The sequence below is a fragment of the Callospermophilus lateralis genome, unplaced genomic scaffold, assembly GCF_048772815.1.
Source record: "Callospermophilus lateralis isolate mCalLat2 unplaced genomic scaffold, mCalLat2.hap1 Scaffold_101, whole genome shotgun sequence".
Lineage (NCBI taxonomy): Eukaryota > Metazoa > Chordata > Mammalia > Rodentia > Sciuridae > Callospermophilus > Callospermophilus lateralis.
Window position 1 is genome coordinate 3941561 of NW_027510272.1, and position 133418 is coordinate 4074978.

Below are 133418 nucleotides of genomic sequence, written 5' to 3' on the forward strand. Positions count from 1 at the left end.
TAGTAGGCAGAATTAATATTATTAAAATGACCAAACATCCAAAAGCACTATACAGATTTAATGCAATTTCGATCAAAATCCCAATGACATTCCTCATAGAAATAAAAAAAGGAGTCATGAAATTCATCCGGAATATTGCAAGACCCATAATAGCTAAAGCAATCCTTAGCGAGAAGAGTGAGGCAGGTGGCATAACTATATCAGACCTTCAACTATACTACAGAGCAATAGTAACAAAAAGAGCATGGTATTGGCACCAAAACAGACTTGTAGACCAATGGTACAGAATAGAGGACACAGAGACTAACCCACATAATTACAATTATCTTATATTAGACAAAGATGCCAAAAGCATGCATTGAAGAAAAGATAACCTTTTCAACAAATGGTGCTGGGAAAACTGGAAAGCCATATGCAGCAAAATGAACTTAAACTTCTATCTCTCACCATGCACAAAACTCAACTCAAAATGGATCAAGGACCTAGGAATAAAACCAGAGACCCTCCATCTAATAGAAGAAAAAATAGGCCCTAATCTCCATCATGTGGGATTAGACTGACTTCCTCAATAAGACTCCTGTGGCACAAGAATTAAAATCAAGAATCAACAAATAAAATGGACCCAAACTAAAAAGTTTCTTTTCAGAAAAAGAAACAATCTGTGATGTGAATAGAATGCCTACATCTTGGGGGCAAATCATTACCCCTCACACATCAGATAGAGCACTAATCTCTAGGGTATAACCCAATCAATAAGTGGGCCAAGGACCTGAGCAGACACTCTCAGAAGATGATATACAATCAACAAATATATGAAAAAATCTTCAACATCTCTAGCAATTAGATAAATGTAAATCAAAACTACTCTAAGATTTCATCTCACTCCGGTCAGAATGGCAGCTATTATGAAGATAAACAACTATAAGTGTTGGCGACGATGTGGGGAAAAATATATACTCAAACACTGCACATTGGGACTGTAAATTGGTACAGCCAATATGGAAAGCATTATGGAGCTATCATGGAAAATTGGGAAAGGAACCACCATTTGACCCAGCTATCCCTCTCCTTGGTCTATACCCAAAGGACTTAAAAATAGCATACTATAGGGACACAGCCACATCAATGTTTATAGCAGCACAATTCACAATAGCTGTGGAGCCAACCTAGATGCCCTTCAATAGATGAATGGATAAAAAAATGTAGCATATATACACAATGGAATATTAGCAATAAAAGAGAATAAATTCATGGCATTTGCAGGTAAATGGATGGAGTTAGAGAAGATAATGGTAAGTGAAGTTAGCCAATCCCTCCCCAACCCCCCCCCCCAAAAAAACAAAACAAAATGCAGAATGTTTGGGGTTATATATATATATATATATATATATATATATATGTGTGTGTGTGTGTGTGTGTATGTATATATGTATATATATATGTGTGTGTGTGTGTGTGTGTGTGTGTGTGTGTATATATATATATATATATATATATATATATATATATATATATGCTGATTCATGGTGGGAGCAGGAGCATGGAAGAAATAGACAAACTCTAGATAGGGCAGAGGGGTAGGAGAGGATGAGAAGGGGCAGGGGATTAGAAATGATAGTGGAACATGAGGATCATTATTATTCAAAGTACATGTATGAAGACATGAATTGGTGTAAATATACTTCGTATACAACCAGAGATATGAAAATTATACTCTATATGTATAATAAGAATTGCAATGCATTCCATTGTTATATAGAAATCAAAAAATTTAATTCAAAAAATCTGCCTTTTAGTCAGAGAATTTAATTTCGTAAATTGATGTAAGCATAGGTTTGGCTTCAAGAAATGGATACCATAATGCCAGTGTGGTTTAAATAAGATTGGTGTTTCTCAATTAAGTTACTAGTTACATGTATGTAACAAAGGACCAGAAAGCAGTTCTTCATCCACAAAATGACCAGGGATCCAGGCTCCACAGTTTGCTGCTTCCATCTTTCCTAGAAGGATAAACCTCATGTTTATGGTCCCAGATGTCAGTGTCTACTCTCCAGGCTGCTGCTGAATGAAGAAGACACAAAGAAAAAAATAGCATAAGCCATCTATCTCTGTTTTGTTGTTGGTGGTGGTGGTGGTAGTTTTTGTTGTTGTTGTTCACTTTATTCTATAACTTTTTTATGTATCCTAACATTGTGCCACATTTTAAGCAACAAAAACAAACCTGATGTGTGCATGCCCTCAAAGTGATCACAACTTAGTTTGCAGCTTGTTTGCAATTTTTTATTAAAAAAGACAAATGTGATTATAGTGTGTTAGATCTAAGTTATGAAAGAGAGGAACCCACTAAAAAGCCATGCATTTTGTCCTTTGAAATATCTTAGAGGACCTCATCTGACTAGACTCTACTGCAGCTGGCTATAGAAGCAAGAGTCTGTGATTATGGCACCTCAGTAAAAATGCAATCAGGGAGCACTCACTAGGAGCTGAGATGATCTTTACTGGTGCAGAGATACCAGCTTCTATCATTATTAGAAAACACATCTGAGGCCCTTAGAGTCAAACATGAATCCAAGGATATTTATTCAGGAAGCACAACAAAAGTCCTAATGGGCACCTTGGGTCTAGTTTTTACTCAAGAAGAGCTTTGGAGAAAAGTTCCTAGAAGCAAACAAAGCCAGTGAAAAGTATGGCCTTAATTATTCTGTCTAGTTAGTTTTCTGGAGCATACACCTCGTAACCTACTTCCTTCATCTAGATTTAAAATCATGACCAACTAAAGAATCACACTGAGTTATTAACCAGTGTAGTTACTTAGTTTTTCTCAATGAAAACCCATCAGTATTTCAGTGAACTCCTGAGAACCTCATTGGTATGGAAACACTTTCCTAGTTACTGCTCATAAGGGAATTTTTTCATTGGCATAAAGAGGATGAATAGGCTTTGGAGACAGATCAAGCCCAGTCTAGTCCCACCTCCCACGAGTTGACAGGTTTTTAAAGATTATTTTTTTCTCCAAGGGGTAATGCCTAATCTGTGAAAAATGCCCCATGATATTTATTTCCAGTTTCTGAATGATTAAGTTCTGTATCATCTTCTAAAGGTACTGGTATCATAGAGTGTGACCTAATACTGAAAATTTTCTTGCTTGCTACTAGTATTTATTAAATTATGTTGTTTTAATAAAAAAAACATAATGGAAAAAGGCACATGTTAGTCAGCTTTCTATCACCATATCGAATACCTGAGAGAAATTAAAGAGAGGAAGCTGTTATTTGGCCTCATTGTTTCTGAGGTTTCAGTTCATGGTCAGTTGTCTCTGTCACTTTGGGACATGTGGTAGGAATAAAGAGCATCATGATGGGATGACGGTGGTGGAGGAAACTACTCACATCACAGTGGCCAGGAAGCAGAGAGAGAGGAAGACAGAGGGGTCCCAATATCCCTTGCAGGCGAACGCTCCCAACAATCTAACTTCCTCCAACTAGGCCTCATCTCTTACAAACTGCTGCCACTTTCCACTAGTACAACAGGTTGGTGACCAACCCTTTAACATATAGCTCTTTGAACTATTCAAGCAGTGAGACTGAATTGAGGATGTGGCTCAGTGGTTAAGTGGCCCTGGATTCAATCCCTGGTACCCAAAGAAAAAGAAAGAAAAAAAATTGTAATGTATTTATACCTAGTGAAAGAAAAAAATTAAAAGATCTTAGTAGGGCTACCATTACAAAGCCAATCTATGCAGTATCCAAACTATCACATTGTTCTAATTATTAAAAGCTTGAAAGCATTCATTGACTAAATCAATATCTCCAAACTTCCCCATGTCTTATCCAATCTTGTCAATTTTCATTTTTTTTTTATTCACTATTCACCAATTCCCTTTATCACCCTTGTCAGGAAATAAAATGTTTCCATTGGTGTGACAAAATACTTGAGAAAATCAACTTAAAGGAGGAAAGATTTATTGTGGCTCACAGTTTCAGAGGTTTCAGTGTAAGGTCAGCTGGCTCCATTCCTTTGGGCCTGAGGTGAATCAGAACATGGCAGCAGAAGTGGGAGCTTGGGGTGAAAGATGATGCTCACATCACAGCCAGCCAGGAAGCAAAGAGAAAGTGAGCTAGGAAGGGGCTGGGGGACATAATATACTTTTCTGAAGCATCCATCTAGTAACCTGCTTCCTCCAACTAGGTCCTACCTCCCACAGTTTCTACTATCATCCCAGAGTCCATTAAATCATGCATCTATCAATGGATTAGTTCATCAGTGAGATCAGAGTTCTCAGGATCCAATCAGTTTCCCAAAACCCCACCTCTGAACATTGCTGCACTGGGGACCAAGCCTTGGGAGACATTTCAGATCCAAACCATAACACCTCATATGTTCAACACGTAGGGCTTACAAATTAAACTAATAAATGACAGAGTAAAAGGAAAAAGGGTTTATTTATATGAAAGGGACAACTAATAAAAGAATTAGCCAGTTCACAAAATGGTCAAAATTAGGGCTTCTATTTCTAACTTGGTAAAGAAAAAGGAGAGGGGGGGAAAACAATTTCTGTTCAAAAACAAAACAAAACAAAACACAGCACAAATAGGTTGCTTTAAGAGAGACAAATATCATGGCTGCCACGAGAGGAGCAGTATCTCACCAAACCCTTCCCTGTGGTACTCTGCCTCACCTTGTGCCTAGAGCTATGGAGTCAACAACCTATGGATGGAGACCCCCAATCCTGAACCAAGATAAACTTCTCCTCCTCTTAAGAAAAAGAAAAGACAATATGATTGATGTATGTACATTCCATGTATGTATTATATGTCAAATTACATTCTACTGTCATGTATGACTAAAAAAATAAATAAAAATTTTTTAAAAAATTAAATTAAAAGAAAAGGAAAAAGGAAAAATAAATGGGATTTGGGGAGAATAAAGAGAAGATTTGAAACTTTTTGTTAATACACATTTATGCCAAAACCATGTGTTCTTTCCATCTTATTTATTGCCAAAAAACTACACCTGAGAAGGGAGTTATGATAAATTTATTTTGGGTTTTTTCTTGGGCGTAGACCTGACTGAAAAGAAAATGTATAGCATACTCATTTGCCAGAAGTTGCCGCTTTTAGTCCGATAAGGAGATTTCTGAGAAGGCAACTTCTACATGTGTTCAAATTAGAAATAATGCCTCAATGCTTCTCTTCCTGTCCTCATCCCCCACTACATGACTTTGGAAGGCATTTCAGATGACCCTTACCAATCCTGTTCAGGCAGCAATACTCATTTTTATTATTAAGGTATATTCTGAGTTTATAACTGTAGTTACCTAAATGGATCACCCTTTTCTTGCAGTTCACCTAGAATGGGGCTCCTGAAATATGATTCTTTTTTTTTAATATTTATTTTTTAGGTGTAGTTGGACACAATGTCTTCACTTAATTTATTTATTTTTATGTGGTACTGAGGCTCAAACCCAGGGCCTTGCATGTGCTAGGTGGGCGTTCTACCATTGAGCGACCACCGAGCTACCACCCCAGCCCCTGAAATCTGATTCTTGATAACAATATCCTGCAGGTATGTTGTACTGGACATCTCACTGAACATTTTGTAGTTTTTTTTAAAAATTAAAAATGCCATGTGTCAGCCTTTAGATACAGTATGGATAGAATCTAATCTCTTCTCCCAATCTCTATTATAAGTTCCTTCATCTCTTGTCTGGAGCCTAGATGAAGAGATAGTCACTTAAACCACTATGATACAGAATGCTGAGGGCAGAGACCAGGGAATTTGAGGATGACCTCACATTAATCATCTCAATCTTCTTACCGCTCTTGCAGTCTCTGCCCTTCACTCGACCTTTTCTAATCCTTCTACATAGTACACAGAATGATCTTTTTAAAGCTTAAGCTAGCTCATATTCCTTTTCAGTTTAAAACACTAAAATTATATTCCATTTTTCTCAGAACTAAATCCTAAGTCTTTATAATGGACTAAAAATATAGGCCCCCCACTTCATCTTTTTTTGTGGGGGTCAGGTGAGTACCAGGGATTGAACTAAGGGGCACTGGACCACTGAGCCACATCCCCAGCCCTATTTTGTATTTTATTTAGAGACAGGGTCTCACTGAGTTGCTTAGCAACTTAACTTGCTTTTGCTGAGGCTGGCTTTGAACTCACAATCCTCCTGCCTCAGCCTCTTGAGCTGCTGGGATTAAGGTGTGTGCCACCAAGCCTGGCCTTTCTTCATCTTTGAATTCAGGTCTCACTATCTTTATGAGAGTCTAGGTCTCCAGCCCCTCTGATCCTATCCCAGTCTTTGATTGATAATCTTGTTAGGTTTCCTTTCCTACCTGAATGTCTCTGCTCCTGGCAACTTGCCACAGGGATCTGGTTTGACACCCCTATGTTTAGTAACACTCAATCCTACTTCCCAAATGCTTTATTTAATTTATTTTTCTTCCTGGCACTTAGTTCCATCGGACATACACTTTTATTTACTTATTCTATTATTTGTCATCCCTCCTTAGATTGATGTGTACATGAGGGCAGTCACTCTGCCAGCTTTTCCCCCACTGCATTATCTATCTTGTTCAAGTGTATCAAAATCTAGACTAGTGTTCTGATCCAAGTAGATGTAGATAAATCTTTGTTATTTAAAATTCATCACCTGTTCATCACCATTCATGTAGACCCCAGAAAGTTTTGCAGGGCAGCTGCAGGTCAGGTTCAGTCTGTTATTCCCTTCCTTTGGTAACACAAATGTCTCAGCTTCTGGGTCCTGTCTTGCTAGCTCTTAACTGAGGTGTGTCCAGTCCTACCCCAAACAACTGATCAGAGAATTTCTTTCTCTGAAAGTTGTTCTGGTAAATACTGTTCTCTTGTTTTATTACTTTTTCAGTGATACTTGATGCCCTTACAATTTGTGCAACAGGAAACAGCCTGGCTTGCCTCTCACTCTCTTACTCCACCAATACCAAGCAATCACCATGTCCTTCAAAACTAGACAGAAAAGACACATGAAGGGTATCAGAATGGGGGAAAGCATAGTTAGCATTCTAAATTCACACTCTGGATATTTTTATTCAAATTATATTAAGTTGAACTCATCAAAACAATCTTCTCAAGGTGGAGACAAAGAGTATTCTTGGTTTGTATCTGGAATACTGCCCCCACCACCCCCACCATCCAAAGTCTCATGTGTTCAGAGGTGGGGCTTCAGGGAAGTGATTGGATTATGAGGCCTCTGACCTCATTCTGGGACTAATCCACTGATGTTCAATGGATTACTGGGAGGTGGCACCTAGTTGGAGGAAGTAGGTCATTGGGGTCATGCCCTGGGAAAGGTTTATCTTCTTTCAGGCTTCTTTCTCCCACTCCCTCTTTACTTCCAGGATGCCTTGGGCTGAGCAGCTTTCACCCTCCATGCCCTGCCACCATGACATTCTGCTTACCCCAGGCTAATGCAGTGAAGCTGCCAATCACAGACTGAGACCTCTGAGATCCATAAGCCAAAATAAATCTTTGCTCCTCAAAGTTGTTCTTGTGAGGTATTTTGGTCACAGTGAGGAAAAACTGACTAACACAAATGTAGGAAGTGGATTGGATCAGGTATTAGTATATTGTTCAAAATGTAATAGAAACATAACATGCATATAAACACATGGTGAACACAGGTCAAAGTTCCAACTTAACTCATTAATGAAGGAACCAGTGTTGCTGAAAGGTCGGGCCTTGTCCTCAATGCTAATCCAATAATGAAGACATGGCCAGCTTTGGGAAAAAAAGAAAAAGAAGATTTATTGCTTTGCTGGCAAAGGAGAAACACAGGGGACTCCTGTCCTAGAGACTGATTCTGCCCATCAGTAGGAACAGGAGCTTTTAAAGAAGTGATTCAAAGGCTACATTCCACATGTTCTGTGTTGGAGTTGTAATAGTCATTTCTGAGATCTTCTGGTGCCATACCCAAAGTCTGGATTACTTTATTCTTATGGTGGGTATGTATTCAAGGACAGATAAATCCACCTAAAATGAGGAACAAAGGTAATCCTATTTCCCTTGAGATTGGGGAGGGGAGATTAGGGACAAGCAAGGAGAGGAGAAAGAAACATGTCCTCTAAAAAAAATAAGTTTCAATGGCAAAGCAGCAAGGGCTACAGTCCAAGCATAAAGTGGACCACTGTTAAACCAGTAGGATGGCAAACTCCTTCAAAGAAGAAAACAGGTGATCACCCCTCTCCTGAGTATATAGCCAGTTGAAAAGTTGGGGGAAGGAAATTCTTGGAAAGAGAATGAAACATTAGAAAATTAAAGTTCTAACCCCAGCAAGGCACACTAAATTTTTACAGGACACTGATCATTTACATTGCCATGAGGTAAATGGTAATACTTGGGTCTCTTTCATACAACACACTTTTGGCTATTTTCTGCAAATTAATTTCTGACCTTAATTTTTTTTTTTTTTTAACTGTGGTGCTGGGGAACCAACTCAGAGGTTTGTCATGCCGAGACTGTGCTCTACCACTGGGATACATCCTCAGTCCTACTTCTGCCCTAAAAAGAATTGTAATTAAGGCCAAGTCACTACAATACACTGACTGACCCTTGGCAGCCTTGTGGTATAGTTCTTTTCTGCCTCACTTTTAAGTTCTAATAGGTACAGTCTGGTGGCGCACTTAAGACTGGAACAGTGAGGTAAAGGGTATTTGCCTCAAGTGACATTTATTTCCATGAATCCTTTTCCTTCCATCTCTAGTTATGGGTAGTCCCTGACCTTTATGCTCTTCTATTATCCTGTACTCTACACTCAGCACCCTGATAGTTAAGTGTTTCTCCCTCTAGACTACAGGAGCGTTTTTCTTGTCCACCTCTACACAATCTACCCGTTAGCTCAGGATTTAATACATCTTACAAATCTCAACAAATGTTCATTGAATATCTTTACAAATAAATGGGAACTGAATTGTGCTGTGAAAAAATCAAACGGCTTTGAGGGGTACTTCAAGGTGGGGTCAATGGTGTCAGGGCAGGAAGATATGCTGGAAGAAAAATATCAACATCTAAGTGAGAGGTGAGGTGCAGGGAGCCTTTATTCCACAGTCAACCTTCCTCGCCCTTTGTCCTCCCCATCACACTTGGGCGGGGTGCTCGACCCCCCACCCTGCTGTAGGCAGAAAAGGAAGGGAGAGAAAAAGGTGGAAACCAGGGGGCGGAGAGGGGGCGTGCAGAAAGAAAAGGAATGAGAAAAGAAACCAGAAAACCAGGAGGCAAGAATGGGTTCCTCTACAGCCACCTCCGCCCCTCCTCCATCCGCGGAGACTCTGCCACTTTTAAAAACCTTTTCGGTCTATCAGGTGGTGACACTATACCGTATCCCCCGAAAGAGAAGACATGTGGCAGCTCCTCTCACACTGGTAGGTCCGTGGGGTCCCTCAATCCATCCCTGGCTCATGCACTTCAGCATCTCGGGTCCCCGCGCCCGACAGCCGCGCCCCACTCTGGCCTTCGATTCCGGGTACCAGCGGACGCGCGCGCCGTGCGGGCAGGTCGGGAGCGCGCGCCGGCCGGGGGCGGAGCGCTGCGAGATCTGCGCTGCGCGTCCCACCTCCCGGCTAGCTTGCTGCTGGCCCAGCCTGCGCGCGCCGGCTCCCGGCTGGAGTCAGCCCATCTGCCCACCGCTCTGGGGACTTGCCCCGGACCCGCCTGCGAGCCGGCAGCCGGGCGCACCCGGAGAGGACAAGGAGGAGCCATGAGCCGCTTGCCCGTTAGGGTGGCGGCGCTGCTGTTGGGGCTGCTGGTGGAGGTAGGGACCGAGCCGCTCCCGGCGCCTCCCGAAGCGCTGGTGTGGCGCGGACAATGCTAGGACAGAAGGGGGGACGCAGTTATGAGGCTTCTCTACCCCGGGAGACTTCCTGGGGCAGTCGAATTGTCGAGCGGCTGAGAACTACAGCCCCACGGACCTGCATATGTCCGGGTGCGGGAAGGTGTAGGAACCCCGGTGACAGGGAAGCTCTCCTGGCCCTTACGCTGCTTCTCCCTGTCCTTCCCCTTCTATCCGTGTCCCCTATCCCCAGCCCCCTCTTGGAAAGCTTATTTCTTCCGCTTCTTGCTCCGGTTTGCAGCACTCGGGAGTGACCTTTGTGCCCTGTCTGCCCACCCTCCCTGCTGAGGAGGGCCGGAGATCGGTGGGAGTTGGGGGGGCGGGGGTCCCCGCGAGCAGAGCAGCGCAGGCGCGGAGAGTCTGGGACGCGAAGCGGTTCGGGGTTGTGGTGGGACGACTGGGGCGGGAGAGGGGGCGAGTTGCTAGTAGGCGGAAGGGAAGTGGTGAGAAATGTCACGCGAATGCCGGAGAAAATAGCCGAGATGGGCAGCAGGAAGAAACATCGGTGCTTTTGAAAGTGAAGCGCAAAGTCTTCAGGTGTGAGAAGAAAATTCCACCGAGAGCTCGGGTGGTGGGTGCTGATTGGAAGCCTAGGGAACTTGTGGAACTGCTAAGAGGGTGGAAGCGGCGCCCAGCGACCACAACCCTCGTGGGGACTGCGGCTCCTCCTGCCGAAAAGTTGCATCCTGTGACAGGGGCCACCCCCTTCTAGCTAAAGCGGGTTCTTTAAAATGGGCCCTGATGGATTCCAGTGTGGAGGATCTGAATTAGGACTTAACTCCCTGCTGAGCCTGTTTATTTGGAAAGAAATTTGTGTTACATTAATTAAGTCAATGTAAATGAGAAATGATTAACATACTTTTTTTTTAATGTCCTAGTTTAGACAGTTGTAAAAACTCTCCCTTAATAGTTGAGCGATACTGGAAATGACGACTTTGTTTTTTCCGTGTATTAAAAAGAAATTGTTAGAAAATGTTAGAGGGCAAGTCTTAGTTCTCTGGAAAAGAAGGTTGATGGAAAAGTTTTTCCTTGCTCCAGGCTCTACCATAGCAGACTTCCTGTTTTTGTTTGAAATATCTCTCTCGTTTAGTATTTAATGTTTTTTTGTGGAATGCCTCCCTGCTCCAAATCTTTCCATTTGTTCAGAATTTTAAAACCTTAGGAATCACATCCCCTTGGTGACTCAACATAGAGAACAACAGAGAAATGAATCAGAGACCGCTATTTACATAAAAACAAACATGTGTGTACCTTAATGCATGGGTGTCTACATTTGCAATCCTTCTTGTTTTTAATCGCTGCTTAATATAATTAACTAGCCTTCCCTTTCCTCTGCATTTGTACCACCCTTGTCTCCCAGGCCTTTTTTTTCTCTGTGGTTTTGTGTCTGTGTGTATCCTAAAGAGCCTTGGAGACTTGGTTCTTTCCAAAACAGCTGTTTTGTTGCGTAGGAATTTATCATCTTAATCAGGAGTTCTGATCTTTCTGAAAGGTTGAAACATTATTAAAAGCAGAACCATGGCATAAAACTAAAACCTAAATGACTAAGAGGATGCTTTCATAGAGTTGTATATCTGGACATACAGATATACAACTGGTAATTTTTTTTGTTTGTGGGATGGTGTGGGGTACCCTTATTTGCATGCAATGATTATCCTGGGTACCTAATGTATGGTGGAGGAATTAAGGAGATTTCTTTATAGTTTATCACATGGAATTTTATATGTGAAACTTATATCTGTGATTTTTCATCTTAAATTGATTGCTCTAAATGTATTTTATTGGCATACTTTTGATGCTTTTGAAGTCCCGAATCACATACATAAATGTGCGATTATGGATTGTGTGGGGAGCAAAGGGTACTCTTCATGTTGAGTGTTTTAAAATAATTGAGAGAGGTATTTGTTGGCTTCAGGCTTCTTTCTGACTGCTAGCTACAACCTGGGACATTTGTCTTTGTTTCTTTGTTCTATTTGAGCCAATTTCAATGTAGAAATTTAGTGTGTAGTTGATCATAAGGTAATAAGGGAAGCCTTGTGGCAGTGAGTGTTCTATTTCCACCCTCTGAAACCCTGTAACCCTGTTGCCAGCTGTCTTCATCCAGGATCAAGCATGTTTTTTTGTTTTGTTTTGTTTTTTTAATTATTTTTTTAGTGTCAATGTACCTTTATTTTATTTATTGATATATGGTGCTGAGAATCGAACCCAGTGCCTCACAGATACTAGGCAAGCACTCTGCCATTGAGCGACAACCCCAGATAAAGCATGGGGTTTTTATGTCAGTGAGGGGTATCTGAATAGGGAGGGGATCTAAAAAGTTTTGAAAAGAGCCTTCCTGCCTTGCATCACCATTTCTTTGTATAAAATTATTTCCCTCTTAGACAAAACTGCATACTTATTTTTATTTGGTAAATATTCATAGAATGATTACCTGGTGCCAGGCACTGTTCTAAGCACTTTACAAATGTTAACTCATTAATCCTTTCTGGCACTTACTTTCATCCTCATCCTTGTTTCAAATGGGAAATGTTAAATAACTAGTCCCAAGTTTCACTGCTTTTAAGTATGAGGGGTTAGAGCTGTAAACCCTGAGAGTCTGGCTCCCGTCTGTGCCTTCACCATGATATTTGCTGCTTCTTCCATACTCTGTCTACATGGGGACATGCAGGAATTTGCACATTGTGTAACCCCAGGTCAGTAGTGGATTGGGAGAGGTTCGTGACCTAATTTACAGGTAAAGCAGCAAAATCCCTGCTAGAAACTCAGTCACCCTTTCATTGAGGGACCCTATAATTTAAAATGCGACACTTTGGAGAGTGAAATTGGGTATTGATTGTTTGTAATTGTGCCTGAAGAGGAGACATCAACAGTACTGTCTCGGAAAACGTGGGTTGTGTGCTTATCCTGAACATACATCCTGGGCAGAGCTCTAAGCAGGAACAGGCAGCTGACAGCACCATCCCGCCCCCAGGGAGGCTTCTTGGAGCTCATTAATGGAGTGACCTTTTTTCTCTTAACTCAGAATTTACTATGAATTATGCCAACAGCTAGTAAGGGCTTTATTTCTTCTCCTCCCTCCTGCTTCCCCCGGTTTCTCTGCCAGCTGCTTAAGTCCAGGGACTGGGTCACAAATGTAGAAGATTTTTTTATAGATTGGCCATAAGTTCTGGTTCCCACAAATAGGAAAACCCAAAGCCCTTTTGAATGTTTCTGTTCTGGTGATGAGATCTCCTGCGAACGTTCTTGTGTGAAGAATGAGGAGTCTAAGTTGTCTCCTGCTATTCTTGGTGGAGTAATTCCTAGGGGCTTTCACTGGGTCACAACAGCACCTTAGAAACCAAAAACAAAAAAAGAAGAAGAAGAGGGGGGAGGAAGAGGAAGAGGAAGAAGAGGAAAAAGAAGAAAAGAAAGCCCTGATTGTACTTTGGTTGAAACTGGAGAATAATTAGGCCTCAAGCATATGTACCTCGCTGGGGCTTTTCAACAATGTATTGTTTTCTAGACATTGTCATTGCACAGTTTGTCACTGCAGAGTTTCTAGGGCTTAGGTTATTGATACTTTTGAAATACATGTTGCCTTTGCCAGAAATGTATAGTATACTACTTTCATTTGTTTGTTTATTTATTTTTTTGTGTGTGTGGGGGTGCTGGGGATCAAACACTCCATCACTGAATTATACCTTACACCCCCCAGTATATTATTTGATATAACCTTTACCCAAGTGCTATAGGTTCATTATGTTCATTCACAGAGGGGAAGAACTCATTTAAGGGACCAGCCTCAGTATCTTTCTGATATTTCCCTGGAGCCCAAAGCATTTTTTTTTTTTTTGGTACAAAGGAGTGAACTCAGGGGTGCTTTACCACTGAGCCACATCCCCTTTTTAATTTTTTTTTTTTGAAACAGTGTCTTGCTTAATTGTTTAGGGCCTGGCTAAATTGCTTAGGCTGCCTTTGAACTTGTGATCCTTCTATTTCAACCTCCCAAGCCACTGGGAGTATAGGCATCTGCCACCATGCCCTGCCAAAACTGGACACTCTTAACTGAGGCTGCCTCATGCTTCAAAGTTCTGCAGAAGAATCAACAGCCCTTGAAAGGTTGGACAGTGAGCATTATCTTTGAAACTAGGAAAAAAGGGATTACTGAGTATTTTTCTACAGTCCTGTGTATTTTGATGCCTAGGAATCTCAAAATTAGAACCAAGTTATGGTTAAGGGTGTTTTTTTGTCTCTTGCCAAATGTTTTTTCATGCTCTGGAATTCCAACAAATGTGGCAGCCACTGGCTGCCAATTTTCTGAAATAAACCTTTCAACCCTCCTACTCTTTTTTAGTTTTTAGCATCTAAGCAACATGCAATTTGAGTGAAAAAGAAGACTATAGGGATTTATCTCTGGAAACTTCAGGGGAGCCTGGGTACTTATGGTTGAGAAAGAGGCAGCAATAAATGAACCAGTGAACCAGGTGGCAAAAACTTCACTCTGAAGTGGAACAAAGATGGGGCCAGGTGTTGGTGGTGGGAGGAGGTCTGGGAGACATCTCCCAGAGCTGGGCTCTACTTAGCCTTTGTTTTCATTTAACTGTTCAGACCATAAAGTCTAACTCGAGGGAAGAGACTCCAGAAATACATAACAAGGACAGGATCAGGGTAATGGCTCCTTATTTATCTAGTCTCAGGATGCATGTTTTTTTTTCCTAGAACTCACTTTTGTCATGTCTTCTTGATGAAGCCTCTCAGATATTACCTTCTTGATGAGACCTCACTTGACTACCTTACTTAAAATTCCATTCCACTTCCCCTCCCATTCCATCTTACTCCTTCTCTTTCCAGTATCCATCACTTTCAAAATATGATGGAATTTATATTCCACCAGATAAGCAGCTAGGGATGAAAATTGGTTCCCAGCCTGATACTATTGGGAGGTGCTAGAACCTTAAAGAGGGAGGGCCTAGTGGAAGGAATATCAGTCTCTTTCTCTCTTTTTGCTTCCCAGCCACCATGAGGTACACAAGTCTTCTCTATTATGTGCTTCTTCCACAAAGTACTATGCTGCCTATAAACAAACAGGGTCAAGCGATCATGTATTGAAACCTCTGAAACCAGGAGCCCTAAAAAAAAACATTCCTGCTTTTAAGTTGATTTGTCTCAGGTGTTTGTGATGGTGACAGAACGCTAACATAATATCTAAACCATAAAATACTGCTAAAAATGCTAACAGTCACATGAACTGTTGAAAAAAAAATGGTTGCCATAAAAAGACAATATCTATGAAGCACACTAAGGCAAAGTACCATAAAAACAGGTATGCCTGTACTCCACATCTAATCTGTGTTTGAACACCTCTTTAGGGAAATTCATTCTTTCAAGATAAAGCATCAACTTTTGGGAAAGGCCAGCATTGTTTCTACCTGGTCCTACTTCTGCACTCTTGGCCTTTTCAAAAGTATCACAATAATATCCCTTCAGCCTTTGGTCACAACTGTTATAGTCCCCAATAAGTGTGCTCTTGTCCAGGATTCATTTCCTATTGTCATTTCTCCCAAGATGTGATTTCAAATCATCTCATCACCCTCAAACCTGCGTTTGAAAACTCTGAACTGGGCAGTAAGTGGAGAATCCTCATTGTCTAAAAATAATTGGACCTAGAAAAAGTTGCCTCAAAATGAATCCACTTGAACCAAATTTCAAAATGCCATGGTGAATAGTGGGTTAAAATGTTTGGTTGGGACTTTTTTTTGAAAAAAAAATACAGTGCATGTTATAAAAATAATTTGTTTTATCCTGAGTGATTATTTTAGAATGATGTCTCAATTTGGAGGGCAGAGTGTCATTTTTTCTGACAAAATGCCATGATGCATAAAAAGAGAGTTTTCACTTGATTTCTATGGTATTATCATGACATACTGAGTTATTTGCTCTAGTTGCCAATCTCCTACCCATCCCCATCTCCAAATTCTCTTAGTCCTTTTGTTTTGTATTAGTCTGCTTTGAACAACTATTGGGTTATTAATAAATGGCTTATTTGCAGTATTCTTGGTTCCTTTCATTGACTTCATGGTTATACTTTATCTTCATGAGATCAGAAGGTTATTTTTCTGTCCACCTGTGTTATACTCTCCTGTGATCCTATGAGCAGAAATTGATTTACAGTTACTTGGGTTAAGAGAGGTGCTGGTGATCTGTTTTAGAAGGAATGGTAAATGTTCATTGTTGGTGAGTCAATTTTGTCAGGAAGACATTGACTCACATTTCTTCCCCACTGACACTTATTTGAACAGTAAGGATGCTCTGTGCTTTAAATGTGGTCTGATTGCATTGTCTTGTTTGTACCTTGTCATCATGCAGTTTATATCTGTGTGTTGTCCCACCCCTAACCCACTGCCCTGCAGCCAAGAGATTCACATTGAGTTTGCCATGAGACTTCCATGGTTTTTTTTTTTTTTTACATATGTTATTGCTTACAACAATTATGGAGCTATTATTTTTTTAAGAAACTAAATTGATGGTTACACATTTACTCTGTTTCATACTTCATCCATTCTGTCTTCTTAAGTCTATCACAGTCTCTACATACTATTTTTAAAATCCAGTAACCTTATTTTGTACCCTAAACAGATTTGATTATCAGACCATTATTAGTTTTATTCAATCAATTAATAAAAATGTTGATTAGAGCAGAATAAAATACACAGACCCCCTTTTGAGGCATTTGAGATTTTGACTTGAACAGCGATGTCCTTAAGGAGTCAGAATTCAATTTTAGATGCTGGTTTTGAGGTGTGTGATGATGTGCCTTTGGTGAGAGGAGATCCAACAAGATCTCGAGAGTCAGAGTTTAGTAGTTTTCTAAAATAGGGAGTTGTTTGCATTCAAAAACTGTGAAACAATAGAAAAGGAGCCCTCCAGAGACCCTTGTATTTGGTGATGGGAAATGATGACTTCACTTGTTGGGGTTAAAGAGACCAGGGCTTAGTGAAGACAAGGAGGCAGTGGGTTTGCATTTCACAGTTTCAGGAAGTACAGCTGTTACACTTCAGTTTCTGACAAAAGAAGAATGTCTTCTGAATAGAACAAAGAGCTATCTTATGAAGTGAGGTTTGAAATTAATCAATACCTTGCTGAAAGCACAGAGGATATCCAGATGGTAGTTAGGTCTCCTGTTTGTGTGGCAACATGACCAACTATTACAGAATCTCAGTTCTTTGTGTATTGGCAGGGAGTCTGAGTAAAAATTATGTGCTTATGCTCTCGATGACACAAAAACCAGTATGGAGAGTGGGGAGTATGCGTGGGCATGGATATGTGTGTGTGCGTGTGTGCCTGTTTTGAAGAGATTACTTTTATAGAAAGTTCTAGTTCCTGGTTCTTCCTTTAGATGGATTGAAAAGCCAGGTGTGGGTCCTGATAGCCTAATCTTTCTAAAACCGGTTCATATACCTTTAGAAAGAAAAATAGCTCAACATTGATGGAAGCTTTCCACAAAATCACCTGATTTGAATTTAACTTGTGCCACAGTTTGGATTAAGAGATTATGAGCATTGTCAATCATAAACAATGTTCTGTGACCCTGCAAGGATGGAGACTGCACATCTACAAAAATGGACAGCTCTAATTACGCTTCTGTTTAAAATTTGCGCTAGCTTATGTTGTTTAATATGTCAGTGGTTAGATTAAGAAACTTGGTCATAAATGTCCTTAACAAGGGAAAAGAAGATCATGATTACCATCATCCCTGGCTCTAATTTCTGCCATGGATTAAGACAATAAAAGGATAGAAACTAGTCTTCTCTTCCCCTAACATGCCATTGGGTCAGCTGAGCAGAAGGCAATAGCATTTTGACATTTAATTAACTGGGAGTAAAGAAGAGTAAAGCTCTTTAGCTGGGCTCAGTCTCTTGGTGTTTTGTGAAGTGTTTAGTGTCATCAAAAGAGTTATAATTTGGCATTATGGAGAGAGGAAGGACAGGCCTTAAACCATTATGAAGAATAGGGAGTACGCATGGGTATGCGTGTGTGTGTGTGTGTGTGTGTGTGTGTGTGTGTGTGTGTAAGAGATTACTTTTGCAGAAAGTTCTAGTTCCTTGTTCTTCCTTCTTTAAGATGGATTGAGAAGTCAGGTATGGGTCCTGATAGCCTAAGGGTTCTTTCTAAAACCACAGCATCTCTTAGATAAAAGAGAAAACCTTTTAGAATCTTTTCAGAAACCTGTTTTCTCTTTTTCTAGCTTTCTCCCCACCCCCTTCCCCATATTCTTGTCCCTTTCTTTCTTTTTTTAACCTCTTTCCTTTGGAACCATTTTCTTTAGCTCAGAGATAGTTAAAGATTTTTGTTTGTGTGCTCTCTTAACGAGTTTTCAAAAACGACATTCTCTCTTACATAGTTTAAAGTTGAACATATAATCCTTTTTTTAATCATTGACTTTAAATGGTTGCAATGATTTGGTTCTTCATGTATTGTAAAAAAAAAATGTTTAAAATTAAACCGTGGCATCACTCTTAAAGTATTCAGTGGAATCTAAATACCATTTGCAATTTGATTCTGTCACCAGAGGAGTTCCCAGAAAAGGGTGCCTTGACTGAGGATAGGTGGGGGTCCTTGAAGTACGTGACAGAAAAACTTCAGCATTTGTCAATAGCAGCACAGATATTTATTTAGAAAAACAAAGAAAACACATCTAAGAGAGAATGTCCATCTACAACTACAAAAAAAAAAAAAAATTAAAAAAAAAGACTCTTGTGATTATACTTGGGCCTACCTAATGAACCAGGATAATCTCCCCATTTTAGGATCCTTAATTATGTCTGTAGAGTCCCTTTTTACAAGTTTCATGGATTAGGATACAGTCCTCTTTGTGGGGAGGAGAGGCATTAGTCTGCCTACCAGAAGGTTGAAAAAGGTATTGCTTGGAGCAATTACTGTCCCTAAGTTACTGGTTATAAAGGTTTTTACACTCTATTAAAACATTGTGATTTAATTCCAAGGGGCACTGTGCAGTCGGTCCAAAGCCTTGCTCAGGTGGACAGTGAGTGAGTGGATGCTGTCACAGTTCACTTCCCTTGATGCTGGGACAGAAGGCAGGGTGGGGAAAGGGTAACTAACATAGTACATAAGTCTGTTCATGCCTTGAATTTCTTCTTTCTTTCCTTCTTTCTTTTTTTTTTTTTTTTTTTTTTGCAGTGCTGGGGATGAAATCTAGGTCTTCACTCGTACTAGGCAAGGCTTTACCACTGAGCTAATCCCCAGCTCTATTTCATGCTTCGAGTTCTTAGTAGAAAGTGTAAAAATACCTGGTTCTTTTATTAATGGCTGGTCATAGTAGTGGAAGCTTGAGATTCAACTTTTACTTTGTGAATTACACAAGATACATTGCAGATGTATGCAGAGGCTTTTTCTCATAATGGGAACCTTGGACCAATTGAGACCACAGGTTAATTGATGCACTTGAGGCTTTGAACACTTCCTGGCAGAAAAGAAATGAGTCTTCAAAATCATGACCCTTGGGCTCTGATCACCTGAGCCCGGTGTGAGAGTCCATCCACTGTGATGGCTTGTGGGTCTGCCAGTGGCACAGTCAGTACTTGGGGCAGTGGCTGCTCTCCAAGGCTTGCTGATGGACAAGTTATATTCCTCCCATAAGATAAAAAGGACAGGCTCCTCTCTGGTCCCTTTCCAAATGTCAGCATGACCTGGTGATGTGTTGAGTGAGGCTACTGAGAGTGGAGGTGGAATCATTTAGTGATGATTGTCATGACTAGAATCAGTACCATTTTGCGCTGCAAATCTTTTGATTAGAATTCAGTTGTGTGTGTAATATTTTTGTTTTTGTAATTTTTTTGGTAGTAGTTCAGGAGCTCATTGAAACTATCATCCCAGAGGAGGAGAGACCCAGATTAAAGAAATACTGTAATATCCACCTGGCAATTATTTACTTAAGTTGTTTATGAAGTTTGAGCACAAATATAATCAATACAGTTATGTCTTCAGAAGAACCTTAAAAGAGCATAACACATTCTTTGAGGCTAGCTGTTCTCTACCTTGAACACTGACTTTTCCTTTGTTTATTGTAGTGAGTCTGCATTATTATTGCTTAAAAGGTCTCAACACTGAAATAGTTCTTTTTTGGCCAGTTGGCTTTTCTAATGATGCCAGGGTTTCATGTCATCCTTTTAGCCAAAGTATATTTTAGGCTGTACTCTGAAGTTCTTACTTTGTCTTTGGGAATCTTTGGCCCCGGGAAGCTGAGACTTGAGTATGGAAAGATAGATGGGTGAATACAAGACATGAGGGGCTCTACAGCACATGACCTATTCATGCAGTCTTGTATGAGGGCTCTCCAGAGGCAGAACACAGGTTGTTAGAAATTGGCATTATCAGAGCATTTCTGGGTGGTAGGACCCCCTCATAGATTACCACAGTATCTGTTGTCTGTGCAGTGTTCACATGTAAGTAAGATAGCCGGTGTGAAACATGCATGTTATTTATATGAGCTTTCATGTCTGAATGAACTTTAATGTAAACATAAAACAATTGGAAAGGTTTTCTTTTTCTAAAATTTTAACTTTTTTATTCAATTTTTCTATGTATGAAATATGTATATGATTAGCATAACCCACTTGATGAGTTTGGTAATGATTGTGCACTCATGAAACCATCTATACTCCATAAATCTATTATCTCCAAAAATTTCTACCTTTCCTCTTATTTATTATCGTTAGTATTATTATTTTGTGGTAGTGGGGATTGAACCCAAGGCTTCACCCATGGTAAGGAAGTGCTCTACCACTGAGCTACAAACCCAGCCCTGTTTTAAAATTTTTATTTTGAGACAGGGTCTTGCTGGGTTGCCCCCACTGCCCTTGAACTTGCAGCTCTCCTGCCTCAGCCTCCCCAAGTAGCTGGGACTACAGGTTTGTACCACCATGCATGGCCGTTATTATTACTTTTGTGTTGCTGATAAGAACAGATAACACATGACCTACTTGGAAATTTTTTTTTTCAGTTGCTGATGGACTTTATTGTCTTTATTTTTATGTGGTGCTGAGGATTGAACCCAGTGCCTTATGCATGCTAGGCAAGCACGCTACCACTGAGCCACAACCTCAGCCCCATACCTTGGAAAGTTTGTAAGTCTACAGAATAATATTGCTAACTATATAATCACTTGGCTGCACAACAGATTCTCCATGACTCACTCATCTCACATAACAAATTCTGTGCCTTTTCTGACTAAACCTCCCCATAACCCCGGCAACCACCATTCCAGTCTCTTTAGGATTTTCTTATGTGTCTCTAGGTATAACACTCCGTGGAGTACTTATTATGCTGTGTGCTAATTAAAATGCTTTTGACCTAGAGTAACTGAAAATTCAATTCAAATGGTGTAATAAAATTTGAGGATGATTATTACCCAGTTTGATAAGAAATCTGGAGTTACTTCAAGCTTGGCTTGTTCAGTAGCTTGGTGCCATCCTGGGTCCTTTTGGCCTTTCTGTTCTGCTCTTCTTTGGAGCTTAGTCCCATCCTTGTGGTTGCTTAGTGGATTGCAGCTGCTCTTTATGCAGTGCAACAGAGTCAACATGGAGAGTGCCTCTCCTAGAGCATGTTTGTGGTTTTGTTTCATTATGGCCTGGCAATATTCCTTGACTCTCATTTTTCCCTCCCCCTATTGTTTCCCAAAGGGACATTTAGGTTGGGTGGAATAGTATTTGGATGGCTCCTTAAGGATCAATATTTTCAAATTGAAAATGAAACCAATGATTCAGATAGAACCAAACCTAGAAACCTTCTTGTCATCATGTGGAGATTTTTGTTTGTTTGTCTGTTTTTTTAAGTCCAGGCTGGCTTTGATCTTGGCTTAAGAGATCTTCCAGCTTTAGTTTCCTGAGTAACTGGTACCACAGGCTTGCACCATCACACCTGGTTAATCATAGCATTTTCTTCTGTGAGGTTTCATCATGGTTTAGACTGGGGAAAAGTTCTGGATGATGGCTTATGTGGTGGGTATTCTGTTCATTAGGCACTGAGAAATTCTATCATGTTACCCTAAGTGATGTGTCTTTATTGTAAATAGGATATGAATTCAGAAGACGGGAATTTAGGCTCATAAAAACCAGATGTGGATGATTAGGTCTGACAATTGGAAGGTGGCTCAGGAACCAGAATCGCTCATTGTGGGCCTAGGGATGGTCTTTGCAGCCTTTGAAGCTAAATGCAAATTATCATCTCCCACTGGACTGAGTGCCAACTGCCCACTGCCTCTCAGTTTGCTGGTAGCCGGAAGTCAGGGGGCCACACTGATCACTCAGTCTTTTGTGGGTTTGGTGAAGATCTCAGAAGGAGTTTAGGAAGCCATCTGGGAGAGGACATCTCCAGAAGCAGCTTGCAGAGACAATGGATGAGCACAGTGGCTTTCTAATTCCTAAACTAAGTACTTGGTACCCTGTATAAGTGTGCAAGTATTCCCGGTATGCAAATCCTGGTATGCAAACCCATGTCCCAACATGAGGAAGGGACAATGTGGTAACATCTGAGAATGAATGTAAAAGAAAACAAACCAGTGAGTTCTTTTTTTATAGGCTACTTTGTATTATCCATTAATTTATATTTATTTACTCTGGTTTTGGTTTATTAGTAGAGCTCATTGAAGTGAATCCAGTACAAGCAGTCTTTATAATATTTTAGTCCTTGAAAGTCCTTTGCAAACAGAACTTAGGTGAGCAAAGTTTGGTTTGCTTTAAAAGTTAATCATGGGAATTGTGTTCTCAGCCAGGGGCATGCTGCTTGTATAGAAAATAATTGACCACTACTGTTATGTTTAAAAATAATGAGGCATGGAGCAGGGAAATGAGGAAGAGCCCATCCTTCATGGATGCTTTACACTTCATGTTTAGCAAAAGGACCTCTAGAACAACACATTGGACCAAAATGGCACCAATGCTGCTAAGAGCTGGATCTTATCTAGCACTTAAAATATGTGGGACACTGTTCTAGGTGTTCACCTTACCTGTGTTCCTCACAATAACTCAGTAAAAAAAATATGGTCACTCATTATGCAGATGGGCAAACTGAGGCTGAGAAGTTACTTGACTTACTAGAGGTCATTTGTGTAGCAAATAGAGGTGGCAAGGGCTGTTCTTTCTAGTTGTTTGTTTACTTGTTTGTCTATTTATTTATTTATTTTTGGTTGTCAATGGACCTTTATTTATTCTTATGTGGTGCGGAGAATCGAACCCAGTGCCTCACACATGCTAGGCCAGCACTCTGCCACTGAGCCACCACTCCAGTCCCTCTTTCCAGATTTTATGTATTGGGGAAACTGAAGATAATGGAGGTTAATGACTGTCCCAAGTCATAGTCTAAACTTTGATACTGTATCGTTCCAGAGGCCAGAGCTTTTGCTGGGAGGTAGAACGTGGGGGCCTGGGACCAGTAGCCTGTTCTCTCTTTCTTATCCCTTCCTGCCTTCCCTTCCCAGCTCCTGAATTTTGTTTCTTTAATTCCCTTTCTTTCTGTAACTTCTCCAAAGTCTACAGGCAGTTTGGTAATTTTATTTTAAGACTGTTTCTTTTCCTGAAAATATATTTCTCTATGTAACTTAAGTTTCGGGTGGATTTTTCTTTTGGCTTAGAGGCACGTTCCAATGAGAAGGTTGATTTTAGAAACAGCACCTCTTCAGGAAGATCACCTTTCGCTTGATTTTCTTCTTTACAAGAGGCGGCAGGATGCCCCCTCTTTAGTGCTTCTTCACTGGGTGCCTTCTTCATCCTGCTCCCAGACCTCATTTGAACCTCAGATATGGCAGTCTCCTATGCTTGGTTGAGAATTTCCTCCTCTTCCAATATGTTAAGGATCCTTGGGCATCTCATCCACATGTAAATCTTAAATGACAGACACTATTTGTTTTTTTATTGATTCTAAAAAAAAATGACCGCGGAATACAATTCTTATTACACATATATATATACCACAATCATGTTATTTATGCTGATATTTCCCAAATCTATATTTTCTATCTCAAGAATTCCCTGCTGAGCTCCAGAATGCCCTCACGTGTCTCAGGTATCTCCTCCAGGGAGGCCTAGCAGCCTCTCAGACACTGTATCTAAAGCAGAGCCCTCCCTTACCCTCAGGGATCCCCCCGGTGGTTTCTACCTCAGCCAAGGGCATTGCCACCCACCCAGGGTGCTACTCCAGGAACCAGGGACATTCCAGCCCCATCATCCCTGCGTGTGCTGCAGTTCCTGAGTCCTGCTGACTCTTCCTTATTACAGTTTCTATCACAGGCCTCTTTCAGGCCTTCATCTTCTCATTTGCCTCAACCCAGGCTATTCTCCCTCTGCCTCTGTGAACCCTTTCCCAATTCATCATTTGCCTAATCGAAGTCCCTTAAGTGCGCTGTTGGCCTACAGAAAACATTCCAATAATGCTTAGTTCACAGTGCTCTTCAGAACCCGGAAGGCTCCAAGATGTTCCTTCTTGAACCTGTCTGATGCCGCAACCTTGCCCTCAACCAGGTGCTACCTTAGACGGGGAGGTAGGGGACATCACATATGTTTTAGAAATATATTTTTACTTTCAACAGACACATAACAATTGTACATGTAAATGGGTTACCATGTGATGTTTCAATACATGTATTTTAAGGATCACATCCGGGGAACACCATACCTATCACCTCAAACTTTATCATTTTTTATTTTGTGTTGGTAATATTCAGAATCCTTCCTATTAGATATTTTGAAGTATGCAAGTGATTGTTATCATCCATAGTTATCCTGCTGTTCTGTAGAACATCATTCCTCCTATCCAGTGCACCTGTTAGTTCTGCTGTCTTTCTGTGCACCCTTCCTAAGCTCTGGTAATTACTGTTTCATTCTTCTGTGAGGTCACTTTTTTAGCATCCACATAAATGTGAAATGACATTGGTCTTTCTCTGTGTGGTTTATTTCACTTAGCAAAATGTCCTCCAGTTCCATCCATGTTGCTTCAAATTACAAAATTTGTGTGTGTGTGTGTGTGTGTTTATGGCCAAATAATGCTCCACTGTGTATATATATACCACATTCTTAATCTATTCATTCATTGATGGATATCTAGATTGATTCCATCTCTTCACTCTTGGAACACTGTTGTGTTCAAACAAGTGAGTGTAGATATTTTTTCTACATACTGGTTTCATTTATTTTGGATATGTACATACCCGGCTGTGGAATTGCTAGATCATATGTCAGTTCTATTCTAGTTTTTTGAAGAACCTCTGTTTTTTTTTTTTTTTTTTACATAAAAGATGTACTAATTAAAAATTCTACTAACAGGGTATGAGATTATGTCTTCACATCCTCTTCAGCATTTGAGATTTCTTGTCTTTTTCAGGACATGCCTGTCAAAGCATAATCTTTGTAAATGGCACCCCTGAGTTGTGCAGTACACAACCTGTTATACTGAACATGACAAACCCGAGAATATCCCTGCTATTATGCTCCAGGATCTGAAAGGAAATGATTCCTGATTCTAGGCCTAGGAAGGGTGTGTGTGTGTGTGTATGTGTGTGTGCGTGCGTGCGTGCGTGCGTGTGTGTTCATAGTAGTAGAGAAAGGAGCCCAGCAATACCAGTGGAATGCAGGACTCGGGTAGGGCTCCTTATGTCGTGATGTATGAGGTCAGCAGCTGTGGTGTGTGTAGTCTTAGGTTGTTGGGGTTAAAGACTGAGTGAGAGCTTCTGGTAGAATTAAAAGTATTTACTTTGAATCCCAGTTTGTCTCATTGGTCAATTTCAGGTAAATATTTAAAGCAAAACCAAAAAAGTGAGGCCTAGATCTGTACTCTAAATATAATTTGTTTCGTAGTCAGTAAGTTTGAGCTTACCCTGGTCATCTCTGGATCTGTGTCAAAAGAAAACGGCATGGCTCTCCAGGACATTTTTCTGTCTTCCTCATTTTGGGAAGCAGACCGCTTACAAAAATTCTTACTGGCAGCTCCTTCTCCCAAGAGCTGCAAAAGTGGAAATGGAAATGTAGCCCCAGTAAAATCCTGTAATAACTCCACTGAAAACTATCCCCCAAATACCTCATTTTTGAAAAACAAAATCCATGAATCCAAAATTTAAAAATAGCCTCTACAACAGATGAACTGCTGTTTCTTCCGAACAATACCTCCTGCTAGGGTGACACATATATTGGGAATGAGGTTATGAGATATAATTAGCTCATGTGTCTATACTGTTATTCCCTGCGTGTTTCCAAGTGTGATCTATTTTAGGAAGATTGACGGTTGTGATTATGTTGTCAAGCTTTTGTCATGTTTTGCTGTAGCAGCATTGAAACCCAGACACAAAGCAACAACCTGACTTTGATTAGAGTAGTGCAAGTAATAGACTTGGGTTGCCTGCCTTCCTAAAGTGTTTGAGCCTTTGTTAGTAGTTTGTAGCCAGCAGAGTGTATAATTTTTTTTCCTGTGGGTTCAAGAATATAGTCTAGGAAATCCTACCTTGTTTTCATGGTGCTCCATCACCTCTCTGGTTTTAACAGTTGAATGGCTAAGCCACTGAGGTCTCTTGAGAGAACAGTGCCTTGTCCCTTACTTCTCTGAGTGCTATTTGCCAGAGACCTGGATGGAGATAAGACTCCTTCTGTAGGAAGAAGGTTAGGCTAAATGCTTGCCCAGTGTTTGGAGGTGGTGTAACGTGGAAGGAAAAGGACAACTTTGGAGGCACACAGACCTAGTTTCAGCATTTCCTCTTTGGAGACATTAATCACCTAGCTTTTGCCTGGATTTCATTAGTAGCACTGGAAAAATCATGTCTGTCATGTAGAAGATGCATAAGCTTAGAGATCCTGTGAGTGTGTACTTTTGACACATAGTGCATGTGTCGCAAATGGTAATTTAATATGTCCTTAATATGTGTCATCTGCTTTCTGATAAGAAAGGAAGATAAATATTTGCCACCCCATTCCTAGAGATCTTATGAGAACAGCTTTTTAAGCAATTAAAGATTCTTAGGAGAAGAGACATTTTGTGCAGAGGTTTTAAAATCAGCCAATTTATCGTATTTCTCTCATTGCCTTTCAAAATCCAAAAGGTGCTTGCATTGGTCCTTCTCATCTAAACTGTCAGTGGACTAGCTTGCCCCCATTGTAGTTTGAATGTGAGGTGTTCCTCCAAAGACTCGGGTGTTGAAAGTTTAGGCCCCACTGAAACAGGGTTCAGAGGTGGGACTTTTGGGACATGATTAAATCTCTCAGGCCTCTGACGGCATCAGTTAATGACCTCATCATTCATCCATTGAGGGATTTATAGCTGAGTGGACCACTGGGAAGTGGTGGAAACTGCAGGAAGTAGAATCTAGTTGGTGGGAGTGGATCCCTGGGGGAATGCCACAGGTACAGGTATAGAGCCTGCCAGGTCCAGCAGGTTCTTTCCAGCTGTTTCACTGGTCCTGAACCTCAACCTCAGCACCAATTTCATGTTCATTCTCCTGCTTCAGCTTTGACTTTCTCCGTCAGTGTGTCTGTTTGCCCTCACGGTATGCAACAGGCCTTCTTCCACTGCCATCCTAACGGGTCAGCTCTTTGACCCCTTCCCCACTCAGTGCTTCTTTGCTTTAGGAGAAAGGAATAAGGCCTCCCTCTCCCTGCTGTGAATTTAGACATTTGCTTCAAATGGGAGAATTGACTTTTGAGATGTGCTTGGGTAGCACTTGTAATCTGATTTAGCACTGAAAGCTGTTTTCTTTTTTTTTTTTATTAAATATTTTTTTATTGGTTGTTCAAAACATTACAAAGCTCATGGCATATCATCTTCCATACATTTGATTCAAGTGGGTTATCAGCTCCCATTTTTACCCCAAATACAAGTTGCAGAATCACATCGGTTACACATCCACATTTTTACATAATACCATATTAATGACTGTTGTATTCTGCTACCTTTCCTATCCCCTACTATCCCCCCTCCCCTTCCCTCTCCTCTTCCCTCTCTACCCCATCTGCTGTGGTTTAATTCTCTCCCTTTTTTTTCCCTTTCCCCTCACAAACTCTTATATGTAGTTTTATGTAACAATGAGGGTCTCCTTCCATTTCCATACAGTTTCCCTTCTCTCTCCCTCTCTCCCACCCCACTCGTCTCTGTTAAATGTTAATCTTTTCCTCATGCTCTTCTTCCCTGTTCTGATCTTGGTTGCTCTCTTTATATCAAAGGAGACATTTGGCATTTGTTTTTTAAGGATTGGCTAGCTTCACTTAGCATTATCTGCTCTAATGCCATCCATTTCCCTGCAAAATCCATAATTTTGTCATTTTTTAGTGCTGCGTAATACTCCATTGTGTATAGATGCCACAGTTTTTTAATCCATTCATCTATTGAAGGGCATCTAGGTTGATTCCAAAGTCTAGCTATTGTGAATTGTGCTGCTATGATCATTGAAGTGGCAGTATCCCTATAGTATGCTCTTTTGAGGTCCTCAGGGAATAGACCGAGAAGGGCAATAGCTGGGTCAAATGGTGGTTCCATTCCCAGCTTTCCTAGGTATCTCCATACTGCTTTCCATATTGGCCGCACCATTTTGCAGTCCCACCAACAATGTACAAGTGTACCCTTTTCCCCACATCCTCGCCAGCACTTGTTGTTACTTGACTTCATAATGGCTGCAGGCTAGCATCATTCTAAATGGAGAAAAACTGAAGGCATTCCCGCTAAAATCTGGAACAAGACAGGGATGCCCTCTCTCACCACTTCTATTTAATTTAGTCCTTGAAATACTAGCCAGAGCAATTAGACAGACAAAAGAAATTAAAGGCATAAAAATAGGAAAAGAAGAACTTAAAATATCACTATTTGCGGACGATATGATCCTATACCTAGAAGACCCAAAAGGGTCTACAAAGAAACTACTGAAAGCTGTTTTCATCCAGTGGGCAATTTCCGCCTACCTGGGTATATAGAAGGGTGTGCTTATGGTGCAGAGTTAGCCTGGCATTCTATGTCCTAATATCCCAGGGCATAGACCTAAATGAAAGTGATCAAACTACCACAGGCATGGCAAGTAAATTTCATGTAAAATGCTGTTGATCTTATTGGCAGAGATGGCCTGGAGAGCTTTCTTGGAAAGAAGTCTGGAAGAATGCACTGGATGATAAGGGGAATGGGCTCTGGGTGAAGGGGCTTGCATGCCTTATGTTTTCCCTCTACTGATTTGTGAACCAAATCAGAGCCTTCTGGGTTTCCATACTATTACTGCCCCTCTGGGGACATCCTTTCTCCTTGTCTTTCATTTCTTATTTCAGATGCAGCCTTCTCCAGGAAGCCTGTCCTAGGACCTTTAAGCCAATGCAATCTCTAACTTACAATTCAATTGTGGTTTACTTATTATGAAAATAAACCCAAATCATCCTAACTAAGGAATAATTAGAAAGTAGAGAAATACACAAAGAAACAAAAACTTGTAATTCACCACTCTAATATAGAAGCCTTTAGCATTTCATATTTTCTTTCCAGCTCTTTTCTTTGCATTTTCCATTTGGTGATCATAAAGTATATTTGATTTTGCATTTTTATGTCAGAAACACTTCCATTGCATTAAAAGTTACCAAAACTTTTCTTTACTATATATATAATACTTATTGATGTGGCTCTGGGATGCTTCTGATGTTGAATTTTGGCTTTTTCACATTTTCCTCTACTATAAGAATCCTAAGATTAACATCTTTGTGTATTTTGGAGTTTTTTGTTTTTTTTTTTTTTTTAAGGATAAGCTTCTAGAGTGGAACAACTAACCAGAAATTATCAGCAGATTTAAAGACATCTGATACATCTTGACAGAGTATCTTGACAGAGCGACAGAGTGACTTTCAGAAAGTTTATATTTGTAACCCAATTTATATTCCGTCCTATAGAATATGAGATCACAGGATTGTTAACTTTCATTATTCTAAGAAATATTACAGATAAATCAATCTATAAAGAAAAAAAGACTTATTTTGATTTTTGTTTTAAAGGTTCTAGTCCAAGACTGACTGGCTTTGTGACTTTGGGCCTGTGGAGAGGCAGCACATGGTGGCAGGAGTGTGTAGTGGAGCAGAACTGCTCACCTCATTGGTCAGGAACTAAAAAGGGGAAGAGGAAGGAACTGGAGTCCCACCATCCCTTTGAGGGCACACCCCAGTGACCTGAGTTACCCTCCACTGGGTTTGGCCTTTCAAAAGTTCTATCACCTCCCAGTAGTGCTATGGGTGTGGACCCTGCTTTTCACACATGGGCTTTTGGGGGATTTTCAACATCAAAACTGTATGAGGGTTAAATATCATCTTTGCTTCTTTGAGCAGAAACAAGAATTTCTGGTGTTAGGAAAGATTTACAATCTTAGCCCTTGTTTTCATGCAGTGGATTTAGTAGCTGGCCAGTGCAGTACCTGGCCTGTTCCTACACCTTAGAGACTAACTCTCTTGGGCTGAAGGTGAAGTGGCATCTTCAGTTCTGAAGGCTGAATTATGTTGCACCAAGAAATGGATTTTGCTAGGAAGTCTTGGATTGATGTACAAAAGGAAATGCTGTGCTTTCCTCCAAAACAGGCATTTGGGGACATCCTCCCTCATCATGGGGAGTGGTGACTGTGACATAGTTTTTTGGTCCTCTTAACACAGGTTATGCAACATCCAGGCCATATGCTCTGGGGAGTGATTCAGCTTTTGATGTACGTGACCCATGGATTCTTTTCCTAGTCAGGATAGTCCATTTCTGCAGTGGTGGGAACAAAAACCCTTTTCTGATTTGAGAGCACGGTTCTCTTCAGGGAAGAGGGGAGTACAGCTTTTTAATATGTAGGATTTTTTTCTTTTCCTTTTTTTTTTCTGTGCATGGACTTTCTCTTCTCTCTCTCTCTATTTTAAATACTTTTATTTGTTTGTTCATATGTGGTGCTGAGGATCGAACCCATGGCCTCGCACATGCTAGGCGAGCACTCTACCACTGAGCCACAACCCCAGCCCCTCTATGCAGGAACTTTCTTATAGAACTACACCATGCTCTCTTGACTGGAAAGAAGTATTCTTCATAGAGTTGGATGTGTGTCTGTTTGGAAAGTACTGTTAGGGTGAAGGAAGTAGATAAAAATCTTCTCATCAGCAGACATTTCCTCCTTTTGTTTCTGTTCCCAAGGTAACTGCACAGTGTACCAGGTGCATGGTTGGCCCTGCTGTGAAGTGTTAGACAATGTGTCTTTGCTTCTAACAGTCACCTTGGTGCAGATGCTTTTTCTGCAAGTAGAGAGAACAGAAAAGGGCTCTTGAGAATATCAAGCCCTGAGCAGGTGGCACACACCAGTAATCCCAGCGACTCTAGAGGCTAAGGCAGGAGGATCACAAATTAAAGCCAGCCTCAGCAAGTTAACGAGAACCTAAGCAACTTACCAAGATCCTATCTCAAAATGAAAAGGACTGAGGATGTGTCTCAGTGGTTAAGCACCCCTAGGTTCAATCCTGAATCCAAAAAAAAAAAAAAAAGAATATCAAGCTCTAGTTTAGCTACAGCTACAAAATGATGCTTGGAAGATACCTTCCTTCTTTGGTTTTTGTCTAGACTAGCAACATATTTAGAATTTTAGTGGAAATTAAGCCATAGGCTACATGCACCTACCTGTTCCAAGGGAGTCTATGTGCCTGACCTTGGTTGTCAGTTGCCCTGGGGGAAGGGCAAATGATTAAAAGGCTTGGACCCCTTACAGTTTTGTTTTGTGTGGTCCAGTGACTGAGTATAGGAATAGGCCTTTGATTTAAGAGCTTGTATCTTTTTAATGACTTAGAGTGGTTTATGATGATCTGGCACTGTCTCCCTTATCAAATTTTAGTAATTTATAGTCCATTCATAAAACCTGATCTCTAACTGTCTGAGTATCCATTATCTGTTGGCAGACCTCTTGTATGCAGTATTGTTCCTGATGGACAGGACTGTACCTGCATTTCCCCCAGTGCATAAGTCCGCCAACTCCTATACCTCATAGTTGGTCTACTCCAGGATCCTGTGTCTTCAGGTGCCCAGACCCACTACAGGCACCCCTTGTTGTTATAGACTCAGACAGTGATAAAACAACATCCCTTCCCCAAGGTTATAGGTTTTGTTGGTTATATGAAATTCTAGGATTTCATTATTCTGAAATACAAACTGCAAAACCTATAGTGTATTCTGGCTTTCCTTCATCTTTTGTATACTTCGCTCTAATATGTGACTCTAGAGTAATAATGGAATATACTTTCCAGATTTCTGTATATGTGGTCTTCGGCCAAGAGGAAGGTGGCAAACCCTAGCACAAGTTGGTAAAAGTAAAGATGTTTAGAGCCTATTAGAGGTCGTACACAGGAGAGTTACCAAACTTGCCAACCCACATGCTGCACATCTTCTTAGATGGTCTGCAGAGAAGCCACCCTGTTTTAAGAATGTGTAAATCATGTGAGTGATAAGTATTAATCTGCACCTATATGAACTAATTTAGATTCCTCCAAGTGATGACAAATATCCATCCTGACAGTAATGTGAGAAAATGAATAAGGTGGCCAGCCAGGAATTCTCTGTGCAAAAGGTGGCAAGTGCAGGTGCCTACAGGGCTCAGGAAGTGGCACAAACATGCACATCCAGCCAAGCTATATCTTGGGCAGTGAAGGGATATGTAGTAAAATAGAAAAGGTTTCACATGGGAAAGGTATGGCAGGCAGGTGACAGAGAACCGGGCAGTTAATTGTTGGCAGATTTTTGGATTTTTCACAATGAGTTGGACATCTAGATTTTTGTGTAAAGTTTCATATTATTAAACTAATATGGGTTAGACAAAATACATTCATGGATGGCCAGTTGAAAATCACCATTCCAATTCAATTTCCAGTAAGATCTGTCAGTATAGCCAGGGATTGCATGACTGACACACTTAGTTTTTGTGTACAGATTTCTCTGCACAAAGACCTTTTCTTTAATTCACATGACATTTTGTAACTTCCCAGAAGTTGGAACAGTTGATTGGTATGCAAAGGCTTACATATTTGTATTATAGATTTCTATATTTAAATGTCAGAGAAGTACAGGACTTCTCTAAAATTAGCCAAAATGTCTTTCCTAGTCTCAGTGTCTGTATGGCTAATCATTTGAACCTCATCGGCCACCTGGCCTGCTTCTCCTCACAATCATTTATATATATATATATATATATATATATATATATATATATATATATATATATATATATATATATTTTTTTTTTTTTTTTTGGTACTGGGGAGTGAACTCAGGAGCACTCAACCACTGAGCCACACCCCCAGCCCTATTTTGTGTTTTACTTAGAGACAGGGTCTCACTGAGTTGCTTAGCACCTCACTTTTGTTGAGGCTGGCTTTGAACTCTTGATCCTCCTCTCTCAGCCTCCCAAGCCGCTGGGATGACTGGCAGGTACTACCATTTCCAGCCAAGTAATTTTTTTTTTTTTTAGAATTTACCCATTATTTATTTTTTTTGTTTTTATGTGATGTTGAAGATCGAACCCAGTGCCTCACTAGTGCTAGGTAAGCACTCTACCACTGAGCTACAACCCCAGCCCTCCTCACATTAATCTTTTTCTCTAGAGGAAAGATCACCTTGTTCCTGCCAGGATCCTATTATCCCTGGCTTCCCCAGAGTCTTGTTAGTCTCTCTTCCTAGCCTCAGGGGTGGGACAGTGTTGGGACTAAATGTGAGCAGGCATTAGGTGAAGACAGTACAATCAGTACGCAACCCACCAGTACCTCCCAGAGCCAGCTTTTCCCAAGACTTCACAGCTCCTGTGGGCTGTTAAAATCCAGGTCAGAGGGTTTATAATGTGCCTGGCCCTCTGCCAGTCAGCAGCTGGCATACTGTGGGCCAAGGGATCTGCTGAGTAATCTCAACTTCTGCTGTTTCATTCATCTGCAAACCGAAGGCTGCCTTTCTCTGTGTCTCCAAGGTTCACTGGACAGAAATGCCTGAAGCTTATGTTTATGGAGGGACTTCTCATAAGACTGAGGATAAAGACTCAAATTCTTCTAACAGGATCTTCAAAGCCCTACATGCCCTCATCCCTCAGGTCTGCTGCAGCCCCTTCTCCATCATTCCCACCTTGCTTTCTGCATTTCAAAGCCAAGGGCCTTAATTCAACTTCTTGTTGGTGTTTGTTTTTGTGTGGTGGTAGAGGGCACAACATATTTGTATAGTTTTAAGTCAGATTTAAATTTTGGAACAATTTTAGATTTACAGAAAAGTTGCAAAGCTTATACAGAGTTTCTACGTGACTCTTAATGCCATCTCCACTAATGGAGCATCTCACATTGCCTTGCCACATTTGCATAAAAAAGAAACCAATATTGGTTTATTACTTAGTTGAACCAACCCTAGGCTTTATTTGAATCTCATTGGTTTTTATACTAATGGCCTTTTTTCTCTGTTCTGGGATACAATTCATGATATGATATTGAATTTAAGCTTAATTCAGTGCTTCCTATCACCTCCTGGTCTACAGGATGGACGATTAATGTTTTCCCTTTTCTTGAACATTCTGTTTGTACAACCATTCCCAGCTTAGTGAATTCCCTGGGGGTTAGACCTTGGTCTATGGGTTAGACTCTATATGTGTCTAGCTTCCTTGGATACTATGAGCTTCATAACGTAGGTACTAACTCCTCTCTGCTCACTGCTATGTCATCAGCTTCTAGGACTAAATAGTACTCAATATCTATGAATCTACTCCAACAGTTGGACTCAGTAAATCCACTTACTATTGATTTGCTTTTAAACTGTAAACACAATTTTATTACACAAAGCTTGTCACACAATAGAATATTTCTCTTTATGTGATTACTCTTCCTTTGCACAGGAAGGCTACTTCTGAGCTTCTCATCTGGTGATACTAACCCTAAAATCCTCATTTTGACATAATAATAGTAAAAATGTTTCAGTGACTTAAGTTAAAAGCACTACATTGTTATGTAGCTTTTTTGCACCCAGTATTAGGAATGTACAAATGTATTTTTATTTTAAAACATGCAAAAGAAATTATCTCTGGGCATGGACAGTGATAGCAATAAACCATTACATATTGTCAACTGAAATTAGTAACTGATGATTGCAGTGATTTCCTCAAACATCAGCCAGCCTTCTCTCTGGTCATTTTTCTCCAACTGACTTCTCTATAATTATTGGTGAGGAACTCTGCTTTGAGCTCCCTGTCACAGTTCATTAGTAACCAAAAAAGCTCTATTCTAGGAATCAGAAGTTGTTATCCCCATGCCATCAATTCATTCATTCATTTATTCTTTCTTTCTTTCATTCCAGATCCATCTGTTCTTTAGGGGTTTCTGTGACTATTTCTTCTGCTATACTTAACAAAGAGAATGCCCCAGCAGCATCCAATAAAAGCATCATTGTTGAGGCAATGATTTCTTTTTCAACCACATTTACAAAGTCTCCAAGGACAACATCATCACCAACTTCTGAGGAGCTTTGCAGAATTTTCTCACTTTCAAAGATCCTTCAGCACCTGCATTCTTAGCAGCAGTCATTGAAGGAATTTTGAGTTTTCTTTTAATAATTTCTAGGCCATTTTTTTAAAAATCTTCATGTGCTGGAGTTAATGAGTCTAAGGCTGAAATGCACCAGGATAGGGCACGACTGCCTCTCAGCAGCATTCAGAGCATCTGTAACTCTCTCTTTTCCTTTATGTCCCACCAACCCTCAGCACAACTACTCTTTTTAAACACAAGAGGTTCAACTCCCCCAATCAATAGTTCTTTTAGCCTTGAAGGTACACCACTGAAGACTAGTGCATATGTGATGTTGTCAGAGCAGGAACCTTAGAAACAGTAAGATCAGGTGGTATTTAGGAACAGCTGATGCCCCCTTGAGCTCTGTTAGGTATGTGACCAGTGTGACCTACAAATCCATCTCCAACTTCAGTCACATGTGTTTCATTTTTCCTGTCACATTGGGGTTTAATCATACCGTGTTTATCTTAAGGCAAATTCAGCTATGCACGCTGAGCCAGAAAGGGAACAGTATAAAAAAAAACCCTCCTCTTTCTCAGCCGGTACACTTCTGGGTTTCTCAGTTATGACACGTGTCAGATATGTGCTGCTCTATGTTGGGGTCATGGGACTCTGAAGGAGGCAGGAACTGATTGGCAGCAGCATATGCTCCCACCTTGGAGCACCAGAGGCTGCAGTGGCCAGCAGGATGACCCTCTTGATGAAAGAGTATTTTTCTTCTAACAGGGCTCATCTGGTGTCCTGTGAAAGAAATGGTAGTCATGAGTAATGTTCATCATAAGTGAATTTTCCTGGCAGGAAAGGCTTGTGTTCAGATTTTGAGTACACATTGGAGCATTAAGTTCAACATATTGTTCAGTTTAGAAATAGATCCAAATGAGGTATTGAATTTGCTCTTTATTGATTTGCTGTATGTAACAAGTTGATTTATTTTTTTAAGATTACCTTCAGGAAAGTAATACTTGCATATATGTAGAAGATTTTAAAATTAAAAGTACCAAAGCTTAAAAGTAAAAATAATGACGTGCCTTTCATGCCTTGCTATTTGTGTTGTTTCTCAGAGGCAACTACTTTTATTTCTTTTCTCTGGCTCTTTTAATGTTTACCTCCAAATTTTAAAATAGTGTACCTTTACTTGTAACTGTTAATTCAACACTATTAGACATTATTTATTTAATCTTTTTTCCTCTGTCCTCTCAGTGTATCCAGTTATATCACAAAATATACAATAAAAAAACTCTCTGTGTTTGTGAATGTGTGTAATGTATATATAATATTTTGTTATATCCATACTCAGTATTTAAACTTTGTTGACCATAGAGGTATATAGAATGCCAACATTTCACTTCTTTTATTGTACAACTTTTTTGTTTTTCCTTGAGTTCAAAGTGGCCTTATGTTTTAATTAGCTTAGTTTATTTCACATGAGTGGCTTAGTTCGCAAGTCTTGCACCCATGGTATAAACCCTTCAACACAATTTTTCAGAGTTAAATGTCAGAATATATCTGCCAGTTTCAGTTCCCCCTCTGGTGAGCTCCTTTCTGAAATCCTCCACTCTTCCATGACATTTGGGACTGGGTTCTCTTTGGGAAGACCCTAAGAAAAATTTCCATCACATTTCAGTGTCACAAACTATTTGCTTCTCATTTTTTCTTTCATGTGATGGATACTGATACTGTGATATTTTGACTGAAGGTGTTTCCTGTTTTGCCTAGGTCCCCAGCAACCTTGGAGCCAAGAATAGGGCCATCCCTTCCTCCACCAGCCCTGTGGGCACAAACCACCAGACCTGCCATTTTATGTATTCAATTTTTTTCACTTTCATAGTATTTCCCTCTCTCTTTTCCCTTTTGGTCGGCAGCCATCTTTTAACAAACATATTTTATCAATTAATAAAAAAGAGTACATGCTGGGCTTTCTTATATTTTTAAAATGCTTTTATTGAGATATAATTCACATGCAATCATCAAACAATTTAAAGTGTACAATTCAGTATTTTTTAGCATATTCACATGGCCATACAACCAATTTTAGTATATTTTGTTCTTCACAAAGGGAATCTGTTCCTACTAGTATTCAGTCCTTTGCCCACTTTTGATGGTTTGTATTTTTATTATTATGTGGTGAAATTTCTTTAATGGTTTCCTTATCAGCTATACGATTGGCAAATACTTTTTTTCTATTCATGGATATCTTTTAAAAATTTGTCTCTTTCCTGGAATCCAGGACCTCACCCATGCTGAGCAGCTATTCTACCACTGATCCCCAGTTTTACTTTCTTGATGTTTTTGTAGCCTGCAAATTTTATATTTTGATATTGTCATTACATCTGTTTTTGTCTTTTGTTACTTTTAAATTTGGTGTCATATTTTTTCCTTGCATTTTTAATTGTATTTATTTCTATAAACATCCTCAGTCCCTTTTTGGATTATAAGATGAACTTGCCAATAAAACAAAGCCATATAACAATGGCATCAACTCTGTCCTAATGCTTTGTTCATAGTGAATTCAGTAGTAAGTTCCATGTGTGGATGTCTCAATAGAGTGAAGATATAAAAATGCTGCAAAGCAACCTTTAGTCTAGTTCAACAACTGCAGGGGACAGCATTCACAGTGACTGGAGAGATAGGGGGCTGCAGGTAGAACCTGTCAGAATGTTAATCCTTAAGAATAATGAAGTACAGAACCTACAAGAAACCCAGGTTTCTTGTGTTGACCAGGTGGCCTTACAGAAGGCATGGCTATTTCTCTTCTGCGTCAAAGTAGGTAGAGGGAATAGTGTAGACACAAGATCTCCTCAGCAAACAGTTCTGGACCAAAATGGGAGTTATTTTATAAGCTAAACAGGATCTGTTGACTAACCAGAAATGTACACCATCGTTTCTGTGAGAAAATTAGCACTAAATTTTATATGATCAGAAAGTTGGGAATGTATTTGTGTTAATTCACTAGTGTTCTTTTCAATAGCTATTCCATTTTATGGGGGACATTTGTGTGCATGTGTGTGCATATACATATATATGTATATATTATATATATAAATGTATTTATCCATTTGTCCCAATTATTGTCTGTATCGTTGGCTCAGCAGCCATTTATGGAACCTGTCTGTGGCTGCTGTTGTTCCAGGTTCATGGCTGGGAGGCACACTACTCTAGGGCCTTGGTCCTCCCTCAAGACCTCGAGATCTGTCAGGGGTGAACATGAGCTTCATCCAAGTCAGGATCTATGTCAGGCTGTCAGCTCGCTCATGGACTCATGGCAGAGCTGATTATTCAGTTGTGAATTATTCAGATCCTTTGTTTCTCTTCCTTTCAGCCTCACATTTGGCTGTTTCACAGCCCATTAGTTTTGTTTTAAGGACAGGCAGAGGTTTGTGTCGGGGAGGAATATTGAAATGGCCTTCTTATATCATCTGGTGATTTAATCTGTATTGATCTTATTCCTTATTTTCATAATTGATTTGATGGTTTTGAATTTTTAAACAAAATGAATGTATGTAGAAAGGAATAACAAAATCTGTGGACCCTGTTTCCTCCCCAATTTATTATTCTCAAACCTAAACCCTCTCTGCAGAGGTGGATGCTGTTAAGTTTCTTGTGCAGCCCTCTGAATTTTTTAATTTGTGTACTCAAATATTTTGTTAAAAGTACACAGATGGGGGCTGGGGATGTGGCTCAAGCGGCGCGCTCGCCTGGAATGCGTGCGGCCCGGGTTCGATCCTCAGCACCACATACAAACAAAGATGTTGTGCCCGCTGATAACTAAAAAATAAATATTAAAAAAATTCTCTCTCTCTCTCTCTCTCTCTCTCTCTCCATCTCTCTCTCTTTAAAAAAAAAGTACACAGATGGGATCATTTTATGCACAGTGTTCTGCATCTTGTTTCTTCTTCTTTTTTCCCTAAAGAGATTTTGCTTGGAGATATTTCCATATTGGCAGAACAAACCCACTGGAATAACAAACCCCCCAGAATAATAAAGTGTTTTATTCTATTATATGAATGAGCATCACTCATTTTAATCAGTTCTCTCTTGATGGACAGTTAAATAGTTTCTAGTTTCTTCCTGTTACACACAAAGTTCTTATAAAACTCTTAGGTAAGTATCTATCTTGTGCTTTAACTTACAAGTTTAACTGGTTGATTATTATGTTTGTCTTGAAGTCATGAGGGTTGCATATTTTTATGGTGATTTGTCAGCCAGGCTATGGGATAGTGAGGCTTTGGATGGTCAGGTGCTTCATTGTGTGTGGTTTGAATTCAGCCTGGCAGGAAAGGCTTGTGTTCAGATTTTGAGAACATATTGAAGCATTAAGTTCAACATATTGTTCAGTTTAGAAATAGATCCAAATGGGGTGTTGAATTTGCTCTTTATTGATTTGTAATGCTTTGGAGCTGGAGGGACCTTGGCTAAATCCTTCCTTGGGCTTCAAGAACAATAAGAGGTAGTAACTTGAATGGAGAAGAATTGTCCAAGTAGAAAACAAGTAGCTTTCCAAAGTGCAGAGAGCACAAGCTGTACTATTTGGGAATAGCGGCCCATTCTGGTTTGTTGTGATACTGACTTTGCAGTATTCTGTTCTGGAAACATTTTTGCAATGAGACGGGCCTGGGGACATGGTCTCTAGAGTAGATTAGCAGTAAGAGTTCTCTTCATTTCAGCTGAAGAAGAATCTTTTTTGGGGGGAAGGGGAAGGTCTTAAAGCCATAGAAACAGAAGACAGCTTGACATGGCTGAGCAAGGCAGTGTGTTGGGATCTGGCTGTGACAGCAATGCCAGGGACTTCCCTGCTTGGAGCATGAAGCTGCTGGTTTGCCCTGGCTGGTAGAGAGGAATAAGGGATGTGGGTAAAGGATATCAGCTCTGATTCTTTTCAGCCTCCACTCCTCTGTGTAACATTTGGTACTTATTAGTACTCAGTAAGTGGTAAGGATTTGGGGAGAATGAACTTCTGTGGGTGGTTTGAGATGTGAATTTTTGTTTCAATGGTTTGGAGTAGTTGAAGTGGGAGGAAAAAGTGAGGCTGTCAGAAGGTGATTATTTCTGGACTGGGAAAGGGAAAACAGACACATGCTTTTATACACATTATCTCCTCAGTAGATGTGGATATTAGCAGGGTCTAAAATTGAAGTCAAACAGAGGTTTTATTATGTTTGTGCTATAATTGTTTTCATTTCCCTAAGTTGACAGGGAACTGGGGCATAATCCACTGATTGTGCTTCTTTGCTTATAATGTTTTTAGCTCAGGTAAAGCTGAACTGAACACAGAGGATATGCTCACATGCTTAGGTGGTTGATTGGCTGATGGTTGAATTTGCTGAAGCCTAGCCCAAAGTCTGGGTTTCAGTTCTCAGATGGAAGAGCCTTGTTGGGAGTTATACATAGTTATACATAATCCTCCAGAAAAGTGGAACATAAAGTTATCTGACTTTTTTTTTAACCTCTGCAGTCTGAGTGGCCTAATAGATGTTATTTGTTGCATTTGGTTCAGGTAGATTTTCTCACAAGCTCAAGTGCCCAGGGGACCTGTTACAGAGATACTTCAATGAGATATTCTACTTAATCTTTCATGACGTGTTTGAGTTCTCTGGGTGCTTGGTGTACAAAATAGATGTGTTCAGCCCAAAGGAAACAAGCAAAAATCACAGAGGGTAGAGGGCAGAGTGTCAGTGCTAACTAAAAGGGAGGAAGCAGAGGCTGAGAATAGAAGTTCACCTGGAGCCTCTGAGGCAAGCTTTCTCTACCAGTAAACATCAGGAAGGATGTATTAGTCAGCTCCTCATTGCTGTGACAAAATACCAGTGATGGACAATGATAAGAAGGAAAAATTTATTTTGACTTATGTTTTTAAAAGTTTTAGTCCATGTTCTGTTTACCTTATTGCTTTTGGCCCTGATCAAGCAGCACATTATTGCAGGTAGTCTGAGGTAGAGTGAACTGCTCACTTCATGGTGGCTGGGAACAGAGACAGACCTCCAAAGACCTAACTTCCCACTAGGTCCCATTTGCTAAAGATTCCACCACCTCCTGATGGTGCCACAGGTTGGTAATCAAGCCTTTAGCATGTGGGCTTTGGGAGACAGAGTCAAACTATTCCAAAGAGTCAAGATATTACAAAGAGATTTCTTACAGTGTGAGGGAATTAGATGGGGTCAGGTTGAGAGGTTTGGAGTCATATCAACACTACTGCCAGAAAATGGCTGGCCCTTTCCTTCCAGAATCTGCTTAGAATTTCTGTGCAATCCTTCAAACTTCTTAGACATAATAACTTCAAATCCCAGTGTTTGCTTCCAGGCAATATTCGTAGCCCCACATTCTGCTGAAAGAGCTCTGGATTTCATACTGTCTGAACTCCATTCTGTTCACTTTCTGTTATAGTTCAGGGCAATTAACGGAAAGTGAAGCTGGGTGCCTGTCTCAACTGAAATGGGCACGATGCCTTTTCCTGCAGCTGACACTCTACTTGAGCAATCAACCTCTCTATCCCAGTCTTTCATCCCGTGCCATGATCAGTGTTCCTCAACATAACAGCGTTGTGTGTCTGTATCTGTTTCATGGCTCAATCCTGTTTCCTGCCACACGCTTTGCCATAATGCTGTCTCTTCCTTTCCTCTGCTCTAAGAAAACATTTGGAGAGACATGGTCATCACTGAAGTGTGTCTGTCATTGTCTGCCTTAGTACATTGTGCTCCTGAATTCTCTGTCCCTTCTGTGCTAAATCTTGCCTGGGTTGTAGTCACCCCAAGTGAAGCAGTCAGGGCCAATCTCCAGGGTTTCTGGTCAAATCAAATCAACATTTCTGATTAGGCAGAGGAGGAAGGGGGTACATAAATATTTAAAAATTTTTTTATTTTATTTAATTTGCAGTTTTTTATTGTTGAATTATAGTTGTACATATTGATGGGATTTGTTATGCGTTCATACATGCAAAATATATGTAACAATATAATTTGGCCATTATCACTCCCCAGCACTTCTCCTCTCCCCCTTGGTCCCTTTGCTCTACTGATCTCCCTTTGACTTTCTTTTTCTCCCACCTTTTTTTTTCTTTTTCCTCCCTAGCTTTTGCATATGAGAGAAAACATCTGACCCTTTACTTTCTGAGTTTGACTTATTTCACTTAACGTGGTAGCCCCTAGTTCCATCCATTTTTCTTCAGATGCTATGATTTTATTTTTATTTATGGCTGAATAAAACTCCATTATGTTTATCCATTTCCTACATTTTCTTTATCCATTCATTCATTCATTGATGAGCACCTAGGCTGGTTCCATAGTTTGGCTATTATGAATTATGCTGCTACAAGCATGGGTATCATGAGCATTTTTACAGAAATGTTTCTTGCACATGCAGCCTGATTCAGGTACTGGGGTTAAGCAGATAATTGAGGCAGGACCCTCATACTTGAGAGTCTCCTGAAAATGTAGAACTGTAGGAGGAAGCTGGGCCCTGCATGCATGATCATAGCACAGTAGCACAGCACAGGAGATTGTCACCAGGGGAAAAAACACAACCTACGGAGGCAGCTGCAGACCAGCTATGGGATGGAAACCACATGCTGGGCTTCTATACAGAGGAAAGTCCTCCTCCAATTGGTTAGGCACTGAGCACACTTCCCGGCTGATAGTAGGCTCTTTTACACAGTATGGCTAGAAACTAAAGAGTTAATGTAAGTGAAAATTCATTTTAAGGTGAAGTGCTAGTCGTTACTATTTCAGAGCCTCAAGGAGAAAACAAATAACTGACAGTCTGGAAATTGGGGAAATTTTATCTAAGTGATGCTGATGTTAAATCCCCATGGTGGAAACTGTGAGGGAGGGCAATCTGAGATGGATGGAACCAGACTTTATGGGACAGGTGGGTAGAGGTGGTCGGGGTAGGGAGAGAGGTGGAGAGGAGACAGAGACAGGAAGTACTCAGTGGAGTGGGTGTACAACTGGGCCATCACAACCCTGCCAACGAGTCTGGAATTTGCCTCTCAGTGAGGCATCAGGGTTCTAAGAGAAAGCTAAGAGCACCCCAGATTCTCTGAAGTTGGTCAGAGCCTCCTTTGTTTGTGTAATGGAGCCCCAATAAGAAAATGAGAGAGTTTGGTCAATGGTCCAGTATTACAGTCAGATAGGAGGAATAAGATTGGGTATTTGAGGGCATCCAATAGTGACTGTTGTTAACATTAATGTGTTATGTATCTCAGAAAATATAGAATGTACTCACCATAAGGAAATCATAAATGATTAAAGTGATGGATTTGTTAACTACCTGCCCTAAGTTCATCATTACACAATATAAAATATGGATAAGACATTAAATTGTACCTTATAATATTATGTGTCAAAAAAAATGATTTTTTTAAAAAAGAATAAAGGGTTTTGTGACCTTAGCAGGTGGGAAGCCGTAATTAATGGGGAACCCCTGGAGATTTCATAGCTGGGAGATGTTGTGTTATGGTAGGTTCTTTCTGGGGTTTTTGACAGAGCCCTATATAGGCCCCTATGCTTTGTAGCATCCTATGAGAAGTTAGGGGGTGGGCTTGGGGTCAACCACCACCCAGACAGGATACCAGGTACTAGAGGTCATGGGCATTGTCTAGGATGCTGGAGTGATTCTGGGATTGGCTTAGCTCTCCCTTCTCCCTTAGTCTTTACCTGTATCTCCTTTTTCTCCCATCAGCAAGCTTACCTCTTGATCCCTGTTATCAGCAAGGATGGTAGTGGTTTTGATGGCAAGATAGGAAAGTGCTAGGGAGAGACAGGGCTTGATGGTCACATGGATGGAGTGGAAGAAGGGGACCTGGGGATGGCATTTGGCCAGTGTGAAGGTAGTGTGCTGTTCCCTGAAATCGAGAGCATGGGGTGGCAGAGGCTTTCAGCATTGGAGATGTCTGGTATGAGGTTCCTGTGGGAAGATTTTCTTACACCTGGTCAAGATTCTATGCAGCAGCTAGACAATGTCTCCCTGGCTCAGGAGAGAGACCCCTTCTGATGCTGTGCAGCATCTTATTCTGGTATTCTTTCATTAGCAGGACACCTGCAAGAAGGCTATAGCTAGAGAAACGTGTGGGCCCAGCCAGAATGGGATCAGAACTGGGCAAACCCTACAGTGAGCTCAAAAGTAAAAACCCAGTTCTGGGAAGATACACAGATTGGGACTCTGAATTACAGATGCTGAGATAATATCTTTGAGTTTCCTTTGAATCAGAGAGAGGCTTTTAGCAGCCCCAACTTCCTGACACAGCTGCTTACCAGAGGAAGTGAGAGTTGGCCTGAGTCATAGGTGCTATCACCAGGCTATGCACTGGCCAAAACTGAAGGATTTACAAAATTATATGAGAAATGAAGCAACAGATGATTGTCTTTTGACAGCTGAATTTATCAACAGAATCTAGATATTTGAACTAGAAAATCAGAGGATATCTATCGGGTTGTTATGTGTTTGTAGAAATTTTTATCAGCTGCTTACATTTGCTATTTCTTTACTTTGGTAGTACATTATCTTTTCTCCATCTCCTATTCTCCTAAGGGAGGAGGGGAGCACATGAAATATTTTCCAATATACCTTTTAACAAGAATAACGCAAAGGTAGCTATTAAAACTGGTAGCTGACAGAGATGGGAGACAGTCATAAAATGTTTGTTTGATATTATTCCATAAATGAGTTGTTCAAGGCAGAAAAGCCATTGCTTATTTGCAGTACTTAAATGAGTTGTTTTGCTTTTAGAACTGATTTCTACCATCTTCCTTCCTGTTATATTTTCATTCACCTTCCTACCACCAACCCACACACCAGTAAGACAAAAAGGAAAAAAATGAGGGTCAGAGGAAACTAGAAATAATCAGAAATAATCATGAGCTGAACCCATGAAATATACTGAATGTAGCTGTAAGTCAGAGGTGGGTAAGAAAGTCCCTCAAATCATGTGTCCAGCATGTTTTGGGTATATATTTCCTTTAATTTTTGAGCACATGGTATGCCCGTGTTTTCTTGTTTATGAGAATGAGAGGAAGTGAGTAGAAATTACCTGTATTAATCAATTATCTTTTATTGTAACAAAGGACCTGAGGCTGGATACTTTATGAACAAAAGAAGTTTATTTAGCTCATGGTTTGGGGGGCTGATCAGTCAGGCAGTTCCATCTCTTTGGCCTTTGATAAGAGCCTCTCTGGCTGTTTCACAGCGTGATGAAATGTTGCAGAAAGCAACATTGCTATATGCAGAAGGGACCGTAGAGTAAGACAGGAAGCAAGAGGGAGTCAAGGGCAATGCTTGTTTTTTTATGACAGCCTCCCCTCTCAGGAACTAACCAGGTCCTGTAAGAACTGTCTCCATCTCTTTCAAGGGAGATGATTCAGTAACTTAATTACCTCCCATCTCTTAAGAGTTCCACCACCTCTCACATCGTCAAACTGGAAATCATTGTAATTGTGTAAAGCTACCAAAGAAGAAGTATGGGGTATAGAATGAGAGGGTCTGGCTCTCTAGGGGAAGGGAGGTGGGTGGCATCAAAGTCCTCATTGACAGATTCTTGTTTAGGAACAAATTCATATTTAAGTTAAATAGCATTTAGGTGGTATTGAGATAGGGTGCCGTGGGTTTGGAATGGGGATGCACTGGTATATTGAAGCCCCAGGAAATTGTCTGGGACTTTGCAGGGCCAGAGAAGGGACTGGAGGTGCTTAACCTGAGAGAGGCGTCTGAGGTAGAGACACAGGCCCAGGTTAGGGTATGGCCTTGTATCCTGGGAGCTCTGGGATGGGGGCTGAGGTTTCTGGGTGAGCAGCGTTAAAATGAGGTGTGAGATTTTAAAATAGTATGATATAGGTTTGTAGTTGATTGTGGTCTAAGGCATTTGAATTAATTTGCATAGTAAATGATCATCATCTCCACATTGATAACTGAGAATAAAAGGCCAGGTGGGATTTAGGTCTAAAATGAGCACCCTTTGATGCATCCACATAGCAAACATATAATCCTGTTTTTGTTTATTCTGTATCTAACTCTTCTTTTCCATTCTCCCTTTAAGGGAATTTCTTTGGGTGGACAGTAAGAGGATTTCTGCAGAAGCTGAGAGTTGGGAATTTCCAGGCCTGAGACTGAGTCCGGATGCTTCCCTAATATCTTACCTCACAATGCTACCACTTCCTCTTTTGTAGCTAGAAGCCCAAGGTAAACAACACATAATCAATAATCCTGATCCCTAAAGCTGACTCACTCGAGGAGTTTTCTTTTGTGTTATGGGAAATTATAAATCAGAGTATTGTAAGGGACAGCTCTCTGGAGATCCTTAGATGGGACCTTCCTGAGGTAAAACTACCTGAGGGGTTGACAGTGGTGACCTTCCTGAGAGGGATGTTGTATTCTGCCTTGTCCCCTTGGGTGCTGCCCCATGGGAACATGTATGTAGAAGGTGCAGATAAATAAGCCTCTCTGTTTGTCCTGGAGGTAATTGATTGAACCAGCTTTAGTAATTGCCAGGTTTTTGTTCTCGGACTAAAAGGCCCAGGGGTTACTCCAATTGAACTGGGCTGACTGGGCTGCGCAAAATAACCACACAAGAGACACAAATACCTTTTCTTTGGGGTCACTGTGATGGCTCTTCTGACCTTAAGTGTCCACAGGAAGAAAGAGAGAGAGAGAGAGAGAGAGAGAGAGAGAGAGAGAGAGAGAGAGAGCGCACACACACACACACACACACACACATTGACCCCTTTTATTGAGGAGAAGCTATTCAAATGAGGCAAGGGGTCAGGTTTCAGGGGGCTGAGTCTACCTTCATGATGTCCACTGTCAGCAGGTTGACTGACACCTGGGTAGGCCACACCCAAGGGCACAGTAAGAGAAGGGGACACACACAAGGCACTTCCATGGAAGATTCTATCCTAAACAGGGCAAGGGGTTATATTACAAAGGAACAGGTGAGTATAGCTTCACCCATGGGGCTGTAGCAAGACCTACCCACATGAGACACCGACCCTCGAACCCAAGAAGGGTGGGGAAAGCTCTGCCACATTTCTGTGACTGAGCACCTCAGCACCCAGCTGGGGAGTGTGACTCAGTCTCATGCAAGGTTGGTCTCCTACAAGTAATCATTCTTGTGAGCTGGTGTTAAACAGAAAATGATCAAGTTGATGGTGTTCAGGATTGAGACAGAACTGACACTTAATGTTCTTAGCCCTCAAAATTTTAGCTTATACATGTGCAACATCTGAGTTCAGCCATCCAGTTATCCTCAGTTCCACTTTCCACAGTTTAGTTACATGTGGTCAGCCACAGCCTTAAAGTACAAAAAAAATATAGTAAGGTATTTTGAGAGAGCAAGGGAGAAACTATATTCATATAACTCTTATCACAATTATTGTTATGTTATATTTTATTATTATTATCATGCCTAATTTATAAATTAAAATTTATCATAGATATGTATATATAGGAACTTCATAGTATATATAGGGTTTAGGTACTAGCTATGGTTTCAAACATGCACTGGGAGTCTAATCCCCCAGATAAGAGCCAAGTGAATATACTTTTTAATAATAGTGTATCAGGACAGCACAGAACTGCCTTTCTGTTTCTCCCCAAAATTTGTCTATGAAAATTAGTCCCTTAACTTTTAAAAGTAAACCTATTCAAAAGAGAAAACAGTCTTCTAGACCCTTGGAAATAGCTTTTTGACTTTAGTATAGAATCCCAGGCGAGAGGCCTGACTCAGTAAGGGGGTCCTATCAAACCAGGTCTAGTTGTAAACTTTTAGTTTGTTCTAATTCACTATGGTTGAGTTCATAGGTTCTGTGTTCCCACTATCCATAGAGACATCATTGAATTTGAACTGCATCTTTCGTTGAGTTTTTTGTGACTATGGCTCTCAGGAGTAAGCCCTCTCAGTACTGGATATGACAACTTGCCAGAAGATGCCTATAGTAGTTGTACATGTGCAAGGCACTTTGTATGCCTTATTTCATTTAAACTTCAAGACAAGATAGGAATATGTCCTCTCCTTTTTGTAGAAGAACCCAGCTAGATGGCATCTGGTGACCTGACCAAGGCCACTCAAGCACAGAAGCAGGTGTTGGGCCAAGAAGTCATATTGGCTTTAAAATGTGGGTGACACCAACATGGATTCAGCCTGAAGGCGTGTTTTAGTCACATCTCAACTTTTTTCAATTTCTAGTACATCTTTAAGTGAGAATGTAGACATTCGGGAATTTATGTCATCGAAGAATCTAACATGCACTCCTTCTAAAATGTAATCCAAGTGGGAGGGAGATATAAAACCTGTTAGAAAATTCTTATCCACTTTTTTTGACATTTTGTTCCTGCCTGTAATACTTAATTTTTTTAGGCATTTCTGTCCAAAAAGGGTGAAAAGTTGACATTTATTCCTTAGTCTTGATTATTAAGTTTTGGATTTACTGGCAGAGATTTTGGCCCAACTGGAGAAGAGGGTGTATTTCAGTTGTCCCATTCTGGGGGTACAAGTCATTGGAAACAGCGTTTCACCGTTTTCAGCCACATCCTATGATGTCATTCAAAGCAGGTGCCCCAGTTACAGGTCAGATGGTTGCAGAGCAGACCTGGAGACTTTTCTGTACCCCAGCTCTTACATTCTGTGTGATTACATTTAAAAGGGTGGGTTTTCTGGATTAGGCCCTTAGGAAGAGCATCCAAAGGTTTGGGCTCTGTTCAGTGCTTTTGTTGGAATAGGGCCCATAATTAAGGTTGCTTATATTCATTAGTTGCCAGCAAATAACAGTAGCACTGCTATTTCCATCTGTTATCACTGCTTTCAGACCATTCTAATTAAATTTCCCAGTCATCAATTTTTGAATGAATGCTGTTTTGTGGCATTTGGAAAATTTGTCACATAAACCTTTTTGGCTGAAGCCCATATATCATTTCACATTGTTCTGTGTTCCAAAGTCGTACCTCTAAATAGTTTTAGCAGCTAAAAACTCTTTTCTGAGCTTACAAGATAATTTTTTCATGGGTCATCTCCTGGGTGAACTTTGGGCTCCTTTCCTTTGTGATTTATTTGTGATATGTTAGCCATTCTGAGCACAGAGACCATTCTGAGCACAGCCTCCTTAGCAAAACCGATCAGAGCTTTGTGCCTTATTTTATGCTGAGATGAGGAATGATGAAAGATAGTGTTTCTAGTAAGTTATAAAACTTATTTCAGAGGTACAGTAATACAATAAGGTCTTCCATAGGAATTCAGTTGTCATTTTAGTTTTCTTTTAGCTAGTAAAATAATGTCTACAATAAATCTTGGGCCATTTTCTTGTGTAAGATATGATGGACATTCCAAAGGACAGGAATTTGGATTTTGGTGACATCTCACCACCATCAGAGAAAATATGCAGACATTGTAGACCAGCAGACCTTAAGTCAAATCCCAACCTTCCACTTGTTTCTTGTGCTATCTTTGTAAGTTAATTCACATCTGTGAGAACTTTGTTTGACTATTTGTAAATGGATATGCCTCCTAACTCAGAGGGGTTATGCTTTTAAGTGAGATTTTGTATGAAAATCAATTGTAGATAATAAACATTCCACATATATGACAGCTACTGTTTTTACCTTTTAATTGAATTAGAGTGAAAAAATGCTCTTCATCATTAGGCATTAGGGAAATGACAGTTTAAACTACTATGACATGAAATTCATCTGGAAAAATAGGAGACCCAGAATAGTCAAAGCAGTCCTTAGGCAAGAAGAGTGAAGCAGGTGGCAACACTATACCAGATCTTAAACTATACTACAGAGTAATAGTAACAAAACAGCATGGTATTGACACCAAAACAGACTGGTAGACCAATGGTACAGAATAGAGGACATAGAGACTAACCCACATCAATACAGCTATCTCATATTAGACAAAGGTGCCCAAAACTCACATTGGAGAAAAGATAGCTTCTTCAACAAATGGTGCTGGGAAAACTGGAAATCCATATGTGCAAAATGAAATTAGCCCCTATCTCTCACCATGCACAAAACTCAACTCAAAGTGGATCAAAGACCTAGGAATTAAACCAGAGACCCTGTGCCTAATAGAAGAAAAAGTAAGCCCAAATCTCCATTATGTGGGATTAGGCCCCAACTTCCTTAATAAGACACCTATAGTGCAAGAAATAAAATCAAGAATCAATAAATGAGATGAATTCAAACTAAAAAACTTCTTCTCGGCAAAAGAAACAATCAGTGGGGTGAATAAAGCCTATAGAATGGGAGCCAATTTTTACCACACACACATCAGATAGAGCACTAATCTCTAGGACATGTAAAGCACTCAAAAATCTTAACACCAAAAAAAATCCAATCAATAAATGGGCCAGAGAACTGAACAGACACTTCTCAGAGATGATATGTAATCGATCAACAAATATATGAAAAAATATTCAACATCTCTAGCAATCAGAAAATGCAAATCAAAACTACTCTAAGATTTCATCTCACTTCAGTCAGAATGGCAGCTTTTAAGAATACAAACAACAATAAGTGTTGGTGAGAATGTGGGAGGAAAGGTGCACTCATGCATTGCTGGTGGGACTGCAAATTGGTGCAACCAATCTGGAAAGCAGTATGGAGATTCCTTGAAAAACTTTGACTGGAACCACCATTTGACCCAGCTGTCCCACTCCTTGGTTTATAAGCAAAAGACTTAAAATCAGCATACTTTAATAACACAGCCACATCAATGTTTAGAGTAGCACAATTCACAATAGCTAAATTGTGGAATTAACCTAGATGCCGTTCAGTAGATGAATGAATAAAAAAACTATGATATATATATACACAATGGAATATTATTCAGCAATAAAAGAGAATTAAATTGTGGCATTTGCAGGTGAATGGATGAATGCCAAATGTTTTCTCTAATGTGAAGATGCTGATCCATAATGGGGATGGGGTAGTGGGTAGCATGGGGGGAAACTTTAGATAGGAGGGGATGGAAGTGGGCAGGGGGGTAGGAAAGACGGTGAAATGAGATGGACATCATTACCCTTAGTACATGTATGAAGACATAAATGATGTGACTCTACTTTGTGTACATCCAGACATGAAAAATTGTGCTCTGTATGTGTACTATGAATTCAAATGCATTCTGCTGTCCTATATAACAAATTAGGACAAATAAATTTTAAAAAACTACTATGAGATACTAATGTAGTACCAAATGGTTATTTTCTAAGAGACAGATGAAAAGTGTTGGCAAGGTTATGGAGAAACCAGAGCCTTTTTTGTTGTTGTTGGGAATATAAAGTTGTGTAGCTGCTTTGGAAATCTTTGACAGTTTCTCAAAAAGTTATATGTGAGCTGGGCATGGTGGTGCACAGCTGTTATCCCAGCTGCTTGTAAGGCTGAAGCAGGAGGATCACAAGTTTGAGGCTAGCCTGCATACCTTAACAAGATCCTGCCACAAAATAAAAAATAAAATAGAAAGGGCTAGGGATGTAGATCAGTGGTAAAGCTCCCCTGAAGTCAATCCCCAGTACCAAAACAAGAACCACAAAACAATAATAACAACAACAACAACAACAAATGCAAGCCAGGTGCAATGATGTGTGCATATAGTCTCAACTACTCTGGAGGCTAAGGCAGGAAGATCACTTGAGCCCAGGAACTGAAGGCCAGCCTGGACAACATAGCCAAACCCTGCCTTAGAAACAAAAATGAAGGAAGGAAGGGAGGGAGGGAGGGAGGGAGGGAAAAGTTATGTGAGGAGTTATCATGAGGGCTGGCAGTTTGGGACATGCATGCAATGTTTTAAGCAGGATTATTCACAATAATCAAAACATAGAAACAACCCATATGTCTATCAGCTGGTGAGTGGATAAATAAAAATGTAGTATATCCATTCAATGGAATACTGCAAAGAAGTGCTGATATGTGCAACAGGGTAGATGGATTGAATGCAGACATAAAAGACTATAACTTGCATAATTTCATTTAATAAACCTTGTAGAAAAGGCACAACTATAAAGATAGAAAGCAGGAAAGTACTGCCATGGTTTAGAATAGCAGATGGAGTTCACTACAGAATGGCATGAGGGAACTGTTTGGGGAAAAGGAAATATTCTAAGACTGGATTGGGGTGATGGAAGTATGAGTGTATACATTTCATAAAGTTTACCAAACTGTACATTGAAAATGAATGATTTTTATAGTATATAAATTAAGCCTCAGTAAATTGAGCTTGAAGTCACCTTCAATTATGAAGTCACCATGAATTATACTTTAAATGAATGGATAATTGTTTAAAAAGATGTCATGGTTTTCAGACCTGTTATTCTACATGAGAATGAGTAAGACTTCTGAATGTCTGAGTGTGTATGGGGTTTTCCAGTGGATCTCACCTTTTGCATTAATCTAAGACTCTTATATTCCCCTTGCTTTGGCCACAACAATTTCTAGCTATTGTTAGAAGAATTTAAGGCTTAAACTAAAAGATATTTTTAACATAATTTTCCCTATAAATTTAGCTTAAGTGATTACATTCTTTTTCATATTAATATGTGTGTGTGTGTGTGTGTGTGTGTGTGTGTGTGTGTGTGTGTATCAGTGAAATTAAACATATGCATTTTGGTGCAATGGGGGGGGGGGCGGTGGGGGGAGAACCAGGGAATCACATCCCCAAACCTTTTGAATTTTTTTCTTATCTTTCTTTATTTCTTTTCTTTTCTTACTCCTCTGTTACTTTTTACTTAATCCCTAGTTGGATAGTTTTCTTTTTGTTTGTAACCACTTATATTTCTGTATGCTAAATATCTCTTCATATCAACTTTCCATTTCCATCTTGGATACTAGGTGGTATGCTTTTTAAAGTAAAATTTATTTGAGATTTAAAATAAAATTCTATGAGTTCTATACAGAAAATTTGAAGACTACTTAAATCTACAATGCAAAGAAATCATCTCTACTATAACTGAAAAGATAATTAATTATCAGTATTTTGGTACTTACCTATTTTAATTTCTTCCTCCTACAATTTATAACAAAAATCCCTAATTCTAGGTATACTGTTTTATTGGCTTTTAAAAGCAGTATATTTTCATTTTAGCATGTATTAGTATCTCTATTTCAAATGCTGACTAATATATCTTTTGTAATATTTTGTTAACCAAAATTAAACTTTAAGTGTAATTTGAAATTTTATATCTTAAAATATAAATTTCAAATTTTTATTTTTGGTTATTTCTAGTTTTAAATTTTCTTAGTAATGCTTATTCAATTATTAATACTGTCTGTGGGTAAATGTCATAACCTCACTGAAATTATATATATTTCTGGATTTTTTTTTGATACGTGTTGAAAAATTTTCCTCCTGAGACATTACATTTATTTTTCCAGTAGTATTATGTGACATGGCTTTTGCCTCATACCTTTGTCAACAGTGGATGCTTAATAAAATTAAAAAAATAAAAATAAAACCACATTATGATTTACACTTGTTTGATTATTAATGAATACTGTGTCTTAATTTTTATTATTTGGGAATGAGATTTTTACCTGCTTGAGTTGGAGACCTTGAAGAAACCTGCTCCCCTACTTAAAAACTAAAGCAGAAAAATCAAAGAAAATTTATTCAGAGTAAGTCATGAGAGTTCACAGAATTTTCCCAGGGATATGTGGCTGGGACTAATTTATGTCTTACACTAAAAAATTTCCACAGAATCTTCAAAAGTAGGCAGTACCAGAACTCTGATCATTACTTGTGGCAGTATCTGAATTGCTGATGTGTTTTTTTCTATAAGTGGAGGATGTTAAAAGTTTCTCTGTGTTCTTTCCTTTAATAAGTGATGCTTGTGAGAAGCCTCATACTCTTATCTGTAAAAAAAAATAATCAAGATGTGTTTCTTTTCATAAACCCAGGGATTAAGTAATTAGCACATAGGGAATTGATGAAAATTCCAGCATGGGAATTTAAAGTATGATCATTCCTATTTATTAATTGAAATTCAGAGACCTTTAGATAATTACCCTCAAGGGGTATGTCATCCTCTGCATAAATTCCTGTCCTGACTTGAATGGGCCTCTCACAGCTGCCCTCTGCCTCTGTCTCAGGTCCTGAGTACCAGAAAGGCCAGCATCCAAGAGGCTCCCTTTGTTCTCAGTCTCTACAGAGTGTAAAGTGCCCACTCTAATTGGGTTGGAACTGTGAACAGCCAGGATCTCATTGCCTGTGTGTCAAGTTCAGCTTTGATGAATGTGAAAGCAGCACTGTGGCTTAGCAGGGGCCTCTCACCTTTGACAAAGACAGACTCCTGGGGCTGATCCTGCTGGGCTGTCCCACCACTTCAAAGCAAATCAGGAACTTACTGGCTCAGGACAGACTGTTTGGCTAAAACTATGGACATGATAAGTAAAATAAAGGCCTATTCTTTCAGGTGTCAGGGGGCCTAGTTCTGTTAGTGAATCACTAGTTTGCTAGTTTGTCTGCAATTCACCTGAAGATCTCACCTCAACTTCTACATTGAACAAAGGGGAAAGGTAGAATTTAAACAAAATTCACATTGATTTGAATCTCTTAGAGACCCTGCTATTTATTTCTGGGTGTCCCAAAGTCATAGCTTCAAATTCTCACAAATTCAACCATATCTTAGTGTGGTACAACTATTGCTTTAACTTGGGATTGAAAAAAGTGTTTATTATTTAATTTGGAAATTGTGTCCTGGGTCCTCCCATATTCTGTACAGGTAGATGTGGAAGAGTTTGTGTCAATTGAGGATTACTCTTGGAGATTAGCAAGGATTTGTTCTTCTGGTCTTATTTGGATCCTGACTAAATATGGATAACTATTTTTAGGATGGCTTAACTACCTCTGTAGGTATCCTGATCCTTGAATTCTTTTTTGAGTACGGATGTATTACAGACCTTTCCAGTTGAAATCATAGATTCCCTCAGTTGAGTTGTTCCTGATGTTAGCATGTTCTCATGATCCTGGATACTTTGTTAATAGTCTATGCATTGTGTATTACTACTCTTTGTGATCTCTTAAAGAAGAGATTTGTTGTTTCTGTTATACTTATGAAAGAAATATTACACAATAAGTTCACAGAGGACCTGTTGTTTGCCAGAACTTAGTACAATGTCCTGACTACTGAGGACGCAAGATAACAGCTGGCCTCTTCTGACAGATATTAAAGATTTATGTTCTGTTTTGGTAGATGGTCAGTCTTTAGGGAACCATGGTGGTATTTTGCAAAACAGGTAGAATTTAGGAGTGGGTAAGAACCCCTAAAATTGACCTTTTTTTTAAGAGGGATTTTTTCTTTTTAGGAGATTTTGGAAACCAAATGTTGCATAAATATAATGTATTCCATATTTAGAATCTTTGTCCTCAAGAATTTTGAAAGCAATGGTTTTTGGTTAGAGGATAAATGATTATAATAAAACAAGCCTTGGATTCATTATCATTTATCCCAGACACATAAGAAAACTTGCTTTAAGATACACATTTAAGGACAGAGATGCTATCTGGCTGTGGCATTCATTGAACTAGGTAGGTCTCAATATGATATATTTAATTTCATTTTCTTCATAAAGGAATTTGAGAGATTAAGCAGGGAAAAGTATATTCTTTTTTAGAAATAAGGAATTTCAGACACAGACTAAATGGCAATGTGGTTGGTAAGTGTCAGTGAGAACCAGAATCTATTTGTCCAGTTCTTTGGTTCATGTTCCTCTGTGGGTTCTTCTTTGTCCCTCTACCTGGGTGCTTCTTGCAGTAAGACTGAACACAGTACCTTCTTTTTCACTTTCCCCAGTCCACACCCCCTGCTTGCCATTGGAAGCCACCTCTGAGAGCCCACTAGTGTTTGGGAATGCTCAGGAAACCCCTCTTCCTCATTCTTCACAAACTTCCCTTTAGACCACAGCTCCACAGTTCCTGCTGGCTGGCTTTGCCCTGCATATTGGAGCTTATCCTAGACTTGGACCTGGTAGGTGAAGCGGTCCTTCTCAGTGAACTTCAAGTTGATGTTATCTGCTCTTCAACCCTGGGTTGTTTCCTGTAGGAATTTTCCTCTCTACCTCCTGCCCCTATGAAACTACTCTGCATTCTAACCACAAAGGGAGTGTGTTCTCTTGCATCATTCTGCAGACTGGCTGACATCTAGTATTCAGTTGGCAAGCATTTATTAAAGGAAAGGCTCAACAATACAAATAATTCAGACTTCTGAGGCCTCATCCAGCCTCATTAATTAATTGAAATTTCAACTAATTAATGAGACTTTATAAATTTGTGGTCTTCATATTACTTAACTGTCAAGTGGAATAATGCCACATATTAACTTTAGTGAGATATTATATGTACACCTAATTATAATCTTACCACTCCTTAGAAGAAAGCTGTTGCAAAAATTCAGCTACCAAACCAGTGAAGATGTTTCCTATATATTAGCAAATTTCAAAAGCTTACACTATTTTCAGTAGTGACAAAAGCAAGCTGTATTTTAATGCTAGGTAGCTCAGTAGAAGAGGTGTTTTCTGCTTTAGGAAATATAGCTGTCCATTTCTGCTTTAGGAAACGTAGCTATCCATTTTCTTTTTATTTGTCTGTGGTATTGGGGATCAAACAAACCCAGGAAGAACTTCATGCATGCTGGGCAGACACTCTACCACTGAGCCACATCCCTAGCCCAACAGTCATCCATTTTCTTAAAAGTGGCTTTTAAAAAAGGGATGATGTGGGGTTTATACTTAGGTAAGAAAAAGTCATCAACAAATAACTGTGAATGAGCATGAGCAACGAGTAGGCACCAGTGAAGTTACAGAATATCCCAGCAAAAGTGCCAGAAAGAGGGCTGGGGACATAGCTCAGTTGGTAGAGTGCTTGCCTTACCTGTGCAAGGCCCTGGATTCAATCCTCAGCACCCCCCTCCCTCCAAAAAAAAAAAAAAAAAGCCAGAAAGAAAGTTTTGAGAGGTATGAGGAAGAGTGGAATAGAAATGATGCCCTCACAAGGGAGGGTCCCAGGAACAGAGTGTGTGTGATTTTCTTGTGAGCACTAAATTTATAGTGTCTGTGCTACTTGGTTGCTTCTGGCTATGAAGTGGTATGTGCATACATATCATGATAGCCCTTAGTAAGTGTTTTCAGTCTCAGAACAGTGGGTTTTATTGTTTTATGTATTTATTTTGGGGTGCTAGGGATCAAACCCAGGGCTTTGTGCATGCTAAGCATGTATTCCATCACTGAGCAACACCTCCTGCCCTCAAGACTGGTTTTTTTTTTTTAAACCTTTCAACTTTACTTTTTGTTTTAATGTGAAAAATACTCAATCCAAAAGTCAAACTATATAAAATATATCCTCAGAGAAATCTCATCCCTCCTTCCACCCAACCCAGACTCCAGAGTAAGCCCATGTTCATTAGTTTTTACTGTTTCACTCCCTGATATTCTTTTCTGTAAAAAGCCAAATGTACCATTTTCCTTTTTTATAGAGGATTGCACATGGTGTGCATCCTTTTGCATAATGTGGATTCACTTGGAAATATCTGGGGTCTCTGAGAACTGCGTTCCTTTGGGCTTCATAGTACTCTGGAATGTGAGTGAGCTGTCGTTTATTATTCAGCCTTCTCTGAACAGGCATTTGCCTCATTCCTAGGATTTTGATATTAGAAATAATGCCACAATAAGTAATCCTGTGCATATGGTATTTCATATTTATGAAGAAGGATCATAAGCAATTAAAGAGAAATACATCAGTAGTTTTCCTGACATTTTTGTAAATGTCTTTACCAATAGCCATGTCTGAGAGTACTTGGGAGTTGTGCTGCATATATATAACAGTTCAGTGCATTTATTGAACACCCACATACATAAATTCAAATACACACTCTACACACACACACACCAGAAGTGCAGCTGAAGGTCAAAAGGTGGAGGCTGGAAGAGTGTACTTTCCTCAAATTTTCTTAACCTACCAACGACAGAGCTGGGAGTACCATAAGTTCTGAATGTCTTCCTGTGCCTTTCTGCTATCCTGTAGTCTTAGAACAGTGCTAGGGAGCTGGAGCCAAACAAAATAGGCTTCTCAGGGTAATGTTGGTTAGGCCAGGAGAAACAATGCCAAGGGGTGTTAATTTCATTATTATAAAAAAACTTTGAGCAGAACACCCACCCTTTTCTGAGCAGGACACTCACTAAGGGTTTAAATTTGTGACATGGTATTCCTAACATTCACATATCCAGAGAAAATATAAATTCAGAAATGTAAAAGTACTTTGAAAGAAAAAAATCCTTTCTAAAGTTCAGTACATCAGTTCTATGTGTTTGGCATCTGAAGAACCAGGGAACCTGGGGCTGGTCTATCAAATTAGTGACCACTTTAGGGAACTCTTGAAAGGGAAATTCCAAAGCAGGCAATGCTGGAGGCAGGAGTCTTTATTTCTCCACATAGGTTTTGTCACCACTGATCCTCGTTCTTTGGCCTGTGGACTGAGTCTCTGCTGAGCTTTCCACAGGAGCAGCCAGTGCTACAGGAAGGGAGGGTTTCAACTAGCGTTCTGATGTTCCCTGACCTTTGGGGCCAGCAGCCATTAGGAGAACCTGTTTCCTGACTATGGCAAGCTTGAGCATCAAGTTCCAAGAAAGTTTGCTTCTGATGGAAAATAAAGTAGACCCATTTAAAGTGACACATGGAAGAAACACCCTGTCTCCCAGTTTATCACAGAAGACTCTGGTGAAATGAATTGTAATTTGGGGCAGAGACCTGAAATTGCTCTTCCCTGCCAAAATAAATTGATTTCTTCGGCTGTCTAAACCTCATTTCTTGAACTGGACAGGAGCTCACCTAAGCTAAATTAAACTCATTTTCCATTAATAAAAACTGGGTCACTCTAGACTGCTTGAGTATGCTTCTGAGTGTCTTAAAGCACATTCCAGAAAGCCCAGTGTTTCAATGCTATTTTCAAAACTCACCTAATTTAGCTAGCATAACCCATAACATTTGCACACACCTCTCCCTTGGTGTGCTGCTATAGATTTGGGGTCTATTTCTAACTTCGTTATATCTGTCAGTCAGATCGTAGCAGGAAGACATCCTTACACACCTAATGGGGCTGGAGAAAGGCCAAAGGGATGGACCGGCTGCCTGCCTACCTTGGGCCCCTGCCTTGCCCAAAGAAAGCTTGGTTTTCTCTGTGCCTTTGTTTTCTCTGTGCTACTCGTAGCTTTGCTCTACAGTATTCTGGAAGTTTTATTTATACCTAGGGGTCAAGAGACTGGATCTTGGAGGTAGAAGTTGTACAGTATAAAATAGATGCCATACGTGGAGCCATCTTAGAAAAGGTTTATTCAGGGAGGTCAGAGCATTTCTGATTTGAGATCTCCCTGAGCAGTTGGTGACATTGGCTTGTTCTTAATCATTTGAGGTGGATGTGAGCCACTAGGGTGACATCTGGTCTCCTACTCCAAGGCTTGTGCATATTCAGCTGCCCTACCTTTTTGTTTAGAAACCCATCTCTACCATGTCAGGAGTTGGACTTATTAGGAAAGCCCATTGTTCCCTCTCCCACCTTTCTCTTCCTGCAACTGAGAGAGGGCCTAGGGTGGGCCTCATGGGGGCTGCCCATGAATCCTGACTTACACTATCTGGAAGATATAAGTCCCAACTGTGGGGTGAATAGTTTAAATAAGGCATTTGGGATATTGTGAAATATAAAGATCTAGAAATATTAAAATAGTGGGAGATGTCTTTCAAATTAAAAAAATGAGAGGGGGATAAAAATCTTTGTAGTACTTTATTTCATGCATTCTTTACTAATCTGAAGAATCATACCATGTAACTTTTTAAAAATGGGACTGGAGGTATAGCTTAGTATAGTGCTTGCTAGCATCTGAGACCCTGGGTTCAATTACCAGCACCACAAAACAACAACAAAATTTACCTTTCTACTGAAATAGTCACAGTATTTAGAAATGTGGAAAGCCAGCCAAATAATAGGAAAATAAATGCTTACTCCTGTTTTCCTTCCTTTTTAAAAAATTTAAATGAACAGTCATGAGAAACAAGGGTGGGCCTCTCTTTAACTTTTGGCCTGCCCTGATTGATCACTCCAGATTTTCATGCTTTTACGCTATATTCTTTCCTCCTTCCTTGTTTGTTTGAGATCTTCTCAACGATATTCAAGTTACTCACCACTGACAAAGTTTCTCTTACTTCTGTTTCTAGTGCACAGAGGCCAAAAAACATTGCTGGTATTTTGAAGGACTCTATCCAACATATTATATGTAAGTATTTGCCTCTCTGTTGATTTGAATCTGGGATCATCTCTTTTTCTGGGAATTATTTCTTTAATATGTAGTTGCCTGGGTTATGGGATGGGGAAAGCCCAGGCATGGCCCAACCTCCACCCCAGGATTTTGCCCTGCCTGTGCTCATAGATAGCAGGTGGCCTCCCTGAGGGCATTCAACCTGCTCAGACCAGTCACTCTGAGCACATGAAATAATACTACATGCTCTGTGAGGTATCTGAGCTCCTCCTAAATGATTGGTAAAAAGGTGCAAGGTGTTTTTGGAAGGCAAAACTTATGTTGGTTTATATTTTCCTAAGCAAAAGAAGAAGAACAATTGGAATAGATTTATGTCTTGAGCAAGACAAGAAATAGTTTTCAGCTGAGCTCATGTAGTATGTGCACTTGTATGGGGAGGAGGGATGAAAGAGAGAGAAGAGAAAGAGAGAGAGAGAGAGAGAGAGAGAGAGAGAGAGAGAGAGAGAGAGAGAATGAGAATGTGTGAAAGAGAAATCACAACTTCATCTCCCTCAAGCCACGCCCTAGACAGGTGCAGCTGTAGCTCTGCTCTGCATAGCTCTCCACTCAGGTGGCAGGGACTGTTCCTTCCTGTGCCCTCCTCAGTGTTTGTCAGGCTTGCTCTTATGAAAGTGTGCTGGGCTTTCTCCCTATTACTATTATTAATATCTGCTGGGTTAGCCACAAACTCTACACAGCCACCTGCCTAGGTAACTGGTTACCTCTCCAGGATATCAATTACTGTTTTTGTCTGTGTTTTGAAGTTCCATAGGTTTTGTGTGGACTGTTCCAAATCAATTTTTGCCAAAAGCTCTGATATCTTAATTTAATTCTGTAAAACATCAGATTTTTCAATAATATACACAAATTATATTATAGCAGAAGCACAGTACACTCCAGTATATAGACTAATTAGACAGGAAATGCATACTACAGCCAGCCAGACACAGATTATCCCCAAATTGCGTCTATTCTAAATGTATAGACTTTTTCCCTTGTCATTTTCCCCTAAACAATAGAGTGTAACTACTATTTACATAGAATTTGCATCATATTTGGTATTATAAGTAATCCAGAGATGATTCAGAGAGATATGCATGAGCTCTGTACAAATGTTAGGGTATTTTTTACAAGGGAGTTGAGCATCCTTGAATTTTGGTATCTGCAGGGGTACTGGAACCAATCCCCTTAGGTTTCCGGAGACAACTGTAATAACTAAAAGTGTTGTTTCTTAATTTGTCCAGGTTGTACATTTTTTTTTTACATTGTACATTGTACATTGTTTTCTGTTATTCTTACCTGTCTAGGGAGACCAATCTGAAAGGAGGAAGACTTATGCATATGTGAAGCACAGGGAAATTGGCAATGTCTTGTCTTGGTTTCATACTGAAAAGCAGGAGTCCTTAACACCCCACATTGCAGGGGTCCTGGCAGAAAGCCTTTGCAACTGTAGAAAGACAAAACCCACTTATAAAATAAAGCAGCAGCATAAGGACTTTGATTCTAATTACAGAGCTATCAGGTTGAAGAAAAATTGTTATGAGATAACAGGGAGATCAAATATTTTGTTTCTTCTCTGTTTAATGAATATCCATTAGTCTACCTTCTTTCCTTGATTCAGCTTCTTGCATCAAGGTGCATTACCTGCTTCTTCAAATGTGTTCTTCCTTGAAAACAGATATTTCTCCAGTTGTTTTGTAGATCAATTTGTGAGAGTCAGCAGCTATTCTTATACTCATTCATTTGTTTCTTTCTTTATTTTTACTACATATTTTGAGAGTATTTTTGCATTAAGAGAGAACACAAAGACAAGTCCTGCTTTCATCATTCAGACCTGCTGTTTTGGTTTCCTTTCCTTTTCTCCAGTGGTGAGAAGGATCCAGATGTACTATCTCAAAAGATGAAAAGTCAAGTCACTTTAATGACTTAAGATACTGACATTAAAATACTGACACTCAACCAAGAAATAATAACAAGTAATACTTATTGCACCTAATATAGGCTAGGCATACCCTAGACTTGAATTAATGCCGTTAATCGCATAGCCTTTGGAAAACCCAACCCACAGCCACTCGTCCTCTTGATTCTACTTCTGATCTTCCTGTATTTGTAGTGCCCTCATTTGAACCCAGTCCTCTCTAAATGCTCATGTGAACCAAACAGAAAGTTTTGAATGCATCTTCTCTCCTCCAGATCTTATACCTTCTAAATTTTCATGTTCCTTTTATGAATACAAACATTACAGACAAAGTTTAGCTTGATCTTTCTTTCTTTCTTTCTTTTAAAAATATCTTCTTTCTTTATTTTGAATTCCATCAGAGCTATGACTTACACTTTTTGGAATTTCCTGTGCCTAGAATAGTGCCTGGCACATTCCTAAATGTTGAGGCAATGCCTGTCCCTCCAGTCCCCACTATGCACTCAGTAGGTGACTTTTTATTGAAGTCTTCCATGATTCCGTTTCCCTTCCCCTAAGTCAGAACTTCCTCCTTCCCCATTTGGCTCTGATATAGCACCTTGAATAGTCCTCACTAACACTAGTTGAACACATGGTGTGTTCCCTGAAGGCTCCCAGGAAGTGGCAGTGAAATATAAACATTTTACATACATAACTTTGTCCAATGCCTGACACAAGTCAATGTTTGTCCTCTGATTTGTGCAGCTTTCTATCCCTGTCATTATTTCTTATATTCTGGTATCCTTTCCCTAAGCATAGATTTTAAGTAGGTAAAAAAGATCTGGACTCAAATATTTGTTCAATTTTTTTTATTTGAGGTGAAACTCAGCAAATAAATTAACCCTTTTAAAGTGAACTATGTAGTAGCACAGAGGAATATCCTCTGTGCTACTGTTCACCACCTCTATCCAGTTCTAAATAGCTCCATTACTTCATCCTATTATTTACCAGCTCTTTGACCTCATCAATTTCCTCCTCTATAAAACGTGAAGACAAGTTCTGACCTTCTGGATCATGGTCAAAATTGAAGTCACATGTGAATATCTACATACTCAATGCTAACATACATTTCCACTATGTAGGTTCATGTGATTAATTCTTCCACAGACTAAATTTGCTACTTCTGTGCACATTTAAGGAATGTCAGAGTCCTGATGTAACCTTGAGCCCATCATGATGCCAAGAAGAAGAGCTACTTAACTTCAGGCAGCCAGCACTTGGGATAGTTAACACTCAAAAGCCATTCTCCCTGATCTCTAACAAGTTGGATAATGAAATGTTTTTATCCAAAAGGAGTAAGGAGAAATTGCTTCCATATCAAAGCTGGTCTTGCCCAAGGATAGATTTGCTGCAGGTCATGTGGTAGCCACAGAAGGCTCACAACACATACTAGAAGTGCTTGGGATTGCAGAAGACATGGCTGTCCAATTAAGCCAATTCTGGGGATTCTGTGGAGTTGAACCTGACATGGGTGCAGGCAATGGAAGACTCCTAGCCAGCCTGGGCTCACCGTGTTGCTCAGCCAGGACAGGATCAAGCCTCTCTATGGACTAGCGATCTGTTTTCTTTACACTGCCCCTGACCTGGACTCTCTACACATTTATGTGCAAGGTGCTCTCCAAAAGCAGTGACAGCTGCTCTTCATTCTCTCAAACCCAAGTATTTGTTGAGTGTCTGCCACATGTCATTTGTGTATTGCTGTGCTATACAGGACAGGGAAGGTACTTGGGCCTCAGGGTTATGGTGTAATACTGTGAGACTGGTTATTTCTGAAGCAACTCTAACATTACATTTAAAAACCTACAAGTTATAGCAGATCTCATTTTAAAAATACATTTCCAATGTATTATTCCTTTCATTTCTTCTGGGTAAAGTGCTTTATATAAGATTCTCCAAAATGGATAATTCCTTAAAGATATGTTGATTCAAGTTGGCATCCTTCCACGCTGTTATAGATTAATTTTTTTCCCATGCAGGAAATATATTTCAAATAACACTGCTGTTTTGTGACTGTAACTTACCATGTAGAATTCATTGGGGGAAAGAACATCTAGGTGGCAAACTTGTCTTGGAAACTTTGCTTTTATATTTGAAAATCTAATTTCTTTTTGTCTCACCAGAAATCCCATCTGACATTCCTCCTTCTTGCCTCTCTGCATGTCTCTGAATTTCATTTCACTGTTCTAAGCTCATAGAGGCTAATTTTTTTTAATGATACTTAAGTTTCCATTGGAGATACCTAGAAATATATCACTCTCACCTGTTCGGATTTTGTTATGTTAAATTTAACACTCTTTCTGCCCTCTCCTTAGCAAGTTTTATTTCCATTTGATATTTTAAAAGAGTTGAGCTGAGAGACTACATATGTATATGTACCAAAAAAAAAAAATCTTATTTTTGAAGAAAAAATTTGTCCTTTGGGATCCATAGAGAAACACATATTTCAAGCCTCTCTCCTTTTTTTTTCTTTCCCTACTTTTCACTTCATAACCTTTCTTTACTGTTGCAGCTGCCCTTTAGAAAGCTCTTAATTAAAATGGAGTCTTTTTTTTTTTTTGTACTTTGGTTCTGGGCTTACTAGATGTCTCCTCTTAGCAACAGTATGGTTTAAAAATAGCAACTGGTCATGTGGCCTCCCCAAATCAGGTTCCTTTGCTCAAGTCTGTACTTGAGTTTTCCTTCCACTCAGGATTCCCTCACTCAACCCCTTGTGTGCAAGGCTTAGAACACAGTGTGAGCTGCCAAGAGGCAGGAGATGAGAAGATAAGGAAAGGCCCTGCCAAGGAGCACAGCCAAGGGCCCTGCAGGCATGGATCCAAAGGAGTACTCTTTCCTCCCCGTCCAAAAAGTATAGCAGACAAAAGTGGCATTTATCAGAGAAGAGGCTCAATACAGTTTCATATCCGGGAGCTCACTTCCACACCCAGGTAGCTACAGGAAGCACTGTGACCTTCTATCTCATCATGCAATAGGGAGCTCCCACCCCTTGCAGGTTCTGCATCTGGTGCTTCTGCATGTGCAGAGCAGAAGCCACTATAAGGTACTATGCGTTCATATTACCTACCATCTTGGGTTGTTGTGCAGTGTATCATCAAGTTTGTGATATATAGAGGAAGGACTCAGTAACAATGTGTAATATCTGTACTGTGGGTAACACTTGTGATTTCATTATAGCAGTTTTTCACACACTGAAGCTTGGAGAGGCAGGGTTTGTGGCTGAAGAGGAAAGGATGGAACTCTGACTGTTAAGAATCGGGGACTACCGCCCCGAGGACAGACCTGCATCATTGTAGGGTGCTGATAATTCTGAGAGAGCCCTGCCATTTACAGCAGCTGCCAGAGGTTATTTGGAAGTCCCCTTGGTGCCTGAATTGATACCACATGGCAGTAACTGACCCCTTCCCGACAGTGGAGTCACATTTTAGATAAAGAGCAGTGTCTCTTGTCTACAAGAGATATACTTTCTAAAAGCTGAAGTTTGTGGTCTCAGCTCTCCAGAGGCTGTCCTGTCCATAGTCATATCCAGGGAAAGATCTGGTGTCTGGAAGATGGCTTGGAAACAGCAGCAGGCAGAGGTGATCTGGTCCATGTTAGTATGTCAGGCATATGATATGACACAAAGCCCAGGAATAAGAAGAGGTGATGTTTACAGAGCACCAACTCTGTGCAATGTACCTTCCTACTGATCATAAATATATAATGCTCTTTAGAAATCCTTTGACAAGGGTCTTTCTCTCTTTCTTTCTCCCTGTTCTAGCTGAGGATTGTGTGTCTAAGAAGACCTCAGACCATGTTTCTTCACATGACTCATTGTTGGTGAAATGAAAGTCTGTTGTCTCCTCACTAGTCTGGGAGTTCATCAAGGGCACAGGTTCAGTCTTGCTGAGTTGCCTATCTTCTGCACTAACACAGGACCTGGCCCATAGAAAATATTCAATATATATTTAATAACTCAGGCAAATGGTAGCCTAGAGGAAGGATGGAAAATGGAGACGTGATTCAGGCAGCAGTCTTGGGTGTTGGAGAATGTTTTAGGGGCTGGAAGTCAAGAGACTTTTGTGGTTCAGCTCTGCCATCAGGTTGCTTTGTGGTATTGGGCAAATCTCCAAACCTTTCTGGGCCCCAGTTCCCTATGCTGCATAGTCCTCAAGGATTCATTGTGCTTGTTCCATGACACTCTAGCTGGCTGCTCACAATAATTTATAGCCTAGAGATTAAAAGGCAAATGATAGAAATGGTGCGTGTGTTATACCTGAGACAAGCAGCAAATGTGAGATGGATTTTAGCTCATTAAGGGTCCAACCTACTTGCCAAATACAAATCTAGCACCTTATATTTTCCTTTCAAAGCAGTGAGTCTTCTGCAGGTCTGCATATTCTGACACAACAGTAGGAAAGGGTGTGAATCCCACAATTGGGTAGTTGGGTGGATCTGTGAGCCTGTGCCCACTCATTGGTCCAGATGTTGAAATTCCTTAAACATCATATTATATCTGAATTGGAGCTTTCAAACTATCAGGTATATAAATATTAATTTGAACAACGACTTTTCTTTATGCCAAAGAATGCTGATGATCTAGATGTGCAAGTTCCTTGTTCTCTTAATGAAATAGAAGAGACTCTGTCATCACCCAGACAATCAAGGGTAGATTAGAAATGGTTGAGCTTTCTGGACTGGACATCAGTGATTTAAAAGAGTGAATAAACCCTAATGCCTTCTAAGGAGCTGGCAGGTAGAAAAGATTTTACCCCAAAGATGATGCCTAACTTACCTTTATTCTTAGAATGCTGGGGATACCTTAAGACCATTACAATCTAATTTTACTAACGAATGACACCAAGATAGACTCATCATTTCCCTGGGCTTGAAGTATGATCAGCAGTCTTACATGACTGGACCACATTTCTGGTTGCCAGAGGGATGGAGCAGAGGTACAGGGCTCAAATGAATTCTTGGTGTTCTGTTGGCTCGCATATCTTAGTTGTTGATTCAGCTATAAGTGCCCTGAAAAAAAGAATGTGGAGAATCATTTTTGAAGTTAGCTTCATCTTCATTGAGACTATAGGGAATCTGCATGCTCTGTTGTTGAAGGGAGAGAACGGAAGGGAACAAATAGATGGACGGCGTTTTAGTAAAGATAACAAAAAGATAGGGTACATGAAGCAAATAAGGAATAGGTCCATCAAGGTCCTGCATTTCTGAGGACCTGTTATTTCCAGATTATCATTAAAAGGGAGAGAGCCAGAAGAGATGGTGTGGAGTCAAAGACCAGGAAGGCAGGGCCTGCCCTTTGGGCACTCCTGGTCCCTGGCTTATTCAGCAGTGGACAGAGGCTCTTCTTTCTAGTATTACTCTTCTCCGCTTATTAATTTCAACCAAACCATTCTCAGATCATATTTCTAAATCCCTTGTTGGAGTGTGAAACTTCTTTTAAAAGACTTATATTACCCTATGTGGTTGTCTCTCTCTGGATTCATTTCTCTGCTGTGAATAAATAATGTCATGAATGGCTAAAGTGATGTTCACAGGTATCAAATTAGGTTCCCCAAACAAGCTTTGCAGAGCCAGTGCCCAGCTGGGTCACTTTACCTAGAATAGGAGGTGCCAGGGTCAGATCCAGTGTCCACAGATACAAGGCCACCTTTGACCAGTAGGAAACATAGGTGTGAGCTCCCCTCAGGGTCCCATAGTCAGACACTGGGGTCTGATGTGTGCCATATACCAGGCTCTCCTTCTAGCATGGAGAACTTTGGGGATGTACAGGGTGGAAAAGGTGAGTGGAGGAGGGGAGGAGTGCTTGTTTCACTCTGCATTCTTCCACATGTCCCTTTCCAAACCTCTGCTGTTCTGTTCTAAGTGATGAAAGGGTTAAGCACTGCCTTTAGTTAGCAGCCTGGAGAGGCAGGCTGGGAAACAGATATTCTAAAGCAGGAATTCATTTCTCACTTTCAAGTTCTTGTTGAGCTTATCAATGAATATTCTTGGTATAAGAGATATTTTCTGCTTCATAACAGAGAGGAATATTTCACTTGTAATCTTCCACTCAAGAGCACTAGCTTGACCCCTAAAATGTGACCATTTATATATATATTTTGATTTTTTAAATTAATGATGCATAATAAAATTCTTCTAATTCTGTATGCAAAGCAACCTCATCTTTTTTGGTAGTGATAGAGATATACCATAATTTATTTTCACATTCCCCTATGATTATTGTCAATTCAGGAAGAAACAGCTTTGGAGGTTGTTGTTTGCTTGTTTGTTTTCTACTGTTAGAGGTTCACAGTTCCTTAACTGTATTCCTGAAATTTAAAGCAGTGCTCATAAGTGAATTTTCAGTATTCACTTGGCAGCTAGAACAGATTTGAACAGACATGAAGCTTTTCAAAATTCTATTTAGAATGATGTTTTCTATATTTCAAGGAAGATCCTGCTGGTGGTATTATATAACACATGGTGTTTCATCTCTTATCGTTTGTGAATCAGTTCTGAGTCCAAGAAGTTGGAAAAGGATTACAGTATGCCCCAGTAATTAATAAAGGCATCTTCCTACATACTGTCTTTATGCACTAGAACTTATTTTTTTGTCATGGGTTAGGTTGGCAGAAGTAGAATTGCTGAATCAAAGATTATGCTTATTTTATCTCTGAATAAATACTGCCAGATTATTCTCTCTAAAGGATGCCATGAGGTAATGACCCATCCTTGTGTGAAAGCATCTGTTTCAAACCATCCTCACCAGCTTTGTGTATTGACATTGTAATCACAGTGTGCTTTATACTCTTTGAGTTCATGTAAATTAATGAAGTGTTTCCATCTGTGGTGATTCTCTTTTCTGCTACAATATCACTTGTGCTTAAGGCAAAGCAGCTATGATGTGCCAGGAACCATGGTAGGCTCCTGACTAGACAGAGGAATGAGACGAACTAGCTCTTCAGCTTGTATCTGATGTGGATGACGGATGCCTTTAACAATTCACGACAAAATCGTGCATGGTGAAAATTATAAATTGGAATCCTGAAAAGGAAAAAAAAACATAATGAATGGGGGAGGACATGGGGCTTGTGTTGAGAAAGATTTCACAGAGCTGATTTAAATATATATATATATATATATATATATATATATATTTTTTTTTTTTTTCAGTGCTGGGCAAGTTTAGGCATACTGTACCACTAAGCTAAACTCCCAGGCCACAGAGCTGAACTTTGAAGCATGAGGGGCAGTTTCAGAGCATGTAAGAAGCATGGAAGGCATGAAAGTATGGAGACGTATGGTATTTGGGGGGAATCATAGGCTAGAATGATTGTAGGGTACCTGGAAGATGGCTGATGGCAGGAGAAAGGAAGGTGACGCTTAACCAGAAGGGTCTTAAGTGGCCTTCTGAGGAAACAGTACTTCCTTTTGCACTGAGCAAGGCAATACTGTCAGCTTGGTCTTTGAGAAGGGTGTTTGGAAACAGGGTGGTACTTAGATGGAAGGAGAATAAAATATGGAGAGTCTGATCTTTCAGTGGAAGGGAGCTGAGGAAGAGGGCTATGGGTTTAAAAAGCATTTCTCAAGATAACTGATATGAAGATACAGGGAGTCAAGTAATTCAGAGGTCTCTGGTTGGGCAACGAGAGAGAAATCTTGAAAAAAGTAGGTTGAAGTAAGCCTTTAGCAGAAGAGTGAGCGGAGAATATCATTTGTGTTTATGGTGTAGAAGTTCTTGCAGAATATCTAGAAAGTAGAGTCACTGGAGAATTTGCTTTTGTAGCTCAGGAGGGAGTCAAAGCTAGGATGTGGATTTAAGAGTTCTGGGCAGGTAAATAATAGCTAACCAACTGCTATGCTCTGAGTGTATGTCCCTCTAAATTTGCACTTTGGAACCTAGTATTTAGTATAATACATCAAGAGTTGGGGCCTTTGGGAAGTGATTAGTGCCTTCATAAAAGTTGGAGAGAATTACCTTGTCTTCTGCCTTGTGAAGTCACAGCAATAAGACATCATCTATGAAGACCTTACCAGATAGAAATTAGTTAATACCTCATCTTAGGCTTTTCAGACTCCAGAAGTGTCAGCAATAAATTTCTGTTATTTGCACAGCACCCAGCCTGTGCTGTTGGTTAAAACAGCCTGAAAGGACTAAGACATTGACTTAAGCAGAAGTAGAGTTAAGAAAGTAAGCCAGGTGTCAACCTGATTCTAAATTCCCAGATTTGGGGGTACTAGAATCTGTCTCCCTTCCATATCTCATTGCTAAACTCATATTATTCTGTTCATATTTATCATGCCTGTATGATTTCAAATATAAGAACATTATTGTCAAATTGAAATATTGTAAGATCATAGAATGGCTGTTTTGTTGTTGTTGTTTGGTTGGTTTTTGTCATTGTTGTTTTTTACTATATTATCTTACTATTCTGGCCAGGGTTTATTTTTTTAATCTTATATGTAATCAGCCAAAAATTAGAAGGATTTTTTTTTCAGAATAGAATTAGATAGAACTGATTTTTACATGAAACCAACAATTTACTGAAACAACAACAACAACAAAAATCTGTACCCCAGAAACACTAGGGTAGAATTTCAAAAACTGGAGTTAGCAAAGTACAGCTATAGTTTAAAAGCACGTCAGTTCATCTTGTCTCATCTCCTCACCTTGACTTTGGCTGCAGCTGGGCTATTCAATGGGTTAAAATGGCAAGAAAATGAGCACTTTCTAATCTACTTGGTTTGTTAATTATAGGGTTTCTAATAAGCATTTATAGTACTTTCTTCCATGGTAGAAATAAAAATAAAGTTTCCCTAGATAAATCCAATATGCCACCCAAAATACAGGCAGTTTGGGTTTATATTAGTTTGAGAAAAGTGTCTTCTGTAATAAATATGTCTTCAAAGGAAGGACTGGCAGGAAAGCCTTATCTCCCCTCAAAAGTTACTGACAGGCCTCCTCAGAGCCACTGTTGTCCCCTCCTAGAGCTCAGAGGTGTTTGACTTTTCCGTGGGACATGTTGACCAAATGAAAATTAAAGGATCATCAAAATATGCCTGTATGTCTAAATAAACAAGCACACTTCTGCCTGTCAGGGAAACTGCATCAAACTAGGAAGGAAGATTCTAATGTATGCGTTGTCAGAGTTGAGAGAGAAAAAAAAGTGTCAGTTCATCCTTAGTCTGCAAAGCTTTAGACTAATAGATAAAAAGTCTAAAACTTTGTGTCTGCCAATGTCTTTTTAAAATGTACCCATTAGCTGGGTGCAGTGGTGCACACCTGTAATCCCAGCAGCTGGGGAGGCTGAGGCAGGAGGATTATGAGTTCAAAACCAGCCTCAGCAAAAGCAAGGCACTAAGAAATTCAATGAGACCCTGCCTCTAAATAAAATACAAAAATAGGTCTGGGGATGAGGTTCAGTAGTCGAATGCCCCTGAATTTAATCCTCCCATACCAAAAAAATTAAATTAAATTAAATTAAATTAAAAAGTACACATTAAATATGCACAAATGCTATGGTATCATGGCATTTGCATATATTCAAGCTCTTGGTATACTAATTATATCTCAATAAAGCTTAAAAAAATGATCATAAAAGAAAAACAACATTCCCCACTCCAAACCCCACATATACCTGCTGGGTGCCATGAGAAGAATAATGGGCAAAAAGCCTCCAAATTTAGGTAATTGATTTTCAGCCCTGATTGTGTACTAGAATTGAGGAATGATTACAAATCAACAGGCACCAGTTTTATTTATTTATTTATTTATTTATTTATGTTTACTGTGGAATTAGGATTGAACAAAGGCCTCACATATGCTGGGCAATTGCTGTATCACTAAGCAACATCCTCAGCCCTTTTTATGTTTTATTTTTAGACAGAATTTTACTGAGTTTCCCAAGTTGGCCTTGAACTTATGGTCATCCTCCCTCAGCCTCCCAAGTAACTGGGATGACAGGCATATGCCACTCAGCCAGCCTAGGCAGAGGTATTTTTGTAAAGCTACCTGGTGATTCTAATGTGTCTTCTGGTAATAAATGTGTCTTCAATGCTGAGAACACAACTTGCCAGAGTGCTCATCACAGAGCAAGAACATCTGAAGCTGCTGAGGTCCCACCTGACCTCCTTCTCCCTACCTGAGTTATGCCCACATAGAAAGGGTTCTGCAGGAGTGGGATTCACTGCTGCCTGGTTCAAATGGAGAGGACCTTCCCAGGGTAGTTTGGAGTCCTAAAAGAAACACTGGAGATGTACTCTATAAGTGAAGCCCTAATAAGACTGGAAATAATTACATTTTTGTGTAATGAAAAAGCTTGTTAGAGGAAGTCAGAATTGATAGTGAGTGGGAGATTTTTAAGTAATAGACTCAGTATTAGGGAAGATTTGGGTGTGACTCTTTGATGTACACCTGAAAGGAAAGTGCTTAAGCTAGTTAGTGGGAAAATGTCACAATGCTGACAAATAACCTTTCTGTCGGATGGAAAAGTCAGGAATACCCAGGACACCAGTATGCTCAGGAAGCAAGCAGCCCACCATGCTGACATTTCAGAAGTATATGTGTGAAAGATGGAATTCAAGCTCTTTGCTGTGGGAAGTCACAGGAGTGGTGGGAACCACTAGGAAAGGGATGCTTTGTGATCATTTGGAACTAATTGGGGTTTGCCCCTCTAGTCTTAAATCAAGTTGGTCTTTTTTTTTTTTTTTTCCTACCCCAGTGGGACCAGGAGACTGGGACATCTCTGACAGGGCATGGAGTTATTTGATATTGTCTTACTCAAATCTCAGCTGATAGATAGAAAATTCTAGTTTAAACAACTAGGCTAGTTAGGTGGACTGGTAACAGCAAATGACAATAAGTAAAATCCCAACATGGCAGGAAGGTCTCTAATGGAATTCACCATCGGCTCCATCACTGACATTTTATCATTGATTTTGATACTGCGGGTTATCGATGATGAGTCCCACTTCCCCACATGTTGAGGCTTGAACATTAGAGAAGCACGCCGAGGCAAGCATATAGAGCAGGCTTTATTTAAAAGGGATAACATAGACTTCTCCCAGGAGGGAGAAGCGGGCCATAGCTGGTATCCTGATATCCCAAGAAATGAGGTGTTCTGCCCTTTTTATATGTCCTAGGCTTCCTTTGTTCTCCTGCTTTTCCCCCCTTATCTTTTTCCTTCCTGCATATGTGACTAGGCCCTGTACTAGACCCAGGAATGCTTGCTGTGTTGGCCCAAAAGTGGGAAACTGGTGGGCTGAAGGGGGAAGGGCAGGATGGAGTAGCAAAGAACACTTAAGAACCTTATAGCTCCCTGTAGGGAGGGGCAATTCCTGGGACTGGTTACCTTGGCAGCAGGTTGGAGCTGGGGCAGGTTCTTGATAAGGATGGAGGAAGGGCTCAGAGGAATTAACATATCAATCTCTCAGGGGACAATCTCCAACTTCCCAGACTTAGTCAAAATTGGCCTCCTTGATCCGACCTGATTCTATTTACCTATTTATGCTGACTGCCTTTCTAATTCTGGCTTCAATTTGAATGAAAATATGGAAGGCATGCTATGGCAGTCATCAGGAAAAGAGGTGGTGTCCATTCTTCCTTCCCTGTCCCTCCTTCCCTCTCTCTTTTCCTTCCTTCCTTCCTAAATTGAGATATAATTCACATATCAGAGAGTTTATTTCCCCATTCATTTTATCAAGGAAACTGGTTTGCTCCATTTGCAGAGAAGACATCTAGCTGTGGGCTAGGCCATGTTTGTGAAGGCATCTTCCTCTTCTTGCCTCACCCTCCCTTGCCATCTACACTCCTGGTGTCTTCCTCTCTGATACTCCGTACAGCTAAGTGGACTCACTCTGTTTTGTGACATCTTTCTTTCTTTGATTTTCTTACTACAGGTAACCTGCTTTGACTTTAGGAAGCTCTCCTGTTTTATACCCCAGCTTTAGATCAGGGAAAGATTCTACTTCATTTTCAGGCCTAAGTCTCATCTCCATCTGACTAGACTCTGGAGTCTTCAGACATTGTGCTAAGGCATCTGAGGCACAGAATCACTGCTGAAGGAGGAACAGAATTGACTGGGTGGCATTTGGAATTCCTGGCTCCCAACAAAACCTTAACTCTTATCCTTAAATGACAGAAATTGTAAGAAACAGTGAATGTTTGAGTGATAGAGTAGGATCCAAAAACTGTTGACAGGTGAAAATAATTGGTTAGATTTAATACATTAAAAAAATATGGACAAGTGTAAGATACTAAACCTTACTGGATCAGTACAGGATGGGAGATAAAACTTATGGAGAAAATCTTGGATGTTTTAGCTGATAGAAGGCTCATTACAATTCACCTATGTCATGGTTGCTTAAAAAAAAAAAAAGGTTAATACTGTCTGAGGCTGCAGTAAGTGTGGAAATGGGAGCAAACTGGTATTCTTCCTAATGATGGGAAACCAACATTGTACCCAAACTTGACAGTTTCTTGGGGGAGAAAAGACCGAGGAACTCATGAGAGTCCCTTCAGGCACTAAGAGGAATGGCTTTGTCTGTTGAGAATCAGACCAACTATGGGCCAGTGTTGGATTCTGAACAAGAGGAATGCCCATTGACACAAGGCCTTGGGGATTCTCTGTCTGGCAGTGGACAGTCTCTGTGCAGGTAAGTTGAAAGTTCCTTCACTGAATGTAGTTGGAATGGATTCCTTGTTCCAGGGATGGTGCAGAGTTCTTTAGGGTCTCATTATTTTTCCCAGGCTGAAGAGATTTTCCTAGTGTGTTAGATGAGCTAAGGATCAACCTTTCTCCAAACTGTGGCTTTGCGTTTGGAATTTTCTACTGAAACGTCACAGAGCTCTGTGTTTCATTTTTCCAGAACACTCAGTTTCTTACAGGTACTTAATTGATAAGCCTATGGTAAACCTCATTGTATTTCCTGATCCTAACTCAGGAAGCATGGAAACATCTGATGTAGGCCTAGTTCTGTGGGAAATTCAGATGTTAATAAGAATAATGTAGATGATAGGCCAGATATCGAACTAAAAAAATGTTGATATTAGACAGGAAAAAGAAAGTATTGTCCTGGCAGGAACATAGCATTCTACTTAGACTTAATCCTGCAGACAGGGGAAAGGATTAGAGTCTTGCTGTTGTTTGTTTGTTTAAACTGGGTCTCAGTATTTTGCCCAGGCTGTCCTGGAACTGGGCTTAAATGAATCTCCTGCCTCATCCTCCTAAGAAACTGAGGCTACAGATACATGCCACCATCCTGGCTCAGGATTAGATAGTAAATGGAATGATGTTGAAAGGAATTCACTTGAAATTCTGAGTTTTTCCTTTTAGCCATACCCTCTTATTTAACACCAATAATATTAATGATTATAATCATAATTATTATTATAGTTATTTACAACTCCCACACACTCTATTGCTAGATATGTACCTTGAATACTTACATTATAGTTGTTCCATCAGATGCAGAGAAAATTTTTTACTGATCAGTTTAAATATGACTAATTACTATTTAACATTGTCTTGTTCTGGACTACTATAAGAATACCAAAGGATAAATGGCTTAAACAACACTCATTTATTTCTCACCATTCTGGAGTTTGAAAGCCCACAATCCAGATGCTGGCAGATTGGGGTCCTAGGTTGGAGATACTGTAATTTCATAAGGTAGATAGCAGAGAGATAAGGAAGCCCTTCTCTGCCTCTTGTTATAAAGCACTCCACCCTCATGAACTAATCATCTCCCAAGACTCTTCCTCTTTATACCATTCCATTGGGGATTAGTGTTTCAACAAGTGAATCTGGCAGAAGGTGAGGGTACAGAAACATTCAGTCCACAATGATATCACATGAAAATGTTTACATGTCAACATTTGACTGTTATTAAAATGGAAATATTTTGTGACTTTATTAACATTGAAATTCCCTGACCTAATCTGTTTTTCTTTTCTTTTCTATGTTTGTTTTTCTTTTCTACTCTTGAGATACACATGACCTAGAGGCTAAGAATAAATGTGTCTGGTAGCTAGACACTCTTCACTCCTGGGCAGTACTAAGAATGACGTACTTATTTCTCAGGCTCCAGAATTTCCCAAAGGACCATCCAGTTATGTTTGCATCTAATCACTGCTGTGACATATTTCTCTCTTGTAGCCCATATGCTTCCAGACATGTGCTTCCTTGTACATTGTACATCTTAAGGATTGCCTATCATTTAGGAGAAAGGGGCTAGACACTTCTGATTTTATCTTTGTAATATACTGAGTTACAAATTAACACCTACTCACAGTGGACCTGACCCATTCTCTGACCTTATCCGAAATCTACATTTGGATCCTGGCATACAGTCAGGAGTACTTGGTTAACAGAAAGCAGTTCCAGAGACCATTTCCACCAAAGTACATACTCTTTCCACTCTTTTTAAGGATCATGTGCATTTCAGAGTCCCAGACCTATAATTAGATGTGCTGAAGGGCAGATTTGGTTATGAGTGATGTTTGTTCTTTTCTATTGTGAGCCTGAGAATTTTTACATCTGGCACATAGTAGAACAAGAAGGAAAATCCCAGTCTGTTGTCTCCATCCTCATTTGTTCTGCATCCAACTTAGCTTTGCAGAAGTCCATTGAAATTACAAGTGCCTTTTGGAGGCTTACAGCACTAGGAGCACTGGACTTGAAGTGTTGAATGATGGGCTTATTTAGTGTGCTAGACTGCCTGTAAATGTTTACTACTTTTAATTAAACTCAATGTTACAGTTAACGTTTTGTTTATAATTTCAGCTAGTTACAATGTCAGTAGGTGTGTGCTTTGGGCCCCAATTTACCAGCAGCTTTATTGGAAGAAAGCAGCCAAGGGAAAAGGGGTAAGAATGTCACCCCATGAGTAATTGTGTGCTCCCTCGAGTGCCTGGCACTTGCCAACATCCACACTGGGAGCTGGGCCAGAACTACAGATGAGCCTCAAGGATGCTTATAGTAAACGGATCTTCAGCTGAACAAGGGAGCATAAAGCATGCTCTGTGTTTTGAGAGAAGAGAGCAGATAATCAGTTGACAATATGTATTTGCTGCTGGTGTTTCAAAATTGGATCCTGAAAAGTGAGCTCAAGCACTTAGGTATTGAATCTTGCCAACAAGGAGGAGTTTCAGTTAGGAACTCACAATCCATTATACTTGTAGTGTAGAGTACTTTCAGGCTGAAGGGTGAATATATGTGTGTGTGCATGTACATATGCATCCTAGAATCTAAGACGAGGGGCTTTAAATGTGTCTAAAAGCTTTGACAGATTTTGGCCTGTTTCTTCTCATATGGGAAATAGGATGCTGCAGAGCTTAGGTCTCAAAGCAGCAAATGCTTCTATATAAGTGTAACCGTGAAAGTGAAGTATTTTAGAAATTCAGCTCTGGAAAGACGATTCAGTTACTAAATTTAGTACTGTATACCTGCTGTCCTTTTTTATACCAGGTTATGGTTATCAATATTGGATGTATTCCAAGCCCTGACATTTTAAAGTTTCCTGAAATGCTAGCCAAGTCCATTCTTGATATCAGCGGGCAGTGACCTGGATTGAGGGGTACAACATCCCCAGTGTCTTGTTTTCTAAACTTATTTAAAACACGGCACTAATAATATTTACCTTACATATGAATCCCAGACATTTGTGATGCACTTAACCTGGTGTCTGTTATATAAGAAGACTCATAACTTGGAATTGTTGTTTTTATTTATTCAGTTGCTGTCTAATAAATTACTAAAAGATTTCCAGATTGGAATAACATTCATAATTATTATCTCACAGATTCTGAAAGTCACAAACGTGGACACAGCATAGATGGATTCTCTGCTCAGGATCTCATAAGGCAGAAATCAAGGGTTGGCTCAGTTGTGTTCTCATCTGGCCCTTGGAGTCCTCCTTCAAGTTACTTCACTTCCTTCAGTTTGTTGGCAGGGTTCAGTTCCTTATGGTTTCAGGACAGCTGGGATTATTCACAGCTACTAGAAATCACATTCAGTTCTAGCCACATGGCTCTCCTATAACATGGCAGCTACTCCTCAAACCAACAGGATAATTCTCCCATCTATACTGTATCAGTTATATATATATTTACCATGCTTATTTACCATTTCATAATCATGGAAGTGGCCCAATGTGTGCATGGGATGGGAGATTTAAGGGGAGGGGATTATGCAGGGCATATACAATCAGGAGGGAGAATCTTGGGGCCATCTTTGAATTCTGCCTATAAAACTATAATATCATCAAGAACACTCACCCTGCAAACCCATGATAGGGAACAGTGAAATGTGTGAATACCACTGACTCTAACAGCAAGAAATCCTATATCTCCCTTGAATGCTCCCCCTCTTCCTCCACACATATATGCGTACGTGTGCACGCACACACACACACACACAAACACACACACAGAGACAGACACATACACTTCTTACCAAAGAGCAAGAAGATTTTGAGAAAAAAGAACACTAAGCAATTACAGGTTGCTGTTTGTATGGTGCTGGGCCCTTTGCCTAGTCCTGGTTCAGTACCCCCCACTCCACTGGGCATTTCATTCTCTCACGTTCTGTGCTTAAACACCCTTCTCCATAGTGCATCTGCGGGACCTATGGACCAACGACTGGAGGGTCCCCCTGCTCCCAAACACAGCCCCTTCTGCTAGCACAGGTCATCTTGAGACTAAATTTTAATGTGGTTTCTGCTCAGATGTCACCTTCTCAGAGTCATCCCTGAACACCCTATTTAAAATCATGTTACCCATCACCCTGATTCTCTCAACCTGCTTTATTTTTCACTGCAGTAGAATTTATTACCATCTAAAACAGGTCCTGTTTTTCTTGTTTATTGTTTGTCTCCCTCCTTTAGAAAGAAAGTTCCTCCACAGGCGTTCCCATTTAGGTTTGATTTCTCCACGCCAGGACTCAGCAGTCCTGGGGTGGCTGTTCATCTGATGTGCACTCTTTAGGGGTCTCTGCTACATGTTAGTTGATGCAAGTCACTGCCTTACAGGAGCATCTCATTGAAATCATGACAATTTGGGTACTAGGTAGAGAAGTGCCTGGGAAAACTAGTTGTAAAAAACATCCATATTATTTGTGGGGTTTTTTTTTTGTGTGTGTGTGTGGGTGGGTATGTATGTGTGTATGGAGGGTGTGGTAGTTGTTGGGGGTGCCTCTCAGCTTAGTTAATCCTTGAAGAATATAGGATTTAGCTTCAGTCCATGCTGTGTGTTTACAAAGAGGCAGAACAAAGCTAAAAATTCCTACATATCCTGCTTTGATTTTTGGCATATGTGTGTTGAAATGTCACACAGCTTCTAGAAATTAACCCTATTAATATGTACAATTAATACATGTTAAGAAAAAAATACGTAAAACCTGCTAATAAATATAAGAAATTTGAACTGTATTTAAGAAAAATCAGAATAAACATAACCTTAGAGAAGTAGCTTTAGAGATCTGGTCTGCTGACTTCCAGGCCACTATCCTTTTTAACTAATATTTTCTTCATTTTTTTAACTTAAAACAAGCCTGTCTGTATTGCAAATTCAGTGCCAAAAATCTTCATGGAATTGTATGTTTCTTCCAGCTACTTTTTTAAAGAAAAAAATTTTTTTCACAATTAGGTTATCATTTTACATTATTGAGGAGTAATCTACCACCATTCCCACCTGGACACAGATTGCTCTAATAAAAGCTTCTCTTTGGCAGAAGTTTCTCACAAAGGGTTTGAACTTTCCTAACATTTTCCCTTTCCAAAAAAAAAAAACTAACAAAGGAAATGGGGAAGGGTAGAAATAAAAGGAACTGAATGACTCATCAGAGGCCTGCAGTGGGTCCCATTCTCAACTAGGGCCTTTCCCAGGTGGCTTTTCTGAGTCAGGACAGCTCCTGAGCGCATGCTCTCCCAGAGATTCCAAAGCCTCAGGTATGGTTAGGTATGTGGGGGAAGGAGGCAGCATGAATAATCCTAACCCTCATCAGCACTTTATGTATGGATCATGTCCTAAAAACTTAAATTATCACTCTGGTGTTATGGGCCAGGCTATATGGGTAATGACCAAACAGATTCCATTTTGCCCTGAGACTCCTTTTCATATAAGAAATGCTTCTCCCAGGGAAAGCCCCACCTCTGTACCCATCAACAGTTGTTTAGCATAGCATGTTTGACAACACAAAATGGCAATTCTTATACAATGTAAAAGTGTTCTCTCTTTGGTTCCTGTTTTTCTTGGACAATACATTCTGTCAGAGTTTGATTGTCCAGATGTTAGTAACCATTCTTTAACTTGTACACAACTAGGGATGTTTTAGCCCACTCTCTTTTCTCTTATGATTTTGGGTCTCATGACATTTTTTTTGTGGTTTTGAATCATAGCAACAGCCACGTATGCTTTAATATGGTTTTGGACTATAAAAGGGGTACTCAAACCCTGGAAGGGGGTCAAAGGGTGTAGACCTACAACCTACCTCTTGGCCTGCCAGCTGGGGGATCCAAATCGCCTGGTGAATAAAGTTTCTGTCTCTTGCTTTAAGATTCACTTGGTGATTTATTGCAATCTCAACTTAACAAAGGGCCCAACCATTCCACTCATTTTGCAAATGAAGAAACTGAGCCTCATGAGGTTAACTTGCTAGAAGTCCCACCACTAGGAAGTGGCAAGATCAGGACTAAGCCTTCTAACTTTTTGGCTCCATTATCTCTGCTTTAGGCATTAGTGAACTTAGTGGGGGTAGTTCCACCTTTTCCCCATGATCAGGATTGTAAACTGATCAGAGATCAGTGCATATTGCTAATAGTCTGTGGTGGAGCTTCCTTCTGGGTGAAAATGTGGCAGGTTTTGAGTCATGATGCCTTCCCAGAGGATCCCATTGTGAGTTGGCACATGAAATACATAATAAACACAGAACTTTGCATGACGTGGGCTGCATCCATCTCATACCTTTCCTTTGGGCCACCAGACCGACAATAGGCAGCTCTGCTAGTTGTATGAAATGCAGTGGTGGCAGCAATGTCCTTTCACCCATCTGTTTTTTCCTTGTATAATGCTTATATTGAAACCTGGCCAGGACCATGTGACTGATTTGGCTCTTCCTTCTGACCCAGAATGGTGACCAACCAGCCTGTGCATTCTCTCTTTCTCTCTTGCAGATGCCGCTCCTATGAGGACTGCTGTGGCTCCAGGTGCTGTGTGCGGGCCCTCTCCATACAGAGGCTGTGGTATTTTTGGTAAGTCGTGATTCTCTCTTGTTCCCAAGTGCTGGTCTGTACCATTGCCCCCAATCCTCAAGAGCTCTGCCTACTGTCAGTATTGTTACTACCTCAGTTCTGTCACCTTCACCTTGGATTACGGCATTTGGGATGGCCTAGGCCAACGAAACCAGTACATAGGTTGGCTTCCTGAGAGTTGGTTATGCTCACAGAGTTTGCAGAAAGCTCATTCCACTTCCACAGGCTCCTGGCTGGGGAGGAAGAGTTATGCTTTTGGAGAGGGGGCTGGACAATAGCCTCTCCCTCCATCACCTGAGGAATTAATGGAGCTCTTTTGGGGAAATGGAGCTAAGGCTGATTATCTTAAGGAATTAGAATCAGCAGATTGAGACTTGTGATAAAGTTTCTGCTGTCTGGAAGGAAATTCTCTCCATTCACCCTATGTCAGCTGAATCTTAGCTTTCAAGATAGGCAGCCTGCATCCTTATCCCTCCTCCACCTCGTTGGAGGGGAAGTTTGAAGAGCCATGTGAAGTCTATCAAATTGGACTTAGGAGGATGGGATGCTGAGCTTCTACTCCAGAGAGAAGCCTCAATTTGGCTAACAATCCCCAGAGGATGCCCCTTTGGGGATTTCTGAGAATCCATTTGACACTACTGATAATAGGTATGTTAGTCAGCTCTTCATAGCTGTGACCAAAATACCTGACAAGAATTTATTTAGAGCTTATGGTTTCAGAGCTTCAGTCCATGTTTGGCTGACTTCATTGCTCTGGGTCTGAGATGAGGAAGAACATAATGGTGGAAGGGTGTGGGGGAGGAAAGCTGCTCAGCTCATGGCAGCCAGGAAGCCAGGTGGGTGGGGGCAGGAGCCAGGGACAAAATAGAATCCCCAAGGGCACATCCCCCATGACCTGCTTCCTCCAGCCATGCCCCACCTGCCTACAATTACCACCCAGTAATCTATTGAAATTACAAATCCATCAAATGGATCAATCCACTGATTCATTTATAACTTTCTTAATCTAATCTTTTCGCCTCTCAACATTCCTGCATTACCTAAATTAGCTTTTCAGCAGCCACCTCCTATCCAAACCACAGTAGTTTTTGCTTACGAAGTCAGATATGGCAGAGCACCATGGGGAGGAATTTCTTTAAAACCAAAAGAGCATTTCTTAGACCCACCCATTTCTCTGTTCTCATGTGATGGTGATATCCTCAGGTGAACTCCACTAAGGGTTAAGACTTCATGCTCTTCCTGACTTAAGCTCCTTTATGACTTTAAGATTCTGACCTTATTGGCACTTCAAAGATTTTAAAACCTTACTGAGAACATTATAGCAGCCACTTGAATTTTTGTGAGGTTTTCTTTAACAATTCTTCCCAATGTGTGGTCCGATAAGCCAACAGGGAGTGGGGGCTGCACTTGTCACATGAGCCTTTTCTTTAACAGCAATAGCTCCTTGATTGGACTTTAGATGTTTGGGAACTGAATCTCACCTGTACCCTTAGCACCTGGCCAGGCCTCCCTGAGGATCACCATAGGCAGCCTTGACTGGATGGCTGCACCCTACTGAATGGGAGAGTGTTGACGCCCTGCTTCCCCCACCTCACAGTTGCTAGTGTCCAAAACTATAGGGGAGGTTGGATTGCTTTAGCCCAAGACTTTACAAATGTAAACAACTTTATGTAAATTTCTAAGTGGAGAGGACTAGAACCAAAGTGGGAGAGGACAGGTGGGAAGTGGCATTTCAGAGAGTGACCTCGCTTGAGGACATGCTCTTACCCAGGATTATCTTCGTGGGACCTCATGGCAGATGGAGGCAGGACTGTCAACAGCATGAGATCCTGATCCCTGAAAGGATTTGGAAGTATTCTAGTTGTCTGAAGCACAAGATGAAAGTTGATGAGTTTGTGGGAATGCCCTGGAAACAGACAAAACAAATGTCAAAGATTGTTATGTGATTAAAAAAGAAAAAAACAAAAATGAGCGTCCACAAGAACTGCTAAGGCTTGGCAGCTTCTGTTGGTCTTCCTGGGAAATTTTACCTAAACTGGCAACCAGGTGCTCTAGAGCTGTTGGCTGGGGTCACCTGTCAGAAGCAGGATCCCTTGATATGATGGCACATGGTTACTTACCAGGATCCCATACACACAGAAGCTATGTGAGTCCTGTTGAATGAGGTCAGGCACTTGCAAGGTCAGATCAGAGTGCCAGCTGCCAGAAGGTTTCATCAAGTTGCTAGAACTGAGGTTCTGACATAAGGTTCAATTTGAGGTAGAGCCAGAGAACACCTTGCTATGTAAGTTTGAGGTGCCCCAGTTAAAATGCAAAGGATACTAAAGTATCCTTTCTGCCTCATGCCTTCCTTCTCTCAGTAAATATCAGATGCCTAATGCACACCACGTGTTCTGCTGTGGGTCCTGTGGAGAGGCCCTTATGGCAATCAGGCTTCTGAAAAAGACAGATGACTAAGTAGATAAGTACAGGTGGATAATTTTAAGCCAGTGTTCTGCAAATAGCTCACAGATCCTTTGATGAAGGTTGAGAAAAGCTAGAAAACTTTTGAGTAGGTAGATCTTCAGAGAGGGTGTCCCCATCAAAGAGACAGCACAGTGCAGGGACAGGAGCATAAGAAGAGTACACACAGGAAGAGAGTGATGGGAGGCTTCCAGCAGGGGATAGACATTTGGTGAAGAGGATAAAGCTGACCAACTCTAAAATCTTGAATGATCTTTAGCCAAGTAGATGTGAAAGAAATTGTCAGGGTTAGGATTGGGTGGGCTGGTGATACCCTTAATTACAACTGGAAAGCACACAGGGTCCGAGACTGGCAGGTCCAGCTCTATGGGTGAGCCTGCTGCTGGGGCTTCCCGTGCTGGGTTCTGGAGTGGGTTTCAGGCAACAGAGTTTGCGTAATAGCTGCACCCTGGCCACCATGGCTCTCAGAGTTGAGAAGGGCTATACTAAGGCCTAGGGGGAACACTGTGAAGAGTTGCAAAAACAAACTAAAATTAAGAAACTAAATTGCTTCTAATGATAGAAAAGGAACAAGACTTACTCTCTTAATCCTTGGAAAGTTTCCAAACCCTACCAAGCAACAAAAGATTATATAGTGAATCAACTTGTAGCTCTTAATTCTTTAAGAACTACTTTTCTTTATGTATCATACCTTTATCTCTTCACTGGCCTGTTGTGGCCATATCATTCTTCTGCCCTTTTATCAGTTCCTTTCTTCTAAAATAAGTTCTCAGACTAATGAATTTCTACAAGGAATGAGTCAGGTGGCGATTGATACCTCAACTAGGAGTTGGTCTCCTGCCATGTGACTGTGTGCTATATGTTTGCCTCATACTTGTTATCTGTCACTCTACAGTATGAGGTACAAGGTCATTTTTCTTCAAGGAAAATTGTTTTTTTAAAAAAAGATCCATTTGGGAATGGAATCAACATTTTGGCTTTATTCATGGAAGAGACCAATATCTCAGATGACATCTGTATTTTGCAATTCCTGGGAATTGTTCTCTTAGCAGTCATAGTAAACCCTTGCATACACTCACTCAGCCTCTCTATGGTTTATATAGTACCACTTAAATATTTTCAGTTGCATTCAGTGTTGAAGATCTGACTCCACCCAAGGGAAATGAGTTTTCTTTCTTTCTTTCTTTTTTGTTTTGGATTGGGGATTGAACCCAAGGGTACTTGACCCACTAATCCACATCCCCAGCCTTTTCTTTCTTTCTTTCTCTCTCTCTCTCTCTCTCTCTCTCTCTCTCTGTCTCTCTCTCTCTCTTTCCTTTTCTTTTCTTTTCTTTTCTTTTTTTTCTTTCTTTCTACAGGCTCTCACTAAGTTGCTAAGAGAGTCTGTCTTTGAACTTGTAATCCTCCTGCCTCAGATCAGCCTCAGGAGCCACTATGATTACAGGTGTGCTTCATTGCACCAGCAGGAAATTAGTTTTAAGAGACAAATTTGTTTTTCTCTGCAATCCCAGCATTCTTATTGCTGACAGCTGCCTTACTCATCAACACCTTGCAATTTGGATCTTTGACTACCAGGTCTGTACCCACTGTCCACACCTCCAGCCACAGAGCCTTTCTTTCTGGGTCTCTCCCCTGAACTTTTCCTGCCATGGCACCCTTACCTGCACTGTTCTTTCCACCCAGAATGCTCCTTCCCTCCTCTCCAGCTTGTCTCTTCTTATTTTGTAGGCTCCAGTTCAAATGTCACTGAAGGGCAGGATACTTTCTTGATCTTCCTCAGTACAACAGCTACCTTTGTGTAAACCTTGTGGTGCACTGAATTGGACATTGAAAAACGTTGAGAATTGTGAATTCTGTGTAATGTATATTTTATCACACACACACAAGCACCTGCAAAACCCATTCTTTTATCCCTCGTTTTTCTTTCTTTGTACGTATCAGAGTTATAAATAAGTAATTGTGTATATTTTTTGTTTACTGTCTCCATTCCCTGTTAGAAATTAAGTTGTGTAAGGGAACCCCACCTGCTTTTCCTCACTGTCATTCTCAGCATGGTGCCAGGGGCATTCAGGAACTTAACAATTGCTTGTTGAATGAATAATGAATTAGAAGGCAACACAAAGGCAACACATGCAGTTCCTCCCTCAATCATTTTCTGTCCCCTACCTCTGATTGTTTTCTCTGCTCGATGTTCCAAAGTTATCCAGTAGGTTCTTGTTATTTGACCTTGTACTTAGCATCATTATTAAGTGAAAGGTCTTACCATCAGCTCCTCCCTCCCCCCCCCCTATATATAATGGTGCCATTGACCATGACCAGCTCACCCTGTGCAAAGGTCTCATTAATAGGCTTTCCTCCGACAATGTGGTATGTTGTGTGAGATTCTGGTAGATTCTATGGGTCCCATCACAATTTAAGTTATGAAATGGGCAAGTGTTTCTCAATTTTGTCTGTTAAACAAAAGGTCTATGGGAAGAAGTCATTCATTCAGTCATCCTGTAATCAGTTGCTGAATGCTGATAATGTGAGTCAATGAGAATTTTTACATGAAATGCACAAAGGTGCTATGCTTAAGGCACTTGGAGCCACAGTCAATTAGGTATTAGGGTCAAATGTTTATCCGTATTTAGAACCTGAAGTTTTCTAAATTGTCAGCTTTTCTGTTAATTATATTTTCTCCATTCTTGTAGTGTATCTATAATTAAGGTATGCTCTAGGAAGCATAGTTTTGTTTCATTACAGATGTTCATATAGCAATGGAGACAGCTGCTGGAAAGATTAAACATGTTCACTCTCATGGCTGTGACAGTGAAGAATGGAAAATGGGGAAAACAGGCAAAGTCTGTATCTGGTGTGGTTTTGAGACAGAATTAAGACAGCATCTTCTGTTCAGACTAAAATATTAACCTGATGTCAGATCCATGGACGTCAGAAAGTAATTGCATCAGTGCTTTGAACCCAGCTAACCATTTGGAGCTGTTTGAGACAGACTTCTCACAGAGCACCTCAGTATCAATGGCTTCCATCCAAGGAGCTCCCAGGAGTCTACAGGCCAAGAATCCCTGTGGCCCCATCTCACTATGCCCTCTGACCCATCCCTGGATCCCCAGGGAGACCATGAAGCCTGCAAGTCACAGGCCTGAGCCCTGGGGCCTCCTCTCAACCTCCTGCCTGCTCTGAGCTCCAGCCTCATATCTGGCTCTCCTCAGGTTCCTCCTTATGATGGGTGTGCTCTTCTGCTGCGGAGCTGGCTTCTTCATCCAGAGGCGCATGTATCCCCCACCGCTGATCGAGGAGCCTGCTTTCAACGTGTCCTACACCAGGCAGCCCCCCAACTCGGCTCCAGGTCAGCCAGCCCCCTGTCCTTGTCTCTCCTCCCTATAGTTTTTCCTGTCTTCTATAAACATTTATAAAGGGTACTGCCACAGAGTATGCCTTGAGAGAGAAAATTCAGGCCATTTAATTCATTTAAATGTTGATGACCAAGATTAATATTCATTACCTCATATTCTTACGTCATTATTGATACGACTTGTATACCGTTCATATATGCATATTAGTTTGCTCTATTCCTTTTTCTTAAAAATTATTTCATGTATAAGTTTCTGGGTAGGAACAGCAATTTCCCTGCCATTCTTAATGCCACTGAATTTACTGTTGTGTTACTAAGTAGAACTTGCTTAACTCCTCTATGATTGCTGATAATTTTTGGTTTTACCTTTTATTTATACATCTATTCAATGTATTTATAGTGCACTTACTAGTATTATAAGTGCCACTGTAAACATTTTTCTTAAAGTTATATTTGGTCTTTTTAGAGCATATCACCTAAAGCAATGTGTCAGGGTCCAAGAGAATGAGCTATTTCTTAGTTATTTTAAAACATTTTGCCTTAACTTAGAATCTCCTATCTACTGTGGTGGGCAGCATTGGCTTTAAACATTGGCTGGTGCACTGGTTTTGACATTGTATGTGAGGTCCCACTTCCTTAGAAGGAGCTTTCTGAGAATACAAGAGAGCCCAGAGCCTCAGAGGGCTGGTAAGGCTCTGTTCATCAGAGCTCTGGGCTTGTGAACAGGTGTGCAGTGAGGATAAGGGTTAGGTTTGTGGCTTGTGTTCATGCTGCTCTGCTCCCAGTTTCTACCTGAGAGATGGGGTGTTGGGGGGTGATGACTAGTTGATTGCATACTGCAAGTGGATTATCAGAATTCCTGGAGCAGTTCTTGCCTTGCTTTTACAAAGTTCTGGTTAAACAAAATGAATTAGTCTTAGAGCATCCAGGCTAGGATGAATAAACTGTGATGTAATAATTAAAAATTTGTTAAGAGGGTAGGTCTTAATATTAAGTATTCTTATCACTCACAAAAAAATACTAATAGTAAATAAGAGGCTAGAGAAAACTTTGGAGGAGATAGATATGTTTATGCTATACATTATAGTAATGATTTCATGGATATTTAGTCATTGGCAAACCCATGTTTTATACATTGCATATAGCTTTTTGCATATCAGTCACACCTCAAGAGTGTAGTTAAAATAAAAGAGAGAATTAGGGGGATTGAATGTAAAAAGGACAGACTGTCCTCAAGATGCAAAAAGAACAGAGATGGTCATTTACACATTGCTTTTTCATGGTTTTCTTCTACCAGATATTTTGCAGGATTTTCCTTTAAAAAAGAATTTTCTAGGTTGGGCATGGTGGTTTGAGACCAGCCTTGGCAATTTAGTGCGACCCTGTCTCAAAACTAAAAAATAAAAAGGACTGGGGATATAGCTCAGTATTAATCTTCCCATGGGTTCAATCCCCAGTTCAACTCTACTGCCCCCCCCAAAAAAAATTATATTTTTATTGATTATTTTTTAAAATGTAACCCAGAAAGATGAGTATAGAAATACATTAAACTGTCACTCAAGGCTAGTACCATTTTGTAAGTACACATGAATTTTATTCTTTCATGTTTTTGGTTTGTTTGTTTTGGGTTTGGGTTATTTATTTGTTGGCAATGCTGGAAATTGAATCCTAGGCCTAAGGAAGCACTCTACCCAGTGGAGGTACGTTGAGCTACACCCCAGCCCTTATTAGTGTTGAATTCATATTTGATCACAGTGTGAAATCCAAATTTTCAGCTAAACTGGAAAGCCAAAGCCATCATACATTGAATTTCATCTGGATTAATTAGAGAACTTTTGGTACAGGGGAAGAAGCCCAGGCCCTCATTGGCACACATAGCCACACTGGCCCCACAGATGCAAGGTGCATGTGTCCTTGGTTCTTTGTGCTAGCTGAGTGTCAGGATATGTTGCTCCTCCATTCATCTGCACTGGGACAAACATAAGCAGGTGATGTTATTAGATCCACATTTTAGCTGTATAGTTTCCCTTGAATGTCCCATGGCATCTGGGTATTAGCAGAAGAGAATGCATCCCTGTTTGCTCTTCTTCCTCATGCTGGTCTCTGTTTTCTGTGTAGCCATGCACCATTTCTCTTGGTGGAAACATTTGTCTCCCTTGCCAACTGTATCCAACAAATAAGTCATTAGATTTTACTTCAGACCCTTATCTCACCCTGAGCAGCTCCTATTACAAGTTTTCCTAGTCATGGGTCTCCACTAACTCTTCTCTGTCTTACACATATTCATCAGAAAGTTCTAAGAAAAAGAAGAATGTAATTAGTGTTATTGTTCTGCCTCAAACTCTTTGTTGGCTTCCTTTGCTCATAGATGCAAGTCTAGACTCCATAGCCAAGGACCCAGGCCACTTCATACCTCACCCAACTTCTCCCTACACCTCTACATCTGATCCTCTGTGCCCAGGCTGAGTGACCTCCTCCATCTAGTCCTGCCATCCCACAGGTCCCACACCTGCCTGAAAACACTCACTCTCCTCCAAGATGTTGCTCTGTGTTGCCCCCAGGGTGAGATCACCCCTGGCCATTCTCTCTCCTTCACTTTCTTCCCTGGGTGTTCTGCCTCCTGCTTTAACAGCTTTTACTATGGTGGGCTTTGGTCTTGGTCTATTCTGTGCTGCTATAACAGAATACCAGAGTCCAGATATTCATAAAAAACAAATTTATTTATCATGGTTCTGGAGGCTGGGAAGTCCAAGATTGAGGGGCCAGTATCTTACTGGGGCCTCCTTGCTATTTCATAATGTGGCATAAGCTATCACATGAGTGAGAACTATTAAGAGATTGAACTCATGGTCCCAAGCCCATTTGTAATTGGCATGTAATTCATTCTTGAAAGTAGAGACCTCAGTGACCTAAATGTCTCCAATTAGGCCCACCTCCAAACATTACTGCTTTGCAGATTAAGTTTCCAGCTTGCTTTTACAGGGGACACATTCAAATCATAGCATTGTTAGTCCTTCATGTGTACAATAGACTCCCCAATTCAGCTGTGAGCAGTACTCAGGTCTCAGGTACCAAGAAGATGCCCAGCCCATGTCTTGGGCCAAGGGAACTGCAGTTGCTCCTGGGTTTACAGCCTGGTAAAGTTGGGCTTAGAATACAGGGCAGCCATATTTGGAGCTTAGAGAAGCCCAGACCAGTAAGAATTATTCTTTTGGCACATATTTACTCTAAACCCACTAAGGTACCTGCAGGTGTGTGGGATACCAGTGCACAGCCTGAATTCCAGCCCTGTGTTCATTGCATAGCTTTCTCACTGGTGTGATAGCCCATAGCACAAAAATAACTAGTCTGCCCTCCATATCTGAATGTTCCACAACTGCAGATTCAACCAAGTATTTATTATATTTGAATAAAAAGCATCTGTACTAAACATGTAGAGACTTCCTTCCTTGTCATTATTCCCTAAACAATAGAGTATAACAAATATTTATATATTGTTTGCATCATATTAGGTATTATTAATGATCTAGTAATAATGTACTGAATATGGGAGGATGTGTGTAGGTTATATACAAATACTAAGCCATTTTGTGTAAGGGACTTGAATATCTGCAGATTTGAGTATTCAAGAGGGGTCTTAGAACCCAAGGATAACTACATATAGTTACTGACCATAATATATATAGTTACTGCACAAAGTTGAGGATGCTTAGAAACCATGTAAATGGAAAACTCCATCTGGAGCTCAGATCCAGGAGGATTCCCATGGAAAGGTCATTTGGACTGAAGAGTAAGTAGCAGCATTTAACCAAGACTGAAGTGGGAGAAGGGGTGGGAAACTGAGAACTGGAAAATGAGGTCCTATCCTGTCTCATCAGCCTTTTTAAAATGCCCACAGAGTCTCCTAAGTTACAGAGCTCCAAACAGCTGCTGTCAGTCCCAGAAGCCAGTGATAACTTTAGTATTCTTTTTAAAAAAAAAAAAAAAAGAAGAAGAAGAAAGAGTGAGAGACAGAGAGAGGGAGAGAGAATTTTTTTTTAATATTTATATTTTTTAGTTTTCGGTGGACACAACATCTTTGTTTGTATGTGGTGCTGAGGATCGAACCCGGGCTGCACGCATGCCAGGCAAGCACGCTACTGCTTGAGCCACATCCCCAGCCCTGTAGTATTCTTTAGAAGGGATAAATTTAACAATCTAAGTCAGGAGCCAGGAGTATATGCCTGTAATCCCAGTGGCTCAGGAGGCTGAGGCAGAAGAATGGCAATTTCATACCAGGCTCAGCAACTTAGTAAGGCTCTAACCAACCTAGTGCAATTCTGTCTCAAAAAGGGCTGGGGATCTGGCTTATTGCTTAAGCACCCTGGGTTTAATTCCCACTATTAAAAAAAGGGGGAAAAAAATCTAATCCAAGAGAAATAACAAAAAAATCTCAACTATCTCTGTTGAGTACCTCTGAAAGCATTTCACTCTTTTTATTTTTTTTTTAAGTTTATGTGTGTAGTGGTGACCAAAATGTAGCAAGAGAAAGTCAGAGATTCCTGAATGCTACAAACCCCACATCCTTCCCCATCGTGCTGCTGAGAGGGCCTCATCCATGTGCCCTCCATGTTAAAGAGAAAAAACAGATTTCATTCATTCTTTCTTTCAATAATTCACTCAGGAAGCATTAGCTAACTAACACCAGGGGCCAGGATTTGAGTGAAACATGCTCACTACCCTGTAGGAACACAAACAGTGGAGAAATCAAGGCAGAGCCATGACCTATAGGATAGGAGGGACTGGATTTCAGGAAAACCTGAGAGGTGGCCTCCACTCAACTCAGTGCTTTTGTGGTTGAATGAGAGGAAGGGGTAGTTCTGGAGCTACAAAAGAAAAGAAAATTAAATTATAGTCTGTCTTCTGTACGTGATATTACATAGCTACTGAAGCTGATAGGCAAGGTCAAGGCTACATAACTGTTTGGCAAGAAAATCAAAAGACACACTTAGCACAGAGAGAGGTAGGTAATATCTTCAGATGAACGGCTACCCCATTACCAGTGTGATCACACAAGTGTACGTAGAGAGATTGGGCTTAATGTTAATGAAATCTTTGGTGTTATTTTTATTTAAGTTTTTTTAAAAAAATATTTCTTTTGATATTTTGTTTTAATGATATAGTTAGAAATAAATGGAGGACACCTCAGTTGGTTCCGTAACTTAGCTATCGTGAATTGTGCTGCTGTAAACTATAGTATGCTGATTTTAAATCCAGATTCTGCAGTCATGTACAACTAAAAAGAAGCAGAAGGGGGCGGGGGAAGTATGTGGAACATGCTCATTGGGAGATAGTCTCATTTCTTTCCAGCTGCACATTTGTAACGTTTTTATTGATGGTTTGCCGACTGTTCCAGTGTCTCAATCCTATAATAAATCTGTCAGCTCGCAGTGATGGTGGCCACCTAACTAAAGGACATCAACTGTAAGAAAATGGAAATGGAGGAGGGTGTTTTGACAGTTTAATTGCTTTCCAAATCACAGCTGAAATACAAACAGGGCTGCTTCCACAGTGAACAGTCATCTCATGGTACCCATGGGAGCTTGATTCCAGAACACCGCCCACTCCTGTGGATCCAAGGATGCTCAGGTCCCTAATTAAAAATGGTGTAGTATTTGCACATAACCTGTTCATAGCCTTCCATACACTTTAAATCATCTCTAGATGATCTGTAAATACGATACAAATGTCATGTAAATAATTATCCTATATTATTTAGGGGATAATTTCCAAGGGAAAGAAGTCTGTTCCTCTATGTTCAATATGGTCTGTTCTATGTTCAATATAGATGTGGTGTTCTCATGAATATTTCAACCTGTAATTAGTTGAATCTGAAGATGCAGAACCCAATGAGGGCCTACAATAATCATTTTTCTACATGATGGTACTTTAGCTTTGCAGAGATGGTTGTGGAGGAGTCTCTCCCCATCTCTAACCCCTGTAGCTCTTATATTCCCATTCTTGTTTTTTTCCCCCTGAGAGGAACAGTGGGTTGCGGGGATGTGGGTGGGTTTTTGGAGTCCTGTGCTTCATGGGGTCTCACATTCATGATTTTTCCACTTAAATGGCTCCCGATGGCCTTCTTCAGAGTGGCATTATTTTAGATTTTATGGTTTTAGTGAAAGAAATTAAGTGGAAGTATTTGAAGTTATTTGTTGAAAAAGCATAGGTGGCTATCTCCTAGTAACACTTTCATGGTTACCAGATTATTTCTTACCAGTTGTCCCTGATGGCAAAAGGTGACTGATTGGCAATGGAATTAAGGTAAAAAGCTTGTGGTTGTGACAGTGGCTTCATTTGGAGAAGTCCACAGTCTGTCATTGCCTCACAACGTGACGTGTCTCCTGCTGCCTAGGAGTATTTCTCCTCAGAGTTCAGTGCTGTCTGTCAGCCTGATTTTCTGTGTCTCTCCCTCTGTCATTCTGGCTCTAGTTGTTCTCTTTCCAACCTGGACATCCCCCTTCCCTTTCTCCAACAGCTCAATTACCCGTTACAATTTATTTGCACTATCCAGTTCTCATAAAGTAGACACATAGAATGTTCTGCTGTACAAAAGTGAGAGGGCTTTTTGTTGGTTTTTGTTAAAAGGGACAGATATCACATTTCAAAAACAGTCTTTTCATACAAGAAGGGATTTTTTTTGTTGTTGTTTTGATTTTCTGAGACAGGGTCTTGCCATGTTGCCCAGGCTGACCTTCAACTCCAGGGCTCAAGAGATTCGTCTGCCTTAGCTTCTTAAATAGCTGGGATTACAGATGTGTGCCACAAAGGACAGAACTTTTTACCTATTGTTAGAATTAATCACAAGGAGCTTTTAGACCCATAATCTTTGTTTAGGGGAGCAGAAACTTACAATAAATTTAAGTCCCCTGATAATTGTTCTCTGTTTTGCCAATGATAGAGCAAAACAGTCTGAGCCCCATTTAGAATGACTGTTATTGGTCCTTCCACAGGTGGAGAAAGGGGAAACTTGGGCCAAACAGTACTGAATGCTCATGTATTATAGTGAGGCCTATGGCTCCTCCATGTGTATACACCCTTCAGTCATTAACCAGATAACAAATGCTTTTTGAGCAGGTGTGTCCTGTGTGTTGGCACTGTGCTTATCCACTGGGCATACAGTAGTGTTAAAGAATAGCAGCCCCTGCCCCCAGATTCTAACCTTTGCTTCTAATAAATACTTCTAACCCCTTTTGTCTAATAGAAAAACATAGATGCTAATAAAGCCCAAAATAAAAACTGAATTTTGAAATCCTTTTTATTTCATTTATATGTTCAGATTATCTGTGAAACTTTAACAAAAATATGTGTTTTCCATTTTATCTTCCTTTTATCTTCTTAGTTGATAAGCAATAGTTTCTTGTGCTGTAATTTTCTCTTTTTAAAAAAACTTTTAGTGACTTCAAAACGATAGGAAGTCCTGTTTTCTTGTCTGCTATTTGTTGTGTATTAATATTTTAGACGTTACTTCTCTATGGAGGAAAAGCTGTCCAGTGGGAAAGTGGCCTGGCTACTCATATGAGACCTGTAAAGATTATCATTATTTTTGAAAACAAAGAGGAAGAGAGAGAGCGTTCAGCTGGGAATGTAGCTGACAGAGATGTTTTATTAATTCCCTTTGATCTATTATAGACAGAAGGAGAGGGAAAAAATTATTAAATCATTTAGGAGTGGTCCTAAACAAAAAGAAGCTGTACAAATTGTTTAAATTATTAACTAAATTTTTGTTAGCATTATTGGTATTTTGATAGTGCTACCTGTGCATGTTGTAGGCTAGGAAAGCTTATGTTATAGGTAGTTGAGAAGAAGAAGATACATGTTGTATTAATTTCCTTAGATTCCTCTAACAAATTACTATAAACATGGTGGCTTAGAACAACAGAAATGTATTTTCCCACAGTTCTAGAGCCAGAAGTCCAAAACAAGGGTTTCAGTTGGGTTGGTTCTATTTGGAGACTCTAAGAAAATTAGCATGTACTTGTCTATACTATTCTGTAAGTCTTTTAAAGAAACAGTTACCTTTTTAGATATTTCTCCCTTTTCTTTTTGCTTTAAGGAACCCTTTTCCCTCCCTTTTTCTTAGCTTTGTTGCATGTTTATCTTGTTAAATATTTCAAAGAAAAAATTTTAAAAGAATCTCAGGGCTGGATGGGATTCTGAAGGAACCAGTAGGACTTACTAAAGCATTGGAGTGAAAGGGAGGTATCTGATCTTCTTATATGATTCAGATATCTCTTTTGTAAGGAGTAATGCTAATAATATTATGCCATGAGGATCAGTAGGCACTTATGAAGTTTCTTTCTCTTGTTACTCCAAGTGTGGGCCACAGACATACATGGTCCCTGGGAGCTTGTTATACAGGAAGACTCTCTTGCAATACCCCCAGCCCTGCCCAGACCTGCTGAATCAGAATCTATATTTTAACACAATCCCCCCATAATGCAGAATAGTGTCTGCACAGATAAGGTTTTTGATAAAGAACAAAAAAGAATAAAGGAAGGATGGGCCTTGGTGGCAACAGTAACATATCCTGCAGGTTAAGCATTAAAAATAACATGAGAACCTTTGAAAACCCACAGGATCAATGTGGAATTTAGTCTTTGTATCTGTTGGAGTAACATTATTGCTATAGTTTTAACTCGTGGCATATACTTCCAGATCTGTTCCAAAAAAAAATTATTTTTATTAGCCTAGTTATTTTTGCTTTTGTTTTGAAACATCATCGGTAGTGAATAAAACTAAAGCCGTTTTTTTATTCAACTCCTGATTTATAAAACCAGGAATGAAAAAGTGAAAACTCTTCTTGGGGGCATTTTATGGGATATTAGAATGACCTTGGATTCTTAAGACAATGTCCATGTGTGTCTCAGCATTATTTCAAATGTATAACATCTACAAATATTGATGAGCCAGCCATACAAGCCTGCAACCTAATACAGATATGTCTTTTCACTCCCTTCCTCTCCTCTTCCCCAAAAAGCAATGGAAGAAGGTCTTTTTCTCTAGTGGATAATCTATGCACCTTTAGAGCAAACACACAAAGTCTCTTTTTCCCAGTCCCCTTCCTCAGAATTCTACCCTTTCTGCACTCAGTCTCCCCATCTCACTAAACGCACCTCTGCTCTTCCTAACTGGTCTTGTCTTTTTGTGCTCACTTTTCCCTGCTTCCATCTATTTCCTACAAAGCAGCCAGAGTCAAAAACTAAGAGTTTCTGCTTCCAAGTGTCCAGAGGTTACCCATAGCATCGACATCAAAAGTACTTTGCATGGCCAACATCCTTCTCAACTTCATGTCCTCCCAAGCTGCCTGGCAGGCTTGGACCTCACCCACTGCTCCCCACCTGGCCCATTCCACTCCTTCCACACATTGGCCTCTTGTTTTCCTCAGATCTCCAGGCTGCCATTTTGGTGTCTTATGCACTGAGATTCTTCTACCGGAAAGGCTCTTTCTCCATCCACACACACCCCTGTGCTTACCCTCTCACTAGATACACATTTTCATTTTTACTACTTATCACCAACTAACATACTTTTCTTATTTATCTTGATTCTTGTCTCTCTAAACTGCAAGAGCCATAAAAACTAAAGATTTTGTGTATTTTTTATTGCTACATTCTTAGTGCATTCAGCAAGAATTCAGTATCTTTTGAATATGAAAATGAATAAAGGAGTCAACAGACATGTGACTACAAACACAGATGCAGTGCATGTTAAGCTGACTTTTAGAAGTAGATTTGTAATCTAATTCTTCATTAAATTTAAAATATGAAAGCAAATGAGCTGGGCTGTCCTCAAGAGTTTTAGAAACTAATCAAATAAATTTATAGAAAGTAGAAAACATAAAAATGAAAATAGAAATTAATTGTATAAAACAGAAAGATAAAATATCTGAAAGTGCTAGTGTTTGGCAAAAAATAATAAAATAAATAACATTGTATATCCCACCCCTGAAACTCCAATCAATAAAAGAGAAAAAAGCAAAAATATAAATATAAATTAAAAGACTACAGATCCAAAGGAGTTTAAAAATTAAGAAACATTCATGAATTGGAAAATCTTGGTAAGATGAGAAATTGTATGTTATAAAGATGAATCGAAGTACTGAAAATTTCAGTAAACGGAAAAGGAAGCGAAAACTTGAAGAAGTTTCTAAAGAATTATCTGCTTGAATGACTACATTCTTGTGGGGTTTTTAAAAACTTGTAAGAAAAAGTTCATAAATATATGGATTACTATAGAGCATGCAAAACTTAATGTTGTAAAGCTATTATAACTTGGAAACAAACCTCAAAATAAAATAATATTGAATTATATTTAGTAAGTACAGATCAAAATCAGGAAACAGCATTAAATAATATTTTAAAAGGATAAACCATCATAACCACACATGATCTAAGAAAGAAAAGATAATTTAATATTAGGCAGGCTAGGGCTGGGGTTGTGGCTCAGCAGTAGAGCGCTCACCTAGCATGTGTGAGGTGCTGGGTTCAATCCTCAGCACAACATAAAGATAAATAAAATAAAGATATTTTGAATAGAAATGTTCAGTAAATATTTTTTTGTAAATAATTTTTGAACAAACTACATATGTTGATCCATTGCCAACATTACATTTAAAGAAACCATAAGAATTCCCCTAAAAATTAGGATGCTTAATATCAGTAATATTTAACATTATTACAGAATTTCTGACCTAAGTATTAATATGAAAAAAATATTGAACCATTAGGAAAGAAAAATAAAGCTATCTATGTTTGGAAACAGTATTTCAATGCAGGTAAGAAAATTCTTGATATTTCAATGAAATGAAAAACATTATTAATAGCTGAGACAGTTTGTAAACATTAATAGTTATAACATAAAACCAGATCAAAATACAAGGCTTAGAGGAAAGAAAGGGACCAGTTAGAAAGGGGGAAATTTGTCAACTGATAATGAAAATATTCTCTGAGAGAATTAGTTCAGATGCTTTGAGCTACAAGTAACAGATACCCCAATTCAGCTAGTGTGAGAAATAAGGAAGACTTATTTCTTGTGATCAAAAGTCAAAAAGAATAAGGCTCCTGATCTAACCCCATGGCTTAACAGCATCTTCAGGGCCCCCAGTTCCCTCCATCTGTCCATGCTGACTGTCCCAGCTCTTCACTCACTAGGACCCACCCTGGCTGAAGTACAGCTGCCTTGGTTCTTACAGGTACAGATGTCCAGTAGAAGAAGACTGCCTTGGGCAAGTTGTGAAATTCATTTGTGCTTCAACTTTGGCTCTGTGAGATGGGAATAAGTAATAGGAATCTCATATTACTATAGGTCTTGAATGACATGATACCTGCGAGACACTTGTATTTGTCAAGAGACTGTCCTTAGCAGTACTGGTTCTTGTCCTTCCTTCCTGCTCTGAGAGGCACTTTGTCAGAGTTAAAGCAATCTGAATGCTCTCCCGCAAACCAATCAGTTCTTATTTGGGTGAGTCTTTTATTTTACCTCACCCATTTTCTTTCCTTCAATTTTCAAACTATTCTTCTCTTTAGCAAAAAATAAGATTTGAGGCCCTTCTCTTTGCCATTTATCTTACTTTCCAAGCAAACGATAGGGCCCTGTTTTTGTCTAGTCTTTCTCCATGCTTCAGATCCCTGGGACTTAATTTTCATGACAGATGTATTTGTTTCTGGCATTAACCTCACTACACAGTTTTGTCCTTTGGAATCAATATATGGGCTTCATTTGGAATTGTTCAAGCTTTTGTTCTTACCATCCTTTTCTTGTGATATGGAGTTGACTAAAGGTGATTTTTAAGGTGCTGTTGGTTCCAGAGTTATGTGCCACAGAATCATTTCTATTTGGGGGAATGTCTTTGAAATGCACTCTCCGAAGCCTGGAGTCCTCACTAGTCCTATCTCCATGGGTTTTACACATGCAATGAAGGTTTCCTGCCTTTACTTCTAAATGAGTCTCTCTGCGTAAGCAAGAACTGGGTCCATCTTCTCTCTGTGGGACCTGAATGGTAAACTTGGCCAGTGTCTTGTCCAGAGTTCGACTTTTAGTCAAATGAGAAGAAATCTGGCCACTCCCTGGATCATGAACATCTTCTCGAAGAGCCACTGCCTCTGTCTGAGCTGATTATCTTCTTGCCTTATTGCCCACCTCTGGCTGAGGATCCCTCAGCTGCTCACCCCAGGGGGACAGCATCTGTCTCTGCTGCCCTCTATCTTCAATCACAGGTTTTCCAGCATTCCAGCATGTTCCATCCCTCTGGTTGCTGAGTTTTTTCACTAAAGGGTTCATGTTCATGACAAATACATAATTTATCCACCTCCTATCCGTTCTGTTTCTTTTGTATTCCAAGTACTTCTCCATGTTCAAATATTTAATCCCATCTTGCCACTCCTGCAAAATCCATGAGTCATGACTCCAGTATGAGTGAGTGGCTGTACTGCAGGGATACTACAGACACAGTCCAAGCGACATCTCTGGTACAAAGACCACAATCTTCCCCACCCTTATCCATGGTGGGGAGATGGGGTGACTCCTCAAACTCCTCTGGTCCTTGGGAGCAACAGGCTTGCTATAGATGGGAGCCGTTTCCTCCTGTCATAGCAGCAGTGTGTCTCAAGAACTTCCAAGTGTGGCCAGCACAATACAGCAGAGACAAAGCCCAAATCCAAATCACTTTTCAGCCCTTTTTCAATCATTCATCCCCTATATTTATGGAACATCTGCCATTGCCAGGTGCTATTCTGGCTCTGAGGGAACCAGGATATATCCTGTCCCATTCTCATGTGTTGAAAGCTCAGAAGATCATACTGGACTGTGGTGGTATGACATAAATAGGTTGTTCCAGATGTTCTGGGTTCCTGCTGCAGCCAGGAAGCGGGTCATAGACAGTATGAGGTTGCTTCTTGGAGTTGGTGATTCTGAGCTGGGACTTAAAAGGTAAATGAGAAATAGCTTGATGGGAAGTTGGGGGAAAGGAATGTGCCGGGAAGGACTGGCATTCCAGGAGGGAGGAGTGGTTGGGTGTTGAGCCCTCGTGAGGTGCTTTCTATGAGACCTGGAGGGCAAACAAGCTACAGGCAATTTGGGGAGTGTTTGGATATAAAGAATAAAGCAGGACCATGAAAAGTAAGACTCAACTCTGAAGTGGACAGGAACTTGACTCTGGAAGGTCTTTATCCCTCAAGTAGCCCCATGAGTAACTGGGTAAATATGGTGTCACCACCCAAGAATGGGGCGGTGCATAGGAAGATGAGCTGGCCAAGTGATGGGGGAAGAGATGCATTCAAGTGTCTCCTGTGATGTGTTGAGTACCTGCCTCAATCTTCAGGTGCAGCCTGGGCAACGGGAGACAGATGCAGAAAGTCAGGAGGTGGACCCTGATTCAAACTAAGAATGTGGGCAGTTTGGAGAGTGAAAAATCACACACTAACTCAGAGCAGGGTTAGTTGTAAAGACAGGTGAAACCTAAGGGAATAGGAGCTCCATTGAGAATTGGTGCAGCTTCGGGCTGGTACCTCTCCCTCGCTCACATGCCCCATGCCCTCTCAGGCTGCCTCTTCCTCTTCCTGTTTTCATCCAGTCCTCTGCTGCCATCCAGATTCTTCACATCCCGGGAGAAGATTAACCCACCTTCTCTTCCCTGGTGTCTGGGCAGTCAACCGTGGTCAAAAGTAGCAGTCAGTTCCAGGAAGGAGGGTTGCCTGGCTGTCCCTTTGGCAAGACCAGTGGTGGAAGAGTCCCACTTAGGAAGGCCATTGTCCATTAACTTCTTAACATATTCTTATCAGTCCTTGCTGAACCTGGAGTTCCCTCCCAAATCATGCAAAACTCAAAATGAGGAAACAGATGACAGCACTGAAGAAAAAAACAACTTGAGCATTTTCTGGGGAACATTATGGGCCGTGGATAAGCGTGCTGGGGTCACACAGTCTGCAGTCAGCCCTAATCCTTGAATGGTCTGCAGTCTTCTCTGGTTCTTCACCCCTCTCTGCCTCTCTGGCCTGGGCCGCTTCTCCCACTTCACCATCCTTGTATGAGAAATCGATTTGACAATGGAAAAATCTAGTTTCAACCACTGCTGGATTCAAATACTGGTGTGTGTGACCTTGGATGTGACTGAGCCTCACCCCCATCATCTCCCACAATCTGTATCCTGTCCCTGAAGTACTAATGCAAAACAGGTTAAGGTTATGGACACTTACTCTGTGAGGAACAGTTGGGGGCAGCATGCTCTGCCCTTGGCTCACACACCTTTCCCAATCCTTTCCCCTTTGTCTCCACAGGGAAACAGTCTTCTGTAATTCCAACTTCTTCACACAATGCTCTCTATATTTTCTATAACCAAACTATCTGCCACAGACTTTAAAAACTGAAGTGCTAATTCTTTTCTCTCAGAATATGTGACCTATAGGGAAGATGGTGGTGTCCCTTGGCTCCTGGGTATGTATCACCCCCATGTAGCATGTCCCTTTCATGTGGAATCTCATTCCTGTTGCCTGTTGCTCCTGATCACTTTTTTTTTTTTTTTTTGGGTAAACACTTGTGACCATTATGTACTCTTCCCTTCTTCTCTGAGGACTGCACAAATCTGTTTGTTCTTTGCCCTCTCATGATCAACAAATGAATAATCTGGCACCTGCTTCCACTCCAGATAGAGGCTGTCTGCTCTGTGTATACTGTTCTTCCTCCTGCACACTGTGGGCTCTCCTGGGCTCAACCTGTTCTTCTTCAGACCATACCCTGTGCAGATTCTCTACCCATTTGAAATGTATTCAGCATCTTCCAGTACAGCAGGGTCTGGGGCTCAGCAATGGAGTCCAAGAGCTTTGTGCAGATGGATTCCAATGCTGTACTCATGAGCTTATATTCTTCCCCAAAATGCTTTTTGTCTCTCCTATATATCTGTCCTACACCCTGTAAACATACTCACAGATTTCTCATCCTAACAATGCATCTTCCTTGTTTAACTATCACCTATCTTATCTACTCATAACCCCTTATCCCTGAAATTGCTTTTCTTCTACTGTCATTTCTATCTTAAAGATTCCCCTTTCCTTGTGCTTCCATGACACAATGCCTAGTTTCCTACTTTTCACTATTTCTTCTCGGTTGCTTTTACATCCTTCTCATGAATCTTAAATATTTTATGTTCTTTTCCTGTCTTGAATGTTAATCTTTCCCACAACTTTCACCTCAGCTGTCATCTTTTATCCCTCCCTACACACTTCTGTAGTGCTTTTAATCCATACCCGTGTCTTTGTTTGCACATTTATACCAAAAGCTACAGTGCAGCCTTGACCTTGACAGAACCAGTGTGGAATTTTTCATCTGTCCTGCCCTTCTCGTGTATTGGTGAACTGCCTCTTTGAGACCAGAAATCAGGGCCCTTTCTTTTTAGATCATGTCTCCATCCTGGCTTTCCACATTGAGTTAGCCCCAGGTTAAGTCCTTGGTTAGCTCTTCCCATTATCTTTCTTGCCCTCTCTTCTCTATTTCTTCTGAAAAGTATTCAAAGGCCTACATCTGAACTGGCTTATCCAAAGTATTACAATGGCCTCTTTTTTTCAAATCATCAACTTTTTAATGATACCACATATAAAAGTATCCAGATATAAATAAATTATAATCTCTGCCCTTGAGAAACTCATGGTCGTGGCTAGTAACACATCCAAAGGCAGCTGATGAGATATACCAGTGGGAGCATGTGCCATCCGTGGGGTCATACCAGTGCAGGATGAGGCAGTCCTTGATAAAGGTGGCCTCTGGTTGCCTGCCATTCTTGATGACACCCTAGATACATGTTTGGCCTGTGCCTCTGTTCCACATTCTCTATTTCAGCACATTTGTAGAAGTCTAAGATCTACAGAATGCCAGCTTGGGAGGTTTGGGACATCTTACATACTTTGATGAGCATCTTTGTAGAAATCATCTCTTTTATTCAATTAAATGATCAGAGGGATATTTGCCCTTAAAAAAAAAAACCCCTACACAATATTTACACAGGGACAGCTTCTCTGATATTTGGAAATCTCCCTTTACTTAAGTAAAGCCTCATTCAAAGAGACCAGACTGCACCCACAAAATTTCTAGTTTCATTTCTTAATTCTGTAATTTTATATATATATATATATATAATTACAGAATTAATTATATATATATATATATATATATATATATATATATATATATATATATATATTTATCCACATGATCAAAGTAATCAGAACTAAAACCAGGCTCTTGAACACCAGCTCTCTAAGTTAGGGCCAGTTTGGGGCAGGGTGACCAGCCGGTTTGCTGCTCTTACCTTCTCCAGACAGCCATATAAACATACCCAGGTTGAGGTGTCAACCAGCATTTTAGATCCTCAGGCTTGGAGAAGAAAATCTGTGGCAGCATCCAGGGGAAATAGAGATTCCATAGATTCAACAACCCCTGTCCTGCCATCGGCATGTGCCCTGTAGGTTTTCTCCTGACTGTGAATTTGGGCTCTTCTAGATAACAGGTAGGTAGTCCCTGCTCTCATAAAATGCGAACTGAGGCAGGGAAAAATGGAGATCTTACATCAGAAATAGTCACTAGCAAACTGTGTGTTCACAAGGTGGATGGGGCTGCCTGTGTTAATCCTGTGCTAGGAGTTGGGAAACCGATGTTCCAGTTCTTCTTGCAATGAGGGAACATGTCCTATACCTTACTGTGACCCGTTTACCTCCTAAGGTGTACAACAGCCCTCTCAATTCCTGATCTTTTAGCACATGCTTCACTAGCTCTTCGCAGATCAGCATTTAGTTTTGGGTTAGAGAAACCTGAGCCTCCACCAAATCGCCTCCTTCAGTCATGCTTCCTTATAACTTACCCATGCTGTCACAGTTTATGTGTCACTTGTCAATGTCCCCCTCCAGTGGAGTTGAGGCCCATAAGGAGGGGGCCCCATGTGTCGCTCTTGTTTACAATATACCAGATGCCCCCTCTCTCTGAGCGTATAGAGTACTAGATGTACGTCAATTGAGTAAATGATATTGAGCTATACCCCTAGCCAAAGATTTTCTCTTTTGTGCTCACATATGATTGTCTGTCTTTCAGGAGCCCAGCAGCCGGGGCCACCATATTACACCGACCCTGGAGGACTAGGAGTGAATCCTGTGGGGAATACCATGGCAATGGCTTTCCAGGTCCAACCCAATTCACCCCAGGGAGGCACAGCCTACCAACCCCCTCCTTCCTACTGCAACACGCCCCCACCCCCGTATGAACAGGTGGTGAAGGACAAGTAGCAAGAGAATGCTCGTGGGAGGTGGAGAGGTGGGACGGGGCTCTTCACCAGGCCCTTCCCATCCCCATGGATGTTCCCATCCCCATTGAAGTTCACTTCCAGGGACGGTCCAAGGGCAAACTCCTCTTTGATATCTTCAAAGCAAGCACAGCTCCCTTTCAAGTTTTCCGTGGAGGACAATATTTGAATTCACACTGTGTCTCCTCTGTTGCTTCTGTTTCTAATGTAATCTGTGCTCTCTAGCAGTGTGGCAACAGTCCCAAGGGTTAACATTCTTGGGTGGTGTGGCCAGATCTTCAGGAGAGACTAAAAGGAAGAGGAAGGCAGAGCCAGCCTGTGAGAGGGACCGATGGAGGAGCCAGCCCAGGCGAGTCCTGCAGGCAGCAGGCACACAGCCCATGAAGCCAGATGAGGTTGGGCAGGGTGGCTGCCAGCCATCAAAGCCCATTTTTCCTCTTCCAGAAGCTGTTGGAGAAACGTGCAAGGGGGAAAAGACTCTTGACACTTTTTTTATCTCTCACATCCTGAAGATAGGCTTCCTTCTGCCTAAACAAGGAACAGCCGAGTGCTGCCGCTTCCACCTCCAGATGGATCTGAATCAGGCTCACGTTGGATGTCTGCGGTTATCTGAAGATCAATAAAGTTATTTAAATTTATGGGAAATTGATCCCTGCTCCAAACTGGGACATTTCATTTTATAAGCCCTTGTTCTGACTTGGGGAGAAAAATATATCCCCATTTTTAGTGCATTCTTGGGAGTACATGTGTAGTGTCCTGTCCTTTGAGATCAGATAGGGAGTGTGTCCTTCCTGGATGCCAGTGCCCAGAAGGCTCTTGCATCCTTCCCCAAGGCAGCTGTGGGTGGATTTGATGGGCACTTTCAAAGCAGAAGGACACATCTGGCTGGGAAATCACATCAACCTTCAGAGGGAGAAAAAATAGCCAACATGCCCAGCAAGGCACAGCCAGCCTTGTTGAACCACAGCGAACGGGAGGCAGTTGTGTCTGATCTGAGCAGTAGTGTGCTGGGCTCTGAAGATAGGGAGCTTACTGAGAAAGATGAAAAAAGTACTGATTTACTGACCATGTGATCAAAAATAGAATAAAGAAGATGTTAGAAATGCAAATCCCCAGAGGAGAATCCTATCTTGCCCCAGGGTCTTATAGTAGTTGCAGGTTTTGTTGACAGATAGCAGGGAGTTATGTTCCTCTGCGTAGCTAGCAGTGTTGACATGTATTTAAACCCAGATTGAGACCTGCCCGTGTCGTGTGTACTAAGAGCAAAGCAGCGTAGCAAAGATACCTAGATTACTCTGTGTGTAGTATCATGGGGAGTGGGGCTGGTTGGGGGGTGTTGCTTATTTTTTAATTGACCTAGTCAAAGCCTCTTAAGAAATTGCTACTCACTGAACTTTGTGCATCAAGATGTCTCTCAGGAGCAGATGTGGGATGATTTTCATTCCCCCAGAACAAGAAGCACAGTGTCTTTGCTCTGCTGGGGTATTTATGTGAGATGAAGGGTGAGGAAAAGCAGTGGGGCTCAAGTAACTGTGCGGACTTACTCTAAGGACAGAGAATGTGGGGACCTCCAGGGAATTCCACGGGAAGTGCCCGGGACCAAAACCAACACCCTGGGGACCAATCTATGGACACAGATGATGTTGCCTGTGTCTTTTACCCTTGCCACCCTCTGTGACCTCTGACCTCCTGTCCTTGACTGCAATACCTCCCCATGCTCGAGTCCTCGATTTCAATGAAGCAACAAAGCACAATGTCTGCTGTTTACAACTGAGACAACTGCATGGGTCCAAACAATTCCTCTGCCTCCAGGTCATTTGTTTTACATTTTCAATTTCTCCCATTACTTTTTTTTTTTAATAAAAAAGCACTCAGCACTGTCCCTGGAATTGGATCAGAGTGCAGCTGAGTGAGGCACCCAGTGCCCACAACTGAATTTTGTTTATCTTTTTCAACAACTGGTAGGGCTCAACAATTTTATATTCCCATGTTCATGTAAGATTTGTTTCCCATTGAACTTGGGTTAGACTCCTGTGCATTGAGCACTGACACTGTCCATGGAAGTTCCACTTCTGCTGACATTTCCTGGCCACTCTCATTTCCTTTGTGCTGCTGGTGGTTGATGACTACTTCTTAGACTGATTCCAGCTCCTGGTGCGTTGAAGTCCTGTAGAGTGGGTGGTTAGGAATAAACTTTAGGCAGACCTGTGCATGCTTTTCCTCTGCAACACTTGGCTCACGTCTTTTTTTTTGTTCTCTTTTGATAGGGTCCTATTTCCTATGTATGCACAATAAAAAATAAATTTGGGCATGTACTGTGGTTCTTTTGCTGGGGAGTAGGAAAGAGTGTAGAAATGAAGTTTCTAATGAGAAAGGATGTGTGGCGGGTCATGAGTTCAGCCATGTGTGGTAGGGGTGAGGGTGGATGATGTGCCTATTAAAGGAAATTAGGTATTATTATCAAGGAATATATTCTTCTTAGGTACGTCTGCCTTTACTTTAAAATTCCACTCTACAAGGTTAAAAATTGTATTTCTCTCATAGATACTACCTAAGGATATAACTTCTATAGTTAAGCTGCAATGGCACCATATAGCAATTTTAAAGGTCTCCATAGTTTTTCCTTATATTATTATACTGGTGTATTTATCTTTAAAGGGTGATGTAAAATGACCCATTTCATGATAAATCTAACTTGGGGTATAGGGGCAGCCCCAAAGTACTGTATGGTTATAAAATGACCTTAAGACTATATAGGTGCTGGACTCAGTGACACATGCCTATAATCCCAGCCACTTGGGAGGCTGAAGAAGGAAGACTGCAAGTTTAAGACCAGCCTCAGCAACTCACCAAGGCCCAAGTATCTTAACTTTTAAAATTACAAAAAAAAAAAAAAAAGAGCTGGGGATATGACTGAGTGGTTAAACACCCCTGGATTCAATCCTTAGTATTCACCCCCATCCCTACCCCAAAAAATACACAAACATAACTAGGCACAGCAGCACTCAACTCAGTAAACTGAGGCAGGAGGATCGATTGAGCCCAGGAGTTCGAGCTCAGGCTCAGCAACATATTGAGACCTCATTCTCAAAAAACGAAAAAGAATGTCTAAATGAAACATGTTAGCCCCAGAGCATGTGGGCTTAGTCTGAGAAGCCTGACGGTGGCACCAGGGGTTCCTCAAAATAAAATGTATTTTCCCACTTCTAGACATTTTGCCATGAAAATTTTAAAACATACAGAAAAACTGGGGGAAAAAAGTATACTGAAGAACTCTAAGCTTACTACCTAGGTTCTACAGCAATATTTATGATTAAAAATCATTTCTAACAACTAATGTGCTTTCTCTGTATTTTAAAGCATGATAATCATTTTGACCTTAGAATAAGGAAATAGACCCAATTTGAGCTTAAAAATTAGTCCCCAATGGCTGAGTTTCACCTCTCCCTTTTCTTTAGTCCTGGAGAAAATACCAGTCTACTTTTTCCAAACACTGCCTTAGTTACTCAACTGTCACTGTGACAAAATACCTGAGACAATCAACTTTAACAAAGCAAAGATTTATTTTGCCTCACAGTTTCCAAGGATTCATTTTATAGTCACTTGGTCTTGTTGCTTTGGGCCTGTGGTGGCACAGTACATTATGGCAGGAGCATGTGACAGAAGAGGTCTGTTCACCTCAAGGTAGCTGGGAATCAAAAAAGAAAAAGGAGCCGAAGTCTTAAAATTCCCTTAAGGGCATGTAGCCAGTGACCTAAGTTCCTTCAACTAGGCCCTACCTCCTAAAGGTTCTACCATGTCCCAATAATGGCACGGGCTGAGGACCAATCCTTCAATGTGCCTTCCTTTAGGGGACAATGCAGATCCAATAGCACTGCCTGAGTTCCCAGCCACCCATATTAACAGGAAAGTATTATATTCCTCTTAGACCCAATGTCCCATGGGACCCTGAGGTCTCACTCAGCCCTTAGAGTACAGGTATGTCTCCAAGTTGGTATGGGCGGCTTTTCTATGGATGGATGGATGTGTGTCTCCTCCAAACTTCCCATGCCAGACTCCACTCCAGTGCTATCCTGGATGATTTGTGCTGGGTGGGCCCAGCCTTCTACCCATAGTTCAGATCTGGCCACTAATCCAGACATACTTTCCCCTGAAGCTCCTCTGAGGTGTTATCTGCAGCAGAACCCAGGTGTCTTCATCATCTGAGAGATTTCTTAAAACATTTCACCTCAGCTGGGAAGTGGTCCAGCCTCAGGCCTTCTTCAGAAACTCCTTGGCACCTCTACAGATGTGCCCAGCTCATAATTCCACACCTGCACTGCACCCCTGGGCTGGCTGGAAGAAAGCAATGGGCTCCCTATTTATGAGATTTTCTGTTGACTCATCAGCACTTAGCTATAAATTTTGGAGAAAATAATTTACCAGTTTAATTTGTTACGTGCATGGGAGTATTACTGTTTTACTTGATAGGAGTATATTACAAGGACAGATTTGGCAAATAAAAAATCTCATTCAAAACTCTTGTCATGGGGACAGGAAATAAAATGGAAGAGGTCTAGCCACTTGGCAGGCATTGCAGCCATGTTGCAGGGGGTGGGGGCATCTCATCAGATCAACTTACTTCAGTAAAATGGGAGCAGAGGTCATTTGCAAATCAAAGGTCATGAGACTTGAGATGGTAGAGTGCTCACTTTTGTCTGTCCTTCCCAAATTTCACTAAACTTCAAGAAATCTGTGACAGCTGTCAAAGCAAGACAGTGCAAGAACAAAAATGTTGAGTAATTTCTGAAATAAAAGAAGGCTGTGGGATTGATGGGTGGAGAAAACAAATCGGAGAAGATGGAGACAGCTTGTGCACAAAAGGCAGCTGGGGAGGGAAGAGCTGCTCCTTAGAGGAGCTCCATGGCACAGTAAGCTCAGGAGGAGATCAGAAGGGGCTGGGGGCAGATGAGGGTGTGAACCAACAACCATCCTGGAGAAAAGCCATGCCAGAATCTCCACCCTAGATCTGGACTGTTCCCAGAAGATGTGTGTTAAAGGCTTGGTTCCAGATTGGCACTATCGGAGGTGGTGGAACCTGCTAGAGGTGGGGCCTAGTGAGAGCACTTCCAATCTTTGGGAGTTTAATATTGAAAGGGGAGAGTGGGACCCTTGCCCATTCGCTTCCTTTTTCTTTCACTTCCTATCATGAGGCAAATGGCTTTGCTCTACCACACACTTCTGCCATGATGTGCCTTCTTGCCGTAGGCCAAAAGCAACAGGGCCAAACAGTGTTAGACTGAAAACGGTAACACTATAAGCCAAAATAATGGTTTTCTCTTTATAAGCTATTATTTCAGGTATTTGTTACAATAACGAAAACTCAACGTGCATCTTGTGTAAAGTAGGACCTTGAGGACCTGGAGAAGAAAATGACCCAGTCGATCACCAACAATGCCAGTCCTACTTCAGTATTTTCCCTGGCCTCAGAGGAAAGAAATTCAGTTCTGCTGGCACCTCCTCCTCTTTTGCCTCTGTCTACATGGTGACGGCATCTTCTTCCACAGAAAGTCATCTGCTATTTAGAATACCTTGTAGTAAATCAGAAATCTTCCTTTCCCTCTGTCTATCACTTAGTAGGAGGGAGAAAGCTCCTTCGGTAGTCTCCCGATTTGCACTATGCTAGCCTTTCTACCTAATCAACCAAGCATTTCTTACTAAGATGATCCTTAGTAGTTTGAATTTTTGCCTCAGTCCATTTAGGCTGCTATTTAAAAACAAACAAAAAAGCACCCAGCATAGACTGGATGGCTTGTAAATAACAAATATTTACTTCTCAGAGTTCTGGAGGCTGGAAATTCCAAGATCAAGGTGTTGGTGTCTAGCAAAGGCCTGCTTCCTGGGTCAGTTCCTGTCTTCTTGCTATAACCTCACTTGGCAGAGGGGTGGGGTATCTCTGGAACCGCTTATCCCATTCACCATTCATAAAGGCTTCTGCCTCATAGCCTCATCACGCCCCCAGTCCTCTGCCACCAGCAACAAAACCGTCACTTGGGATTAGGTTTCAGCACAGGAAGACACACATCCATAGAGGGAGGAGACACACCTTCATCCATAGAAGTTCTCAACTTCTAATATTCTTTGCCAAAGATGAGAACATGAAAGATATATGAGAGCAATCTGTATTATTCATGCTTATGTCATGGGAAGGCCAAGGGCACTGAAAATGGACAGCTTTGCTCAGTCCTGAGTCTACTAATTTTTAGCTGTCTTCAGGCAATTGATTTAATCTCAGATTTCAGATTCCTCCTGTATAAAATCAAGATGATATTACCCTATTGCCTCTACCAGACTTACACATAGTGGATAATCAACAAACATTAAAAATCCTCTGTGCCCTTATTTCACACTAGTCCAAGCAGAAGAAATAAGAACAGTGGGAGAGGAATAAACTCCAGCCCAATGCTTTGCTTATCTGTGAGGAGTCTCCCTCTCTGGTGTAACCAGAAGACTGGGAGTGGGGGGACTTCTTCAACATCTTCTCCAGTTGTGCTTGGTCTTTGGGACCATGATTATGCAGGGGAGGAAGCCAAGGAGTTTCATATACACCACCTCCAATGGCCTAACTTACCGGTGGGGACCTTACTGTGTTCCTTTTCTGACTTGGTTGGTGTGTGTTACCCAGTGCAGGGTGTTCAGCCAATCAGAGCAAGGAGAAAACTTGGGCAACCATCTTTCCCCCACCATTTAGCTAAAATGAGATCTGTGAGCATCCCAGAACAGGCCATAGATGGTAAACAGTATTTCGTACATTTATGTTTCTTTTTGGTATTTCTTTTGTCCCCATCATAATCCTCCTCAAACAATGATATAGTTTGAATATTCAGTGAGCTTCCAAAGGCCCCTGAGTCACAAACCTGTGTCACTATCGAGGGTGGTAGAACCTTTAGGAAGTGGGACCTAGGGAGGAAGACAGGTCACTGAGGGTATGCCTTTAAGACCCAGCCCCTTCTTTCCCTCCCTCCCTCCCTTCCTCCACCCACCCCCCTCGCCCTGAGGCTCATCTGCCATGAGATGAGCAGCTTTGCTCCACAATGGTATTCTCCCTGGAGAACATCAAAAGCAACAGAGGCAACTGACCATAGACTGAAACCATGAGCCAAAATAAGTCTTTCCTCCTTGAAAATTGATTATCTCAGGTACTTCTTTCAAGCAATGGAAAGCTGGCTTACAGATGGCTGTGCTGCATGTGGAAGAGGGATCCTGCTGCATACCTGTGGCAGTGTTGAAGGTTGCAACATCGTCATCCCACATGTGGCCTGGTGGATGTAGGAATGATTATCAAGACAAGAGTCTCCCCCAGCCCCTGCCACCCAAGAGGAAGGTGACAGGAATATGAGTTGGGTCCTGCTGCATCTTCCTACTAGGAGTCCTCCCTCTGACAACAGCCCTGGAGATCTGGGCTTTACTTTTATAAAAGGGGATGATATTCTTGTGCAGGTTCCAAGAGTATAAAGAAGGAGCAGCAAAAAGACTTGATTTGTTTTCAGCAATAATTGGAATGCTGGAGAAGGCTGCCTTTGTCTTCCTCTCTAGACATCAGAAATTACAGACAGTCCTGATGTCATGAAGCTTGAGTGATGTGCCCCAAACCCACGTACATACATAGGAACAAAAAAATTGATAACAAGCCAATACATGTGAAAATTGCCTGGGCGCAGCCCTTATAATTATCCCCCAGTTTTTGTGGTAGAAAGGTGCTACAATTTGGATGTGTTTTGCATGCTAAGCATTCACGTGTTGAAAGCTGGTCCTCATTATGGAGATGTGACAAGTAGTGGAAACTTTAAGAGGTGGGACCTACTGGGTGTGATGGCACATGCCTGTAATCCCAACTGCTAGGGAGGATCACAAGTTCAAAGCCAGACTCAGCAATTTAGCAAGGCCTTAAGCAACTTAGCAAGACCCTGTCTCAAAATAAAAAAGGGCTGGGAATGTGGCTCAGTGGTTAAGTGCCCCTGGGTTCAGATCCTGGTACAAAAAAAAAAGAGAGAGAGAGAGAGATAGGACCTATAATAACATGGGTAGGTCACTGGGGGGTGCTGCCCTTAGAAGAGATTAATATAGTTCTCATAGGACTCTGGATAGTTCCTCTCCCTCTAGGACATGTTTCTACCGTGATGCTCTCCACCATGAAGACTTCACAAAAGGGCAGACAAATGGAGCTAACAGAGCTTGACCTTTTAGCCTCCAAAACTGAGCTAAATAAACCATTTTTCTTTATACATTATGCAGCCTCAGGTATTTTGTTATAGCAACAGAAAACAGACTAATGCAAAAAGAACTTTGCAACTTGCCTTAAACTTTAAGAGAAATGCTTTTAGATATATGTTCTAGACCAGTCACTGTCCTTTAAAGATATGACAATATGTTGTTTTAAATTTTCATTAGCTACTTTAGAAACAAAAAAGTGAAGTTTATTTTAATAATGTATTCATCCTTTATTTCAAAATATTATTTCAGCATGTAACAATATAAAATACATTAATGAAAAATGTTATTCTTTTCCCCATACTATGTTCATTTTATTTTGTTTTGTTTGTTCCCTTTGTTTGTAGTATCAGGAATTGAACACAGGGCCTCACACATGCTAGGCAATTGTTCTACCACTGAGATACATCCCCAGCCATTTTTATTTTGAGACAGGGTCTCACTAAATTACCCAGGTTGACCTTGAACTTGCATCAGCCTCCTAAGTAGTGAATATTACAGGCATGCATATACTCATTAACACACATTTTTACCTGGAGGAGTACATTTCAAGTGCTCAATAACTAATCAGGGCTAATGATTTTATTTTATTTTTTCTAACTGCATACTGCAGGTCTGGAAAGCATAAGAAAATGTGCAGTTCCTATGTTCCGGCTGGTTACTTGTAACAAGATCAAGGGAGATCAAAATAAAGTTATTTATAAACAGGTTGATTGAGGAGAAAATTCAAACTCCTGTGATAACACCATTTACAATTTTCTAGTGAACCAACACAATTCTCTCAAACTCTGATCCTGCAGACCATTGGTCAGAAAGTGAATCTTAGGCTTGATTAACAAAAGGTGAGTGACATCCTGACACTGTAGCTGAGAGTGAGGATTGCTATGTCCCATTGTAGCTCAGCATTTTATTCCAGCCTTCAAAGGTGCTATGCGGTGGAAATGGCATCCAGTTGCTCCTGAGGAATACCTTGGGGAAGAGATCCCAGGACTCAAGTGAGCTCACAGGATTTGGTGCACAAGGTCTCAGAGATAATGCTAGAGCCAGCCCTCAAGTCTCCTCCCGCAAATGTCTCCCAGCCACAAATCTGTCACTGTTGGTTTTCACCAAGTTCTCCAAATCTCAGGCATTCCTGGAAAGAGTAATAGAAGAGCAAACAGAAGAGAGTAGGCAAAGATGTGGTGATTCCTCTTTTTTAATTTTTTTTCATCGCCATCACTGTCGGGAAGAACTTCCTCAACCCTCTCAGGGTTCACAAAGAGATTCAAGAAATAGAAAGGTTGCATAAATTGTGTCATCTCATCAGCATCCCCAAAGACCTGCTGACCACACAAGTGTTTCAGAGAAATATTTCCCCTCAAATGTGATAGGGTTGCACTCAAAGATTTCTAAGGCCTGACCACCTACAGCATCCAAGACCAGTCCTACAACCCAGATACAGAAGTGTATAGTGAGTGGAGGTCTCACAGGAGTTTGACAGCATTCACTGAGAGCAGAGTCGCCTCAGGGGGCAGGCAGGTGGTCTCTCTGGCTCTCTGATAGCTCCCACAAACCAGGCCAGGCCCAGGGCACCCTGTGTAAAACCTTTGCCTAAAAAATATTTCTGCTCTCCAGGGCCTTTCTCTGCCTTGGCCTGGGGAGATAAAGGCCAAGGCCCTCCTTCTAGTTTGGGAGGCAAGTGGTTCACAGGCGCTGGGAGACCAGCAGGTATGCCTTGTCTATACTTCAGGCACTGAAATGCCCCTGTGCCCTGAAGACAGCTCACTTCTGGGGAGAAGTCCTGGGGAGGGCAGGTCACCTCATAGCAGCTTTGGCCCTCTGTACCTCCTCTCAGGCGCCGGAAGTTGGGCCCATTATATTAGTCCCAGAACCAGGGGAAAGAAGTAGATGCTCAGCTCACCTCCTCTCCCTGCTCTGCTCCCAGCTTTCCCTACCATCTTCCTGTCTCCTCGTTGCCTGGGCACGGAGGGCTTTGCACTCAAGTTGAGAAGCCAGAACCTGGACACAGAAAAGCCTTGAGATGCCAGCTGATATTTAGACTGACGTCTCCCCTGCTTGGAGAGCCCAGAGCTCGCCCTGGGTACTGGAGAGGCGGGGCCCAGGGAGACCAAGGCGCCAAGGCTGCGCGGGGGCAAGGCTCAGTCCCTTGGCGCCTGACTTGGCGTCGTCACCCAACGCAGGAGCGGGGAACCTCCTGGTACCTCGTTGCCTCCTCCAGAAAGTCGATTTGGGAGGCATGCACGGGTGTGGTGAGGATCAAACCCGCCCTGAGGAGTTCAGGGAAGGCGCGAGACTGGATCTGTTCTGGGGCGCGCAGTCGCCGCGATGGGAACGCCCAGCTCAGCAACGGAGACCCGGCCGCCGCTGGACTGCTGGCGAGCCAGGCCGTGAGGCATAGTGGTCTGGCAGGAGGCTGGCCCCCCACTCAGCCGAGCTGAGCTCAGGCAGTGCGCGGATGGGCCCTTCGAGTCCTTCCTACCCCGTGCTCTCAGGCAGTCTGGGCCTCCCGCACCCGCCGCGGTTGCGAGCATTACACCCGCGCGCCGAGGGCGGGGCGTGGGCGGGGCGTCAAGAGCAGGTGAACCCCGGTGTTTTTAGAGCCGGGCACCTACCACTATGCAGTTTTTACTCGAAACCAAAACTATGGGATTTTTGTTTCTAGTTTAATTATGAAAATAATACATGTTCAGTGCGAGGAAAAAGGCGGGGTGGTGGTGGTGGGGAGACTGCAGAAAAGCACCCGAGTCCCTAGTTAGAATAACAATTGGGTCTATTTCCATTGCTTTCTCTTTGTCTTGCTCCAAAAACAGACACCCTGCATCAAAATAGGACTTTTTTTTTTCTTTTCTTTTTTTTTTAAGCCTGGATTTCTAAGGCTTTTCAACATTGCCATATGTCTTCTCTGATGACGATTAGCTAATATTCTGCTATATAATCGTTCTACAGTCTATTTTATTTAATCTCTTTTCTGATAGAATTTTTAGGTAGTTCCATTTTGGTTTTCATTTTGAAATAATCAAATATTTTATTCATTCACAATAATGAATGCAGCAAGAGTAAGACGTTGTTGCAGATACTGACTAGCCACTCAGGAGTGCCACTTTCTCTATTTTGTGGGTCCACATTTCCCAGCCCCAGCAGCCAGATCGCATTTGTGTCTTGTTTTGTTTCTTTGAATAAAGACGCTGGTGAACCAAGCACTTCCAGGTCTGGCCCTGCAATACTGCCAGGTCCTAAAAGTTGTCCCTTCCCTTTCTGGATCCTGGAATAGGAGGTCCAGTGGAGGACTTGAAGGTTGTAGGAGGTGATGGGATTCCTAGATAACTGTGGAACAGAGATCTCTTGCCAACTCCCAGGGTTATGGCTCCAGCAAATAATCAATCTTCATTGTGATGTCTGGGTTTGTTCTCATGGCTGTGCAAGATGCAGAACAAGTATGATACTAACATGAACAGAACTTAAGAAACAGAACTGAGACCCCCATGGATCTCTTCTGCCTTCTACTTCCCACTATTATTTCACATTTTGTGTTTATAATTTCCTTGATTTTCTTCATCACATGTGTCTTGTTTTGTTTGTTTCATTTTGAAGTTTGTGAGATTATTATATTTTATCCAATTGTTTTTTTAGTTCAAGTCATTGCTAATATTTTTCATTATGAATAATGCTGTGCTGAGCATGTTTGTCTATTTTTATATACATATATATTTATTTCTTCAGAATAAAATATTAGATCTCATTGTTGGATCAAAGCGTATGTGCATGGTTTAGGGCCTTGAACACATCATTTTCAAAAAGAATATACTAGTTTATTTTTCCAGCCTTTTCCAACACTGTATTATTGTCAATTACAAATAAAAAATCATAATAATTATGATTTTGAATGAATTAAAATGAATAATAATGATTTTAAATTAATTATAACGACTGTTACAATTACAATGAGTATAACTATAATGATTTAGTCCGTGTGTAATTGCTAATTTGAAGGGAGAAAAAGAAACCCCATCTTTCTTTCTTTTCTTAATGAATCTCTCACCACTTGTGGAAATTACTCTTCTTGAAAAGGTCTGCTGTTGGCAAAACCAAGACTGACAAGATTAAGCTCTCCAAAAAAGGGAGAGTTAGAAAACACAGGCTATAACATTAATTATATATTTATGAAATGTATGTGATATAGCACTGAACGTACATAGCATACATCTTAGCCTTGCATATATATGTTGTGTGTGTAGAAACAGAAATTCTCTAAATCCACATCACAAACACACCCTCAGGCAATTCCTCTCAAATTGCCTTTTGGTCTTTAATGAGGTGGCTAAATCTCTGTCCAGGGTTGGCTTCTTCCATTCTTTGAGGACATGCAGACTCCACTGATAAGTAATTGAACCAGCCCCAGACTCAAGTAACACCAAAGTCCTCATCACAGATTTTCAGTGAATAAACCTTACTCATGAGCTTTGCAGTGAAAGCAGTTCTGCCACTTACCATATTCTACCACTCTATCAGTTCCCTCGTTGGAATCATGAGTACAGAAGAACTCTACTGTTGCTTGGCTTATCCAACCCCATTCCTAAACCTATTTTTTGCCTGTCTCTTTTACAGGATCTGGAAAAGCTACACATCATATTAATTTTCCTATTCTCCCTTGTACTAGGGGTTCAGGGAGATTATGTGATGTATTTTTGGCTAATGAAATACGCAGAACTCCTCTCTAGGACTTCTGAGAAAGATTTCCTTTTCTCAAAAATGGAACTGAAGTTGTTGGCATTGCCACATGCCTGTTCACCTTGTTATGATCATTGGTGTGGTATTTGGGGCTGCAGCAGCTGTCCTGTGACCAAGAGGGAAAGGCCAACAAAATCTAGGAACACCAGCTTTCATACTGTTGAACCTCTGAATGAGCCAATTCTAGGTTTCTTGTTACCTAAATAAATAAATAAATAAATAAATTCCTATTGATTAAATATTCTGTTACTAACTTTAGCTCATAGGATGGCTTTGAGAATTATGTGATATGGTTTTCCTAAAGGCTAATCAAAACCCTAGCAGCGTTAAAGATTCAACAAAACATATTTTATGAACATTATTTGTAGTAGCTATAGCAGTACACTGATCTCAATTTCTGCAAGTATTTTAGCTCTGACGTATAAAGTGGTTCACAGGTAAGAAGATGATTGTTGAGGATCATTCTCTGCTGCCAAATAGCTATCAGTGATTTGGGGCAAATCATGAACTTTTATTGGCCTTGGTTTCCTCAGCTGCTTATAAAATAATATCAAAATTCCCATTCAGCCCTGAAATTCTTTGATTCTATTTTCTTTCACAAGAATACTTTTTCTGTCTTATGATATAGGATCCAGACTACAGAACCAGAGGAGGACATCTCGAGTGGAGAAGAGAGTAATATTTCTAATTTACATGCGTGAAGTTTAAAATAGTCCCCCAAGAGCACCCTGTACCTTCCAGCCAGCTTTTTTGTGTGATGTAATTGGCTATGCCAAATATCTACTAAAAGTAACAACACATGTTTAACCTGGATACCAGCTTAACTTGATGGCCTTGAGAGAAGTGTTATCCAGTAGTATTTTCTATGATGTTGGAAATGTTTTAGGCCTGCATTTTCAATATAGTAGCCACTACATGTGACTGTCCAGCACTTGAAATGAGACTAGTGAGAATGAGGAACATTATTTTAAATGTAAGTCAATCTTTATAAATTAAGTTTAAAAACCCATTTGCGGCCAGTGATCACCACATTCAGCATAATTCTAGAATCCAGACCTAACTTCTAGTTAAAGGAAGTGAGAAGCAGCAGAAAAAGTTATGACACCAATGGGAAGGAATCAGATAAAGCCACCTGTGGGGAATGGCTTTATCTGAACAGCCCTGGGGTCCTGAGAAAGACAATGCCATTTAAGACAACAAAGAAACAGCACGAGGGGATTGTCCCAAGGTAGAAGAGATGAAAGAAAAATCTAAAACATTTACTCTAATCTAATTGATAAAACAATGCAGACTTAAGAGATATTCTTGGGTCAATTGGTGAACATAGAATATGATTTGGCTGCAACATAATATTGTGTTTTGAAATATGTATTATTTGTTTTTTTAGGTTTGATATTGGCATTGTGATTATATGACAGTTATATTTTTGAAAATGTATATGAAGTGTTTAGAAATAAAGAGTCATAATGCCTACAGCTTCCTTTCAAATGATGCAGCAGGTGTGTGTATGTGGTGTGTGTGTGTGTGTGTGTGTGTGTGTGTGAGAGAGAGAGAGAGAGAGAGAGAGAGAGAGAGAGAGAGAGTTGGAAGAGGGAGAAGAGGGAGATGAGGAAAGTTTATGAAATACACTGGAAAGATATAAAATAGCAAAATGTTTTTATTTACTTTTGTCCTATTCAATTCTGTCTTGTCTGATACTTACGATACTTCTTTTGAGAAAGAAAGCAAAAAATACACCTATAAACCAAATGCCATAAAGGAGATTCCCTGGCAGAATGTTAAAAATACTGTCTGTATTTTTGTTCTTTATAGTAAAATGTGTAAGAAGATGGAAAAGCTAAAGAGAAAACTATTAAACACAAGAGAATCAAGTCTTGTTAATTTAAAAATTCTCAGAGTCAGATAGCCAACAAGTAAAATTTAAAAATGTCTTCCAGGCAAAAAGAAAACCCAGGGTACTGTCAGGAGAGTATGGTATAAAGTAAAAGGTGTAGCTATAAAATCTTTGTTAACTAGTTTTGCTAAGAGTAAACTCAGCCAGGTGTGGTAGTGCAGGCCTGTAATCCCATCTACCTCGGATACCTGAAGCAGAAAGATCTCAAGTTTGGGCCCAGTCTTGACAATTTAGAGAGGCCTTGCTTCAAAATAAAAAATAAAAAGGGATGGGGAATGTAGCTCAGAGGTAAAGCACCCTTGTGTTCAATCCCCTGTACTACAAAATTAAAAATAAGAAAATGAGAGAGGAGGGGCTATGGTTGTGGCTCAGTGGTAGAGCATTTGCCTAGCATGTGCAAGGCCTTGGGTTTGATCCTCAGCACCACATAAAAATAAAATAAAAATATTGTGTCCAAAAAAAAAAAAAGAAAAGAAAAAGAAAATGAGAGAGGACACTCTGAGGTCATATCTCCAAGGCAACTGTTCAGACTTAAAAAAAAAAGAAAGAAAGAAAAGAAAAAAAAAAGAAGCTTCAAAGGAGCTGAGAGGAATGTGCTGAACAGCCTAGCAGAGGCTGATGCTGTAATGGGACAGGCATTAGGGTAAGGGCAGTGGAAGGGGTGAGCATCTTCTGTAGGTGGAAGGATGTGAATCAGGTATCCAGCCTCCAAGATGCCTTCAATGGTCCCTGCCACCTGACATTTGTGTGCTTGTGTAGTCACTGAATGCACACTGTAGAGATGATGGTGTATAACTTCAAATGTTTGGCCATAAAAGATTGCAGTTTCTGCCTTGGGCTGTCTTAGATTCTTGCTCTGGGGGAATCCAATTACCATATCATATGGACACTAAAAAAGACCACAAAAAGAATGCACTAGATTGGACAGAGTCTCCACCCTCAAATTCACATGTGTCCTAGCCACTCAGAATGAGATCATATTTGGAAATAGAGTTGCAGACGTCACTGGTTAAGATATCATTGCAGACGTCTTGCTGGAGTAAGGTGGGCCCATCATCAACATGACTGGTTTCCTCATAAGAAGAGGAAAAGAGACAGACCCTGGAGAACAATTTGAGAGGATAGAAGCAGAGACTGGAGTGAGACATCCATAAGGCAATGATCACCAGGCATTGCTGGTAACACCAGAAGCTAAGAGAAAGGCACAGAACAGACCCTGCCCCGGAGCATTTAGAAACAGCATGACTCTGATGACACTTTGATTTCAGATGTCTAGCCCTCAGAACTGTCATTTCAAGCCACCTCACATTGTGGTGCTTTATTATGACAGTCCTAGAAACCTAAGGTAGAGAAGGAGACCTTCTGCCACAACAGCACCAAACTGCAAGCCCTGTGAGTGAACATCTTGGAAGTGGTCCTCCAGGTCCAGTGACATCACAGCCACAGACTCATGAGGGAGCCTTTGTCAAAACTACTCAGCTAGACTGCTCTTTAATTTCTTTCACACAGAAACAGATATGTTTATTATTATTTTAACCCACTATGTATTGGGGTAATTTGTTCCACAGCAATAGATAACTAGTACTGCAAGAAATTTAGGGGAAGGCTATACCTAGGCATGAATGAATATATTGACTTCATTATTTTATAATTTATTTATTGTAGTCTAGAGCTTTGATGGTGGTTTGGAGGTTGTCCTGAGTTATCAACTGACATTAGAGATACTTGAACTGGGATGGAAGGTAACGCAAAGCAGCATGGCCTTAGAAGTGCTTGGAAGACTGCTCTTCAGTCCGCAGAGCACCAAACCCCAGCACTGAACACTTCTTGGTTTTTTCCTTTGCTTCCAGATTCTATTAAGACACAGCATCTTCTCCACCCCTCCCCACTGCCTGGCCCCTAGTCCTACTCTCAGAGTATTGGTTTCATACAAACTTTTCCAGGACATTAGATTCCCATGATCCCAATCTTGAAGAATTTCAGAGAGTACTATTTTAGTCAGCTTTTTTTTTTTATCTGCTGTGACTAAAAGACCCAACCAGAACAATTGTAGAGGAGGAAAAGTTTATTTGAGGGCTCATGGTTTCAGAGGTCTTAGTCCATAGAAGGCAGGCTCCATTCTTTGTGGCTTGAGGTGAAGCTGAACATCATGGTGGGAGAGTGGCAGAGGGAAGCAGCTCACATTGTGATCAGAAAGCAGAGTTTCACTCTCCAGATAACAAATATATATCCAAAGCCATGCCCCAATTTCCACCTCCTCCAGCCACACCCTACCACTTCAGTTACCACTCAGTTAATCCTCATCAGGGGATTAAATCACTAATGGTTAAGACTCTTAAAACCCAATCATTTCTCTCTGAACCTTCTTGCATTGTCTCACACGTGAGCTTTTAGGGGACACCTCACATATAAACCTTAACTAGTACAGAAGAACAGAGATTATCATAATGAACTCTTATGTGCTTGTCACAAGCATCAACAATCAGAGTGTATGGTCAATCTTGTTTCACACAGATTTCTCTGGCCTTTGCCTGGATTATTTGGAAGTAAATTTCAGACATTTTCTCCAAAAATATCTCTACATATAGCATATCACACTTAGTTAAAAATCAACAATAATTTTTTAATGTCTTTAAAGATCTTATCAGTATCTACATTTTCCTTCTCTCACAACTTTTTAAAAAATTGTGTCAGGATCCAAGTAAGATCCAAACCATAAAAATGATTTCTATATCTCTTGGAATATATAAGTTTCTCTATTTCTTTTTTATCTTTTTGCTTTTTTTTTCTTGGAAAAGAAATTGGGTCATTTGTCTTGCAGGTTTACCAACAGTCTGGAATTTGCGGACTGCATCCATCTTTAACAGTATTATTCAACATGTTTCTTTGCCCTAAGCTTCTGGATTTCTTGCAAACTAAGAAAAAAAAATGATCACATTCAGTTGCTTTTTTCTTTTTGTTTACTTTCTTTTCTTTCTTTCTCTTTTCCTCTTCCTTCTTTTTCCTTTTAAAAAATATTCAGAAAAGCAAATATAATGGCAATTTGCAACAAAAGTCCACATGTAAGATTTTTCTTTTTCTTTTTAAGGGTCTACTTCAGCAGTGGGCATATTTCCATCAGAAGGCACACAATGTCTACTGATCTCCAAAGAGCCATGGATGATCACTGCATAATTAGGAGACAAAGCAGTTTCATTTACCCTCTAATATTCCTTCAAATGTATCATAGGTTATAACTCTGAGACCCATACTTGTTTGAAAAAAGTACCAAAAAGAAATAAAGCTCATGTACATGATTTTGTGCTTCGACTTGCGCACAGCTTTTCACTGCTGCTTCACTGTCCCTATTCACTAAGCTCTAGATGTCGTGATGTCACACTACTGCCCATTCCAATGGCTCATCTTCTTCCCCTACCCTCACTCTTCAATAAGAATAGAGATCAGTTTCATATTTATCTTTGACCTTGAAACATCTGAATGTTATTCTGGTAAACTTGTGTTTGATTGAACATCTGCTCCACAACTCACTGGCTATATGACTTTGGGTAATTCTCCCAACCCTCCCAGCCTAATAGGTAGTAAACTGTGGCTGATAAGCCTATGCAGAAGCCTCAGCAGGGCAAAATGGGATAATTGAATGCAATGATGCTTATCAAGTTGCTTTGCACAGTGCCCAGCTCAGTAAATGGTTGATATTATTATTATACATTAGAAATGAAATGCACTCAAGCAGTTAAACCCATTAAATGTATGAAAGCCTAGAATAAAGAATGTGAAGAATCCCTGTTGCTATGTCCCTTGAGTAGGCCCTTGGGAACATTACCAATGACTCAAGATGTGCTAATTTTAAATTAAATATCACATCTCTCTAAAAGAGCTAGCCATATGTCGGGTGTGTGTGCTGAAACTGCAGTGTCTAAGTGGAAAGAGCTGTTCTCTGAAGGAAGTGGTTGTTATTCCCAGGAGAAACAGGAAAATGGTGTTGTATAGGCAGAAAGAACCAATAAAAGCTCATTTACCTGGGACTGAAGCTGCCCTACTGCTCTCTGAGGGGGGTGCCAGCTGCAGAAGCAACCAATTCCATTATAAAATACTTTTTCTCCTAGAAAAATCATCTGATGTCTATTAATTTAAAAGTGGCACGTATTGAACATGTGCACAGTGCCAGGTGTGTTGCTCAGATTATTTTGTTTAATCCTTCCAACAACTCTTTAAATTAGCATTGAAAGTAGCAAAACTCAGATTGAAACCGAGAGAATTTGGATGTCAGTCATCATTCTTGTCACAGTCTCCATATATGTAGGTTGAGTTACTGAATAAACCATGCCTATATTTCCCCAAGGTGCTTTAATTTCACAACTTGTAAAATTATTTGGGTGAGGAATCAAGGAATTTCAGGCATCAGTGTAATGCATCTGTGAAGCTAGTACTCCTCAAGCTGGGGAAAGAGGGATGGTAGCCTTTGTCTTATCGTTGCACCACAGGACACTGCAATTGCTGCTTCCTTTGTCTTCCCTCTTCCCCCAGCCACCTCCTTCTGGTCTTCATGACCCCTAAAGTTGTCCTCCCAGAGAGAACTAAGAGAAACACAAAACAATTGAGAAACTGCAGTATCTTGCCAACACTAAATGTTCTTAGTTTGTGAATTTTTCCCTTTGACAAAAAATTAGTTGGCTTTCCTTATGAGACAAAATAAATAAATAAATAAAAAGACATTTGCAAAATCATTCAAAGTGAGAGAATGTCAAAGAACCCAGAATAGTCTGGCAATGTGGAGTGCAGACAATAGCGCCTTCCCCTGACTAGTCCCCAAGTCTGGTTTCAACACAAGAGCATGATGTTAAGAATGGAGACAAGGAGCAAAGGGATGTTTAAATTCTGTTCAATATGTGGTGATGATGGCTGTGCAGAGCTTAGAGTGACACAGGAAGAGTCACAGGAAGACTACCGACATTAAAACCCCTATGGGCTCAAAAATATCTGGCCACTCTCTGGCCCTTCAAATTTAAGCAGGAGCCTAAGACAGTGAGTTTCTGAGGAGCCTGGGCAAGAGCTTGTGACTAGGCACATTTGGACTTCCTTCCAAAGTCCCTACAGCCCAGGCTGTCCTCCCACCCAGGTGTCCCCCCACCCCATGGGAGAGGAGAAGAAACAGGCACAAAGTTGGGGAAGCCAAGAAGCAGATAAATGGGTGACAAATGACTGAGCAGAACATGGTAACAGGAGGACAGAGGAACACAAGTGAGCCCTGAGCACACAGTAAGGAGAGCAAGAGCCAGAACAAGGAGAATAAGGGAGAACCTGTCATTTACTTAGAATCCCAGCCCATAGCTGAGCACCTTTGATAGCAGTGAGGAGGTCAGGTCAAAGTAGGTTTAGACAACAATCTAGGTGCCCTCCCTTAGCCCAGTGCAAAACTGGAGGCTTTTTTTTTTCTTCTTGGGAAAAGTAAACCAGAGAGGTTTTGACCAAACATTAAGGTCTGAGTGCATCCTATGTGCTGGGGTGTAGTTCAGTGGTAGAGCCCTTGCCTAGCATGTGTTAGTTCCTGGGTTCAATCCCAAGCAGTACATACACACAGATTACCATCTTGAAGAAATGGTGGCCTCTTAGCTCTCTTCCCCCATTCCTTCCTATTTTGTCGCAAGCAGGGAACTGGGTGGGCTCAGCAGGAACTGAGGAATCCCAGAAACTGACCTTCGTGGTTCCCAACTAAAAGGTCTATCCCAACCACACTAAATAGCCATGATTCATCTATGGCCAAATATTTTCCATCCACTTTATCCTCCCACTCATAACTCTGCAGCCTTCTGCAGCATGTCACTGTGTGAACCCTTTAATATCAAAGCTAAATAAGTATAGATGAAAAATAAATATTAGATAAATATTTATGGATGAAAACTGAAGCCAACAAACAGGAGAAGGCAATTCAGATGCCTTAAAAAGCAAGCTGACTGTGGCCAGAAGTTTACTGGTCTCAGCTATATGCCCAACCATGTGGGCCTTGGATGCTATCAATCTTACCTTCAGGCAGCTTGCCTCCAGACCAGCCGTTCTGGAGCAACGAGAGGACCCAAGGGAGAACCTGTTTTCCTGAAGTGGGATTCTGGATCAACAGCTTACTATGGAATGTGTTAAAAATATAAACTTTGGGGCCCTATCCCGGGCCTATTGAAGAGGAGGAGGTTCGCCCCTCAATCTGTCTTTCGGCAAGTCCTTCAAGTGATCTTTTAAGCATGCTGAAGTTGGAGAACCACTCACTTGTTCTCCAATCCTCCTGGATAGTATTTCACACTGCTTCTTCTCTCTTCTAATCCCAACACCTCCTCCTCCTCCATCCTTACTTAGCAGATGCTGCCTTGCTTGCTTCGACTTCACTTCAGAGAAAACTGAAGCAATCAGGAGAGAATTTCCACAGCTCCTACCACCACCCACCGCCCACCAGCATCTGTTAACCAAAGTTAAATCAAATGTCCGTGCTCCCATCTGAAGCAGTTCAGCACTGGACACTAGTTCCCACCCCTCCTCTCCTATGCAAGGACAGCAAACCAGCACTTTCCCCTTTCTGTCCTACATCATCATTTTTTAACTGCCCATAACAGCACTCCCATCAATTAAAAACATGCTGTTATTTTTTGAAACTTAAAAGTGTTTTCTTGATCACATTGCTCTCACCAGTTATGTCTGTTTCTTTCCTCTCTTGTAATAAACCTCCTTTCAAGTGTGTCTATATCGAGGACCAACTAGCCAATGACGGCCATGCAGCTTAATCTTAAGGTCAATTCTCAGTCTTTATCTTACTTGTTAGAAGCATCAGAAACAGCTGACCACTCCTTTCTGCACATAGGTTCAGTGTTCTCACTGTTCTGCTTAAGGCTCTGTCTTCAGTGCCCCTCCTCCCCTGCTCTCTTACCCTCATTTCTTTGGTGATTTCATCTGGTCTCATGGATTTATATAATGTCAATATACAAATAACACCAAAGTGACAACTCTATTTCAGATTTTGCTTCATGCTCCAAACTACTCCATGTCTATTCAAACTCAACGTATTTAAAGCTCAACCCTCGTTTTGTTTCCATATCATTATTTTACAATGTATGAGAAAATTTTCTTATTTGTTAATTTTGTGTCTCCCCACCAGACTACCAATTCGTTATGGTAATGCTTTTCTTTCTTTTTTTTTTTTTTTTTACATGGGGGATTCAGCTTAGAGGCTGTATCCCCAGCCCTTTCTATTTTGAGACAGGGTCTTGCTTAATTGCTTAGGGCCTTATTAAGTAGATGAGGCTGCCCTCAAACTTGCAAACTTCCTGCCTCAACCTCCCAAGTTACTGGGATTACAGGTGTGCACCACCACACTGGCTTGGTAATGATCTTTGCCTGTTTTGTTCACTGATAGGATCCAAGCACCTAAAACAGGGTATGGTGTAGAGTAAGCACTGTGAATATTAGTTGAATAAATCAACATCATCAGAAAGAGATGATACTGCAACCACAAAAATAAAAATAGGATACCATAAATATAAAAGATAGGCTGAGAATAAGGAAAACTCCAGGAAAAGAAAAAATGAAATAGCCAATAAGAGGACTGAAAGATAAAGCTGAAATCTCAAGTGAGTAAAGCAAAAGAACAAAGAGGTGGTATAAAACATTAGAAGAAACCAGAGACCATAATTGAAGGTTTAACATGCAAATAATAGGTGTTCAATGAAAAGGGACAAGGTCATCAGAGAGGAAAAAAAAAACATTAAAGAAATAAATTAAGAAAATTTTCTAGACTTGAAAAATATGAGTTCACAGATTGGAAGGGCCTACCAAGAACCCAGGACTAGTCCTTCATGACAAATGAAAAACAAAATCCTACAACTTACAAAACAATTGTACAAAATATAAGATCATGTACAAAGAAATAACACAATAGCTGGGAAATTCCCAGTGGCAAAACTGAATGCTTGCAGATAGAATAATGCTTTGCAGTTCCAGTAGGAAAGGGATCTCCAACCAAGAATTCTGTAGATAAATTGTGACTTAAGTGTCAGGACACAGTAAAGACATGTTTCAGGCAAGCAAGAACTCAAAACATTCACCTCAGCTTCAGCGAGGAAACAGCACTGCAGATGGACACAGCCCTTCTTTCCGCTACTGTCAGCCTCTAGAAGGGATCCTGGGGGCACCCAGGTGAGCTGGACTGGTTTACTGGAGAAATGTGGAGGTTGTTTCCTTCCTTTTTTTTCCTTCAGGGATACTCGACCAAGGAGCCACATCCCAAGCCCTATTTTGTATTTTATTTAGAGACAGGGTCTCACTGAGTTGCTTAGCGCCTTGTTTTCACTGAGGCTGGCTTTGAACTCGTGATCCTCCTGCCTCAGCCTCTCAAGTCACTGGGATTATGGGTGTGTACCACTGTGCCCCACGGTTGTTTCTAGAAGCTTAGAGTGAAGTATTTGAGAACTTCATTACAGTCTCCACTGGAAAATTGTTTGCAAAGATGGCCTTGTTGGTTCTTAGAACTATTAAAAAATAAAATCTTTGATTATGGGTGAATGTATGATATGCTGTTTGGTACATGTTTTATCCTCCTATGGGTAATACTTTGAAGGGTAGGCTAAGATCCTATGTGACCTGCACTTTATCTGATAACTGGTCCTATGAGCCACAACATTATCTTGGACAGTTGTGGGTTAAGGGTGGGAGGTGGCACAGAACCAGGGAGATTTCCTAAGGAACTCAACACAGAAAAGGCCAAAGGAGCTGACAATTCAGCCTCTGAGCTCTCAAATTTTGAGCACACCTAAAATTGGACATGGATATCCTCTTTCTGTGGCACTTTTCCTTTTGAAATACTTTGGGTCAGTGAGAATCTTACTCCCTACCCACACACCCCCACCCACACAATGTGCACGCACAATACAGCTGGCCAACAGCTATGGGCTGACAAGCAGAGCAGTGATGAAGGCTTGTGGTGATACAAGGGATTTAGTCATTTATTTGTCCTGAAGATTGAAGGCAGGGCCTTGTACATTGCTGAGCACATGTTCTTGCACTGAGCTACAAGTTCAGCCCAAGTATAGGATTTTGATGCTGGACAGATAGGTGCTTTCATTGTACTCTTTAGGCAAGTGAGCCTGTTTCTCCACATAAAAATTATAATACATCAACACTTTCAGCTCCCTATTATGGAGCACTTACATGTGCTGGATACCCGCCCCCCCCTTTTTTTTCATATTACTTCTTTTGACAACTGAATATGGCAGATTCTCTTTGTCTTGACTTTTTATTGGAGTACTGGAGCATAAACCCAGTAGTGCTTAACCACCGAGCTACATCCCTAGCCCCCCTTTTTAAGTTATTTTTTGAGACAGAGATCTCACTATTAGTTGCTGAGGCTGGTTTTGAACTTGTGACACTCCTGCCTTAGCCTCTAGTTGCTGGGGTTATAGGCATGTGTCACCATGCCCAGCAATTGTCTTGATTTTAAGAAATAAAACCAAGCATTAGGAAATGGCTTAGGTTCACACTAAGTAAGTGGTCAAGCTCAGAGGTCAACACAAGCATCAAAAGTCCCCACTTTTTACCTACACTTCACTAGCCTAGCAGTAAAATGATGTTTTAATCATTTTTTTTTTCATCTCTGAAAGCCTTTAAAAGAACAATTAGAAGAGAAAAAGTTTTTGTCTCAATTTCAGAGATTTCAGTCCATAGAAGGCCAATTACTTTGCTCTGAGCCATGGTGAGGCAGAAAATCATGGTAAAAGAGTGTGCCCCAGGAAAGCAGGTCAGGACATGGCAACAAGAAAGCAGGAGAGAGAGCAAGCTCCACTTACCAGGGACAAAATATAAACCCCAAAGCATGTCCCCAGTGACTACTTGAACAGAATAGGCATTGAATAGAACACAGCCTTCCAGAAGCCTGATGGTCAGTTATGCAGTCTGAAACAGTGGCTGAGCAGGTAAATGATAGGCACCAACGGTTGAGTCAAATTGGAATTGACAACAGGCTCTCATCAAGAAAATCTGCTATGGAAAATTGAGACCTGCAGGTGACATCTTTCACTGATGTATTTGGGGGTCTTCCTAAATGAGCATGGTATCTGATTTTAGATTCCTCTGCCATGCTTATCTCCCACAGCATCTGTGGCTCCCTGCTTTGAGGCCCAGCTTGCCAATATACATTCTTTAATCCACAACCTGACACCTGTACCTTTTCTGGTCACAAACCACTTTGAGGCTCTGATGAAAACTAGTAACCCTCTCTCAGACAAAGACATAAAATTTTATATATGATTCAGTGGGCTCATAGCTTCCTGAAGATCATCTAAGTCCCCATCCCTACTACACATGCAGACTCTTGCCAAATGTAGAGGTTCATGAAAGGTAGATTCCCTACAAGCTGCAGCAAGGAGCCTGGGGTGAAGAGGGGACAGTTTTTAAAGAGGTTTTTTTGAGAAGCTGAACTTTAAACTTAGATAATTGTTCTTTTTTTGATTTAACAAATGAAACAATGGGTGTGAAACAACCTAAGTTAAAGGTGTTTCCAATTATAACAAATGGTTGTAGAGTTCCTCCCTGCAGAGCAGGTTGTAGGGGAATGGAAATGATGAGGACATAGAGAGAATCCCTGCATGGGTCAGCCCTGCCTTCCATTTTCTAGTTGTATGCATATGGCCAGGTCCCAAAGCCTCTTGGGTTTCATTGGCTTACCTTTGCATCCGGCATGTCGGGGAAGAGAATTGAGTGCAGCTTAGAATTGCTAGGACCACTGGCAAGAATCTCCTGAACCCTGACTGTTCCATGAAGTAGGTGTGAGACTCTGGGAGAGTTCAGCATTTTCTCATTTTTTTAAGAAGGTAACAATAATATTGCCCATCTCCCCATGATGTTGAGAAGATAAAGGATCTGTCACAAAATTGAAGTTCAACATTTGTGATTGTTCTTCTTATTATCCAAGTTTCAGAAGGTCTTGTTGAAATTAAAAAAAAAAGTGCATGTATAAAGCCCATTAAATATAACATCATGGGTAACCACCACATTCACATAAAAAATCAAATCTTTAGCTCACTGTTAAAAGCACTTGCCTTGCATGTGTGAGGCACTGGGTTCAATCCTCAGCACAACATGAACACAAATAAATAAAGATATTATGTCCATCTACAACTAAAAAAATATTTAAAAAAAATCAAATCTTCAGAATAATTACCAGTGCATCTCACCCTTACTCACACAGATAGAATGGAAAGAAATGAAGATTCCACAAGTTATCACACGAAACTGTCTTTTACTAATAAAACCAAAGAACCTCAAATACTTTTTGTGGACTTTAGCTTTTTTCTTTCAGATTTTGAAATGGTATTGTGCATGTACATATTTTTAAATTTAGGTACATTTGGAGAACACAGTTGTGGACACAAAGAAATACAAGAAATGAATGAGTTGTTCTGAAATCTGATTTCAAATACTTGTAATTATTAAACTGATGTCTGTGAATCCTGTCCTATGAAGTATGTGCCATTTCTCCTCTGCTTTTCATGACGGTGAGATCACACAGCAGCCCATGTAACAGACATGAGAAGTACGTTAACATTGAATCAAAGAACTGTACATCTGTTAATATCTAGTGGAAGGTGTCAACCCAGCTGGCTTAGAAAAATCTTTAAATAATATTTCCATTTATTCCATGAATACTTTCTTTCCCTTAGTGCATTAATTAGAAAGACTAGTAAGTATTTTTTGAACATGTGCATACGTGAACACATCCAGCATCCTGATAAAAATTAAGAGTCACCCTTGCTGCTGCTGGACTAGAGATCCCTGGTCAGAGATTCTACTGGCTGACTCCTCCTTGCAAAAAGCTGTACTAGAGAGCCCCAGGGAATTCCTGGAAGCCCCAATTGTTTCCCTTGAGAAACAAGACAGGCAGGGCCTCATTGGTAAACTGGGTTGTATATTATTCTTCTATGAAATGGATAGGAAAGATGGGAACCTTGTTGTTTGGAAGAGATTGAATATTATGTGGGGCCTTCTACAAAACAGTTCCCGTTGGCTTGTTCATGATGGCATATCCTGCCTTTAGGTAATGACTTCCTGGAGAGACCCAGTTTAAGCATAATTATGAAGACTTATGCCCATGGAAGTCATCACCCTAACATGAACAAAAATAATAATAACTTAGAAGCAAGAGCGTCTTCAATGAAGACAGTCACTAGGCATCATTTAGAAACTGAAGGTCACAAGTTTAGGGCACTAGACTCTCAAATAAGGCTCAGCAACGCCCTAAAAACTGCATAAGCATGAAGGAGACTTATCTTCTAAATTGATATTATTATTTATCCTTTATAAAAGGAGTGGAAACGTGGGCTGATATTTAGACAGTCCCCTGTAGACAAGGACTAGACCATTCCAGAGTCCTATCTTGTCTTTTGTGACAATGCCTTACCTTGCCTAATGAGAATTACTTAGAAAATCCTAGACCTCTTGTACCATGATGACAAAAGCCCTTCTAAAAATGGAAATCTACACAATAGAATTACTAATGATATACTAATCCAAATTAATGCTCCTTTTTTTTTAAAAAAAAATAGTCATCTGGATAATATCATAATTTTCTTGTCTAGAACCTTATGTTGTTCCCCATATGCATAAATGCAGACTAGTTCTTTTAACTACCCAAAAGTGTACAAAAAGGAATATATTCATCCCAAATTTACACTTTTGATCACTTAAACTAAATTTTTGAAATAAGTTTGGTTGCAGGGACATTGGTCCAACTGAGGATCTTCCTGTTTATCACCCATCTGGAATTGTATCCACATAACCAATAAGTTATCATATTGATAAAACTGAAGTGGGGTCTGTTGTTTGTTTTTATTTTTTGTGATACTGAGGATTGAACCCAAGGCCTCGCACATGCTAGGCAAATGCTCTACTATGAGCAACATCCCAAGCCCAAGGTGGGGTCTATTTTAATAATATACATCTGGGTACATGTTCTAGAATTGCCAACACTCAGTCATTACTACTTACAATGTGGTCATTAAGTTTACTCTTGGTATTATGAAATACATTCCTCAGGGCACTAGCTGCTTGAATTGCAAAGAGCTTTTGAACTTTAGGCAAAGTTCCTGAAATTTCTACCTTGCTAGACTGGCAGCTCTAATGCACTTCCTGGGGTTTCTTAGAAACACTAAAGTGAGCACAAAACACAAAGAATAAACAGTATTCAACTGTATACTCCCCAAAAGTTCCCAACAAATGCCCTCTTGTCTGCTGTTTCTGTTTAGGTTTTGGAGTGGTCTTTCTCTCATAGTCTTCTGAAAATACCCAGGGAAAATGCTGACAGTCAGTAAAATATGACTCTAGATTATCTTTCTTTTTTCTTTTTTTTGGCACCGGGGATTGAACTCAGGGGCCTTCCACCACTGAGTCATATCCCCAGCCCTATTTTGTGTTTTATTTAGAGACAGGGTCTCACTGAGTTGCTTAGAGGCTCACTTTTGCTAAGGCTGGCTTTGAACTCATGATCCTCTTGCCTCAGTCTCCCTAGCCACTGGGATTATAGGCATGTACCACCATACCTGGTTATATT

General features: G+C 40.6%; 1 protein-coding gene across 2 annotated transcripts; it reads left to right on the forward strand.

Moving 5' to 3' along the window:
• The first annotated feature begins 9598 nt into the window (after positions 1-9598).
• On the forward strand, positions 9599-105643 carry LOC143639957 (WW domain binding protein VOPP1-like). Of its 2 annotated transcripts, XM_077107971.1 has the most exons (5): positions 9599-9790; positions 60569-60627; positions 81749-81826; positions 87499-87635; positions 104757-105643. In XM_077107971.1, exons 1-5 carry the CDS (start codon positions 9737-9739, stop codon positions 104945-104947), a joined length of 519 nt encoding a protein of 172 aa, XP_076964086.1. In that variant the 5' UTR covers positions 9599-9736; the 3' UTR covers positions 104948-105643. The 2 variants fall into 2 exon arrangements, with proteins under 2 accessions (XP_076964086.1, XP_076964087.1); XM_077107972.1 differs by lacking the exon at positions 60569-60627 and having other exon boundaries at positions 9744-9790.
• Positions 105644-133418: the final 27775 nt, after the last annotated feature.

Bases quoted from the DNA above. Each gene is read 5' to 3' on its own strand.
- LOC143639957 (XM_077107971.1), top strand. From the start codon at position 9,737: ATGAGCCGCTTGCCCGTTAGGGTGGCGGCGCTGCTGTTGGGGCTGCTG. The intron at 9,791-60,568 runs GTAGGGACCGAG...TTCTGTTTCTAG, and splicing joins TGTTGGGGCTGCTGGTGGAG to TGCACAGAGGCCAAAAAACA. The intron at 87,636-104,756 runs GTCAGCCAGCCC...TCTGTCTTTCAG, and splicing joins GCCCCCCAACTCGGCTCCAG to GAGCCCAGCAGCCGGGGCCA.